The 121,426-nt window shown below is 39.5% G+C and overlaps 3 protein-coding genes and 2 long non-coding RNA genes across 5 annotated transcripts; 4 read left to right on the plus strand and 1 right to left on the minus strand.

Moving 5' to 3' along the window:
* Positions 1 to 15,863: 15,863 nt before the first annotated feature.
* Positions 15,864 to 25,624, minus strand: LOC130918655 (uncharacterized). Its single transcript, XR_009063800.1, has 3 exons — positions 25,535 to 25,624; positions 16,384 to 16,476; positions 15,864 to 16,117 (listed from the first exon to the last, which is right to left on the minus strand). It is a non-coding gene; the product is annotated as an uncharacterized LOC130918655 (long non-coding RNA).
* Positions 18,421 to 21,497, plus strand: LOC130918654 (uncharacterized). Its single transcript, XR_009063799.1, has 3 exons — positions 18,421 to 18,526; positions 21,217 to 21,362; positions 21,478 to 21,497. It is a non-coding gene; the product is annotated as an uncharacterized LOC130918654 (long non-coding RNA).
* Positions 25,625 to 25,918: 294 nt separating the features above from the next.
* LOC130918407 (class I histocompatibility antigen, F10 alpha chain-like) lies at positions 25,919 to 38,175 on the plus strand. The gene is made up of 6 exons (XM_057840088.1): positions 25,919 to 25,988; positions 27,830 to 28,096; positions 28,170 to 28,448; positions 34,264 to 34,563; positions 34,630 to 34,718; positions 37,911 to 38,175. Exons 1-6 carry the CDS (start codon positions 25,919 to 25,921, stop codon positions 37,992 to 37,994), a joined length of 1,089 nt encoding a protein of 362 aa, XP_057696071.1. The 3' UTR covers positions 37,995 to 38,175.
* Positions 38,176 to 38,334: 159 nt separating this feature from the next.
* LOC130918408 (alpha-2-HS-glycoprotein-like) lies at positions 38,335 to 80,730 on the plus strand. Its single transcript, XM_057840089.1, has 9 exons — positions 38,335 to 38,504; positions 56,030 to 56,097; positions 61,416 to 61,630; positions 64,085 to 64,195; positions 64,266 to 64,350; positions 68,857 to 69,026; positions 71,073 to 71,195; positions 80,346 to 80,426; positions 80,494 to 80,730. Exons 1-9 carry the CDS (start codon positions 38,335 to 38,337, stop codon positions 80,659 to 80,661), a joined length of 1,191 nt encoding a protein of 396 aa, XP_057696072.1. The 3' UTR covers positions 80,662 to 80,730.
* A 19,643-nt stretch (positions 80,731 to 100,373) lies between these two features.
* Positions 100,374 to 110,902, plus strand: LOC130918409 (class I histocompatibility antigen, F10 alpha chain-like). The gene is made up of 6 exons (XM_057840090.1): positions 100,374 to 100,554; positions 106,342 to 106,650; positions 106,724 to 107,002; positions 108,996 to 109,292; positions 109,362 to 109,510; positions 110,864 to 110,902. Exons 1-6 carry the CDS (start codon positions 100,374 to 100,376, stop codon positions 110,900 to 110,902), a joined length of 1,254 nt encoding a protein of 417 aa, XP_057696073.1.
* Positions 110,903 to 121,426: the final 10,524 nt, after the last annotated feature.

Here is a 121,426-nt window from a genome sequence, read left to right on the forward strand (position 1 = left end):
TTTGCACACCTCTAGTGTTTACAGCAGCAGGCAGCAGAGGTTGACTGTCCCAATGTAAAAGTAATGGCCAAATGAAGCTTCTTGAAGCAATGAAGTTTTGCCGCCAATTGGTTCAAAGCTTCATGATGATTCATTTAGTCTTATGACAGTCTTATGATGCCACTGTTAAATTGTTACAGGTCAATATCTTTTGGTGTAAATATCCCATAATACAGTGAGGACAGCTGCGGCTTATAGCCCAGTGCGGCTTATCTATGAACAAATGCTGTTTTCGTGTCGTATTTGGCAGGTGGCGGCTTATAGTCAGGTGCGCCTTATAGTGCGAAAATTACGGTAATTCCTTAGGGAAGGTATGACAGAAAATTTTTGCCGTTTTGAATCCTTGATGTTTTCATATACGGTATATCTTGAAACCGGTAATCGGCACAAGTCTAAGTATACATTTATAAATGTTACATATTTGTATTTCACATATTCTACCTTGTGGTGTATCACTGTACCCCCCCTTTGATTGTTTTATGGGTCTACTGTTTTGGAGATCGTGCAATATTCACTAAAGTGCAATAAGCGGGTGTTTGCCCAGTTTTAACTGGGTTTGATCTTAGCAGATTTGCCTGTACAAATGCCAGTTGTTGGGCTTTTTTTTTTTTTTGCATTATTGTTCATGTTGAGCAGCGAATGCGCCGCGTAAGGGCGCAAGCCAATAGAACGCACCGTCACGAGGAATCCCCCAATCACTCTCAGTCCTAGTCAAAATGACTTCCACTCCTGTTTTGTCTTTTTCCTTTTACTTACATCCTTAAATCATTCATTAGGCAAGTCAATTGATTGTTGCCAACAAATTTCAAGATCAATTTTTACATGCATCTATTAGCAGTCCCGTTTGAGTCCTTGTTTGTGTGTAATGTGAGGCCAGTACATAGACTTCACTATCGGGACGCGGGTCCGTTCTGTAGGAGGCCTATTTTTAAAAAAAAACTTAAAATCTAAATATTTTCAAAACCAAAGCCGCTAGCGATCTAAAACCAAAACAGGCACCTCCCTTAGGCATGTATGAGTCTCCGGGAGCAGCGGCATCAAAACATTCAAAGTCGTTCCCTAGTAAAATCCGGATTATTTTTTTTGTATAAGTATAACAAACCTTATAAAATGCCTATGAAATTCTCAAATTCTCAGAAAAATTACCAAATGTAGAAATAACCACCTATATTTTCAGGATGAATAGCAATATTTAACATATCACATAGGGTTTGGCCCAAAATAGCGACTTACATTTTTTTGTTTATTTAGTGCAATTTTCAACAGCTCATAAATTAATCAATTTTCACATCAGAAACGTAAAGGGAACCACAGATAGAAAACCATTTAGTTCTTAAAAGATCAATGTTAGTACGAGTTACAATAATTTAATATTAAAATTAGGGCTGTCAAACGATTAAAATTTTTAATAATCACAGCTTAAAAATTAATCGTAATTCATCGCAATTCAAACAATCTCTAAAATATGCCATATTTTTCTGTAATTTAATGTTGCAAAAGAAAGATAAGACACAAGCCTGATATATACATTCAACATACTGTAAATAAGTACTGTATTTGTTTATTATAACAATAAATCCACAAGATGGCATTAACAATCTTTCTGTTAAAGGCATCCACGGATAGAAAGACTTGTAGTTCTTAAAAGATAAATTTGAGTACAAGTTATAGTAATTTTATATTAAAACCCCTCGTAATGTTTGTTTTAAAAAAAATTGCAAAATTTTCAATCAAAAAAATAAACTAATAGCTCGCCATTGTTGACGTCGCCGAGCAGTCAAATGCATGATGGGAAGTTGCGCAACCATGACTGTCAGTGGTGGCTGCAAATGGTATACAGTATGTTCTGCGTTGGGTTCAATTAGGTGTTTTCAGAAAAAGAATGTCTCCTGCTCTGCCCAAATGCATGATGGGAAATTGGGCAACCATGACTATTAGTAGTGGCTGCCAAAGCTAAAGCCAATAAAAGGCACAGCCCAATGGACACCTGTGTCCACTCGCATTTCTATGCCTTTTCGCCCTCAGTGTTCTAAAACGGCGTCATTGTAAACTGTTTGAGGCAATGCGTGAACAGGTCATTCCGTGCATGCGTTAAATGTGTCAAATATTTTAACGTGATTAATTTTTAAAATTATTTACCGCCCGTTAACGCGATAAATTTGAGAGCCCTAATTAAAACTCCTTTTAATATTTTCGTTTTAATAAAATTTTAAACCAAAAAAATTAACTAGTAGCTCACCATTGTTGTTGACGTCGCAAGCCGGTGACGTCACACGGACACTCCGTCGGACTTCCACAGTGTCACTCTTTAACTAAGCAAGGCAGTGATTTAAATACGCCACAAGGTGTCAATGGCGAGTTTTATATTAATTCGGGATCAAGCTAATGAGATGGCGAGTTTTATATTAATTCGGGATCAAGCTAATGAGTGTTTTCCTTTTATTCCCCAGTACAGGTGCCATTGTACTTTATGTTCAATTGAATTTTATGAAGCTAAGACACCTGATAATGGCTCCCAGCATCATAGTTTGCATATTGTGACAAAATATTGCCATCCAGTGTAATTGTTGAGCTAAACGAGTTGCTAAAATTTTTTAGAGTTTGACCAAAGTCTGAGTATGCTTTGTGAATTGTGAATGCCAGTTCTCTTTGCGTTGTTAACTGTGTGAGAATAGGGCCTCATTAAAAATGAAGCACTTTTGTGAACATTATTTTTTGAGAGATATGAATATTATTTTTGTTGTATTTTTACTAGAGGTGTGCATCGGCACTGCCCTCACGATTCGATTCGATTACGATTCGGAGGGCCACGATTCGATTCGATTAAGAGGGCCACGATTCGTTTCGATTCGGCAATGCATCACGATGCATTAAAGCCTGGGATGCATTAAAATGCTAAAGCAAAGCATATTTTTCGTGAATCATGAGGCAACACAAGCGGTCAGACATTAAACACCTTTTTATAGGCTCTTGTGTCATTCCTGGTTGTAGTCAAATGAAAATAGTAATATATATAAAAATAATAAAAAAACATCACAGCATTTAATTAGTGCTTTGAATGAGACCAGGGCTTTATTTATTTATTTATTTATTTATTTTTTACACATAGTAGCAGCCTTTCATTTTTTACACACCGCATAAGTTTGGTCAAGTTTCCCACCAACCTCATAGAAGCCAAAATGTCTCCATATGCCTGCTTTCAATGTCTTTGGTGCGTCAATAATCTTTCGCGCTCCCTCTTTTTGCGCTTCAGCCATTGTTGTTATGTCTCAGCTCTGCTTTCTCGAGTGCCACTGCGCAATTGCGCATGTCTGTGACGTTACTCCCGTGAGGAAGCAGATTTGAGTTCCTCTTCCCCCCTGCATTGCTTGTACAGTAGCTCCCTCTACAGGTAAACATGAGGATAATAATACAAATGGGGAAACCAAATCCATTGCATCACTGGAAGATTTTTGAACGGACTTATATATTTTAATATGTGCTGAATCGATTCGGCTTGTTGCCCGCATCGAATCGCATCGTCCATGGCCCGCATCGGGATGCATCGATTATTGTTGACACCAGTAATTTTTACTGTATGATACTTGTATTCAATTGTATGTTGTGAAGGAGGAGCTCACAATAAAAAATAGATATGCACACATAAACTTAGACTTTGGTCAAACTCTAAACATTTTAGCAACTTGTTTAGCTCAACAAATACACTGGATAGCAATATTTTGTCACAATATACAATACACTGTACTTTCATTCACAACATAAAATTCAACATAAGGCACAATGGCGCCTTTAAAATTTAAAACTTGCCATTGACACCTTGTGGCGTATTTAAATCACTATTGCCGCAGCACAATTTGCAAGTTATCTGGCCCTCGTCATTTTTAAATTCAAATGTTACATAAACTAAAACACGTAAACGAAAAATGTTTTTTGTATGGATGCAGAAATGTCTAAATTACTAGTTACTAGTTAGTTGGCTGAGAGTGACCTGATAATTTGAATATAAAGTTACGCAATTGTGTTTGTGTATACCGTATTTTTCGGACAATAAGCTGCTACTTTTTTCTTGCCGTTTCTACTCCGCGGCTTCTATAAAGAAGCGGGTTATTTATGTTTTTTTTTTATTTTTTAATTATACAAACAAGCTTCATATTTTCTTGTTTAAATTTTTTTTAAACTGATCATTAGACGTATTCTAAAGAATGGCTTTCTAAATTTTGCCATGAGATAGCTCTCAGCCACTACACTAGCACCAATAAAGCTTGCCCGAAGCTCATCCGGCTTACTAAAAAACTTTTTCCATGCATGCTGCTACAAAAAAACAATTTTAAATAGATTAGCCTCCACTGTTTGCTACGATAAAAGAACGCGATGCTAATGTTGATTAGCCGTTGTCAACTAGCACTCAGAGGACTTTATTGCCACAGTAAGCTACAACAGAGCTGCTATATAAGTGCTAGCGCTAGTTGTCAACAGTTTTTAAGAGGATTTCATCCACTTCAAGTTTAGAAGTCAAGATAAAGTGGATTATATATCTTTGCTAATGCAATAACTTGTTTTTGTTAAAGTTAGTTTATTTTTAAGCATTCAGACAACACGAGTTGGAGATGTTGATGTATATTTATCCGGTTATTAAATATATTTTTGATAAATATTTCTGTGTAACATGTAAATACTAGGGCTTTCAAATTTATCGCGTTAACGGGCGGTAATCATTTTTTGAATTAATCTCGTTAAAATAATTAAGACATTTAATGCATGCGCGGAATGACCCGCTACTGCATTGCCGCAAACAGACTACAATGGCGCCGTTTTTTTCTTCATTGAGAGCTAAGAGGCAGAGAAAAGCGAGGCTCAATGGGGCTGCGCCATTTATAGCATAAGCTTTGGCAACTCTTTCACAGCAATTATGACTATTGTGGCAAGCGGCATGGGGAGGAATGATAGGACATGATCTTTGTCTTAACTCGCTTCATTGTACACAACGCAGAACACATACCATTTGCAGCCACCACTGACATTTATGGTTGCCCAACCACCCATTATGCATTTGGTCGGAACAGTTAAGTCGCTGCAGTATCATTTACTGAAATCACAACTAAAATAATATTCCTATCTCTCAAAAAAATGTTCACAAAATGAAAAGCTCTCAATGCAAAGAGAACTGGCATTCTCAATCAAAATAGCTATTGTTATGACCCTGTGGGTCAATTGTTCTTTTTTACTGCTGTGTGTGTGTGTGAGTTGGGTGGTTGATTGAATAAATTAGGTGCAGGTGCTGCTGATTCAACCACTCCTGATTGGTGACCCCTCATTGGCCAAGGTTTGGACTTCCTGGCCTACTAAAGAAGCTTGCCACAAGCACTCTGCCTCCTCGCCAGCCAGACCAGCATTCAGAAACGCCAGTTCGTGTGTTTGGTTCAGCAGTGATTCCTGTGTCGAATAATCTTTGTACATATTGTAAATAGTTGAGCAGTAATGTAGGAGGGAGATGCCTTTTTGTTTTGCACAGTTTTCTCCTGTTTTTGGTTGCTAGGAGTTAGGTGAAGGAAATGTCTTTAATTTGACCTTTTTTCTTTTGGTAAGGAAGACAGGGTTTTCATAGATTGTTTTGTTTGTTAATTTTGGCGATTGTCTCCCTCTGAGCCAAATAAAGAAACTGCTCTTGACTTTTTTTCGTTTTCACTGGCTTTTCTGGGTGAGGGTTTGACAGGAGGAGCACACCCCATGTTGCGTCCTGAAACCCCTAGACCAGGGCGTAACACTATGCAAAATACACATAAAACTTTGGTCAAACTCTATTCAAACATTTCGTTTAGCTCAACAAATACACTAGATGGCAATATTTAGTCACAATATACAAACTATCAGAGGTCTTGTACGTTGTGAAGTCCACACTCAAATGAACGTAAGGTACAATAAACCCAGAAACTACAGCATAACCCACTAGAAAAACTTGGCTAGAATTCTAATTAATTTAAAACTCGCCATTGACACCTTGTGGTGTATTTCAATCACTACCTTACGTAGTTAAAGACACTGTGGAAGAACGGCTGTGACGTCACCGCTCGGCGACGTCAGCAATGGCGAGCTTTTAGTTTATTTTTTTGATTGAAAATTTAAAAATTTTATGAAAACGAAAACATACAGAGGGGTTTTATTATAAAATGACTACAACTTGTACTCACATTTATCTTTTAAGAACTACAAGTCGTGGATCCCTTTAACAGAAAGAATGTTAATAACTGACTCAACAAGACATGGAAAAACTAATGCATGCAATTCATTTTCAGCAGATTGGACTATTGCAACGGTATATTTACGGGTCTTGATAAAAAATCAGTCAGGAAGCTGCAGGTAGTACAGAATGCTGCAGCCAGAGTCCTCACAAATACAAGGAAGCTGGACCACATTACACCGGTTTTGAAATCGCTACACTGGCTTCCACTGAGTCAAAGGATAGACTATAAAATACTACTGTAGCTCTTTTAAATCAGGGCTAAAAACGCTTTTGTTTAGCACTGCATATCCATAATTGTCTATATATTTCAATCTACTTGCTTTCTATTCCTCTTGTGCTTATCTCCATTGCTGATTTCAATTATTATTAGTACTAGTAATTTTTGTTTTATTTTTATTTATGTATTTTTATTCTATTTGTTATTAAGTGCGATTTTTATGTACAATTTTATTTCCGATTTTGATTGTCTTGTTTTTTACATTGTATTGATTTAAATGTGATTTTTATGATCTTCATGTGATGTAAAGCACTTTGAATTGCCTTGTGTTGAATTGTGCTATATAAATAAATTTGCCTTGCCTAATAATGTTAATGCCATCTTGTGGATTTATTGTTAGAATAAACAAATAAAGTACTTATGTACAGTATGTTGAGTGTATGTATCCGTCTTGTCTTATCTTTCCATTCCAACAATGATTTACAGAAAAATATGGCATATTTTAAAGACAGTTTGAATTGCGATTAATTACCTGTAATTTTTAAGCTGTGATTAACTCTATTAAAAAATTTTAACCATTTGACAGTCCTAGTAAATACCCAATGTTAAGATATGGATACAGTACCTGTGGCTTATAGTCAGGTACGGCATATATGTGGATTTATTTCCAAAATCCGTTGAAATTTGGTCGATGCGGCTTATAATGGGGGGCGGGAAACTGATAAGCATATGCTTTATCTTGTCCGCCTTTGTCGTCTTCTTCGGTTCCTTCGGGCAAATCATATCACATTTTGTAATTGCAATGATTGTCAATGATACCGATGATGATGACAATAAAATTCCATAATAATAATCAGGCGGCTTTACAGTCCAGAAATTACGGTAGATACAAAATCCACCATGGCGGCCGTCACAAAACAAGTTTTTAAGTTGAAAATTCTTGTAAGTAAATGCATAAATCCCGGAATTTCTATAGATATGAACGTAAAACAGTCTAGATTCTTGGTCAAAAGCAAAAACAAAAACAAAAAAACCCAAGCAGTTATCATTCCTTTTACGTAAATATTTCAAGCTAAAGTTATGCTAATTTTTTCCCATTCATTTCAGTTTCAAAGTGCATGGATGGTGCTATTTTACATAATAATGACCTTGAATCCTCGACCAAATCACTCTCGAGACACTCCTGCTGGTTGTATGCACTAAAAATTTCGTCCTGTTTCCGCCTAAATACGGCGTTAGAACGCAGTGTGTGTTTGAGTTTATCGCAGTAAAAGACAACTCAACGTTCTGCCTGGGTCGCCCCCCTACGGGAAGGCGTGGTGGAATGTCTGTAGGAGCGGTCTCGTCCAGTGATAGTGAAGTCTATGGCCAGTGATTTGACGAAAAAAAAAAAAGCAAGAGAGAGAGTTCACTGCTACTCTCAGGTTGAGCTGCTGAATCAATAATATTTCAAAGTGTTGAGAGTTACTGCCTTGTGTCGTTAAACCTCCGTCAGAGGTGTGTAAATGAAGCTAATTGTGTTGTTCATATTTGTTGATGAGAGAGATGTTACTACTTAGCACGGATCGCTAAACTAGTTAGCGATGACGCTAATCAGTGTCATGGTGTCCGTTTTGTGGTTTGGAGAAGCATTATAGTACTTATTGTTCGATAGTAAAATTGTCTCATTTCTTTTTATACAGAAACCATTAACCTATTCATATAACAGTCTCCTTTCAACACAAACTCCCAATCAAACTGTATATTGTTATATTAGACGGGCTCTGAAAATGGATTTGGATTGTATTTATGAACAAATGTTTGATAAATAAAACGGATTCATGACAGTCTGCCTCCTCTTCGATATTGTTTAGATTAAAAAAAAAAAAAAGAATCATTGCAAACAATTTATATCAGCGCTTTGCCCACAAAATAAAAAAAATAGCACTTTTAAAAAAATTTGAATCAAAAGGACTTTGTCTTAGTAGTACACAAATCAGACAATTCTTTTTATGTTTTCTCAGAACCTTTTTAAAAAAATATATTTTTATTGAACAATACAAAATACACAATAATAACGATACAAAACAATTAGTTCACACAATTTATGTACATGAACATTTGTACCTTTCATATTAAGACAGAAAAAAAAAAAAATATATATATATATATATATATATGGTGGAAAACACAGACAAGACTGAAAAAGCAGTTTCTGCTCTTGCACTCCTCTTTAAAAGAAACTGCTGTATTTTAAGCCAAAACAACTGTTGTGTTTGATAGAACAATATGTCTATATGCTGCCATAGCAGATTCATGGCGCATGAAGCCCCCGAACTATTTTTAATTTGTCCATTTTACCCTGGGAACCCACGTTTACAGACGTCGCGCAACTGCTTTTGTTTCAACCCAGCCATAAAAAGGTAAGTAATTATATTTATTATTCAAAATGTCTGTCATTTTTAGCTTAGAATGATTAATTTATGTCTAATATCTTGTTTAAAAAATAACTTTAAAAAATTATTCACTCGCATATTTTAAACTTTTAAACAAATGACGTCGCAATGAAAAAAATGGTGTCTGTAAATAAGTCACAGATATCTACCTCATATTTGTCGCTTAATTGTATTTTTTTGTTACTGTCGCATTTTCCCTGATATGTTAGATGATAAATAATCCATCCAAACAAAGAAAACTTTTAAAAGAGTAAATATAAGAAAAAGAAAATCTCAACCACTCTTTGATGTCTGTGATTTCTGAATCGCGAACCTTGTTATGTGACCATGTTTCACCCATAAAATCCCCAAATCCGGCCGTGGTCATTCACAGCTGGGTCTTGACATTTGGTGATACATGCTAAATGGAGTTTTTGGATCGTAAAGAGGTAAATGCACGATAATATCTAGGGATGGCAATTGATAAGATTTTTACGATTCCGATTCAATTATCGATATTGCTTAACGATTCGATTTTTTTATCAATTCTAATTTGGACTAATGGACTGTATGAGGTTCTGGGTTCAATGGTAAATGGTGATGTTTTATGGTTCATTCTCCTGGGGGTGTCGGTTAGAACACAAGGAGCGGAGAGTGGAGTTGGTCTTTGGCACTTTTAATCCAATTTGGCAACAGGCACAACTATATGCAGCCAATGGCACTTGATATGACAATCACTCAATGAGCAGGTGAGAGCATGCGTGGAAAGATGTTGATATACAGTGGGGCAAATAAGTATTTAGTCAACCACTAATTGTGCAAGTTCTCCCACTTGAAAATATTACAGAGGCCTGTAATTGTCAACATGGGTAAACCTCAACCATGAGAGACAATGTGGAAAAAAATCACATTGTTTGATTTTTAAAGAATTTATTTCTAAATTAGAGTGGAAAATAAGTATTTGGTCAATACCAAAATTTCATTTCAATACTTTGTTATGTACCCTTTGTTGGCAATAACGGAGGCCAAACGTTTTCTGTAACTCTTCACAAGCTTTTCACACACTGTTGCTGGTATTTTGGCCCATTCCACCACGCAGATCTTCTCTAGAGCATTGCTGTTTTGGGGCTGTTGTTGGGCAGCACAGACTTTCAACTCCCTCCGCAGATTTTCTATGGGGTTGTGACCTGGAGACTAGCCAGGCCACTCCAGGACCTTGAAATGCTTCGTATGAAGCCACCCTGGCTGTGTGTTTGGGATCATTGTCATGCTGAAAGACCCAGCCACGTCTCATCTTCAATGCCCTTGCTGATGGAAGGAGATGTTCACTCAAAACCTCTCGATATATGGCCCCATTCATTCTTTCCTTTACACAGATCAGTCGTCCTGGTCCCTTTGCAGAAAAACAGCCCCAAAGCATGATGTTTCCACCCCCATGCTTCACAGTGGGTATGGTGTTCTTCGGATGCAATTCAGTATTCTTTCTCCTCCAAACACGAGAACCTGTTTCTCTACCAAAAAGTTCTATTTTGGTTTCATCTGACCATAACACATTCTCCTAGTCCTCTTCTGGATCATTCAAATGCTCTCTAGTGAACCGCAGACAGGCCTGGACGTGTACTTTCTTCAGCAGGGGGACACGCCTGGCAGTGCAGGATTTGAGCCCCTGGCGGCGCATTGTGTTACTAATTGTAGCCTTTGTTCCTGTGGTCCCAGCTCTATGTAGGTCATTCACTAGGTCCCCCCGTGTGGTTCTGGGATTTTTACTCACCGTTCTTGTTATCATTTTGACGCCACGGGGTGAGATCTTGCACGGAGACCCAGATCGAGGGAGATTATCAGTGGTCTTGTATATCTTCCATTTTCTAATAATTGCTCCCACCGAGCGTTTTACCTATTGCAGATTCAGTCTTCCCAGCCTGGTGCAGGTCTACAATTTTGTCCATGGTGTCCTTCGACAGCTCTTTGGTCTTGGTCATAGTGGAGTTTGGAGTGTGACTGACTGAGGTTGTGGACAGGTGTCTTTTATACCAATAATGAGTTAAAACAGGTGCCAGTAATACAGGTAACGAGTGGAGCTTTGTTAGACCTCGTTAGAAGAAGTTAGACCTCTTTGACAGCCAGAAATTTTGCTTGTTTGAAGGTGACCAAATACTTATTTTCCACTCTAATTTGGAAATAAATTAATTAAAAATCAATGTGATTTTTAGTTTTTTTCCCTCACATTCTGTCTCTCATGGTTGAGGTTTAGCCATGTTGACAATTACAGGCCTCTCTAATCTTTTCAAGTAGGAGAACTTGCACAATTGGTGTTTGACTAAATACTTATTTGCCCCACTGTAACTACATTTAAGTATTTTCTTATGACAGGCTGAAAAAAAGTCTTAAATAGCATTATTATGTGAATTAGAATCATATTTTGAGACGATTTGACTATATACAACAATTTGGCAAAGCACAGATGACAAGAAATTAGTGTTTTAATCCAATGTTTAGCCACGCCTACCATTATAGGTCTCCATCGTCCCCAACAGGAGGATGACGTCAGCAGGGTCATGGTTTCATTTGATTTAGAATTTAGCCCATTGAAGGGGAATGATTCAGAACAAGGAAAATGGCACTAAGAGAGCCGCAAAGTCATTGTTTCAGTCTCTCTACTCCAATATTTTTACTGGATATTCTTTTTATCGAAGTATTTTTCCCCAATTGCTAAATAAATGGTATGGTCATGAGAAATAACAGTCTTGTGCTAAAAGGAATATGAAATAATAAAATAAAAATTCATTTATTCAGTACGACATGGCAAAATGACTCCATAATGGTCAAAACTGTCCACTTCTTGCACCTCCCAAACTATATTTTATGCCACCGTAGTTAGTTGGGCTTTTGTCATTTCCTTGCCCTGGCTTCGGAGAATGTAAACAAACCAATAGGCATGACAGCTAGCCGACACGCTAGCCTGAACCAATTGGCGTCTCAAAGTCTTATTTCCGCTTTTCGACGCGAAAAATCACATAAAACTAGCCCGGATCATCTCACACAGCGGCTGGGTTTTCGATTGTCTTCGCCGATTGGCAACCTGCCCGGCGGTGAGCACGTTAAGACACGTTCCACTGCTACGGATAGGAATGCTTGCCGGGAACGCATACAGGTCTGACCTGTTTCTTTCTCAACATTCTCGCACTCTTGGAACCGACTTCAATCCGTACAAAACAGTCATGCAGACATATAAGAACATCTTTCAGTTTCACATTTGGTTGTCTTCATATCCAAGAGAGTTGCGACTAGGCGTGAAAGTGGCTAGAATTTATGGCGGGAACAGCTTGACATAAAGGACAGCAGGGAGCCTGATTTTTTTTTTTTCTCAGTCAAACCTCCTAAAACCTCCGAAATGCAAAAACTGCTTTTGGCACAGTTATACATAACGTCAAAGTCAGCTTTATGATCATCTTCATATGTACAGGACATACAGTTATGTTATGTTTTTGCAAGTTTGACATTCCTTTTTTAATTTTGTTAATGATCACATCAAGTAAAGCCCTGGCTAAAGGGCGGATTAAAAGACTAATTTCTCGACATCTGCCAAATTGTTGTATGTATTCAAATTGTCTGAAAATATGATTCTAACTCACATAATAATGCTATTTAAGACTTTTTTTTTCAGCCTGTCGTACGCACTTTAAGAAAACCCTAAGCCCCTAACCCCTAACTGGATTGTCACGACAACATACGCTGTACTTCTAACGCTTTGCAATCAACGACAGTGTAAATCTTCAAAATTTGAGATGGACAGTTAAGTTTAACAGACCATAATGTGATGAGACACAATATATACAAACAATTTCCATGTATTGTCCCATGTAGGCTACAATACAATACAACTGAGAGTGCTATGCCTGCCTGCTAAGCAACAAAACAGTATAACTAAACATCCTGTGCCTGCCCCCTCCACATCCCCGGGCTTATCGAACCCTCAAACAGTGATGCGCTAGATTTTTTGACACAGGGGGTTGTAAACCCAAGATAGCTCCAGCCGCCAGACCCGAGTCTGTTCAGCCTCGCGCACCTGCTCCCCACAACATATATCCCTGATCTCCCATCACCTTCTCCCTCCTCGGCTCAATGCAAGCAGCATGTCTTGTCATACCGGAGCTCAATAGACCCTACTCACATGACGTCACAACCACGCCTCCGCGCCATATTGTCCGTCAACTCGTCGTGTTGACGCATTACCGCTACGTAAATTCCTCCTGTTATGGCGTGTTTTTCTGCTCGTTAACATTAATAATCAAAATGGTGACGGCGTGTGTGGCGGTTGGTTGCAATAACAGAGAAGATAGATCGAGAGACTTGAAGTTCTACCATATTCCGAGAGACCTGGAGAGGAGAGCGAGATGGACTGCTGCAATTCGACGAGAAAACTGGGCACCAAAAAATCACCACAGACTATGTAGTAGTCATTTTATATCTGGTAAGATGCATTTAATATATATTTAGAGGGTTTTAGGCTGACAACCACAATTAAGATCATTGTGAGGCTAATCGCCGTCAACATACAGTTTCAAATTCAAGATGCTTATTTCTTCCACCATCATTACATTTTGAATAATATTTAGCTGGTACCAAGTGAAAGAAGCTGGCCTCGTCTACGGATCATCAGTTAAACAGGGGTGTCTAAACCTTTTGCAAAGGGGGCCAGAATTGGTGTGGTAAAAATGTGGGGGGCTACCTTGGCTGATTTATATAGAACAATATATTTAAACAAATTTTAGCAAGCCCTTCTGTGTGTCACATTTGCTTAGCATTTTATACCGATAATGAGTTAAAACAGGTGCCATTAATACAGGTAAAGAGTGGAGTTTTGCTTGTATGTAGGTGACCAAATACTTAATTTTCCACTCTAATTTGGAAATAAATTCTTTAAAAATCAAACAATGTTATTTTTCCACATTCCGTCTCTCATGGTTGAGGTTTACCCATGTTGACAATTACAGGCCTCTCTAATCTTTTCAAGTAGGAGAACTTGCACGATTGGTGGTTGACTAAATACTTATTTGCCCTACTGTAAGTCACTATTTTGGGCAAAAAATGATATTGCTATTGATCCTGAAAATATAGTTGATTATCCCTGCATTTGGTGATTTTTGCACATCTGGTGTACCATTTGAGAAATTTATGGCCATTTTATAAGTTTTGTTATGTTAAAAAAAATAATTGGGATTTTATTAGGTAACGATTTAGAATTTTTTTTATGCTGCTCATGGAGACTCATATATGCCTAAGGTAGGTGCCCGTTTTGGTTTTAGGTCACTAGCGGCTTTGGTTTTGAAAATATTTGGATTTTGAAGATTTTTAAAATAGGCCTCCTACGGAGCAGCCCCGCGAGAGTGGCACATCTTTAATCGTGTTGCAACATAATTAACGATGTACATTTGAAAAAGCAAATGAATAAATAACTCTCCTGCCTTTACATGGGAGGAACAACTTGATGAACTATTTATAGTCGTCATACGATCGTGGTTGATGAAATTGACTCAAAAGATGTTACGAACGATTTTTTGTGTTCTTTTGTCATGTTTGCTGCTGTATGTCTAAATAAAGCCTAACCGTTTGCAAAACCGGTTGTGACATGTTTTCACAGTTCTTCCTGGTTATTATGTTCCTAAAATTGAAAGGGCTGAAAAGACAATAATACTCTGCCAGCAGTGCCAGCCGGTAATGTCACACAGTCCACACACACAACACACAAGACAGTCAAGTGAGACGTCAACAACAAAGGCAACCTACAAGTGGAACTTACTTTACAAATTTTATAAAAACGAAAACATCAAAAGGTGTTTTAATATTAAATTATTATTACTCATACTAACATTTATCTTTTAAGAACTACAAGCAGGGGTGACATTCGTGGCCGGAACCAGTGGCACCTCCAGAAATTTTTAATAGGGATGGCCAGATGGGGTCACTTCAAATCTTGGGGTGCCACACCAAAACTAATACCCATCATTTCGTGTTTTTATTGGTAGTTTAATGGAAACACACACAAAAAAAAAATCTCTGTTTTATGTTACCATCTCGCTTAGCCATTCATTTCATTTTAAAGGCCACATAGTGTGTGTTGTTAATCTTACTTTAAAAAAGTAATTAGTTACGGTTACATATTCATCAACTGCTCAGAATGCCATTTATTGTTTACGTAATGCTTGGATCACTCGGGCGCGCTCATCTGACCACGGGAACACGAACGTCCGCTGGCTTGTCCGTCGTCACCAGTTTTTCACCTCATATTTAATTTTTCGGTGTACGTGCAAAATATGTAGGGTCGCGGTTTGCGCATGTATCGTGACACCAAACCTTACTTATTTTACGACCCCATACTTATTTCTCCCGGGACCGGGCCACCTGGGAAATCCCCAGTGTCCCCGTATGTCGATCCGTCCTTGTTTTTCTTGTGGTACTGTAAATCCACACTTCTGAACAAATCCTGGACAAGGATGGTATTCTTGATCATAACATTATTATTAGTTTACCTCTCTGACTACTCACATACTCAAAACTATGCATTTTTGTTGTACCAAAATTTTGAAAATTTAAAAGTCCTACATGCATACTTTATTGATCTGGGTACAGTTCTCCTGTTTGTGGTACTGTTAATCCCCAGTTGTGAATAAATTCTGGCCTAGGTTGGTGAATATTAGTACTAGTGTACCTCCTGACTAATCAGACACTCAAAGTGATGCATTTTTACTGTACCGATATTACGATATTAATATATCTCTAATTATTGTTTTACTCATGTCAACCCCTAGCAAAAAGTACGGAATCGCCAGTTTCGGACGAGCACTCACTCAGACATTATGTAGAACAAACTCAGATAAAAAGCTTGAAAAAAATAATTAGTTCAAAAGTGCAACTCTTTCGCATTCAGAAACACTAAAAGAAATGAATAAAAAACATTGTGGTTACTTTTATAGAGCAAGTGCAGGGAAATAGATATGGAATCACTCCATTCTGAAGAAAAAAATATGGAATCTGTTTCGGCAGACTAGGCGAAGCCGATGCGGACCAAAGGGCGACTTGGAAGCTGAAGTAGAGTGAAATTGTATTTATTAAAGACATGCAAGGTGTGGAGTGGCTGGCAGCGATCCAGGGTATGACTGTGGCAGGCGGCGTTTTTCTGTCAGGAGGCCTGGCTGGGTGAATGTCCTGAAGGCAAAAGATGAAATTCCATTTCATCCCATTTCATTTGTTTATTTCAGGCCATTATTCCTTGTCAAGACAACAAATATATACAGCTCATATAATAAAGTAACAAAAAAGAGCAGCAAAGCTGAGTAACATTACAACATCAACTACATGCCTGAAAAGGAGTGGGAAGAAGAAAACTTATTTAATCCCACCCCTATTCTTATCTAATTAAGAAGCTTGAAATCATTCAAGCTTTCACAAACAAGAGTCAAAAAACCACAGACTTGAGTTGGCCGATGTACCAATGGTGACTGGCAGAATCATCTGGCACCTGCTTGCTGCCCGGGCCGCTCCTTATAATGAACGTGGACTCAACCCTGTGGTGGAAATGGAAAAAATGGTCAACCTGCAAGGATGATCTGGCAACAGCAATCAGAGAGTTGACAACAAATTGATGAAGTCGCCCATCTAGTCCATGTCTCAGAGACAGCAAACTGTCATAAAAGGCAGATGCTGTGCAAATAAATACTAGAATACTGTTTTGATTGTTATTTCTTTGTTTGTTTCTCATGATTCCATATGTTTCCTCAGAATGAAGTGATTCTATATTTACTTACCTGCACTTGCTCTATAAAAGTAACATTTACTGACCACCACAATGTTTTTCTTCTTCTTCTTTCGTTCTTTATTTTCCCTTCGGGCATGACAAATCCAAACAAACATACAGAATTTATATGTGTTTACAATGAAATCCACCCGAAAAGAAAAGGGCAGACGGGAGAAGCCGAACCTTATTGAATCCCGGCCCCAGTATACCATAGGACGCAGAAAATATCGAATAACAATTTTTGACATTCAGATTGACTAGTGATTACAAGGTTTTTATTAACCATTCCCCTTGATTGTTCATTTTCCCAAGAGTCCATTGTCGATCGTGGCGATGTGCTCGTTATGTTGATTAAATCCAGTAGATTAGTTCATAATTCAGAGGTTAGTTCATTCTGTTGATTCGATCCAGAAGATAGGGATTCGTTATTCATTTCCTTTAGTGTTTCTGAATGCTAAAGAGTTGCCCTTTTGAACTAATTTATTATTTTTTCAGGCTTTTTATCGGAGTTTGTTCTACATAATAATGTCTGAGTGAGTGCTCGTCCGAGATAGGTAATTCCATACTTTTTGCTAGGGGTTCTATTAGTCAAACAGCTGTTGATAGTGAAACCCAGGGGTGAAAGTGGGCCAGAACGGTCAGGAACGCAGTTCCGGTATAAGATTCAGAGCCGGAATGCTGTTCCGGTACGTGGTGCTTTGATTCCGAAAAGATGACAGCAACTGTCAAAACGCTATGTTAAAAAAAAAAAAAAAAAAATCTAAGCTGCCACTCATGCATTTCAGCTGCAAGAAGAAAACAATCTACCAACATCAGATTTACATACACAAGTGTTAACAAGCATAATAAAATGCTTGTGTTGCGTAATCCCTTTCCACCAATATTTATTATTGATTTTATTCCACGGACGGCATGGAGGTTTCCCCAGCTGCTGCAGTTTTTATCCGAGTCTGATGATGATGAATGCGCGCAGCAAAGCAAAAGGCCTGGACTCATTTATCCGTTCAATAGGCTGACATACTGACAAGTGATCAGCAGAGACGGTTAGCTGTGATCGGTTCAAATTTGCATGTTTTCTGGAACAGCAAAAAAAAAAGCTTGTTGAATTGATGCGACGGAAAAACGGCAATGCAACAGAAAATCTTTAAGAGCAAGGAAAGAGTTGAGGAGGCTTATTTATCATATTTAGTTTTATTTGCTCTGTTGGGAAGGTTCAGAACATCTGAGCTGTCAATGTGAACTTTGGACTTATATTTGTTCATTTATGTGAGGCTACTTATTCATTTCCTTATGATTTATGATTTTATTTTTGCGCGATCGTCAAAATATATTCCATTTCACTCTGCATAATATAAGTCATTTGCACTTATTTTTCTGAATGTTTGTTACTATTGTATGTAATGTATGTTACAAATTTCTTTGCATTGTTTAAGAGGTTTGAACCCCCCCCCCCCACCACCACCACAAGAAATGAAAGAAAAAATAAATAATTAAAACAAATTTCTGCCTCCGTGGTGATCTCACACCCTTCTGAGCATGACTCAATCAGATGTTTGTGTCTATTTCTCCTGGAACACTACCCTGCCACATTCCAGTAAACAGTGTCACCGTACAGTGAGTGACATGTTCTACCTGTCTTTATCATTGGTGGATCGGTTGAGCTGGCTCCACCCATTGAAAGAAAATCCATAAAAACCATGGTGTGGAAATTTCGCACAACTGCCACGTTGTTTGTATTTGTCTACAGTGAAGAGAAACGTGAGCGATTGGGAAAAGTGGCCCCTGGAAGCATCTTTTTAGCATCGCTGACTGCGTTTGAGGTACCTTTTTATATTGTGTGTCTTGTGCCCGATTGTGCAACTTTCAACTGTGTGGCATTTCTCCAATTATGAAATCACAAGTTGCTCAGGGTTGCTGCTTTCTCATTAAATCTCGGAGTGATATTCGATTGCAGGCTCAACTTTGAAAAATAGATTAGTTCTGTTGTAAGAGCAAGTTTTTTCCAGCTCCGTCTCTTGGCCAAAGTGAAGCCTCTTCTTACTCGCCATGACCTCGAAAAAGCAATTCACGCTTTTATAAGCTCAAGGCCGGATTACTGCAACGCACTTTATGTTGGTCTTCCCAAGTCCTCAATTTCTCGTCTCCAGCTTGTTCAAAATGCTGCTGCTCGATTTTTAACAGATACACCTAAACGTGAACATATTACCCCCGTGCTATTATCGCTCCACTGGCTTCCAGTCCATTTTAGAATTGATTTTAAACTTTTACTGTTTGTTTTTAATTCTATTAATGGCCAGGCTCCTTCTCACTTATCGGAAAATTTAACCATCCGTAATTCTGGTAGGACTCTTCGCTCTACCGCCCAACTTCATTTGCAAGTTCCGAGGTCCACACTCACTCAGCTGAGTATTGAGTGAGGTTGCTGCGGTCAGGTTTAGCTTTAGGGTATTTAATGTTTTCGGATTGTATCTGTTTTATTTGCTGTCTGACTTTTATCATGATGCGTTGTTCCATTTCTTTTTTCTTGCATGCAGCCATTGTACTCGGCAGATATTTTTTCCTCCTGGTTTGTTTTTCCTACATATGAAAAAACTGCCCCGGCATTGGTTAAGAGCGGCTATTGGCCCACTCTCATTGGTCTGGAGCAAGTCAATAGCGACACAGAGTGTAGTGAGTGATCTGCTGCTTTGGAGTGTTACCGGTAATTGGCGCCCTATTTTTTGGTATTCGCTGATACTGATACAACCATTGTAGTGCCGCATGGCCCCCCCAATCCCCCCCCCCGCTGTATCGGTGCAACATTAGTAGATACAGACCCGTGCGGACTGTAGGCCGAGCTAGGCAAATAGTAAGTGAAGAAATACCCCTCAATGTCAAGTTATAACTCTCATTTATTGACAAAGATGAGGGAACCCTGAAGAACAAGAAAATAGCTAATTAGCCACAGCATACTAACTTAACTGAATAGAAGTAAACAGAACAACAAGTACTAACACAACTGATAACATATCTTTCTCTGTACATATATAAGCCAAAATACAACAAGAGGCACTTAATTGACATTAACAGATGGGTAGACTTACAGAAATATGTGTGGAGCACAAATAGCACACAGCAATAGCATAAACGCCTCATACAACTACTAACTCTCCCACTGTTGAGATGAATAACACTACCATGGAACGGCTCCACACCCTAGCGGCCAGTGGCATTCTCTTCAGTAAGGGCGTCTCAGTGTCCAAAAGGGCGTCAAGAAAAATATTTGATCAGACAGGAATTCAAAAAAATATATCCAAGACAATCAAACAAAAGAACAACAATACATATAGTAATACGTCTTCAGACAATAATGAAATCATTGTTGAAGTGCACCTTCTGCCCATTTCCAGTGATGTGGTAATTTTACCTCGGTAGTTAATCTGACTCACAACCCGCAGACCACAGTGTGTTCAATGAAAAATTTAATGAAGGTGTTGTTTTTATGCAATCCCGGCAATTGAGCAACATCGTGAAAAGACAAAAGCCCTCCGGATCGCATTTTAGAAAGAAGAGGAGCATTAACGTGAAAAAGACAGAGGTTTGTTGTGATTAAAAAAAAAACGGTATAACTGCATAAACACGTGTACTTAGCGGTTATTTTCAAAGGATTTAGATGACATACTGCCATAGCTAAATTATATTGCATCATTGGCCAGGCCTGTTGTTTTAGAAATGTTTTCGGTATCCGCAGCCAGCTGTGGATTAGTGTCAGTTAAATTGACATCCTCTCCCATTTTGGAGTAAGTGTATTGGGAACTAAAATTGTGTCTTACTAATTTTCATGTGATGTGAAGCTCTTTTACCTTGTGTTAAACTGTGCTATTCAAATAAATTTGCCTTGCCCAAAAGTGCCATGGTTAATGGAAAAAAAAATACACCATTAAATATGCAATTAGTAATTTCATAATTCTGTGGTGCATGCGGGACTAAAAGTGCCATGGATTTAAATGCAAACATTTGTTATTAAATGTGTCATTAATTCATTAAAATGGCAATTCCGTTCATGTCAAAAAATATTCAATTTCATTTTTTTAAATGATCATATATTATCTAATTCATTATCATTGGATGGTCCTGTGTAGTTGCAGTGCTTCGTGAATTTATTTTACTTTTCAACCTCGCCTGTCAAAGTTAGTGGCCCAGATCCGAACATCTGATTGAGCCAGGTTCAGAAACCTGCTAAAGTTAGACGCTACATCAGGGGTCAGCAACCCTGGTCCTCGAGTGCCACTATCCAGCTTGTTTTCCATCTCTCCCTCCTTTGACACACCTGAATCAAATGATCAGCTCATCAGCAAGCTCTGCAGGAGCCTGATAACGATGTTGCGTGTTAAAGGAGGGAGGCATGGAAAACAAGCTGGATAGTGGCACTCGAGGACCAGGGTTGCTGACCCCACCGCTACATTATGGTTATGCCATGCTGGTTTCACCATCAATAGCTATGGAACATCCTACTTTCTTCTCTTTGTAGACGCTCATCTGATATATATTCCTTCCACTTCTGTACATCCCGGGACATCTTTTACAGCCACCTTATCCACATCAGCACAGAGTCCAAGCCCTCCAAGTCCACTATACCTCCCACAAACAAACTGCCAGTGGAGAAAGAACTACAGTGTGAGTTAGCCATTTACACTTGAGTCTGCTGTGATCATTTTGATATTTTTTTCCAAATGATTCCCACAAAGGATTTTAAGGAATTTAATGATTAAGAATGCAATGATGTCAGCAGGTGGTGAAAAACCCTCGGACGGAGTGCCACAACCGGCGAAAATGAAAGCACAGCGCAATGTGGCTCAGGCGGGCCGACGCGGAGGCCGTGGTCATTACGAGATGGACTCAAAACTGCACAAGCCGCTGAAGATAATTGCGCTGTCGGCCTTCTTGCTGGCGCAAATGGACTGCGCCGCGCCTCGTAAGTGCACTTTTCCTTCTGACCATCCTCACATCGGAATACGCGCTTTTCATGCAGCAACAAACTGGACTCGGACCACTGGCAAGTCATAAGGAAAAATTAAGCGGTTTTGCAAGTCCATGATGATCAGAGCAAATGTCGTCAGCAAAATAGATAGTTTCGAAAGTTTTGCCGTCAAATCCGCGGAGGTGGCAAGAATAGCCAAACTTGTACTCAAGTAAGGGTATCCGACTGCTTCCAAATAGCATGAGTGTCCTCTAGTGGTTAAAATATTTTCTACCATGAAATGATAATGATCGCCGCAGTTCACCAAATAATTTACAAAAGTAAAAGGAGCGTTACTTCAAAACAAAGTGACTCAAGTAAAAGTCGTCATTAATTAAGAAATAAATTAAAAAATAAAGTATTACGTCAAAAGAATACTCATTACTCAAGTCACGCGTAACTATTATAATGGCAATTTTAAAAATAAATGCAATGGTACTGTGATTCCTCCTTTTCGCTGTTAATGGGCACCGGCCCTTCAACACAAAGATGGAAAATCCGCGAAATTGAGGCGGAGTTTATTTACAGTTTAAAAAAAAAAAATTTTTTTTTTTTTTTTGGTGTGTTCAATGTATTTATTTAGATTTAACAGCATTGGCAAGAAATACATATAAGATATTTTCCCCCCCAAAGTATAACTAAAAAACAAACAAACAAAAAAAACCTTACATGTGTCCGAATATTTTAATAAATGTTTTGTAGGCAATGCAAATCTATAATTGTTAGAGGCAGGAATTTAAGCAGTACTTTTTTGGTGTGCAAAGGGTTAATGAGTGTGTGTGGTTGCTTGGTGTGGGTGTGTCACTGTCACCTAATTCATACTAGTACATACATACATACATACTAATTCATGTGACTACCTGGGAAAGTTTGATTGAGGTAGGAAGAGAGGAGGCAGGGTGCCAATTTTCTGTTGACTGCCAGCATTTTTATCTACTAGTATTCCATCCGATCCAATTAGATTCGTTCACGTACGCTCATATTTGACACGTTTATGTAAGTTCTATATAAGTGGATTTTAAGGGGGGCCAGGCCCCCCCTGGAGGCTGAAAAGTGTCATTGCATGTAATTCACTTTCATATATATGTATATATATAAAAGTTGTAAAGCAATAAAACTGAAACAAAAATGAATGAAATGGAAAAAAAAAAAAATTATAATGGGTCAAAATTATTTTTCCAGCACCTTAGATGGTCATTTGCGTTGCATATAATTTCCCTAAAAAAAACAAAATAAAAAAAAAAAAAGTTTTTTTTTCTTTGAATTCTTTTTTTTTTTTTTATTGAAGCAACATCTTTTGGGGATTGAATGATTTAGACAAATGTCCTAACACAAAAAGGATGGCTTCAAAGTAAACTTTTTCAATGAAAAATTAAGTGTTCAGATGCAAAACTTTCTATCTCAAATATTTTTGTGCATTCAAAAACTTTTTTTTTGGATAGATTTTTCTTCTTTTTTGATGGAAGTGATTTTCCTTCTCAAAGTCTCTCCTTTTTTTTTGAAGCAACAAAAAAGACTTGACTTCAATCCCCCCCCCAAAAATCAAAGAAAAATAGCTTTCACATGCATTTTTTTTTTTTTTTTTTTTTTTTACTTTTTTTGAGTTTCAAATTTATTTTTTTGCATTCAAACACACTTATTTTTGATTGAAGCAACTTTTTTTTTATTGAAGCAACTTTTTTTGAATAATAAATAATAATACAGCTACGTCATGATTACTAAAATTTAACAGTGACTTTTGTTATAATTGTATGTAGCACTTTTGGCAATATCTAACATGTCTTGATGGCTGCACTTCAGCTCGCAATTCAGTTTGACTTGAAAGTCGTTCGTTAGTGTCCAATTATAACTTAAAAAGGTCAATTGATAAAAGGAACTTACCGATGCAATCTTTGAGTCAGGGAACATTTCTTTTGCTAATTCTGAGAAGTGATCAGCAATAGTTGCGGGCAAATTATGTTCGGCAACAAATTGGCAGAATGAAATCTCCGCTTTTGTCTCTTTTCATTCTGTAGACTTCATTTTTATGACCAGTGTTGTTAATCTTACTTTTAAAAAGTAATTAATTAGTTACAAATTACTTCTCCCAAAAAGTCATTGAGTTAGTAACTCAGTTACCTGAAGGTAAGAGTAATTAGTTACTTGGCAAAGTAACTGGTGTTACCTTTCATGTTTTTTTTTCCATTAAAAGAAAAAAAACCCAACAACAACATAGTAACCTTTGCTATGTTTGGAAATCATTTAATGTTGTGGATCAACTGTTAAAGTTGTTAAAATTGCTACCGTTTTTGCATGAGTTCCCTTCTGTCTACTTTCGACATGTTAAAGTTTTAAAACTGTTTCATCATTTAAAGAGTCAAGTTAAGATTTTGCCGATTTAAGAGTATTTTGGATAAAAAGTGACTTAAGTTCGCTAGGAAGGTTCACTACAACAGCGCCTTTCTGAGAAGTCTACTGCTTCAAAATGGCGGCTTTTTATTAACGCCACCGTCTGTCATTTCGCATGTAGTTCTGTAAGCATGTGCTATCTAGGCGTAGATTGTAGGCTGTCGGCTACAGTCAGGAAATATTGGAGCCACCTAGCCTAGCATCGCGTTTGCGACAGCGCCACAACACTGTTCTCTCTCTGTGTCTCTGACATTTCTCACGTCATTCAACCAATGTAGTAGCGCATCGTAACGCACATTGTCTCGTTGCCGAAACGGTGACAAAATCCGAACGGAGAAAAAAAAACGTATTGCACGAAAAACGTACATATTTTGAACGTACGGCGTACACATTTAAAAATAATTGCTCACTTGTACGCTGAAACCGTAACCTTTGTACGTGCATATATTGTAACATTTTTGAATAAAAGTTTTTTTGTTTGTATTTTTAATTAATAAAAAAATCTGCGATGGACTGACAGCGCGAAGTAGCGAGAGATAAACGTATATAATTGACGTCAGTTTTTGATTTTTTTTTTCTCGTATAAATATTCAAAATGATGTAACATGACAACTTTTTTCTTGTAGTATGATACTACGTTGTATCATGACTTTAAACTATTATTTGTAATGTTACATTGAATTGCAACATTGATGGCGTAACATTGTCTTATTTTTTGTATTATTGCAATGTTTTTTCTGATAATTTCACAACTTGAGTTGTCCAATATTCCACACAATAGTTATACTTATTGAGCATTAGATGTCTTCAAATGAAGATGCTCGGGATTAGTTATGTGAGCAGACCATTTGCATTCATGGGGCAAAAATCGATGGAAAAATAATGAATTATAAACTTATGACATATAACTACTGGGTTGCCAGAAAGAAATATTCACTATGAAAAGTAATTAAATACCAAAATCTCTGCAAAAGCCCAGCAATTTGCATTTTGGGAATGGCTTGTCCTATGATTGCCTGCCTTTATTTGTAATGCTTTGGTCGCCGCCTAGTGGCTCTTTGGGGTAATGTTTTACGAAATTTTTTACGAAATTTCCGGATCACACTTTTATGGAAGATGAAAGAAATTTCGTAGCAGGTTCGCAGTGAGTAAGCAACAGGCACACTTTTGCTTAATAGACATTGTTTATTGATTAGAAATTGCAAATAAATGAATAAATGAAGAAGTTTATTTGATTACAATCCCACAAAAGCAAGCAAAGACAAAATCAAGCATAACTATAACTACAACGCTAGGTCTGAATTGTCAAAAACCCTTACGAAGCAGTTAAAAACACATCAACACACATAACAATGGCGCTAGATAATTAGTTGTCGAAGCTAAAATATCCCCGCACCAAAGCGCAATGAGTTCCTCTATGATACTGAAATCAAGCTCTTACCTGTCGACAATGAACGGAGGGCCACCAACGTTCCTGGTTTGAGCGATCAAGGAACTCCGGCCGAGCGACTACGCGTGAAATCCTCTGACCGACCCTAAAGTGTGGCGCGGGATTAAGCTCTTTATAGGCATATGTCACATGAGAACAGCGGGGCCAACCCCTGATCTCAGGAGACACCCTGCCTGTCCAATCATGGTTAGGCTCTTTATTGTCGAAGGCAGTTGTTGTATTCTCAAAGGAAGGAACTCATTGTACTTTAGTACATAGTCGTACTTTTTATCCATAGCTACACAGCTGTACTTTTATACATAATGATTACATAGCTACACAGCTGTTCTTTTACACATAGCCCAAAGGCACTTTGTTATATATATTTTGTTATATATGTGTGTATTTAATAATGATGGAACCAGTGCGGGTCACAAAAAGGTCACGGGTGTTTTTCTCCATACAGGTAACTACTGTGACTGTTTTAAATGTGAAGGATTCCTTTTATTGAATGGTGGACATTTTGGCTCATTTCAAATGACATGACTGATATGGGACATGAATTTTCTCTAACTTCAGTTGAAGTTGTTCTCTCAGAATGTTTATTTATTCGAAAAAACCTTGAAGTTGCTACATTTATTTAGGCCAACTGAAGAGCTTTTCGGATTTCGCCCTTGAGTGTTTTACTCATTTGAATTGTATTAAATGCATCATTCGCTGTCTTAAAAAGTCACATTTAAAAAAAAAAATAAAAAAAAAATTGACTGCGTAGTTTTTGAGTTATGGCCATAGCAACACCATAGCAACGAGGGACGCGCCGCCCTGCTAGCTGTGGATAGTCTTCTCTGTTGTGTCGGGGAATCTACGTCACACTTCCGGGTTTGCGAAGGGACCATTAACGGAGTGCAAAAAAAAAAACTAAAATAACGCAAATTATCTTTGCAATTACGTGTTGATAATGTCATGGTTGTTTTGATGAACTCGTCCAAAGTTTATATTCATAAAATTACACCAAAATCTGGAAAGGTCTTCAGTTGCCCTTTAAGTCTCCTTAGGTAGAGGGTTCACTTACTTATTTTCCCCCCCTTCTGTCATTGTTTGCGTGCTATCCTCATTAAAATATGAAAACCTATAAATGTTTGGGTCGTGTTAGTTAAAGCAGACACTGTTTTTATATCTGTGTGATTTTGACAAAGATCAGATCACATTTGATGGTGATTTTATGCAGAATTGTGAGAAATTCTAAAAGGTTCAGATATTTTTTCATATCACTGTATCATGTTAACAAAATATTAAACAAAGCTCTTGAGTGAAAGCCTCTCACTCAAATCACATTTCATTGTCATTGTATTCATAGCCAGTTAGCTAAAAGATGCCAGCTAATCTGCGACTTCAGTTTGTGACCAGAGTGGTTTACCTAATACGTAAAGCAGGGTTGCCAAAGTCCGGTCCTCGAGAGCCCCTATCCAGTTTTTTTTTCCATGTCTCCCTCCATTAACACACCTGAATCAAATGATTAGCTCATCGGGAAGCTCTGCTGGAGCCTGATAACAATCCTGATTACTTGATTCAGGTGTGTTGGAGGAGGGAGACATGGAAAACAAGCTGGATAGGGGCTCTCGAGGACCGAACATGGCCCCCCCTGACGTCAGGGCCGGCCCAGGCCATTTGGTGGCTCTAAACAAAATAATGCAAAGGGGCCCATATTTTTGGCCCACCATTTCGTCACAGTGTACTGTGAAACCCATACATGTAATCCAAGCCATACGTCCATATTTTGTGTATTAATCAGATTTTGTTGCACTGCATACTTCAAACTTCTCACCCCAAATGATTGTCAGTACTTACAGTAGATAGCGCCAAACCTTTTTCTAAAAGAGGAAAGAAAGAAGGAAGAAATTTTATTTTTTTTAAGCTTGTAATCAAGTATCAAAACTCACAAAAGTCAAATAAAGCAAATTGTAGTAAACAAAATAGAATATAAATTAAACAATTGCCAGATTGGGGGCCCCCTGTGGTCAGGGGCTCTAAGCAGCTGCATAGTCTGCGTATAGGCTGGGCCGGCCCTGCCTATCATTTAAAATAATTTTACAAATTTTATTAAAACGAACACATTAAGAGGCGTTTTAATATCAAATTATTACAACTCATACTAACATTTATCTTTTAAAAATTGTCTTAAAAATCGAGGATCATTTGAATCTCATAATAATTGACTTTATTCTAGTCGTCTTTTCATTTTTTTCATTTCTATGCGTGGCACTAATAGCCCGTTTGTCCATCTGTCCGTCCGTCCCTTTCTTTCAGTGATCCACTCGCTCAAGAATATCGTGATTGCGTCGTTTCAAATTCCAAACTTCCCAGAGTATTTGAGCGCGGGCTACGTTGACGGCATTCAGATTTTACAATACGACAGCAAGAGCAGGAAATTGGTAGCAAAACAGGAGTGGATGAAGAAAATCATAGCAGAGGACCCACGCTACTGGGAGAGACAGACAGAAATCAATATTGATAATCAGCAGGCCAACAACGTCAGCATTCAAATTCTTCAAGAGCGCTTCAACAAAACAGGAGGTTGGTGGCCGTTCCAGTTTGGAGCACTTCATTCCCGGACGTTGTCTTATCACCTGATGTGCCTTTCTCTCAGGTCTTCACATGATTCAGTGGATGTCTGGTTGCCAATGGGACGATGAGACCGACCAGGTCGATGGTTGGACTCACTACGCTTACGACGGAGAAGACTTCATATGGTTTGATTTGAAGGGAATGAGATGGATCGCCGTCCACCCGCGGGCTGTCATCACCAAAAACAAGTGGGACCGAGAAGAGGGCTATAATGAATTCTTGAAGTTTTACGCAACTGAGGACTGCCCTTCTTACTTGAAGAAGTACCTGAGCTTTGGGAGGGACGTCCTGAGGAGAACAGGTAATGTGCCTGCCCCCTACAGAAACCTGACTGTCATTGCAGCCTTTCCCCAACCTTTTGTCTAGCACTATTCGTGTTTGCCGCACGAATTTAGTTTGTTTCTTCTATCACCCATTATTTGTGAATTTCATTCTTTAGAGGAATCAACCCAAAATGATCAGGTAGTGACCCAAAAATGCATCAAAATCAACAAGAAGTGACCCGGAAATACCTCAAAATCATCAGAAAATGATCCAAAATGTACAGAAAGTGACCTGTAAATGTCCAAAAACTTACATAGTGATTAAAAAAACAACAGTAGGTAACCCAGGATTAAGGGGCGCCATTTGTAAAGCAGCACATGCTGAAAATTACGACAACATTATCTCACATTTAACGCCACACAGTGTTTAAAATGGTGTGAAATTTTTAGTCACTTTTATTGTTGTTACACATTTACAACATTATTTAGCAACTTTAACATTTATTTTTTAAAATAACAAAGTGACCCAAAAATGCCTCAAAATTAACAGAAATTGACCAAAAAACTCGGGAATGCCTGAAAGTCAACAGGAAATGATATAAAAATGCATCAAAATCAACAGGAAGTGACCCAGAAATGCACTGAGACCATCGGAAATCGACCTGAACAGGAAGTGACCCAAAAATGCCTCAAAATTAACAGAAATTGCCCAAGAAACGGGAAGTGACCCAGAAATGCCTCAAAATCAACAGGAAATGATGTAAAAATGCATCAAAATCTACAAGAAGTGACAAAAAAATGCCTAAAAAATTAACAGAAATTGACCAAAAAACAGGAAGTGACGCAGGAATGCCTCAATGTCAACACCAAATGATCCAAAATGGACAGTAAGTGACCCCAGAGTGTCCCCAATCATTAGGAAGTGACCCAAAAATGCCTCAAAATTAACAGAAATTGCCCAAGAAACGGGAAGTGACCCAGAAATGCCTCAAAGTCAACAGGAAATGATGTAAAAATGCATCAAAATCTACAATAAGTGACCCAAAAATGCCTCAAAATTAACAGAAGAAAGAAGAAGAAAACCAGGAAGTGACCCAGGAATGCCTCAAAGTCAACAGGAAATTATCCAAAACAGACAGAAAATGACCTCAGAGTGCCCCCAATCAACAGGAGGTGTCCCAAAAATGCCTCAAAATTAACAGAAATTGCCCCAAAACAGGAAATGACCCAGGAATGCCTCAAAGTCAACACCAAATAATCTAAAAATGCATCAAAATCTACAAGAAGTGACCCAAAAATGCCTCAAAATTAGCAGAAATTGAAGAAAAACCAGGAAGTGACCCAGGAATGCCTCAAAGTCAACAGGAAATTATCCAAAACAGACAGAAAATGACCTCAGAGTGCCCCCAATCAACAAGATGTGTCCCAAAAATGCCTCAAAATTAACAGAAATTGACCAGAAAACAGGAAGTGACCCAGGAATGCCTCAAAGTCAACAGGAATGATCCAAAAAATGCATCAAAATCAACAAGAAGTGATCCACAAATGCACCGAGACCATTAGAAATCGACCTGAAATCAACAGAAAGTGACCCAAAAATGCCTAAAAAAATAACAGAAATTGACCAAAAATACTCGGGAATGCCTTAAAGTCAACAGGAAATGATCTAAAAATGCATCAAAATCAACAAGAAGTGACCCAGAAATGCACAGAGACCATCGGAAATCGACCTGAAATCAACAGGAAGTGACCCAAAAATGCCTCAAAATTAACAGAAATTGACCAAAATACAGAAAGCGACCCAGGAATGCCTCAAAATCAACAGGAAGTAGCAATGAACTAGAAATTCCCTAAAATCAACAGTAAATAATAATAATAATAATAATGATAATAGCACATTTTATCTGAAGGCACCTTTCCGGCAAAAGTAAAAACAGTAAAAAAATAGTATAGTATAGATAGTTTAAAACAATAAAAAAAAACAAGAAAAGAAACACAAAGGAATTAGGGATTATTATGGATAGATGAATCACATCAGGTGAGTTTTGAGTTTGGATTGAAAAAGGGGGAAAGAGTCTGTGTTCCTGAGGGTTAGGACCCCATGGTACTGAGGTGAGCTGGGGGGACAGACAGGTGGAAGGAGATGGGGGATCTGAGGGCACGGGAGGGAGTTGTACCATTGAGGAGGTCGAACAGGTATGCGGGGCAAGGTTGTGGATGGCCTTGAATAGGAGGAGGAGATCTTTGAACTGGATGCGAAAGTGGACTGGGAGCCAATGGGAGCTGGCGGAGAACTGGAGTGATGTGGTGGACGAATGGGGTAAGGGTTATAATCGAGCGGCTGAATTCTGGACCAGTTGCAGTTTATGGAGGGTCAGTTGCAGTAATCCAGGTGGGAAGTGACAAGACTATGAACCAGGATGGCAGCAGAATGGGGGATGAGGGAGGAGCGGATGCGGTTGATGGTGCGTAGGTGGAAGTGGGCAATCCGTGTAATATTATTGATGTGTGAATGGAAAGAAAGTGTACTGTTCAGGATGACACCCAGGGTCTTGACATGGGGGAAGGGTGAAACAGTGGAATTGTCGATGGTGAGGGGATGGCTATGGTATTTTTGCCTGGTACACCAGACTCACCGCTGTTCCAGCTTTGGAGTCTGGCGACGGTTCGGGGGATCAAATTCCCAGGGTGGAGCAAGCCACAGCAAACACAACAGCGGAGTGGACCAATTAGCAACGGGTGGACGTGCGGTTGATAAAGTGACAAAAAAACTAGCGCGAGGGAATAGATATACCAGGAGAGCGGAGAACGAAGAAGTTTATTCAACATGGCTAGTGTGAGACGGACTGTTGGTTTTAGCAACTCAATGTGTTTTTGGTCATGTAAAACTTAATTTTCCGCGGATTAGAACGTATTCTCGGCTCTTCCGTTCGCCATCTGTGTTGTTGTGGAGACGACTTCCAACGCGCAAGAGTGACATTGCTCGTTAAGAACACGTCACGAAAATAAAAGAATCTGATTGCACGGATGATTTAGTTCTGGCTCGAGAAGCCAATAAGGAGATGGGTCCCAGACTCTTCTCACAGTGTTTGAAAAATACAGGGAGAATAGTCTGGCGGTGCCAGGCAAATGGTATTTGGATACGATGGATTTGGAGCCGATGAGGAGCACCTCGGTTTTAATGCTGTTGAGTTTGAGGAAATTGAGTGGGTGAGCCGGTTTTTTATTTCGGTGATACAGTCAGTCAGGAAGGTGGGTGGGAGAGGGGAGGAATATTCGGAAGTGAGGTAGAGCTGGGTGTCATCGGCGTGACATTGAAAGTTGATGTTGAATTTATGGAAAATATCGCCAACGGGAAGGAGGTGGATGATGAACAGTAGAGGCCCGAGGACAGAGCTCTGAGGGACTCCGGAGGTAATGGGTGAGGGAGTGGATTTAAGGGACTTGAGTTGTATGTAATGAGAACGTCCAGAAAGGCAGGATGAGAACCAGTTCAACGGGGTGTGGGTGATGCCAATGGTGGATAAACGGTGGAGGAGGATGGCGTGACTAATGGTGTGGAAAGCTAAAGATAGGTCCAAGAAGATGAGGATGGAGAGGAATCCAGAGTTAGCTGCCATGAGGACATTGTTGGTTATTAACAAGTGCTGTTTCAGTGCTGTAGACTGGACAAAAACCAGACTGGAACTGTTCATAAAGGTTATTGTGGGATAGGTAAGAATGGAGTTGAAAGGCGACAGTTCTTTCAAGGATTTTAGAGATGAAAGGTAGGTTGGATATGGGACGGAAGTTGTTGAAATTTCAGCAGTCAGCACCAGGTTTCTTGAAAATTGGAGTGATGGCAGCAGTTTTAAAAGAAGTTGGGACAATTCCAGAGGTGAGAGATGAGTGGATGATAGTGGAAATGAGTGGGACCAGGGAGGGGGAGCAGGCTTTGACCAGCTGTGAGGGTATGGGGTCCAGTTGATTTGGACTTCCGGATAAGTTCAGAGATGTCGGAGTGACAGAGGAGGTGGAAGGAGGAAAATGGGCGTGAGGGCAGGTGCCAGTCAACTAAGATGCTGGGATGAGGGGTTGATCAGAGGTCATGGTGGACGCTCTTGACTTTATCAGTGAAGAATCTCATGATGGAGTTGCAGAAGGAGGCTGTGTGCCAGTGGGAGGGGAGTGTGTCTTGGGGTTTGGTGATAGTGTTGAGGAGACTGAAGAGAGTTTTGAGGTTACCTTGACTGGCGGTGATTAGTCTGGAGTAGAGGAGGGTTTTGGTCTTGGCAATTGAATCCTTACAAGCTGCTATGTGGTTGCTGTAGATTGCATTGTGAATGGTAGGACCTGTTTTCCTGTAGAGGTGTTCCAGCTTACGACCTTAAGCTTTGAGTGAACCCAGGGGCGGAGATGTGGAAGGAGACAGACCGGGTTTTAAACGGGGCGATTGTATTGAGAATATTAAGAAGTCCTTTATTATAGTGTGAAGCCAGAGCATTAGGGGTGTATAGATTTTCCGGAATGTGATGAGACGTGGTTTTCTTAGGGATGGAGAGCGTGAGACTGACTGTGAATGATGAGAAAATGGTCGGTAATCGGGAGTTGATTGGCTGTGAGATCCAAGGAGGTGACACCTGAGTAGCAGATTAGATTCAGAATGTGTCCTTCCCAGTGAGTGGGGGAAATGATATATTGTTGACAACCAAAACTTTCCAAACAGGAATTAAAGATTTTGGTGAGGGGCAGGTTGATGTTGTTCAAGATTATTATTGTTTGGTGAGGGAGATAATTTATGGGGGAGGAAAGAAACAGTCATTTAAAAATTCCCTGTTCTGTTTTGGAGGCCGGTAAACAGTGGCAATAATGGTGGGAATGGGACCAGAAAGCTCAGACACAGTGCACTCAAACGAGCTTGAAGTTGGCACAGCGACTTTCCAGCACTCGCGATGAATTACCGCGAGACCCCCCCCCCCCGTCAGAGCCACGAGGTTGTGAGATGTAAACATGAAATGATTCAAAATATACAGGGTGTTGAGGTAATTATCGAGGTTTGATTGATTAAATATTTGCTTGATTGATTGATTGAATATTTGCTTGTGCTCATATATACCATAAATAATACATATTGCCATATTTTTCTTACTAATATAACCAGTAAATGATTATTGCTTGCTATACCAGGTTGTAGTATAATGCTTAAGTGTTACAAAGAGTAAAAGAGGGTCGGGATGACAACTGCCTTGCTTCATGGCCGCATCATTGCGTAACTAGACCTTCCGAGACATCTTCAGCACCTGGCGTCTGGACTTTCGTCTGGACCTTCGAGGACAATTTTCCATCCGAGGACATCTTCCATGGCCGCAGCGTTGCATAACTGAAGTGTCTGGGTCATTTTGACTGTTTACATGATTGTTTACATGAGCCCTTGCTTACACACGTGTACTTACTTAGTTCCACCTACATGCACACACATATCCAATCAAAATCACATGGGTGTCTCCAGCTTGCTTCCCCCCTCCCTCAGGGCGGCACCCATTTAGAGGACAAACCCCTAAATAAAATACCAAGGAGGATTTTTTTTTTCTTTAGATCAATTTTGGTGACTGTCACTAGTCACTCTTTTGCTCTCCTTGGCCAAGAAAACTGAGTGTATTCTCTCCTTATTTTTGGGTAATTTTACAATGTCTACCTAAGGATCTATTTTTGAACTTGACACAGGGAGTGAGTTGAACCTTCATCAAATGTCTACCGCTTTCAATGGTGGGCAATGAGTTAACAAAATAAAATACATCAGAATGAACAGGAGGTGAGCTAAAATCTCAGATGAAGTGAGGTCACAATGTCATTTTCAGCACTCTTTGTCGGCAGAGCTCCCACGGGTGTCCCTGCTGCAGAAGACGGCGGGATGGCCGGTCACCTGCCACGCTACCGGTTTCTACCCAAGGGCGGCCGTCCTCTTCTGGAGGAAGGATGGCGAGCGGCTCGACGAGAACGTGGAGATGAACGAGATCCTTCCCAACCACGACGGGACCTTCCAGACCAGCGCTCGCCTCGTAACGGTGGACGAGCGCGCTCGCTACGAGTGCGTCTTCCGGCTGGACGGCGTGCCGGAGGACGTCGTCACCCCGCTGTACCTCGCCAAGGTGTTGAGCAACGAGCGCATAGAAGGTGAGATGCGTGCGCTTCCGTTGTCGTCTGACGCATATGACCTCGCGTTTGATTTTTTTTGTGAAGAGCGACAAAGGAGGAGGACGGTGGACATCACCATCCCTTTGGTCCTCCTTTTTCTTGCTGTCGCTGTCTTGGTCTTCAAGTACAAGAAGGTAAGGACTGTTTGCGCCGTCAGACAATTTGCTACCCTCTTTTCGTTGCAGCCAAATACTTTCAAGTTCATTAGTAAAAGCATTTCCTGTTCAATGGTCTTTTCCTTCAAAGTTTGTATCATTTTGCTTTGATTTTAGGGCATTTCCACGTCACTTCCTGTTAATTGGTCACTTCGGCTAGGTTCATACCGCAAGTTTTAATGCACAAATCCGATTTTTTGCGCACTAATTCGCAGTCCGAGATGCGCTGAGGAAACTTGAATGAATGAATGAATGAATGAATGCTTTATTTGGACATTAGAAAAACCAAATAGAAATAATATACAAACAAAAAAAACGAAAAACAAAATGAATTTTTTCTTAAAAAAAAAAAAAAAAATCAGACAGAACCAATGATATTCTCGAGATAACAGAAACAATAGTTAAGACAATATTAATAATGATAAAAATAAACAAGATCAGAATTTATTCATTGTGTCCAAAAAGGAGTAGGATGAAGCATTTGCTTATTAAAACCTACCCCCATTTCTATTCCTTAATTATATCTGTCCGCCCTATGTAACTAGTCCTTATATTAACAATGAAATAAACTAAATAACCATATCCGTAAGATGCAAGATAAACAAAAATAAACAGGATTTAGCCAATAACAGATATGTGAAAAGCCCCTATAATTGAACCCCTTCCTCTTCCCTATAGACCCTACTCACCTACGTCACAAAATGGGCATGTCGCTGTTTCCGGCCGCCCTATTGTACCTATTTTTTAGACCTATTCTCATTGTTTTTCATTGTTGCCCTCCCTGTCTGTCTCGCTCTTTGCTGACTAATTGCTGCATGAATTCCGATTTGGGAGACCTGACAGTTCAGCCCGCCGCGACATTCTGGAAAAATGTGGCCCCGATCGAATTAGAAATGGTCTACTTCTATGCGACTTGTCCCGTTCAAACTGTTAAGTTAATGAGTTGGAAAAACACGAAAAAAATCGAATTCGTGCATTAAGACCTGCAGTAAGATATGGAGGACCAGGAGTGCAAAAATTAGTTAAAAGTGGCATTAAAATGCTGCTATTTCAACATTTATTAATTTATTTCAATATTTCCAATATATATATTTATTTTAATTTTTATTTAATTAATTTATTTATTTCAACATTTATTTATTTAACTATTTATTTAATTCATTCTTACACTCTTGTTCCCCGTAAATAAAATAACATTTGAAATATATACATAAAAATTGAAATAAATAAGTATAAATTGGAATGAATAAATAACAAGTGAAAAGTAGAAGTAAAAATTGAAATAAATATAAATTGAAATAAATAAATATTGAAATAAATAAATATCGAAATGAATAAATACATGTTGAAATAAATATTGAAATATATAAACATATATTAAAATAGTAGCATTTAAATAACACTTTTAATTATTTATTTAATTGTGTATTTATTTATTTAATTTTTGCACTCCTTGTCCTCCATAGTATGAACCTAGCCTTCTTGTTCATTTCTGGGTCAATCCTGTTGTTTTCAGGTCACTACCTTCCAATTTTGGCTCTCTTCTCAGTCACTTCCCGTCAATTTTGGAGCAATTCTGGGTCATTTCCTGTACTTTTCTAAGCATATTATGTCATTCCCAAAGCTCACCAGTGAATCCAGTCTGGCATCTCCAATTGGCTCTGCTAAATATCAGATCTTTCGCTGGCAAATCTTTCTTGATTAATAATTTTATCAGCAAACATAACCTTGACATGATGTTCCTAACAGAAACTTGGTTAGATCAAGATAAGAGCTCGACAGTTCTGATTGAGGCAACCCCCACAAACTTCAATTTCTTTAGTGCGCCAAGAACCCATAAGAAAGGAGGTGGGGTTGCCAGTCTGATCAGGGACAGTTTTCAATGCACGAATATTTCATGTGGTCAGTTTGATTCCTTTGAATATATTGTCATTCAGCTAAAAAGCCCTTGCAGAGCTGCCTTGGTAACAATTTACAGACCACCAAAGTATAACACAATGTTTTTTGATGAGTTTACCAAAATACTGTCTTCTGTCTGCATGGACTTTGATTGTGTTGTTTTAGTGGGTGACTTTAACATTTATGTTGATAATCCTGAAGAAGGATGTGCTAGAGCGAAGCAAAAATCAGAGCTTTTAAAGCAAGACTTCACTGAACTGATAAACAAAGTCGGAACTTTAAATACTGAGGTATTTTTCAGTGGACAATCGATGTACAGTGGTACCTCTACATACGATCGCTTCGACACACGAACTTTTCGACATCCGACGTAAAATTTGACTCGCCATTTGTTTCTACATCCGACGACATGTCCGAAATACGACGACAATGGCAGCACCGCAGACGAATGCACGGCGGATTTTCTTGTGTGACAAATCAACACTGGTTTCAGAAAAGGTTGGTACAGGTGGTGAAACAAGGAAAAAGTTGACGCTTACCTTCTAAATGAAGATGCAAATGACAGAAAAATATGAGCGTAGGGTGGGCATCCGTGAAATGGCTCAACAATACATCTCCACGGTCCTCCTCCGACCATCGTTCGCCAGTCTTTATAAGTTAAGCTGACAATTCTTATTGTGGTAACATCTCCAGAGAAATCGCCAACTTCGCCACGTTTTTATCATTTATTTCACAACTTATTCAAAACAAAAACACCTTCTGTCTGCCGCAAATGACGGTGTTCTCAAGAAAGCAAAGTGAAAATGAAACGCAAGCTCACCGGTCTCTCTGGCACGTCAGCTCCGCGGTGCGTTCAGGGTCAGCAAAAAACGTCCGCCACATTAGAACCCGATTCGTTACATTAATACAGGAATTATTATTATTATTATTATTCCGATTTTGATTTATAATTTATTTGTTTTGCTATGTGTAATTGCCATTTGTAATAGTACCAGCAGTATTTTTTAAGGATTTAGTGAAGGTTTTTGGGCTGTGGAACAAATTAATGGAATTATAATGTATTCCTATGGGAAAATCCTGCTCGACATACGACCATTTCGACTTACAAACAAGGTCCTGGAACGGATTAACTTCGTATGTAGAGGTACCATTGTACTTCATTGACAATTTCAACATATTTTCAGGGCGCAGGCATCTCTTTAAGAATGATGGCCTTCACCTAAATAATTCAGGAGTGCGGTTACTAAGCAGCAGCATGTTTTATCTCTTGAGGCACAGACAGTCTGCTTATCTCGAGGAAAGGAGGCAAGCTGTCCCAAAACATCTGATAAACATGGAGGCTGGGATGAGTGCTGAATCAGACAGTGTGCACGGAGGATCTACGTCTCCTCCAAAAATGGAGCGTACAGTCGCTGAAGGGGAAATGACTGAGCCAGCCCTGCCAGGCTGTGACCAACCCTCCTCTGCTGAGGCTCCACTGCCTCAACGGGAGGAGACCCTGGTAGCAGGTGATCGACCCCCTTCAGACGAGACCCAAGAAGCGGCTCCATCAGCTCAACAGGAGGAGAACCACCCGACTGTGCAATCCTCTGCTGACGAGGCCCCATCCAGCCCCAAATCCTCACACTCCAAGATGCCACCACGCCGCCGACTCCACGATAAGGCCCCATCCAGCCCCCAATCCTCACACTCCAAGATGCCACCACTCCGCCGACTCAGTCAGGCTAAGGCCTCATCAAGGCCTAAATCCCCACAGTCCCGGAAGCCACCCCGCCGACGACTTAGTTTAGATGGAATAAGGAGTCAACCTGATTGGGACTCCATGGATCTAGATAGCAAGGTTAACCAGTCTCTTGATGTTCTCAAGTTCATGTCTTCGCTTCCACCCTGTACCTGTCACACCCGACAGGTGCCAGGGGAAGATGGCAACAAACCAACCAGCCTCCCCTGGAATTCTCTCGGGGCAAAGCCAAAGCACTACAACTCTGGAACTACACGGTATTATCCTTCTATGGAGGAAGCCATGTTTGTGACACTAATATGATGTGCACCGGGTCCAGGCTGTGACAACATTACAAAGACTGTTCTGTCCCAGCAAAAGCCGGGGCCTTATGGAGTACAGTATGTATGCTCAACAATCCCAGTGGTGATAAACAACAAAAAAAGGGCTAGACTGGTGAGAAATAAAAAACGTTCAATCAACTCTGCCAACCTGTTAAGCATAGTATGTCATTCCCAAAACTCACCAGTGAATCCAGTCTGGCATCTCCAATTAGCTCTGCTAAATATTAGATCTTTAGCTGGCATATCTTTCTTAATTAATGATTTTATCAGCAAACATAACCTTGACATGTTGTTCCTAACAGAAACTTGGTTAGATCAAGATAAGAGTTCGACAGTTCTGATTGAGGCAACCCCCACAAACTTCAATTTCTTTAGTGCACCAAGAACCCATAAGAAAGGAGGTGGGGTTGCCAGTCTGATCAGGGACAGTTTTCAATGCACGAATATTTCATGTGGTCAGTTTGATTCCTTTGCGTATATTGTCATTCAGCTAAAAAGCCCTTGCAGAGCTGCCTTGGTAACAATTTACAGACCACCGAAGTATAAAACAATGTTTTTTGATGAGCTTACCAAAATACTGTCTTCCGTCTGCATGGACTTTGATTGTGTTGTTTTAGTGGGTGACTTTAACATTCATGTTGATAATCCTGAAGAAGGATGTGCTAGAGAGCTTTTAAATATTTTGGATACATTTGGTTTATCTCAGCATGACACAGTTCCAACACATAACAGAGGGCACATACTGGACTTAATAATATCCAAAGGTCTTAACATCTCTGAGGTCACAGTGAATGATGTTGCTCTGTCTGATCACTACTGCATTATGTTTAAAATGACCACCCCTGTCCATCCTCTGAAAAGGGAAACAGAGGTGATTAGGAAGCGTTACATAAGTGATAACACTTGTGCGTTATTCACACAGGCCTATGCCTCACCATTAACCCCTACAACACCTCCAGTGGAAGAACTTGTAAATAGTTTGAGTTCCAGTGTGATAACTGTAATGGACACTATTGCCCCGATTAAGACAAAAACTTTGTCAAGAAAGAAGAGTTCACCCTGGAGAAATGCATACTAGCTATAAAACAAAAGCAAGTTTGTAGACGAGCAGAACGCAGATGGCGAAAAAACAAACTCCTAGTTTTTGTATGATATCTACAAAGAGAGTCTTCGCAAATACAACCAGGAACTGAAAAATGCTAGACAGTCATGTTTTTCAGAGATCATTAGTAGAAACACCAACAATACTCGCACACTATTTTTTGTTGTTGACAAACTGACAAACCCACAAGCATCAATACCTCAGGAATTGGCATCTGAGGTGTCCTGTAATAATTTCGCAGCATTCTTTACACACAAAGTACTAAAGATTAGACAGACTGTGTGCAACTCCAGATTAACAAATGTTACACTAAATGCCTCCCAAAATGTCCCCCACGTCAAGTTTAGACAGTTTAGCCTCTTGGACTATTCCACTTTAACAGAAATTGTGTCAAAATTAAAGCCCACAACATGCTGCCTTGACATCCTTCCTTCAAACTTTTTCAAAACTGTTTTTCATTGCATAGCTCCGGACATACTTCAGATTATAAATACTTCTCTCCAAACAGGAGAGTTTCCTCAGACTTTAAAAACTGCAGTAATAAAACCTCTCCTAAAAAAACCTAATCTGGATGCCTCAACCATTAGTAATTACAGGCCGATATCAAATCTGACATTCCTGGGGAAAATTATCGAAAGGGTTCTGTTTGAACAGATCCAGACTTTTATGATGCAAAACAATCTTTAACTCATTTCAGTCTGGATTTCGGCCACAACACAGCAACGAGACCGTGCTTATCAAAGTCCTAAATGATATTCGTCGGAATACCGATGCAGGCAAATCATCTGTTCTGCTACTATTGGATCTCAGCGCCGCATTTGACACGGTTGATCACAACATACTACTCAGCAGACTGGAACAGTGGGTAGGGCTTACTGACACTATACTTCAGTGGTTCACATCCTATTTACATGATAGGGATTTCTTTGTGTCAATTGGAAACTATCAGTCAGAACGAACCAAATTCACGTGTGGAGTCCCTCAAGGGTCAATTCTTGGACCACTCTTATTTAACATCTATATGCTTCCGTTAGCTCAGATAATGGAACAGTATGACATCTCCTATCACGCCTATGCAGATGACACACAACTGTACATTTCTGTGTCCCCACATGATTATAGTCCCTTAGTCTCCCTGAGTAAATGCATTCATCAAATCAATGAATGGATGTGCCAAAATTTTCTCCAGTTAAATGTGGAGAAGACAGAGGTGATCATTTTGGGGCCAAAAAAGGAAAGGTCAAAGATAAGCAGCCAACTTAGCACAATGTCACTTACAGCTACAAATCAAGTCAGAACCCTTGGCGTAATTATTGACTCAGACCTAAAATTTGATTGCCATCTAAAGTCCGTCACTAAATCCGCTTTTTACCACCTAAAAAATATAACCAGAATTAAGGGGCTTCTGACTCAAGACATGGAAAAACTTATGCATGCATTCATTTTCAGCAGATTGGACTACTGCAACGGTATATTTACGGGTCTTGATAAAAAAAATCAGTCAGGAAGCTGCAGCTAGTACAGAATGCTGCAGCCAGAGTCCTCACAAATACAAGGAAGCTGGACCACATTACACCGGTTTTGAAATCGCTACACTGGCTTCCAGTGAGTCAAAGGATAGACTATAAAATACTACAAAACACTTAATGGCCTTGGACCAAAATACATGCTTGACTTGTTAGATTCCTATGAGACATCTAGACCCCTAAGGTCGTATGGAACGGGTCTTCTGCATATTCCAAGAACAAGAACCAAGCAGGGTGAGGTAGCATTTAGTTATTATGCTCCTCACCTCTGGAACAAGTTACCCGAACGTCTGAAGTATGCTCAAACTGTTAGTTCTTTTAAATCAGGGCTAAAAACGCTTTTGTTTAGCACTGCATATCCATAACTGTCTATATATTTCAATCTACTTGCTTTCTATTCCTCTTGTGCTTATCTCCATTGCTGATTTCAATTATTATTAGTAGTAGTTTTTGTTTTATTTGTATTTATTTATTTGTATTTGTTATTAAATGCGATTTTTATGTATAATATTTTATTTCCGATTTTGATTGTCTTGGTTTTTACGTTGTATTGATTTAAATGTGATTTTTATGATCTTCGTGTGATGTTAAGCACTTTGAATTGCCTTGTTTTGAATTGTGCTATATAAATAAATTTGCCTTGCCTTGCCTAATAATGTTAATGCCATCTTGTGGATTTATTGTTAGAATAAACAAATACAGTACTTATGTACAGTATGTTGAATGTATCTATCAGTCTTCTTATCTTTCCATTCCAACAAAAATTTACAGAAAAATATGGTATATTCTAAAGATAGTCTGAATTGCGATTAATTACGATTAATTACTTGTAATTTTTAAGCTGTGATTAACTTATAAAAAATTTTAACCGTTTGACAGTCCTAGTAAATACCCAATGTTAAGATATGGATACAGTACCTGTGGCTTATAGTCAGGTACGGCATATATCTCCAAAATCCGCTTAAATTTGGTCGATGCGGCTGATAATGGGGGACGGGAAACTGATAAGCATATGTTTTATCTCGTCCGCCTTTGTCGTCTTTTTCGGTTCCTTCGGGCAAATCATATCACATTTTGTAATTGCAATGATTGTCAATGATACCGATGATGATGACAATAAAATTCCATAATAATAATCAGGCGGCTTTACAGTCCAGAAATTACGGTAGATACAAAATCCACCATGGCGGCCGTCACAAAACAAGTTTTTAAGTTGAAAATTCTTGTAAGTAAATGCATAAATCCCGGAATTTCTATAGATATGAACGTAAAACAGTCTAGATTCTTGGTCAAAAGCAAAAACAAAAACAAAAAAACCCAAGCAGTTATCATTCCTTTTACGTAAATATTTCAAGCTAAAGTTATGCTAATTTTTTCCCATTCATTTCAGTTTCAAAGTGCATGGATGGTGCTATTTTACATAATAATGACCTTGAATCCTCGACCAAATCACTCTCGAGACACTCCTGCTGGTTGTATGCACTAAAAATTTCGTCCTGTTTCCGCCTAAATACGGCGTTAGAACGCAGTGTGTGTTTGAGTTTATCGCAGTAAAAGACAACTCAACGTTCTGCCTGGGTCGCCCCCCTACGGGAAGGCGTGGTGGAATGTCTGTAGGAGCGGTCTCGTCCAGTGATAGTGAAGTCTATGGCCAGTGATTTGATGAAAAAAAAAAAAGCAAGAGAGAGAGTTCACTGCTACTCTCAGGTTGAGCTGCTGAATCAATAGTATTTCAAAGTGTTGAGAGTTACTGCCTTGTGTCGTTAAACCTCCGTCAGAGGTGTGTAAATGAAGCTAATTGTGTTGTTCATATTTGTTGATGAGAGAGATGTTACTACTTAGCACGGATCGCTAAACTAGTTAGCGATGACGCTAATCAGTGTCATGGTGTCCGTTTTGTGGTTTGGAGAAGCATTATAGTACTTATTGTTCGATAGTAAAATTGTCTCATTTCTTTTTATACAGAAACCATTAACCTATTCATATAACAGTCTCCTTTCAACACAAACTCCCAATCAAACTGTATATTGTTATATTAGACGGGCTCTGAAAATGGATTTGCAGATTCAGTCTTCCCAGCCTGGTGCAGGTCTACAATTTTGTCCATGGTGTCCTTCGACAGCTCTTTGGTCTTGGTCATAGTGAAGTTTGGAGTGTGACTGACTGAGATTGTGGACAGGTGTCTTTTATACCAATAATGAGTTAAAACAGATGCCAGTAATACAGGTAACGAGTGGAGCTTTGTTAGACCTTGTTAGAAGAAGTTAGACCTCTTTGACAGCCAGAAATTTTGCTTGTTTGAAGGTGACCAAATACTTATTTTCCACTCTAATTTGGAAATAAATTATTTAAAAATCAATGTGATTTTCAGTTTTTTTTTTCCCTCACATTCTGTCTCTCATGGTTGAGGTTTACCCATGTTGACAATTACAGGCCTCTCTAATCTTTTCAAGTAGGAGAACTTGCACAATTGGTGTTTGACTAAATACTTATTTGCCCCACTGTAACTACATTTAAGTATTTTCTTACAGTGCGTACGACAGGCTGACAAAAAAAAGTTTTAAATAGCATCATTATGTGAATTAGGATCATATTTTGAGACGATTCAACTATATACAACAATATGGCAAAGCGCAAATGACGAGAAATTAGTCTTTTAATCCGTTGTTTAGCCACGCCGACCATTATAGGTCTCTAGCTTCCCCAACAGGAGGATGACGTCAGCAGGGTCATGGTTTCATTTGATTTAGAATTCAGCCCATTGAAAGGGAATGATTCAGAAGTCATTGTTTCAGTCTCTCTACTCCAAAATTTTTACTTGATATTCTTTTTATTGAAGTATTTTTCCCCAATTGCTAAATATATGGTCATGAGAAATAACAGTCTTGTGCTAAAAGGAATATGAAATAATAAAAATTCATTTATTCAGTCCGACATGGCAAAATGACTCCATAATGGTCAAAACTGTCCACTTCTTGCACCTCCCAAACTATATTTTATGCCACCGTAGTTAGTCGTGCTTTTGTCATTTCCCTGCCCCGGCTTCGGAGAATGTAAACAAACCCATAGGCATGACAGCTAGCCGACACGCTAACCTGAACCAATTGGCATCTCAGTCTTATTTCCACTTTTCGAAGCGAAAAGTCACGTAAAACTAGCCCGGATTATCTCACACGGCGGCTGGGTTTTCGATTGTCTTCGCCGATTGGCAACCTGCCTGGCGGTGAGCACGGTAAGACTCGTTCTCCTGCTACGGATAGGAGTGCTCGCCAGGGACGCATACAGGTCTGACCTGTTTCTTTCTCGACATTCTCACATTCTTGGCACCGAATTCAATCTGTAAACAGCAGACACTCAAACATACAACCATATTTCCGTTTCCGATTTGGTTGTCTTCAGATCCAAGAGAGTTGCGACTAGGCGTGAAAGTGGCTAGAATTTATGGCGGGAACAGCTTAACAATAAAGGACAGCACGGAGCCTGATTTTTTTTTTCTCAGTCAAACCTCCTAAAACCTCCAAAATGCAAAATCTGCTTTTGGCACAGTTATACATAATGTCAAAGTCAGCTTTATGATCATCTTCATATGTACAGGTCATACAGTTATGTTCAAAATTATTCATCCCCCACAGTGGATGTCTTTTTATAAGTTTGACATTCCTTTTTCATCTTGTTTATGATCGCATCAAGCAAAGGTGTAGCTAAAGGGTGGATTAAAAGACTAATTTCTCGACATCTGCCAAATTGTTGTATGTATTCAAATTGTCTCAAAATATGATTCTAATTCACATAATAATGCTATTTAAGACTTTTTTTTGTCAGCCTGTCGTACACACTTTAAGAAAACCCTAACCCCTTAACCCCTAACTGGCTTGTCACGACAACATACGCTGTACTTCTAACACTTTGCAATCAATGACAGTGTAAATCTTCAAAATTTGAGATGGACAGTTAAATTTAACAGACCATAATGTGATGTGACACAATTTAAACAAACAATTTCCATGTATTGTCCCATGTAGGCTACAATACAATACAACTGAGAGTGCTATGCCTGCCTGCTAAGCAACAAAACAGTATAACTAAACATCCTGTGCCTGCCCCATCCACATCCCCGGGCTTATCGAACCCTCAAACAGTGATGCGCTATATTTTTTGACACAGGGTGTTGTAAACCCAAGATAGATCCAGCCGCCAGACCCGAGTCTGTTCAGCCTCGCGCACCTGCTCCCCACAACATATATCCCTGATCTCCCATCACCTTCTCTCTCCTCGGCTCAATGCAAGCAGCATGTCTTGTCATACCGCAGCTCAATAGACCCTACTCACATGACGTCACAACCACGCCTCCGCGCCATATTGTCCGTCAACTCGTCGTGTTGACGCATTACCGCTACGTAAATTCCTCCTATTATGGCGTGTTTTTCTGCTCGCTAACATTAATAATAAAAATGGTTAAGGCGTGTGTGGCGGTCGGTCGCAATAACAGAGAAGATAGACGGAGAGACGAAACTCTACCGTATTCCGAGAGACCCGGAGAGGAGAGCGAGATGGACTGCTGTAATTCGACGAGAAAACCGGGCTCCAAACGATTACCACGGATTATGTAGTAGTCATTTTATATTTGGTAAGATGCATTTAATATATATTTAGAGGGTTTTGGGCTGACAAGCACAATTAAGATCATTGCGAGGCTAATCGCCGACAACATACCGTTTCAAATTCAAGATGCTTATTTCTTCCACCATCATTACATTTTGAATAATATTTAGGTGGTACCAAGTGAAAGAAGCTGGCCTCGTCTACGGATCATCAGTTAAACAGGTGTGTCCAAACCTTTTGGAAAGTGGGCCAGATTTGGTGTGGTAAAAATGCGGGGGGCTACCTTGGCCGATTTACATAGAACAATATATTTAAACAAATTTTAGCAAGCCCTTCTGTGTGTCACATTTGCTTTATTTTTTTTAATTCATAATTTCAACAGTCTCGTCTTTGTGGCGTTCTCTTTCGACACTCGGGCTCTTGCGAAATACTGCTGCTGTAGCTTGTTGCTATAATTTCTCGCTGCCTATCTTCCCTGTAATCTTGTCGTACATGTCAGCGTGTCTTGCTTGGTAATATCGCATCACATCGAACTCTTTGGAAACAGCGACTGTCTCTTTGCAAATGAGGCAGACACAGTTGTTGTGTGTTTTATTGAAGAAATAGTCCAATATCCACCTATCCTTGAAGCGTCGGCCATCGCAGTCAACTTTTTTTTTTATCTATTGTGCCATTTTAGAAAATTGGAAGTAAAGGGTCACACGGGGTAATGTTGCTTAGAGTGCTGCTCTTAAAGTTTTTTAAACTTTCGTGAGAATAGGCTGATTTTGTGTGGACAAAATAGTTGTAGATATCAGGGTAGCAGATGTCAGGCAGAGAGGGCAAAGACAGCGGGTTGAAAAATATCAATTTAGGCATCAGATATGGATCTGGTAATTGGTGTCTATAGACCCTACTCACCAACGTCACAGAATGACGTGTCGCTGTATTGTGCCGCCATATTGTCCGTCATTGTGTGTCCGTATTCTCAATGGTCTCAATTTATCGTCTAATTTGTAGTGCAATTCTTGGAAGCCCCAGTGCCTTCAGATGCTGTAAACTCATTGGATGTGTTGCATCAAAGGCGTTATGTGAAAAAGATTCGGTCGATCCATTCGCCAGATCCATATTTGATGCGATATTTTTCGACCTGCTGTCTTCGTCGTCTCTGCCTGACATCTGCTACCCTGATATCTACAACTATCTTGTCCATAGAAACTCGGCCTATTCTCACAAAACTTTGAAAAACTTTAAGAGCAGCACTCTAAGCAACATTACCCCGTGTGACCCTTCCAATTTTCTAAAATGGCGACAATCGATAAAAAAAAAAGTTGACTGCGATGGCCGATGCTTCAAGGATAGGTGGATATTGGACTATTTCTTCAATAAAATACGCAACAACTGTGTCTGCCTCCAAAGAGACAGTCGCTGTTTTCAAAGAGTTTGATGTGATGCGATATTACCAAGCAAGACATGCTGACATGTACGACAAGATTACATGGCAGCGAGAAATTAAATCATCTTGAAGCTGGTGTGCTGTCCTCACAACACGTCACCTGTGTTGGTATACAGCCAACGAACAAAAAAAAATGAAACTCTTCAGAGACAAGGCATACTTTTCTTGTGTGATGTGTGGTAAAAAGACAAAGGCCAGCCAAGGCTTAGCCGGCAGAGCAAGTTTGTGATGCTTTGTGCCTCACAGGCGCTGAGAAACGCATACCTGTTAAGTTGGAGAAATTGCAAATAGGGCTGTTTGCCAACCCCGATGACGCGCGCGCGACAATCGCTAATACAAAATGCAACCATTTTTTTTCAAGTTCATTTTGGTCACAACACTTGTGTAAAAATTAACTACACTGTCAAAGAACCTCTTTTTGGTGGCATCAGAGATAGTCTTCAACTTGCTCCATGTATTGTCTGGCATCATGTGATACTGCTATGTTGCCTGTGTCATGCCAGTTCTCCTTGTTCCTGTAATCAACATCTAGGATATCCTCAGCTTTCCTGATCACATCCATTTGCACAAATTTGGACATCAGCTTCCTCAGCTGCCTCTTCATCTCATCAACCATCACTCCAATTAGGGTTTCGTCAGACTAAATCAGCAAGATTAAAAACATTAATTACATCATTTAGAAAATTAATCATATTTGTTTTTAAAAGTATCTTTGTCATGGCAGTTTTTTAACTGAATTGTAACCTAGAATTGAAACTTTATATTTTTTGTTTCAGCACAGTAATAATGATATAATGTAATAAAGTGTATAGTATACACTTTAGCTTTAGCATAATAGCGAATCTAAATGATTAAACTTCAAGTAAGTAACGATACGCTTTCTCACTTAAATTCATATATTGTGGGGGTAGGACCGCAGTGGTTTAATATTCCATGATGTTTGATCCACGAAAACACAGAGTAAAGCAGCGACTTCTTCCTCGTCATCGTTCTCCCATCATTAGCTCTAATGCTATTAGCATTAGGCTAGTTAGCTATCGCTGGCAGGTAAGACTTACGGCAATTACGTTGACGAACGTCCTTTTTCCCGAATACTGGAGGCCGACCAGGGTCAGCTCCATCTCTTCCTTCCAAAATAAAGACTTGAACCAGTCTAAAAGCCGGTTTATTAGTGCCAGCATCTTGGGAAGTCGGCGGTGCTTCGCCTCTTCCCTCCCTGTCAGATGATTGGTTGGGCTTTTCCAGCTCTGAAGGGGAGTGAGGGCAGGGAAGTCGGAGACGGCCAGGCTATTCGTTGTTGGTCACTTTCCGAATCGGGCCGAATGGTATCGTTACAAAACGGTGACAAACAAAAACGTAAAAAAAAATAAAAATTGACATTTTTGGAAAATCGGGAGATTTGGCTTTCTAATCGTGAGGCGTGAGCATTGGGGTCAAAATCGGGAGTCTCCCGACCAAATCGTGAAACTTAACAGGTCTGGAAACGTGCTCGAAAGGAGGAAAAAAGGCTGGCGACAAGGACTGCTAATTGCGACAGGTGCTCTTGCTCTCAACATAAATGCACATTTGCTGGAAAAGGCGAGGTCTCACCCGCTATCATTTTTAGATGAACTCTTTGGACGACAATATTTACATTTTAACTAACTTATTAATTTATGAATTATGTAAGTCTTTTTAACAAAAAGGCATGACAGCTAGTTTAACTTCACAGCAGCAGTATTTCGCATGAGCCCGAGGGTCGAAAGAGAACGCCACAAAGGCGAGATTGTTGAAATTATGAATTGAAAAAAAAAAAATAAAGCAAATGTAACACACAGAAGGGCTTGCTAAAATTTGTTTAAATATATTGTTCTACGTAAATTAGCCAGGGTAGCCCCACACATTTTTACCACACCAAATCTGGCCCCCTTTGCAAAAAGTTTGGACACCCCTGTTTAACTGATGATCCGTAGACGAGGCCAGCTTCTTTCACTTGGTACCAGCTAAATATTATTCAAAAAATAATGATGGTGGAAGAAAAAGAAACATCTTGAATTTGAAACTGTATGTTGTCGGCGATTAGGCTCTGTTGTAGAGAACCTTCCTAGCAAACCTAAGTAACTTTTTATGTAAAATGCTCCTAAATCGGCAAAACTTCTATCTTTAAATGATGAAACAAATTCAAAAGTAAGTGTGGTCTGAGCACTAACAGGCTGACCCCCCACTTCTTCAATCTCTGCAGCAATGCTGACAGCACTCCTGTAACGAGTCACATGACATTTTGGAGGGCAAATGACAAGCAATTTGGACATTTAGGGGTGTAAATATTTTCTATGGGTTGTACTCACTTTTGTTGCCAGGGTTTTAGATATTAATGGCTATATTTTGAGGTGAAAATAAATGAACTCTATTATATAAGCTGCACACAGACTACTTTCCATCGTGTCAAAGTGTCATTTTGTCAGTGTTGTCCCAGATATACCTAAATATCTGCAGAAATGCGAGGGGTGTACTCACTTTTTATGATACACTGTACACTTTTGAAGTGTTCCAGAAACCTTTCCTTGGGCTGGATAGTACAAAACTCTGCCCAAAAGTCAACAGCCTGAGGAATAAACGACTGGCTTAACAAAAGTGACCCTTGCAAATGAAAAGGGAATTGTTAATAAATGCCAATTGTTAAAAGAGTGTGTTAGTTTGTTGAATTTTCCTTCATTGTTAAACTTCAGTGTTGTTCAATGCTTCATTGTTAATTGTTAAAAGTGTATGTTAATATGTTGAATTTTCCTTTGTTGTTACACTTCAATGTTGTTTATTGCTTCCTTATTAATTGATTAAAGTGACGTGTTATTATATTTGATTTTCAGCATTGTTAGACTTCAATGTTGTGAAATGCTCCCATGACATTATTGTCATATGTGGCAATTATGCCCTGTTATTTGGCTTGAAACGTGCACAAATAAATGTTTACTGCTGTTTTACACATTGAAATCTGTTGATGTTTCTTCATGCCACCGTTTACTTAATTTTGGTCAGGTTATTGCGTGAATTAGACCCATAAAAATGATGGCAACAAAGTGACACTCAATATTATTGAGTAGATTAGTATAATAATATGAGTTGATATAACTTATTTTATTTATTTAATCCAAATCATTTTTATGCATATATTTAGCAAATGTGAATCAATTTCACCCATGTCATTAACGATGAAAACTCAATTTCTACTTGATCATCAATAAATATGAATCAGTTCCCCCCAGATATTTAGTAAATGTCAATTATTTTATTATTTTTAATCATCTGATTCTTAGTTAACACAAATCAGCTTTCCTTGTGAAATTAAGTAAGATTTACTAAATATTTTTTGGTGATATAACTCATGTGTTGTCTATTGCTACATCCAACTCATTTCAGCTATTGCTTTTATCAACATGTACTTAATTTTTTGGGTTTAAATTAAGTTCATGTATTCAATACTTTTTAATCAAAATTGTAACACTTAAAATCTATTCAATTATATTGAGTGTCACTTTGTTGCCAAAATTATTTGGAGTCGGTCAAATTTCGTAGAATGCACTCACCTGGAATCAAGCTCGAAAGAGAAACTATTCTTCTAATTGTTGACATAGCAGTGGTTGCTCAGTTGAGACAAATCAGGTGGGACCGGTTTGTTCTTTTTGAACCAATTATTTGGAAGAACGAGACCGTACTAATCACCTTCTGCACTGATTCTTTCTTAGGGAAGTTGGGGGGGGGGGGCAACCGAGTATGTTGTCCTGGGCCTCAGGAGCATAGGGGCCTCTGAATGACCCGTAATTTATTTGACTTTACATTCACATATTTCAACCACTAATTGTGCAAGTTTTCCCTCTTGAAAATATTAGAAAGGCCTGTAATTGTCAACATGGGTAAACCTCAACCATGAGAGACAGAATGTGGAAAAAACCCAGAAAATCACATTGTTTGATTTTTAAAGAATTTCTTTGCAAATCGTGGTGGAAAATAAGTATTTGGTCAATACCAAAACTTCATCTCATTACTTTGTTATGTACCCTTTGTTGGCAATAATGGACGCCTAACGTTTTCTGTAACTCTTCACAAGCTTTTCACACACTGTTGCTGTTTTTTTGGCCCATTCCTCCATGCATATCTCCTCCTGAGCAGTGATGTTTCGGGGCTGTCTTTGGGCAACACGGACTTTCAACTCCTTCCGCAGATTTTCTATGGGGTTGATATCTGGAGACTGGCTAGGCCACTCCAGGACCTTGAAATACTTCTTATGAAGCCACCCTGGCTGTGTGTTTGGGATCATTGTCATGCTGAAAGACCCAGCCACGTCTCATCTTCAATGCCCTCGCTGATGGACGGAGATTTTTACTCAAAATCTCTCGATACATGGCCCCATTCATTCTTTCCTTTACACAGATCAGTCGTCCTGGCCCTTTGCAGAAAAACAGCCCCAAAGCATGATGTTTCCACCCCCATGCTTCACAGTGGGTATGGTGTTCTTCGGATGCAATTCAGTATTCTTTCTCCTCCAAACACGAGAACCTGTGTTTCTACCAAAAAGTTTTATTTTGGTTTCCTCTGACCATAACACATTCTCCTAGTCCTCCTCTGGATCATCCAAATGCTCTCTAGCGAACCGCAGACGGGCTTGGACGTGTACTTTCTTCAGCAGGGGGACACGTCTGGCAGTGCAGGATTGGAGTCCCTGGTGGCGCATTGTGTTACTGATCGTAGCCTTCGTCACTATGGTCCCAGCTCTCTGTAGGTCATTCGCTAGGTCCCCCTGTGTGTTTCTGGGATTTTTGCTCACCGTTCTTGTTATCATTTTGACGCCACGGGGTGAGATCTTGCACGGAGCCCCAGATCGAGGGAGATTATCAGTGGTCTTGTATGTCTTCCATTTTCTAATAATTGCTCCCACAGTTGATTTCTTTACACCAAACGTTATACCTATTGCAGATTCAGTCTTCCCAGCCTGGTGCAGGTCTACAATTTTGTCTCTGGTGTCCTTCGACAGCTCTTTGGCCATAGTGGAGTTTGAAGTGTGACTGACTGAAGTTGTGGACAGGTGTCTTTTATACCGATAATGAGTTAAAACAGGTGCCATTAATACAGGTAAAGAGTGGAGTCTTGCTTGTATGTAGGTGACCAAATACTTCATTTTCCACTCTAATTTGGAAATAAATTCTTTAAAAATCAAACAATGTGATTTTTCCACATTCTGTCTCTCATGGTTGAGGTTTACCCATGTTGACAATTACAGGCCTCTCCAATCTTTTTAAGTAGGAGAACTTGCACAATTGGTGGTTGACTAAATACTTATTTGCCCCACTGTAAGTCACTATTTTGGGCAAAAAATGATATTGCTATTGATCCTGAAAATATAGGTGAGTATCCCTGCATTTGGTGATTTTTGCACATCTGGTGTAACATTTGAGAAATTCATAGCCATTTTATAAATTTTGTTATGTTAAAAAAATAATTGGGATTTTATTAGGGAACGACTTTGAAAATTTTGATGCTGCTCGTGGAGACTCACATATGCCTAAGGTAGGTGCCCGTTTTGGTTTTAGGTCGCTAGTAGCTTTGGTTTTGAAAATATTTGGATTTTTTGAAAATAGGCCTCCTACGAAGCAGCCCCGCGAGAGTGAAATCTATGGCACATCTTTTATCGTGTTGCAACATAATTAACGATGTACATTTAAAAAAGCAAATAAATAAATGACTCTCCTGCCTTTACATAGGAGGAACAACTTGATGAACTATTTATAGTCGTCATACGATCATGATGTCAAGATGTCACGAACCTGCTGTTTTCTGTCGTCGGCTACCTAACCGTTTGCAAAACCGGTTGTGGCTTGTTTTGACAGTTCTTCCCGGTTATTAATGTTCCTAAAATTGAAAGGGCTGAAAAGACAACAATATTCTGCCAGCAGTGCCACCCGGTAATGTCCCCGCCCACAGTCCACACACACAACACACAACACAGTCAAGTAAGACGTCAACGACAAAGGCAACCTACAAGTGGAACTTACTTTACAACTTACTTTTCCCCATATGCCAATCCGTCCTTGTTTTTCTTGTGGTACTGTAAATCCACACTTCTGAACAAATCCTGGACAAGGATGGTATTCTTGATCATAACATTATTATCATTATTAGTTTACCTCTCTGACTACTCACATACTCAAAACTATGCCTTTTTGTTGGACCAAAATTTTGAAAATGTAAAAGTCCTACATGCATACTTTAATGATCAGGGTCCAGTTCTCATATTTGTGGTACTGTTAATCCCCAGTTCTGAATAACTTCTGGCCTAAATTGGTGAATATTAGTTCTAGTGTACCTCCCGACTAATCAGACACTCAAAGTGATGCATTTTTACTGTACCGATATTACTATATTAATATATCTCTAATTGTTGTTTTCTTACTCATGTCAACCCCTAGCAAAAAGTACGGAATCACCAGTCTCGGACGAGCACTCACTCAGACCAAAAATAATGAATTAGTTCAAAAGTGCAACTCTTTCGCATTCAGAAACACTAAAAGAAATGAATATAAAACATTGTGGTGGTCAGTAAATGTTACTTTTATAGAGCAAGTGCAGGGAAATAGATATGAAATCACTCCATTCTGAAGAAAAAATATATGGAATCACTCCATTTTGAGTAGAAAATACAGACAATTTTCGTTCCTACTTGTCAGTCAGCAGTTAAAAACAGTGCAGTTATTACACCTTGGAGGGCTGCTGGGTTCACAAGAATCATGGCTCCAACAACGGAGATGTCTCTTGAGTGAGACCAAGGAGAGGATTATCAAACTTCTTGAAGAAGCTAACGCTACACGTACGGTTGCCAAAAATGTGGGCTGTTCAGTCAGCTGTATCAAAAAATCTGGACCAAGTACAACCAGTATGGCAAAGTTGTTAAAGTTACACATCCAAACACCATGACAAACAACTAAAGGCCATATGTCTTGAAAACAGAAGATGTACAACAAGACAAATAAAGAAAAAATGGGAGGAAGCTGGAGTCGAGGTATGTGACAGAACTGTTCAAAATGCCTAAAGGAAATGGGATTTTCATACAGGAAAGTTAAAAGAAACCATCATTGACACTTAAACAGAAAAGAACAAGACCGCAATGGGCTAAGGAGAGGCATCATGGACTGTGAATGACTGGATGAAGGTTATTTTCAATGATGAGTCAAGAAACTGCACTGGACAAGGTGATGATGTTGGAACTTTTGTTTGGTGCCGTTCCAGTGAGATTTACAAAGATGACTGCCTGAAGAAAACATCAAAATTCCCTCAGTCCTTGATGATACGGGGCTGCATGTCAGGCAAAGGCACTGGAGAGATGACTGTGGTCAAATCTTCAATTAATGCACAAGTTTACATTGAAATTTTAGACCGCTTTCTTATCCCTTCAATTGAAAATATGTCATTTTCCAAGATGACAATGCATCATGCCATAGAGCTAAAACTGTTAAAGCTTTCCTTGGAGAAAGACCCATCCAGTCAATGTCGTGGCCTGCAAATAGCCCAGATCTCAACCCTGTGGTGGAAATGGAAAAAATGGTCAACCTGCAAGGATGATCTGGCAACTGCAATCAAAGAGAGTTGGCACCAAATTGATGAAATCGCCCATCTAGTCCATGTCTCAGAGACAGCAAGCTGTCATAAAAGGCAGAGGTGGTGCAACTAAATACTAGAGATGTGTTTTGATTGTTATTTCTTTGTTTGTTTTCTCATGATTCCATATTTTTCCTCAGAACAAAGTGATTCTATATTTATTTACCTGCACTTGCTCTATAAAAGTAACATTTACTGACCACCACAATGTTTTTCTTCTTCTTCTTTCGTTCTTTATTTTTCCTTCGGGCATGACAAATCCTAACAAACATACAGCATTTATATGTGTTTGCAATAAATTCAACCCGAAAAGAAAAGGGCAGGCGGGAGAAGCCGAAGCTTATTGAATCCCGCCCCCAGTATACCATAGGACGCAGAAAATAATCGAATAACAATTTTTGACATTCAGATTGACTAGTGATTACAAGGTTTTTATTAACCATCCCCCTTGATTGTTCATTTTCCCAATAGTCCATCGTGGCGATGTGCTCGTTATGTTGATTAAATCCAGTAGACTAGTTCATAATTCAGAGGTTAGTTCATTCTGTTGATTCGATCCAGAAGATAGGGATTCATTCTTCATTTCCTTTAGTGTTTCTGAATGCTAAAGAGTTGCCCTTTTCAACTAGTTCATTATTTTTTCAAGCTTTTTATCTGAGTTTTGTTTTACATAATAATGTCGGAGTGAGTGTTCGTCCGAGATAGGTGATTCCATACTTTTTGCTAGGGGTTGTATTAGTCAAACAGGTTTTGATAGTGAAACCAGATTGACATGGTTACCATAATATAGTGTCTAACTTTCACAGCCTTCTGAACCTGGCTCAATCAGATGTTTGTTTGTGTGTCAATTTCTCCCGGAACACTACCCTGTCACAGTGTCGTGTTTTACCTGTCGTCATCATGGGTGGATCAGTTGAGCTGGCTCCACCCATTGAAAGAAATGAATATAAGGGTTTGTGAAACTAAACAGAGTGCAGTGCAAAATTCCTCACAACTGTACATTCTGCCGCGTTGTTTGCATTTGTCTACGGTGAAGAGACACGGGAGCGATTGGGAAAAGTGGTCCCTGGAAGCATCTTTTTAGCATCGCTGGCTGCGTTTCAGGTACCTTTTTATATTATATGTCTTGTGCCCGATTGTGCAACTTTGAACTGTGTGCCATCTCTCCAATTATGAAATCACAAGTTGCTGCTTTCTCATTAAGTTCCCTGCCTGGTTTTAGTAACAAAAAACGCTTTTGGTCAAGTACTGCGGTTCTCAAATTGGGTTGGTTTATAGCAACGCACGAGTGAGTCTATGCCTACGTTCATACTACAGGTCTTAATGCACGAATCCGATTTTTTCGTGTTTTTCCGACTCGAGTGAGGCATTAACTTGACGGTCTGAACGTGACAAGTCGCATAGAACGGGACCATTTCAAATCCGATCTGGGTCACTTTCGTATGTGGTCTAAATCCGATCTGGGCCACATTTTTCCAGACTGTCGTGGCGGTCTGTACTGTCCAGTCCCGCAAATCGGATTTCATGCAGCAATTACGTCATCAAATAGCGAGAGAGTCGTTACCGTAGCGATGCACCTGTGCGTTATTAGCGCCTAGCTTGCAGTGAACACGGCTTTTGAGGAAGGGCTGAGCTTGACAACAGTCATAAAAAATAAAAATGGGTTGAGGATAAGCCTGAGAATGCTCAGTTTTCTCTCTGTTCCAAGTGAGCAATATTTCAACATAGCCTCCACGGCCGAGAGTCGGGACAAACTGCCCGTATGTCTGTGTGACGTGCACGGACAGTGCGTGCATGCTATCGATCCATATAAACTTTGAATATAAGCCTAAACGGGGATTATTTATGTCTGCTATTTGTGTCCACCTTTTGAAAAGCAAAATATGATATCCCTGGAATGACGGATGACGTCTGTCATTTGTTTAGATCAGGTGTCAGCAACCTTTTTGGTGTGGCGTGCCACTTTCAAATTTTCTTGTCAATCAGTGTGCCACACCAAGATTAATGACGCACATCTGAATTTTTATATCCAACAGAGCTGTAATTTTACTCCAAAGAAAACAACATGAAGATACGTTGAAATCTTACAACTACCATTCTTTATCAAATAACTAAAAAAATGAATGTATATTGTAGAAAATATCAAAACTTGAGCATCATCTTATGTAAACATATCACACACACACAACCCAGCAAGAAAACGGGAACAAGCGTTATTCTCAGTGCAGGTCTCTCACAGTACAGAGCGGGCTGTTTTAACCTTCAAAGTCAGAACAGGCGACTACTTTGTCTTGTTCACTAACAGTGAATTCTATGCACAATTTTAGATTTTATATAACAAATACAAAAGATGCCTACCTTAATGTGATCCCTGGCCCAGTCTTCCATGAATTTTCATGTTTTGTCTCATAGTGGCGTTTGACACTTGTTGTGTGACACACACACACACACACACACAACGCTCTTGAGGCATAATGCACAGAGCTAGCGGAAGTAACCAGTTGTTACCGACAGTATGACCGGCTTACTAGTTAAGGGTGAGAAAAAGAGAGGCAGCGAAACAAGGTGTTGAGAGAGAGAGTTGTGCGAAGAGCGCCGTGAAAAGTGGCTGTGTATCATGATGGTTTTAGTTTTATTAATAAAAGTCTCCAGCAAAATGCCATGCAACGTGTCACTGCGTTTTTATACACATCACCACCTCTCTGAAGTAAGCACCAGGCGAATCGACGACAACAAGCCACGTTAATCGCCTGTCTACTACACACTACGGTGCAGAATTGAAACCACTGCAATTACCAAAAAGTGCAATTGGTAACACAGTGTACTTCCGCCAGCTCTCTGATTGGTCGGCTTCGTGACATGTTAGTAGCGTGGGCTGAATTAAACGCGCAGAGAAAAAAATCCGACAAGCGCAGGAGTCGAGAAATAGAGGAAGAGCTGGAGGTGTGCTCAAAATCCATTATTGCTCGCATATAACGCCACAGGCAGAGTGGGTGAGAGGGGCGGTCCCCTAAAGCCCCTAAATAACAGGGCGCGCAACTGAAAATGCCTTGATTTCCGGTAAAAAGGCGCATTGTAAATGGGCTCGCTTCCGCTATCCAAGCAGCTAAACATGAAAAGGTTCACACGCCGGATGTTTTCAGTAATCCTTTATGTCTCTCTTTCCTTTTTTGTGAGACTAAAACAATGAAAAAATACATGCAATCAGCAACAATGCTGCAAATAACAAAAATGCCATCCATATATGCAAACACAATTAGCCTGTATTCAGTAGTTCTTAATTAGAAATATCAAACACATTTCCCCACAAACATGCAACCTAAAGACAATATAAAGAGTGAAATTCTCAATTTGACAACAAAATACTCACAGACGTTGCTCTAACAAACACAAATGCCACAGAAGTTGTGAGAGTGGAGCTGCCATGTAACAAACACACTGAATCACATTTGAAGAACTTCCTATTTGCATTTTTCTTTTACTGTTTTAGAACCAATAAATAAAACGGCCACAAGATGGGGCGCTTCAGCAACTGATAAAGATACAACTGACAATAAACATAACACGCATTTTTTTTTTTTTTTTTTTTTTGCCATGCGCTCGCGTGTCACTGGTTAACCCTTCGCGTGCCAGTGCTGACACGCGTGTCATAGGTTGCCGACCCCTGGTTTAGATGGTTCTGCGCATGCGGGTCTTCTTGCTTAGCGCGTGTCGGACTGCGAATTAGTGCGCATGCGTAATACTTGAACGGTCTCAATGGATAAAGGCAGTCTGAACGGACACGCCAAAAAAACGGATATGACAAAAAATAGGATTCGTGCATTAAGACCTGTAGTATGAACGTAGCCTATGTCTCTGTCACACACAACTTAGCCACTTTGCTTAGCTTACTTCTACGGTACTTTTGAAACAGGTCTCAAATTACTGCGGCAATTCTTTCTCCAGCATAAATGTTTTTAGGTCCACACAATGGGCTGTCAAGCTAAGCACGGAAAGTTGGGAGACTCTCTAGGGTGCCTCTCCAGCTTTTCTAAAACATGCCTGGTTACTTTAATTTTGAGTGCAGGGATAGTCCTATCGCTAATGTATTTGCGACTTGAGACCTGACATTAAAAAAGCCGGAATCCCAGACCTTCAACGTAGGCAAGGGGCGGCTTACAGAAAATACAGTCATTTCGGTGCTTTTATTTCCCGAGCATCTGTCTTGCTGCTTCACTCTTGGCGTCCCACTGCTCCTTCCTACGAGGTGAACTGACCAGGGTTTGTCGCTGCGGTCCATCCCCCTTTCTCTTGCTAGATTGCTGCTGTTGCAGCCTCAAACTCTTTGTGTTTGTTCACGTTTCATCTTCAAATGTTTTATCAGGTTCGAGGTATTGGAACTGGCCAATTTAACGCCACTTCTTAAAACTTTCAGGCCGCAAATCTTGCATGCAGCCATTGTATTTTTTCTCCTGGTTTGTTTTTCCTACATATGAAAAAGCTGCCCCGGCATTGGTTAAGAGCGGCTATTGGCCCGGTTGCATTGGTCTGGAGCAAGTCAGTAGCGATAGCTGCTTGGCATTCAAAGTGCTCACGCGCCCCCCCGCCGATACGGTATCAGTGCGACATAAGTATATACAGACCCGTGCGGTCTGTAGGGTGAGCTAGGCAAATGCTAAGGGCATCGCAGTGTCCAAAAGGGTGTCAAGAAAAAAAATGTTTAAATAATATTTGATGAGACAGGAATTAAAAAAATGTACACGACAATAAAACAAAAAGAACGTCTTTAGATAATAATGAAATCATTGTTGTAGTGCGCCCTCTGCCTGTTTCCTGTGATTACCCTGGAAACCCCCGTTTACAGACGTCAAACCAACACAAAGAAATTAGACTAAAAAAATCATTAGTTGCCACCAAACACAAACATGGTCATCCAATTTAATTGCGATTAATCTATACATTGATTAGCACGATTAAACTTTTTTAAAGGTCAGATTCAAACATGTCACTGATTTACTTGAGTCAAAAACAACACAAAGAAATTATCCCAAAAAAACATGAAGCCGTTGGCTGCCATTGACGGCGATAGACGTCCAATTTTATGAATTACGATTAAATATACATCGATTAATGCGATTAAACAGTTTTAATAACGTCAGATTTAAACCTGTTATAGATTCCCTTAAATCGAATCAACACAAAGAAATTATGCTAACAAAACATGAAGTTGTTGGCTGCTATTGACGGGGATAGTCATCCAATTTAATGAATTGCGATTAATCTATATATAGATTAATGCGATGTAACTGTTGTTATAACGTCAGATTCAAATATGTAACAGATTTACTTGAGTCAAAGCAACACCAAGAAATCATACTAGCCAAAAAAAAAAAAGAGGTCATTGGCTGCTGTTGACGGCAAGAAACGTCCAATTTAATTACTTGCGATTAATCTATTCATAGATTAATGCTGTTTTCATAATGTCAGATTGTAGTCTTGGCTTGACTTGAGTCAAACCCACATTAAAAAAATAAATGAACTCTCTCACTGCCAATGAGGGGATAGTCGTCCAATTTAATGAATTGCGATTAATCTATCCATAGATGAATGCAATTTAAGTCTTATCACGTCAGATTTATACCTGTTACAGATTTCCTTGAATCGAATAGACACAAAGAAATTGGATTTCGAAAACTGAACTCATGGGCTGCTGCCAATGACAAGGATTGACGTCCAATATATTTAATTACGATTAATCCATAGATTAATGCGATTAAGCTGATGCATTTGTACGTCTAGAGTTAAAAAGTCAGTTTTCCCGCTCTCAGTCCAGATTTGAACTTTTGCCGGAATTGATTTTTTCGGATTGATTCCCAAAAGATGGGCTATCGTTTACAAATTACGCCATTGGCGGTCACAGTCCCCGCCCGCCCACCTCGTCAGCCTTCCCCCGGTTAAAGTTTGTGTTTGTTTTCTCCCCATCGGCGTCCATAAAGTGCGGCGCCGGTCGCTCCGTTTCGTACCGGTGTTCGGCCATTCCTTACTACGCGGCGAAACGTTCTACACAATGCTCAGGGCGCTTGCGCATGCATCCACACGCATGCGCACATCGGTTAGAAGCGGCGAGTACTCACTATTTTTGTTTTTATTTAGTTATTTAGAACCTTTTCACTGCCTCAAAGATACTTTTTGCATGTATTACCCTCTCATACTTTTAACCATTGTGTTTTTTTGTGTTAGCTTTGAAGCAGTTGACCACATTAGTCACGTAGCGTATTTAAACCGTCCTTATTTGATATAACCAGTAGTTTAAGTATTTTCTGCAGGCATTTTTTTAGTACGTTATTCCTGTATGCATCTAAACAAAACAAGCTTAGAGCGCACGGTAGTACTTTAGGTGTCAAATTCGACTAATGTAGGACGTTTCGCCGATATTTTGGCAGAACACCGGTCCCGCCCTCGTGATGGCGACTCACCTGCTTGCCGCTCTGCTGTGCTGCGCTACGGCTCTCCTGGTGGCGGCCACTTCCCCCCTGTGACATGCGTCGATGACGCAGGGGCGGCGGCGACTATCTTGGCCGTGCAACACATCAACGAGCATCACAAGCACGGCTACAAGTTCAAGCTGGACGAAGCCCAAGCCAGCAACTTTCAACAGGTTAGCTTGGCTAGCTAGCAAGCTGTATAATGCTTTCATTCAAAGGACGTATTTTCTTTTACTATGCAAAATTACAGCCAATTAATAACAGGCGTCCAATCCAATCACTTCCTGTCAATTTTGGGACATTTATGGGTTACTTGCTGTTGATTTTGGGTCACTTGTTGTTTTGGGGCATTTCTAGGTCACTTCCTGTCAATTTCAGGTCACTTCCTGTTGATATGGGGTCACTTTTTTTCATTTGGGAGCATTTCCAGGTCATTCCCTGTCAATTTGAGGTCACTTCCTGTTGATTTTGGGTCATTTCCTGTTGATTTTTGGTCACTTGTTGTTTTGGGGCATTTCTAGGTCACTTCCTGTCAATTTGAGGTCACTTCCTGTTGATATGGGGTCACTTTTTTTCATTTGGTAGCATTTCCAGGTCATTCCCTGTCAATTTTAGGTCACTTCCTGTTGATTTTGGGTCATTTCCTGTTCATTTTGGGACATTTACAGGTCACTTCCTGTCAATTTGGGGTCACTTCCAAGTCACTTCCTGTCAATTTGGGGTCACTTCCTGTTGATTTTTGGTCACTTGTTGTTTTGGGGCATTTCTAGGTCACTTCCTGTCAATTTGAGGTCACTTCCTGTTGATATGGGGTCACTTTTTTTTTCATTTGGGAGCATTTCCAGGTCATTCCCTGTCAATTTGAGGTTACTTCCTGTTGATTTTGGGTCATTTCCTGTTCATTTTGGGACATTTACAAGTCACTTCCTGTTGATGTTGGGTCACTTTTTTGTTAATTTGGGAGCCTTTCCAGGTCACTTCTTGTCAATTTGGGGTCATTTCTGGGTCACTTGCTAGTCATTTGGGAGCATTTCCAGGTCACTTCCTGTCAATTTGAGGTCACTTCCTGTTGATATGGGGTCACTTTTTTTCATTTGGGAGCATTTCCAGGTCATTCACAGTCAATTTGAGGTTGAGGTCCTGTTGATTTTGGGTCATTTCCTGTTCATTTTGGGACGTTTACAGATCACTTCCTGTGGATTTTGGGTCACCTTTTGTTTATTTGGGAGCCTTTCCAGGTCACTTCCTGTCAATTTGGGGTCATTTCCACGTCTCTTCCTGTCAGTTTGGGGTCACCTTCTGTTAATTTTGGGTCACTTGTTGATTTTGGGGTATTTCTAGGTCACTTCCTGTCAATTTGAGGTCACTTTCTGTTGATTTTGGGTCACCTTTTGTTTATTTAGGAGCCTTTCCAGGTCACTTCCTGTCAATTTGGGGTCACTTCCAAGTCTCTTCCTGTCAATTTGGGGTCACTTCCTGTTAATTTTGGGCCAGTTGTTGATTTTGGGGCATTTCTATGTCTCTTCCTGTCAATTTTAGGTCACTTCCTGTTGATATGGGGTTGCTTTTTTTCATTTGGGAGCATTTCCAGGTCATTCCCTGTCAATTTGAGGTTACTTCCTGTTGATTTTGGGTCATTTCCTGTTCATTTTGGGACATTTACAGGTCACTTCCTGTTGATGTTGGGTCACTTTTTTGTTAATTTGGGAGCCTTTCCACGTCACTTCCGTCAATTTGGGGTCACTTTCTGTTGATTTTGGGGAATTTCTAGGTCACTTCCTGTAAATTTGAGGTCACTTCCTCTTGATTTGGGGTCACTTTTGTCAATTGGGAGCATTTCCAGGTCATTTCCTGTCAATTTTGGGTCACTTCCTGTTGATTTGGGGTCACTTTTTTTCCACTTGGGAGTATTAAAGGTCAATTATTTTGATTTGGGGCCTCATTATGTTGCTTTTGGGACATTTACGGGTCACTTCCTGTTGATTTTGGGACACTTGTTGATTTCGGAGCATTCCTACGTCACTTCTTGTCAATTTGGGGTCACTTTCTATTGCTTTTGGGACGTTTTCGGTTCACTTCCTGTTGATTTTGGGTCACTTGTTGATTTGGAGTAATTTCCAGGTCACTTCCTGTCAATTTAGGGTCACTTCCTTTTGATTTTGGGTCACTTATTGTTGCTTTTGGGACATTTACGGGTACTACCATTTGATTTTGGGTCACTTGTTGATTTGGGGGCATTCATATGTCATCTCCTGTCAATTTTGGGGCATTCCCAGATCACTTCCTGTCAATTTTGAGTCATTTACTGTAGAATGCGAATCACTTTTTGTTGAATTGGGGGCATTTCCACCTTGCTTTCTGTTCATTTTGGGATATTTATAGATCACTTCATGTAAACATTCGGTCATATCCTGTTCATTTTGGTACATTTACAGGTCACTTTCTGTTGATTTTGGGGCATTACTAATAACTAATTATAAAGCCTAAATCATAAGGCTTTACTTTGTCATCCCACCATTGAAAAATACCCCTAACCCTATATTTACATTTATGTTCTGTAATTTTCTGGTCTGTGAAAGTACTTTGAAGGACTTTTTTTTCAGTAAAACAATCTTTTTTTTTTTCAGGGGTCAGACCGTTGCCATTTTGATCTCATGTTCAAGTTGAGACAGACCAAATGCCACGTCAGCAACCCCAAATCTCACGAGGACTGCGAAGTCATGTCGCGCACCGACCGGGTGAGTAGCAAAACTCTAGCATCTAAGCAAAGCTACGATGAGCTAAGCTAACCTGTGCGCTTTCTCCAAGGGCGCGTTGGCCACCTGCAACAGCACGGTTGAGGTGGTAGGGGGCGTGGCCCACATTGTCTCGCACAATTGTGACACCAAAGCAGGTACAACTTTTCATCATACATTTTCAAGTTATCCTTGAATTTCCAATGACACCCACAAGATGGAGTTTTACATAAAATTACAGAACATAAATGTAAATATAGGGTTAGGGGTATTTTTCAATGGTGAGATGACAAAGTAAAGCCTTATGATTTAGGCTTTATAATTAGTTATTAGTAATGCCCCAAAATCAACAGGAAGTGATCCAAGAAATGCCACAAAATCAATACAAAGAACGTGACTGATACCATAAACCCATAAAATGCCACAAACTTACAGGAAATGACTCAAAAGCAACAGAAAGTAACCCATAAAATCCCCAAAATGAACAGGAAATAACCTAAAGATGCCCCAAAATTGACCGGTGACTCAAAATGAACAGGAAGCACGGGAATACACCAAAACTAACAGGAAGTAACCCATGCCATCCCCTGAATGAACAGGAAGTGACCCCAAATCCACAGGAAGTGACCTGGCAATACTGCAAAATCAACAGGAAGTGATATCCAATTGCCCCAAAATCGAAATGAAGGTACTCAAAATGAACAGTAAGTGACCAAAAATTAATAGGAATTACCTAAAATTGCCCCAAAATTGACAGGAAGTGACTCAGAATGAACAGGAAGTGACCCAAAATCAATAGGAAATGACCTAAAATTGCCCCAAGATTGACGGAAAGTGACCCAAAATCAACAGGAAGTGACCTGAAATTGACCCAAATTTGAAAGTAAGTTACTTAAAATGATCAGGAAGTGACCCAAAATCAACAGGAAGTGACCTAAATTGCACCAAAATTGACCGGTGACTCATAATGAACATGGAGTGACCTGGGAATTCTGCAACATTAATAGGAAGCGAACAAAAATGAACAGGAAGTGACCTAAAACTGCCCCAAATTTGAAAGGAAATTACTTAAAATGATCAGGAAGTGAACAAAAATGAACAGGAAGTGACCTAAAACTGCCCCAAATTTGAAAGGAAGTTACTTAAAAAGATCAGGAAGTGACCCCAAATTTACAGGAAGTGACCTAAATTGCACCAAATTTGACCGGTGACTCATAATGAACAGGAAGTGATCCAAAATCAACAAGAAGTGACCCAAAATGAACAGGAAGTGACCGGGCAATGATGCAAAATCAACAAGAAGTAACCCAAAATCAACAGGAAGTGACCTCAAATTGCACCAAAATTGACCAGTGATCCAAAATAAACAGGAAGTGACCTGGGAATGCTGCAATATCAATAGGAAGTGAACAAAAAATAACAGGGAGTGACCTGACATTGCACCAAATTTGAAAGGAAATTACTTAAAATGATCAGGGAGTGACCCCAAATGATCAGGAAGTGACCTAAAACTGCCCAAAATTTGAAAGGAAGTTACTTAAAATGATCAGGGAGTGACCCAAAATCAACAGGAAGTGACCTAAATTGCACCAAAATTGACCGGTGACTCATAATGAACAGGGAGTGACCTGGGAATTCTGCAACATCAATAGGAAGTGAACAAAAATCAACAGAAAGTGACCTAAAACTGCCCCAAATTTGAAAGGAAGTTACTTAAAAAGATCAGGAAGTGACCCCAAATCAACAGAAAGTGATCTAAATTGCACCAAATTTGACCGGTGACTCATAATGAACATGGAGTGACCTGGGAATTCTGCAACATTAATAGGAAGTGAACAAAAATTAACAGGAAGTGGCCTAAAACTGCCTCAAATTTGAAAGGTATTACTTAAAATGATCAGGAAGTGACCCAAAATGATCAGGAAGTGACCTAAAACTGCCCCAAATTTGAAAGGAAGTTACTTAAAAAGATCAGGAAATGACCCCAAATAAACAGGAAGTGACCCAAAATGAACAGGAAGTGACCTGTAATTGCCCCCAAAATACATAGGTGACTCAAAATGAACAGGAAGTGACCTGGCAATGATGCAAAATCAACAAGAAGTAACCAAAAATCAATGGGAAGTGACCTGAGATTGCACCAAAATTGACCAGTGACCCAAAATCAACAGGAAATGACCTAAAATTGCACCGAAATTGACCAGTGACTAATAATGAACAGGGAGTGACCTGGGAATTCTGCAACATCAATAGGAAGTGAACAAAAATGAACAGGAAGTAACCTAAAACTGCCCCAAATATGAAAGGAAGTAACTTAAAATGATCAGGAAGTGACCCAAAATCAACAGGAAGTGACCTAAATTGCACCGAAATTGACCGGTGACTCATAATGAACAGGGAGTGACCTGGGAATTCTGCAACATCAATAGGAAGTGAACAAAAATGAACAGGAAGTGACCTAAAACTGCCCCAAATTTGAAAGGAAGTTACTGAAAATGATCAGGAAGTGACCCGAAATCAGCAGGAAGTGATCTAAATTGCACCAAAATTGACAGTTGACTCATAATGAACATGGAGTGACCTGGGAATTCCGCAACATTAATAGGAAGTGAACAAAAATTAACAGGAAGTGGCCTAAAACTGCCTCAAATTTGAAAGGTATTACTTAAAATGATCAGGAAGTGACCCAAAATGATCAGGAAGTGACCTAAAACTGCCCCAAATTTGAAAGGAAGTTACTTAAAAAGATCAGGAAGTGACCCCAAATAAACAGGAAGTGACCCAAAATGAACAGGAAGTGACCTGTAATTGCCCCCAAAATACATAGGTGACTCAAAATGAACAGAAAGTGACCTGGCAATGATGCAAAATCAACAAGAAGTAACCAAAAATCAACGGGAAGTGACCTGAGATTGCACCAAAATTGACCAGTGACCCAAAATCAACAGGAAATGACCTAAAATTGCACCGAAATTGACCAGTGACTAATAATGAACAGGGAGTGACCTGGGAATTCTGCAACATCAATAGGAAGTGAACAAAAATGAACAGGAAATGATCCAAAATCAACAAGAAATGAACAAAAATGAACAGGAAGTGACCTAAAACTGCCCCAAATTTGAAAGGAAGTTACTGAAAATGATCAGGAAGTGACCCCAAATCAACAGAAATTGATCTAAATTGCACCAAAATTGACAGGTGACTCATAATGAACATGGAGTGACCTGGGAATTCTGCAACATTAATAGGAAGTGAACAAAATTAACAGGAAGTGGCCCAAAACTGCCTCAAATTTGAAAGGTATTACTTAAAATGATCAGGAAGTGACCCAAAATGATCAGGAAGTGACCTAAAACTGCCCCAAATTTGAAAGGAAGTTACTTAAAAAGATCAGGAAATGACCCCAAATAAACAGGAAGTGACCCAAAATGAACAGGAAGTGACCTGTAATTGCCCCCAAAATACATAGGTGACTCAAAATGAACAGGAAGTGACCTGGCAATGATGTAAAATCAACAAGAAGTAACCAAAAATCAACGGGAAGTGACCTGAAATTGCACCAAAATTGACCAGTGACCCAAAATCAACAGGAAATGACCTAAAATTGCACCGAAATTGACCAGTCACTCATAATGAACAGGGAGTGACCTGGAAATTCTGCAACATCAATAGGAAGTGAACAAAAATTAACAGGAAGTAACCTAAAACTGCCCCAAATATGAAAGGAAGTTACTTAAAAAGATCAGGAAGTGACCCCAAATCAACAGAAAGTGACCTAAATTGCACCAAATTTGACCGGTGACTCATAATGAACAGGAAGTGACCTGAAATTGCCCCAAAATACATAGGTGACTCAAAATGAACAGGAAGTGACCTGGCAATGATGCAAAATCAACAAGAAGTAACCCAAAATCAACAGGAAGTGACCTCAAATTGCACCAAAATTGACCAGTGATCCAAAATAAACAGGAAGTGACCTGGGAATGCTGCAATATCAATAGGAAGTGAACAAAAAAATAACAGGAAGTGACCTGGCATTGCACCAAATTTGAGCGGTAGTTACTCAAAATCAACAGGAAATGGCCCAAAATTAACAGGAAGTGACCTAAAATTGCCCCAGAATTGGCTGGAGGTGACTCAAAATGATCATGAAGTGTAACCTACAACATCCATAGGAAGTGAACAAATATTAACAGGAAGTGACTTAAATTGCACCAAATTTTCCTGGTGACTCAAAATAAACAGGAAGTGACCTGGCAATGATGCAAAATCAACAAGAAGTAACCCAAAATCAACAGGAAGTGACCTCAAATTGCACCAAAATTGACCAGTGATCCAAAATAAACAGGAAGTGACCTGGGAATGCTGGAACATCAATAGGAAGTGAACAAAAATGAACAGGAAATGACCTAAAAGTGCCCCAAATTAGAAAAGAAGTTACTCAAAATTAACAGGAAGTGGCCCAAAATTAACAGGAAGTGACATAAAATGGTCCCAGAATTGACAGGAGGTGACTCCAATTGAACAGGAAGTGACCTGGAAATGCTGCAAAATCAACAGGAAGTGACCTAGAATTGCCCAATAGCAACACAAAGTGACATATAGGAGTTTTTTTTGTTTTTGTTTTACCAGCCACTAAAGGCTTTTGTGGTACCTGTGTACAGAGTTCACCAACGCCGAGATTGCAATGATTTGTGCCACCTGCCACGGCTTGATGCCTTTGGATGACGAGACGGGCGCGAAGGCGGCTCAGGCGGCCGTCAAAAAGTACAACCAGCAGAACAACCATCTTCACTACTTTGGCCTGATGGAGATTTCACAGCTGCAGACCTATGTGAGTCCTTTAGAACTCTTTCGCTGTCATTGACGGTGATCGACGTCCAATCCATTTGAAATGGGAGGGCTGAAAGCGAATGAACGTCGTTGCCAACCCTCCACTTCAAATGGATTGGACGTCGATCACCGTCAATGGCAGCCAACGTTGAATGTCAATGCATTGCCTTTACTGCGAGTGTTGCCCCTACCAACATGGCCGCCAATCCTAAGGCCATGTTGGCAGGGGCGATGAAAAGTCTTTTCGTGCTTCTGTCGTCAATTGAAATGAGTTTATCACTAGTAGACGTCCAAGCCATTTGAAGCCGGAGGGTTGGCAGTGTTCGTTCATTAGCTGCTAACCCTCCCACTTCAAATCGATTGGACTTCTAGCTCCCTCAATAGCAGCCAACCGGGTCAAAATAGCTCGTTGTGACTTAATTTGAACTTCAATGCAATGACGTTAAAGGGAGCGTCACCTCATGGCAGCCATTTTGGGAGGGGCAATGAACGGCCCTTTGAGGCTGATGCCGTCAGTTGCAATGAGTTTATTTCCAGGAGAGGGCCAATCTGTTTTAACCGGGAGGGTTGGCAGCCTTTGTTCAGTTGCTGTCAACCCTCCCACTTCAAATAGCTTGGACGTTAGTCCCCTCAAAGGCAGCCAACAGGGGTCAAATAAACCAGTAATGTATTTATTTGAATGTCAATGCATTGACTTTAATGGGAACGTTGCCTCAGGGCGGCCATGTTGGTGGGGGCGATGAAAAGTCTTTTCGTGCTTCTGTCGTCAATTGAAATGAGTTTATCACTAGTAGATGTCCAAGCCATTTAAAGCGGGAGGGTTGGCAGCGTTCGTTCATTTGCTGCCAACCCTCCCACTTAAAATGGATTGGACTTCTAGCTCCCTCAATAGCAGCCAACTGGGTCAAAATAGCTCGTTTTGACTTGATTGTAACTTCAATGCAATGACATTAATGGGAGCGTCACCTCATGGCAGCCATTTTGGGAGGGGCAATGAACGGCCCTTTGAGGCTGTTGCCGTCAGTTGCAATGAGTTTATTTCCAGGAGAGGGCCAATCTGTTTTAACCAGGAGGGTTGGCAGCCTTCGTTCATTTGCTGGCAACCCTCCCACTTCAAATGGGTTGGACGTTAGTCCCCTCAAAGGCAGCCAACAGGGGTCAAATAAACCAGTAATGTTTTTATTTGAATGTCAAGGCATTGACTTTAATGGGAACGTTGCCTCAGGGCGGCCATGTTGGTGGGGGCGATGAAAAGTCTTTTCGTGCTTCTGTCGTCAATTGAAATGAGTTGATCACTAGTAGACGTCCAAGCCATTTGAAGCGGGAGGGTTGGCAGCGAATGAACGTTCTGCCAACTGTAGAAATATATTTCCATTTATTCACAATAATCACACGAGAAAAATGCCACTTACTTTTCTTATATATTCACACAGGCCCCTTTTGTCTTCTTACCAGTGGATGTAATTTGATCAGGGCGGGGGGTTATGCATTCCAAGCAAGTTACCCGAGAAGGGGGAAAAAGGCTATGCACGGGGAGGCTGGGGCACTTATGCTTCGTCTCCTGGTACCAGTAATGTCTTGTCTTTTCTGTTTGTCTGTCTTTAGGTATAAATTATTTGCAATTTTTTATTCCCGAATTCTGTGTCATCATCTCCTGTTTGTTATAAGAATAACACAGCCTGTAACAAGGATAAATCGACTCTTTTCCTTCACAGCCCTCCTACTTCAAACGGATGTCTAGCTCCCTCAATGGCAGCCAACAGGGTCAAATAAGCCTGTTATATTTTAATTTGAATGTCATTGCATTTACTTTAATGGGAACGTTGCCTCAGTGCGGCCATGTTGGTAGGGGCGATGAAAGGCCTTTTCTTTCTTTTGCTGCTATTGAAATGAGTTGATCACTAGTAGAGGTCCAATCAGTTTTGAAGCAGGAGGTTGGCAGGGAATGAACGAACGTTCAACCCTCCCACTTCAAATGAATTGGACGTCTAGCGCCGTCAATGCAGCCGATGGGTTAATAAGATGTGGCGCTCCTTTGTAATGGCAGTACATCCCGAGCCCGACCGGCGGCACCTTCTTGAGACTAGAGTTCGCCCTGGTGGAGACGGTCTGTCCAAAAGATTCCAGGATCGCCCAAGAAGCCTGTGAAGCACGCTGCCCCGATCGAGCTGTGAGTTAACTCATTCACCGCCATGGTTGTTGAAAACAGAAATTCTGAATATATATACGTATATATATCTTGGAGCAATTTTATTTCTCACATTTTTTTTAGGGCTGTCAAATGATTACAATTTTTAATCGAGTTCATTTCATCTTAAAAATTAATTAATCGTAATTAATCGCAATTAATCGCATTTCAAACCATCTATAAAATATGCCATATTTTTCTGTAAATTATTGTTGGAATGGAAAGATAAGACACAAGATGGATATATACATTCAACATACGGTACATAAGGACTATTTGTTTATTGTAACAATAAATCAACAAGATGGCATTACCATTATTAACATTCTGTTAAAGCGATCCATGGATAGAAAGACTTGTAGTTCTTAAAAGAAAATTGTTAGTACAAGTTAGAGAAATTTTATATTAAAACCCCTCTTAATGTTTTCGTTTTAATAAAATTGTAAAATTTTCAATCAAAAAATAAACTAGTAGCCCGCCATTGTTGATGTCAATAATTACTTCCACAATGCTCATGGATGCTGAAGCCTATAAAATCAGTCGCACCCAAGCGCCAGCAGAGGGCGGCAAAACTCCATAAAACACAACAAGTGAGCGTTTCACTGTGTACTGTCATTTAAATCTCGCTGAGCGGTGCATCTGCGTTAATTGCGTCAAATATTTTAACGTGATTAATTTTAAAAATTAACGCCCGTTAACGCGATAATTTTGACAGCCCTAGTTTAAAAAAAAAATGTTTATAATGTTATTATTAGAGATGTCCCGATCGATCAGGATGTCGATCGATCGGGTCCGATTACGCCATTTTCAAAGTATCGGAATCGGCAAAAAAATATCGGACATGCCTTTTTTAATATATATATATATATATATATATATATATATATATATATATTTATTTTTTTAAATGAAATTGTTTTCTAATTGTATTTAACGTTACAGACAAAATGTCTTACACTCATCCAGAGTCTTTAGTTTTGACTTAAAGTGGGGTTGTCAAATTTATCACGTCAACGGCGGTAATAACATTAAAATATTTAACACAATTTACGCATGCGCTGCACTACCCACTCACGCAGTGTCACGTTCAATCTATAATGGCACCGTAATATGTATACATTAGGGCTGTCAAACGATTAAAATTTTTAATCGAATTAATCACAGCTTAAAAATTAATTAATCGTAATTAATCGCAATTCAAACCATCTATAAAATATGCCATATTTTTCTGTAAATTATTGTTGGAATGGAAAGATAAGACACAAGATGGATATATACATTCAAAATACAGTACATAAGGACTATTTGTTTATTATAACAATAAATCAACAAGATGGCATTACCATTATTAACATTCTGTTAAAGCGACCCATGGATAGAAAGACTTGTAGTTCTTAAAAGATAAATGTTGGTACAGATTTTTTTTATATTAAAACCCCTCTTAATGTTTTCGTTTTAATAAAATTTGTAAAATTTTCAATCAAAAAATAAACTAGTAGCCCGCTATTGTTGATGTCAATAATTACTTACACAATTCTCATGGATGCTGAAGCCTATAAAATCAGTCGCACCCAAGTGCCAGCAGAGGGCGGCAAAACTCCATAAAACACAATTAACAAGCAGTTCACTGTACTGTCATTTAAATCTGTCTGAGCGGGGAGAGTGCGTTAATTGCGTCAAATATTTTAACGTGATTAATTAATTAAATTAATTAAAGCCCGTGAACGCGATAATTTTGACAGCCCTAGTATACATAGAACTAAAAGGCAATGTAAAATGAGTAGAGACAATTTTGGCAGCCTTTGAGCCTTTTTTTGATTGGCCAAAGCCTTGCAATCCCTCTCTCAACGATCAGAAATATCGTGGGCAGCAATGTGGGGAAGAAAGGTAGAAGTTGATCTTTTTCTTAACACCCTATTTTATTTCCCAACGCTGAGAAGATATATCAATTGGTACCATTACACACAGTCATGGTTGCACTTCCCATCAAGCATTTGGGAAGCAGTTAAATGGCTGAATTATCATTTACTGAAAGCTCATAAAAATCCACTAGATGGCAATATTTAGTCACAATATACAAAGTCACATTTGTCCTTTAAGAAATACAAGTCTTTCTATCTGTTGATCCCTCTCACAAAAAGAATGTTAATAATGTAAATGCCATCTTGAGGATTTATTGTCATAATAAACAAATACAGTACTTATGTACTGATTTTTATTCATTTTTTTCTAAATGCATTGCCAAAATGTATATGATCGGGGAAAATGATCGGGAATGATTGGAATTGAATCGGGAGCAAAAAAAAAAAGCAATTGGATCAGGAAATATCGGGATCGGCAGACACTCAAACTAAAACGATCGGGACCGGATGGGGAGCAAAAAAACCTAATCGGAAAAACCCTAGTTATTATTAAGGCTGTCAAACGATTAAAATTTTTAATCGAGTTAATCACAGCTTAAAAATTAATTAATCGTAATTAATCGCAATTGAAACCATCTATAAAATATGCCATATTTTTCTGTAAATTATTGTTGGAATGGAAGGTACTGTATTTGTTTATTATAATAATAAATCAACTAGATGGCATTAACATTACAGTATTAACATTCTGTTAAAGCAATCCATGGATAGAAAGACTTGTAGTTCTTAAAAGATAAATGTTAGTACAAGTTATAGAAATTTTATATTAAAACCCCTCTTAATGTTTGCGTTTTAATAAAATTTTCAATCAAAAAATAAACTAGTAGCTCGCCATTGTTGATGTCAATAATTACACAATGCTCATGGTGCTGAAACCCATAAAATCAGTCGCACCTAAGCGCCAGCAGAGGGCGACAAAACATCAAAAAACACAAGTGACAAGTGGACATGACACTGTGCTGTCATTTTAATCTGTTTGAGCGGGGCTTGTGCGTTAAATGCGTCAAATATTTTAACGTGATTAATTTTAAAAATTAATTACCGCCCATTAAAGCGATAATTTTGACAGCCCTAGTTATTATATTTTTTTCTTCTTTAATTTGATAATGTAAATTGCTCCTTATGTTAGTGAATATTTTTATCATTCATACAATAAAACCAAATACTACATATAACAAATTGTCATAAATACGTAAATTGAAAAATGCCATTCGAAAAAATTTGGGGGGGCGGGGCAATTTGATATCTTAGGTTTTCTGTGTAACACTGTCCTTTACTTTGAGAAATGTTTCTTTTTTTTGCCGACTATTTCTTTTTCAATGTTCGTTTTAATAATAATAATACATTTTATTTATAGAGCGCTTTTACCGGTGCTCAAAGGCGCTTTACAGTTGAGGGAAAAAAATAAATAAAACTCACACAACGTGAGCAGTACAAAACAATAGAGGAAAGAATTACACATTAAAAGCTAGTTTAAAAAGGTGAGTTTTTAACAATTTTTTGAATGTGGGAAGATCAGAACAGGTGCGGATGGTTTTAGGGAGTGCGTTCCAAAGTGAGGGGGCAGCAATGGAGAAGGCTCTGTCCCCCCAAGTACGGTGTGTTATTTGTGGGGGCAGTGCGAGAATGTTTCCATTAGATGAACGGAGGTGACGGGAGGGGGTGTGGGGACAGAGAAGGTCCGTGAGGTAAGGAGGAGCCAGGTTATTGAGTGCTTTGTATGTGAGAAGGATGATTTTGAAATTTATCCTGTGTGAGATGGGAAGCCAGTGCAGTTTGTGAAGGACGGGGGTAATGTGATTCCTGTAGGGGGTACGGGTGAGAAGGCGTGCAGCGGAGTTCTGGATATATTGTAGTTTATTGAGGAGTTTGGCTGGAGATCCGAAAAGAATGCTGTTACAATAATCGAGTCTGGAGGTGACGAATGCATGTATGAGGGTTTCTGCAGCAGAGTAGGTGAGGGAGGGGCGGAGGCGGGCTATGTTCTTAAGGTGGAAGAAGGCGGTTCTGGTGATGTGGTTGATGTGCTGATCGAATCTTAGTTTATTGTCGAAGATGATACCTAAGTTGCGGGAGTGTGTTGAGATAGGGAGGGTGCAGTTGTCGATGGTAAGGGAGAATTGACTGTTTTTGATGTGAGCTGTAGGGTCTATGATGATTATGTCAGATTTGTTGCTGTTGAGTTGAAGGTAGTTAAGTTGCATCCAGGATTTGATTTCGCTGAAGCAGTTGTGGAGTGTAGTTTTAGTGCTGTGTGAGATGGTTTTAGTGGAGATGTATATTTGGATGTCATCGGCGTAGCAGTGAAATTGCAGTCCAAATTTGCGGATGATCTGACCAAGGGGGAGGATGTAAAGAATGAAGAGGAGGGGGCCAAGAACGGAACCTTGGGGGACACCTTGTGGTAGGGAAGCAGCAGGGGACGTGCAGTTGTTAATGCTGATGAATTGTTGTCGGCCAGTGAGGTAGGAGTGGAACCAGGAAAGTGCAGTGCCAGTGATATGTAGTGATTCTAGTCGGGAGAGCAGGATGGTGTGGTTGATTGTGTCAAAAGCAGCAGTGAGGTCCAGGAGGATGAGGATGGTGAGTTGTCCGGAGTCCGAGGAGAGGAGGATGTCGTTGGTTACTTTGAGAAGTGCTGTTTCGGTGCTATGTTGTGAGCGGAAGCCAGATTGGAAAAGTTCAAATAGCTTATTGTCAGTAAGGTGGGTTCGGAGTTGTGACGCAACTGCCCTTTCCAGTATTTTCGATAGAAAAGGCAGATTTGAAATGGGCCGGTAGTTGGTCGGGATGTCGGGGTCTAAACCAGTTTTCTTTATGATCGGCGTGATGGCAGCCAGTTTGAGAAGTTTGGGGACAGAGCCAGAGCGTAGGGAGGTGTTAATGATATCAGTAATAAGTGAGGAGATGACGGGAAGACAGTCTTTTATTAGAACAGAGGGAATGGGATCTAGGGTGCAGGTGGCAGTTTTCATTCCAGACATAATGGTTGTAAGTTGAGTGGATGTTATTGGAGAAAGCTCAGTGAGTTCCTGGATAGTTGTGGGCGTAGAGGCAGATGGTAAAAAAGATGGAGGGGAAGGTGGAGCAGTAGACTGGATCCTGGAGGTGTTTAGGTTACTGTAAATGTTGTCTATTTTTGTTTGGAAAGATGAGAGAAATAATAAACACTTTTCAGGAGTGAATGAAGTAGAGGTGTTGTCATGAGGTTTGAGCAATGAGTTGATGGTGGAAAAGAGAGCCTTAGAATTGTTGGAGGCAGAACGAATAATGTTGGCATAGTGGGTGGTTCGGGCGGTGTTGATTGCTTCTTTGTATTGCAGTAAGTGGTCTTTGTATGCTAGTAGATGAACTGTTAAGCCGGTTTTCTTATGGAGTCTTTCGAGTTGTCTTTTCCTGGTCTTCATCAGGCGGAGAGTGGGTGTATACCAAGGGGCAGAGTGAGTAAAGGAGACTGTTTTTGTTTTAAGGGGGGCAAGCTGATTTAAGCAGGAAGAGAGTATGGTGTCATAGTATTTTACCAGGATAGTGGGGTCATTAGTTGACGGGGGGGGGGGGGCGAGGTGGATAGATAGTTGGTGAGTGAGGCTGTTAAAGCTGTGGGAGAGATGGATTTAAGATTCCTGAAAATTATCGTGCGGTTTTGTTTGGTAATGGGAATAGGAGTGTCTATGTCCATAGTGATAGCTAGGTGATCAGAGATGTGAAGGTTATAGCTGTTTAAGTGTTGGATATTAAGATTAGTGGAGCAGACTAAATCGAGTATGTGACCATGACTGTGTGTGGGGAAATTAATATGCTGAGTGAAATTCAGGCATTGTAGTAGATCAAGAAATTCAGTGGCCAGTTTATTGTTAGTGCTGCCAATGTGCAGATTAAAATCACCAAGGAGAAGAATTGAGGGAGAGATGGCAAACAACTGGGTTAGTAGATCAGTAAGGTCAGAGATAAAGGAGGGGTGTGGTTTGGGGGGACGGTAAATGGTAGCAGCAACCAGGGGACTAGGGCCGGAGAGTTTGAAGATCAGGTGTTCAAATGAGGGGACGGATGGAATAGAGATGGCAGTTGTCTTGATAGTCTTCCGGTATATGACAGCAATGCCTCCACCTCGGCCAACAGAGCGGGGTTTGTCCAAGTATGTGAATCCAGTGGGAGTGATTTGATTCAGAGAAAGATATTCTAACGGTTTTTGCCATGTTTCAGTAAGGCAGAGGAAGTCTAGGTTCCTATCTGTTATGAATTCATTGAGAATCATTGTTTTGTTATTGAATGATCGGGAGTTCAATAACGCCAATTTCAGGATGTTTTGTTTTATAAGGGGTAGTGGTGATATGGGAATTGGACAGAGGTTGGCTGAATTGATCTGTCTTGATTTGACTACATGGCGCCGCCTGTGGGTGATGACGGTTTTAATTTGATTTACAGGTAGAGATTGTAGCGACAGAGGGGGCCAAACAGGGGCGCTGATGGACGGAAACCGGTACTGTGATGTCGTCGGATTTATGTGATGGGAGGGGTCGCAGGAGTTTAACAGTCATGCTGTGAGAACACGTGTGGATGTTTGGATAGCGTAATGGAGATTTCCTGTGAGCATTTTCGATCCCATCCTATTTGGGTGGATACGATCCCGATTGAAGAAGGAAGTGCGGTTCCAGAAGAGATTGAAGTTATCTATGAAGTTAATATTGCGGCTGATACAGGTTGACTGGAGCCAGGTGTGAAGACTGAGAATTCTGCTGAAGCGCTCTACACCACGTGACATGGTAGGAATCGGGCCAGAGATAAAAACGAGTTTCCCACAGTTAGTTAAATAGTCAAAAAGGGCTAAAAAGTGTTGTTTTGTCACTTCTGAATTTTTGTGGGAAGTATCATTTGAGCCAATGTGAACAACAATCCTGTTGACAGTGGATGGGAGAGAGCATAACAGTGGCGGGAGTTTATTTAGTAGTTCAGGGACTGTGGCGCCAGGATAACATTTTGTGATTGAATTGTAAAACCGTACATTTCGGATTATTGAATCTCCCACTATTAAGGTGTTCGGGGTGAAAAGGGGACGAGGGGGAGATTGCACGTGGGTCATTTTGGAGGCGGCTGAGTTGGCGTTGTGAGGAGAAGACGTGATGGTGGTGGGGGTTCCGTGACGTGGATAGGCTTCCCTGCCGTCGACTGTAGGCAGGGGGTTGTTGTAGAGAGGCGAAGCGGAGGTGTTCTCAGGTGTTTCTGGGAGGGAGGATGAGTGGGTAGCTTCTGCTTTGACGTAGGGGGCGGGCAGCCATTTTGAAACTCAGCGCCGTTATCCTCGTCGAGAATCGAGAATCTATTATATAGTGTGATTGCGGTGGGTAGCGGAGTACTTTTATGACGAGGTGGAGGTGTATTTTTATGGTGAGTATGTTCCGATTCGTTTCGCCTGTATCCGGAAGCAGGAGTGAAGCTGGCCAGTGTTTTTGGCTTTGCGCCAAGGTGGGACCAGTGAGCAGCTGCTGCAGTGGACGGACTTTTCGGTGAGGTGATTGGAACAGTTGAGTCGAGTTCTGCAGTGGGCGATGAATTTTTTGCGGGGCCTAGAGCGACGACCATCGAATCAAGAAGTTGCTCGTCTTCCCTCAGAAGGTGGAGCAAGGAGATTCTTCCCTCCAACTCTGTAATCTTTTGGCTGAGTCGATGGCAACTATCACAGCCAGGCGAGGTCAGTGGAGCCATTTTTACGTTGTTTAAGAGCTAGTTAGCCCAGCTCCTGGCTAGCTAGCTCTAGCGGTTTGGCAGTTGCGGTGGTGTTTGAGTCCACGTTCTTTTTTTATCGCGGGTAGAGAGAAAAGCGGAGGCTAGGATAAAAGTTCCAATAGGCAATATCAGCAACAATCTTTGAAAAGGAGAAAAGCCGACAGGCGGTGTCAAATGAGAGGACAGCAGTCTGTGGTAGCGACCAGTTTTGCAGATTATGTTCATTTCCAATTGTGTCTCAAAAACTTGGACTGCTTTTTTAAAAAAAATATTATATAAAATATATGTATATATTATCTTTTTTTTATTATATTGTTTTTTAAAAATTATTTTTTCAATGTAACCCCCCCTAATTTCCATTTCATTTTATATAATTAATTAAAATATTTTTCTATTTTTTTCCTGTTTTTTTAATTACATTGTTTTTTAGTTTTTTCAGAGTAATTTCCCTCCAAAATTTCCATTCAAAATAATTTAATTAAATAAAATTTTTATCTGTTTTTTCCTGCTTTTTTTTGTTAAATTATATTTTTTTCCACAAAGTAATTCCCCCCAGATTTCCCGTTTAAAATAATGGAAAAAATGAAAATATCTGTCCATTTTTTTCCTGTTTTTAAAAAAAAATTATATTATTGTTTTTAAATTTTTTCCAGAGTATTCCCCACCCAGAATTTCAATTTAATTTAATGTAATTAATAAAAAATATTTTTTACAGTTTAAAAAAACAAAAGCATTACATCATATATATAATAATATTTTATTGCATTTTTTTTTTTTTACATTGTTTTTAAAGTTATTTTTCAGAGTAATTACCCCCCCAAAATTTCCATTTAAAATAATTTAATTAAATAAAATATTTACCTATTTTGTCCTGCTTTTTTGGATAATTATATTACTTTTTTTCTGGAGTAATTCCCCGCTCCACCACCAAATAAATAAATAAATAAATAAAAACTTTGATTCATTTAAGAAAAATATGTTTCTCTTTTTTACTGCTGTTTTACTTTATGTTTTTTCTAGATTAGCCCCTCAGAATTTCTATTTAAATTAATTTAAACGTAACAAATGAAAACATTTTCTATTTTTTTTCTTTCTTTTTTTTTAATCCCCAGTACCCCCCCCCGGAATTTCCATTTAAATTAGTTAAACGTAATTACCTAAAATATTTTTCTTTTTTTTTTCCTGCTTTTTTTTTTTTTTTAAACATTGTAATATTGTTTATTTACTTGATTTTGCAGAGTATTTTTTTTCCCAGAATTCCAGTACGTCAATAATATCTAGCAATTATTTTCTGTCAATTTGTTCCTTTTTTTCCAAGTATTTCTTCTTTAGAATAATTAGTTTTCTATTTTTATTGTTCTCAAGTTCCTCGATAACCGCTGATTTTCACACAAATATCTGAGTTTTTTCGACTAATTCATTTGATCGTATTTTTCCGTGTTTCCGCGTGACCGGATTTTGACGGCTGACTGTTTATCCCTCCAAGCATCACGCCTTCTGCAAGACGAGATACAGAATCAACGGAGAAGAAGTTGGAGATCTTGACTGTGAACTGTATCTCCCCAAAGTAAGTCCACAGAAAAAAAGCATGCGTGCAGGTAGAGCCCCTCACGGTGGCCGTTTGCCCTCCTCAGGATATCACCCCGCTAGCGGACGGCCAGATAGAGCCCGCGTGCGTGTTGTTTCACAACAGTCAGGAAGATGCCGCCTGCCACCACCATGTTGGCAACCAACAGCCGGAGATCCACCAGATATGCCCCTTCCCGCCTGCCGTGTTGCATGCGGGACATGCGGATGCGTAAAAAATCGCGTTCTGGTATACTAGGTCTAAATAAAGACAAATTTGAAACCTTTTAGCTGTTCTTCCTTGGTGTGTTGGTTGTCACGTAAAGTGAAATATTCCGTTTGTGCCTATTCACAGACGTGCTTACTAGGGTTGGGAATCTCTGGCATGAAGCCAGGGCCCGGCCCAGCCTATAGACCCTACTCACGTGACGTCACAGCCACGCCCCCGTGCCATGTTGTCCGGATACTAGCCATGTTAATGCATTAGCGCTTCGTAAATTCCTCCTATTATGGCGTGTTTTTCTGCTCGTTAACATTAAACAATCAAAATGGTGAAGTCGTGTGTGGCGGTCGGTTGCAAAAACAGAGAAGATAGACGGAGAGACTCGAATTTTTACCGTATTCCGAGAGACCCGAAGAGGAGACCGCGATTGACTGCTGCAATTCGACGAGAAAACTGGGCTCCAAACGACTACCACAGATTATGTAGTAGTCATTTTATATCTGGTAAGATGCATTTAATATATATTTAGAGGGTTTTGGGCTGACAACCACAAGTAAGATCATTGCTAGGCTAATCGCCGACAACATACACGCATGTATGTAGTGAGTGCTATCGCTAAACCATATAAACATTAAAAGCCCTAGCTCCATTGACAAATGACATGAAATACATTAGACTTGACAGTGGATGTTAGCAAGAACAAAAGATTTTGAATTGAAAATTTCGTAACTCACCTTCCGAGCACAAGATTCCTGCCGAATTTTCGCGTACGAGGACGTGTTTCACCCAACCAGCAACGTAGCATTTATAAGCCTCCAAGCTCTTAAAGTTTTTCAAACTTTCGTGAGAATAGGCTGATTTTTATGTGGACAAGATAGTTGTAAATATCAGGATAGCTAGCAGAGACAGCGGGTCGAAAAACATCGATTTAGGCATCAAATACGGATCTGGCGAATGGATAAACTGAAGCTTTTCCACGTAACGCCTTTTATGCAACGGATCCAATGAGTTTACAGCGTCAGATAACACCGGGGCTTCCATGAATTGCTCTATAACTTGCTCGACTAATTGAAAACAATGAGAATAGGTCTGAAAAAGAGGTACAATATGGCGGCCGGAAACAGCGACACGCCCATTTTGTGACGTAGGTGAGTAGGGTCTATACGCAGACTATGCAGCTGCTTAGGGCCCCTGACCACTAGGAGGCCCCCAATCTAGCAATTGTTTAATTTGTCTTCTATTTTGAAGACAGTTTGCTTTATTTGACTTTTGTGAGTTTTGAGACTTGATTACAAGCTTAAAAAGATAAAAGTTCTTCCTTCTTTCTTCTCTTAGAAAAAGGTTTGGCGCTATCTACTGTAAGTACTTACAATCGTTATGGGTGAGAAGTTTGAAGTATGCAATGCAACAAAATCTGATTAATATACAAAATATGGACGTATGGGTTGGATTGTGTTGAGTTAATTATCGAGGGTTGATTGAATATTAGCTTGATTGAATATTTACTTGTGCTCATATATACCTAATACATACATAATACGTATTGCCATATTTTTTCTTATTTGATATAACTAGTAAATGATGATTGCTTGCTATACTAGGCTGTAGTATAATGTTTAAGTGTTACAAAGTGTTAAAAAGGGTCGGGGTGAACACTGCCTTGCTTCATGGCCGCAACATTGCGTAACTAGACCTTCTAGGACAGGGGTCATGAATTAAAAATCCTTTGGGTCCGAAATTAAAAAATTACAACAATCTCGGGTCCGGAAATATTTTTAATGCTTTTTTCCCCCCAAAATACAAATGTATCTTTATGTGGACATGCTGATAATTACAACATTCAAAAATGTAAATAGAATATAAAAAATAAATTTATAGTAAGTAAAAAATATTTAATAATGATTGATTAGTAATAAATAATAAAGCGATCATATTGAGCCCTTAATTCCACTATTTTTTTTAGATCAGATGGTAGAGTTCATAGGGAAACTTTGCGAAAAAGCTGCGTGCTTCGTTTTATAGTGCCTTTTCAAATGGCTGCTTTTTACAAGCGCTTCCGTTGTTCGGCCATTCCTTACTACGCGGCGAAACGTCTACACAGCGCGCTTGGGCAAGCATCCGCACGTACAGTGCCTTGCAAAAGTATTCGGCCCCCTTGAATCTTGCAACCTTTTGCCACATTTCAGGCTTCAAACATAAAGATATGAAATTTAATTTTTTTGTCAAGAATCAACAACAAGTGGGACACAATCGTGAAGTGGAACAACATCTCTTGGATAATTTCAACTTTTTTAACAAATAAAAAACTGAAAAGTGGGGCGTGCAATATTATTCGGCCCCCTTGCGTTAATACTTTGTAGCGCCACCTTTTGCTCCAATTACAGCTGCAAGTCGCTTGGGGTATGTTTCTATCAGTTTTGCACATCGAGAGACTGACATTGTTGCCCATTCTTCCTTGCAAAACAGCTCTAGCTCAGTGAGGTTGGATGGAGAGTGTTTGTGAACAGCAGTCTTCAGCTCTTTCCACAGATTCTCCATTGGATTCAGGTCTGGCCATTCTAACACCTGGATACGTTTATTTTTGAACCATTCCATTGTAGATTTGGCTTTATGTTTTGGATCATTGTCCTGTTGGAAGATATGTCTCCGTCCCAGTCTCAGGTCTTGTGCAGATACCAACAGGTTTTCTTCCAGAATGTTCCTGTATTTGGCTGCATCCATCTTCCCGTCAATTTGAACCATCTTCCCTGTCCCTGCTGAAGAAAAGCAGGCCCAAACCATGATGCTGCCACCACCATGTTTGACAGTGGGGATGGTGTGTTCAGGGTGATGAGCTGTGTTGCTTTTACGCCAAACATATCGTTTTGCATTGTGGCCAAAAAGTTCAATTTTGCTTTCATCTGACCAGAGCACCTTCTTCCACATGTTTGGTGTGTCTCACAGGTGGCTTGTGGCAAACTTTAAACCAGACTTTTTATGGAAATGGCTTTCTTCTTGCCACTCTTCCATAAAGGCCAGATTTGTGCAGTGTAGGACTGATTGTTGTCCTATGGACAGACTCTCCCACCTCAGCTGTAGATCTCTGCAGTTCATCCAGAGTGATCACGGGCTTCTTGGCTGCATCTCTGATCAGTTTTCTCCTTGTTTGAGAAGAAAGTTTGGAAGGACGGCCGGGTCTCGGTAGATTTGCAGTGGTCTGATGCTCCTTCCATTTCAATATGATGGCTTGCACAGTGCTCCTTGAGATGTTTCAAGCTTGGGAAATCTTTTTGTATCCAAATCCGGCTTTAAACTTCTCCACAACAGTATCTCGGACCTGCCCGGTGTGTTCCTTGGTTTTCATAATGATCTCTGCACTTTAAACAGAACCCTGAGACTATCACAGAGCAGGTGCATTTATACGGAGACTTGATTACGCACAGGTGGATTCTATTTATCATCATTGGTCATTTAGGACAACATTGGATCATTCAGAGATCCTCACTGAACTTCTGGAGTGAGTTCGCTGCACTGAAAGTAAAGGGGCCGAATAATATTGCACGTCCCACTTTTCAGTTTTTTATTTGTTAAAAAAGTTTAAATTATCCAATAAATGTTGTTCCACTTTACGATTGTGTCCCACTTGTTGTTGATTCTTGACAAAAAAATTCAATTTCATATCTTTATGTTTGAAGCCTGAAATGTGGCGAAAGGTTGCAAGACTCAAGGGGGCCGAATACTTTTGCAAGGCACTGTATATTAATCAGATTTTGTTGCACTGCATACTTCAAACTTCTCACCCCAAATGATTGTTAGTACTTACAGTAGATAGCGCCAAACCTTTTTCTAAAAGAGGAAAGAAAGAAGTTAAGGAAGAACTTTTATTTTTTTTAAGCTTGTAATCAAGTATCAAAACTCACAAAAGTCAAATAAAGCAAACTGTAGTAAAGCAAAATTGAATACAAATTAAACAATTGCCAGATTGGGGGCCCCCTAGTGGTCAGGGGCCCTAAGCAGCTGCATAGTCTGTGTATAGGCTGGGGCGGCCCTGCTTGTACAAATTACGCCAAAACCGTACAACTTGACAGGTATGAGAAAAACAATGGTGCAGTTCTGTGTGCATTTATTCAACTAAAGTGCTTCAGCATAAACATAACATATGCACTGATAAACTCCTTGCTCCTTTACTCCACTGTATTTTTACGGACTACAATTTCGCTTGCTAATTCCCATTGGCCGTTCTGGGGTTCCTGTCTATCCGTCCTGGGAGTGGATCTCTCCTGACTGTGGTACTCCCCAAGGTTTCTCATTTTTCTCCCAATTGACTCTGGAGTTTTTGGAGTTTTTCCTTGCCGGCATGGAGGGTCTTAGGATAGGGGATACCCAGGACTTGAACTGTATCTATTCATCTTTGTTGCTTCATTTCTAATTGTGTATCATATTGCCTCTGTAAAGCCCTTTGAGACCTCTGTTGTGATTGTGGGCTATACAAATAAAATTGAATTGAATTGAATTGAATAAACATGAGCACCCAATGGCCGACAACTCGGCCCGCCCCCTTATCTGTGATTGGCTAGAAATTGCCTTCGTTCGCAGCTCAGATTGGCTGAATTGAATGACGATAGATCATGATAGGATGAATAGAGGGTCCGTCCTCTCCGTGTGTGTGTGTGTGTGTCTAATGACAGTGTGTTTTGTGGAAGATTCAAAAAATTACACAGTACAGTCTAATCGAGCTAGGGCGGGCACAACAGTCTCTCAGGGCGGGCCCTGCCCCCTAATGCCCTCCCATGCCGCCGGGTCTGCTGAGGGCGTGAAGTTCGAAGCGCGAAGTAGCGAGGGATCACTGTAATAATGAAGGTCTTCACTATTAAAACTAGGAACTGTTTTCTCCACCAGAGGGCACATGAATAATGCCTCATTTATGTTTTTTTTTCTCTGTTTGAGATTCAGTGATTTTTTTTTTTGGCTTTGGCTTAATGCGGTTATGTAATGTGTTATTGTCCAGTATCATTATAACAACGGTTCATATACCGTTGTTTAAAAAAAAAAAAAAAAAATCAAACAAAAATAAGCAGTTACTCAAAATGTTACTTTTACTTGAGTATTTGTTTAACTGTATACTTTTTTTTACTTGTACTTGAGTACATTTTTGGATGACTACTTTTACTGTTACTTGACTAATATTATTTTGAAGTAACGCTACTCTTACTTGAGTAAAAGTTTTCCTCTGCGTTTAAATATTGCAATTTAAATTTGCTTATAAAATCCAGACACATATTCTGGAAGTTCAGTCAAAATGTTTCTAAAGTAGTTTTTAAAAACAAAGGTTTAACCAAACGGTGTACCACCAAAACCAATACATATGCACTGCAAAACACAAACCAAAAGAAAAAACAAAAAACAAAAAACAACCTTCACTTGTTTTCGGTGTAGATCTACTAGAAATAAGTGAAATTATCTGACAGTACTTCAAATGTACTTGAAGATTTCTTCAGATTCAGATTTCTTGAAATAAGAAAAATATCTCGCTGAAGATAAGCTTTAATAACTTGTCAGAAATGTTCTTAATTCAAGAATACTGTTCAAAACCATTTTTGAAAGCATTTGTTTTCTTGATTTAGGTGAAAAATGACTTGTAGTTGTATGGCCTTAATAAGAACAAATACTGTAGTAACAGTGATATTTACTTAAAGTGGAAGAATCTGATGCATTAATCTGTTAACCAGCCTTTAACACTCAGAACAAGATGGAGAAAATTATTGGACTAGATTTAAGAAAAATGATCGGATTAAGACGTTATAAATTTGCAGTGTAGAAGTTAAAATATATTTGTATTGATTTATTTTGCACCTATAATTTGGCCTATCAATTCATTTGGTTCACATTGGTGAGAAGTGTAGCCCTGACCGCCATTCACCCAATCCGCTCGGTCTTATTAATGTCCCGTCTCAAGCAAAAAGTGTACATGGAGGTTATGCTGTTATATCGTCCCTACCAATATTGAGACGAAATTTACACCGTATACAATCAGTCACAGTAGTTACCCCAAAGTGCCACTAGGCGGCGACCAAAGCATTACAAATAAAGGCAAGCAATCCTAAAACAAGCCATTCCCAAAAATGCAATTTGCTGGGCTTTTGCGGAGATTTTTGTATTTTATCACTTTTCCTAGTGAATATGTCTTTCTGCTTACCCAGTAGTTATATGTCATGAGTTTATAATTCATCATTTTTCAATTAATTTTTGCACCATGAATGCAAATGGTCTGCTCACATAACTAATCCCAAGCATCTTCAGCGGAAGACAATGGAATAGGTATAGCTAGTCAAACAAGTTTAGTGGCATGTTGATTGTGACCGCGCATGGCCATGATTGTTCATACCTTGACTTTACTTAACAGGTGAGTAAATGAATCACATTTCACTGAGTAAGAGTTGAGTCAATAGGCACGAATACAGCAATTACTAAGGAAATTCTACAAACTTTTTTTAAATAAAGAGTTATTCACTAATGTTTGATCATGGACTGACATGTAGAGAAGTTCTCCTCAGACATAACCTGCCATGTTAGCTGCAAAACAACTGCAAGCCGCTGTCCGTAGCGGGGCAACGAGCTGTAACTTGCTCGCCGCCGGGCGGTTTTCCGATCGGCCATGCCAATTGACAACCCCGCCGGCATGTGACATGACCAAAGCTAGCTTTGTGTGATTTTTCGCTTCAGAAAGCGAAAATAAGATTTTGAGACGTCACTCGGTTCCGGTTAGCATGTCGGTTAGCTGTCACGCTTCTTGTTTTTTTTTACATTTTCCGAAGCCGGGAAATGACAAAAGCCGTAGTAACTACAGTGGCATAAAATATCATTCGGGAGGTGCGACAGTAAAGGTGGACAGTTTTGACCATTAGGGAGTCAATTTGCCATGTCGTACTGAATAAATGCATTTTTATTATTTCATATTCCATTTAGCACAAGACTGTTATTTGTCATGACCATGCCATTTATTTAGCAACTGGGGAAAAATACTTGGATAAAAAGAATATCCTGTAAAAATATTGGAGTCGAGAGACCGAAACAATAACATATTGCGGCTTTCTTCGTCGCGTTTTCCTCGTTCTGAATAATACCCCCTCAATGGGCTGCATACTAAATCAGATGAAATCGTGACTCCGCCGACATCATTGGGGACGCTAGAGCCCGATAACTGGTAGGCGTGGCTAAACGGCGGATTTAAAAGACTAATTTCTCGTCAGCTTTGCCAAATTGTTGTATATAGTCAAATCGTCTCAAAATATGATTCTAATTTACATAATAATGCTATTTAAGACTTTTTTTTTATCCTGTCGTACGCACTTTAATGTTTGATTGACATGCACTAAAAATGCACTTTGATGCCGCTTAATGAGCCAAAACGGATTTTTTGGGGAAAAAAACTATTATATAAGCTGCACACAGACGACTTTTCATCGTGTCAAAGTGTCATTTTGTCAGCGTTGTCCCAGATATACTTAAATATCTGCAGAATGCGAAGGGTGTACTCACTTTTTATGATACACTGTACACTTTTGAAGTGTTCCAGAAACTTTTCCTCGGGCTGGATAGTACCAAGCTCTGCCCAAAAGTCAACAGCCTGAGGAATAAACTACTGGCTTAACAAAAGTGACCCTTGCAAATGAAAAAGGAAATTGTTTATAATTGCCAATTGTTAAAAGTGTATGTTAATATGTTGAATTTTCCTTCGTTGTTACACTTCAATGTTGTTTATTGCTTCCTTATTAATTGATTAAAGTGACGTGTTATTATATTGAATTTTCAGCATTGTTAGATTTCAATGTTGTGAAATGCTCCCATGACATTATTGTATTTGGCTTGAAACATGCACAAATAAATGTTTACTGCTGTTTTACGCATTGAAATCTGTTGCTGTTTCTTAATGCCACCGTTTACTTAACTTTGGTCAGGTTATTGGGTGAATTAGACCCATAAAAATGATGGCAACAAAGAGACACTCAATATTATTGAGTAGATTCGTATAATAATATGAGTTCATATAACTTATTTTATTTACTTAATCCAAATCATTTTTATGCATATATTTAGCAAATGTGAATCAATTTCACCCATGTCATTAACAATGACAACTCAATTTCTACTTGATCATCAATAAATATGAATCAGTTCCCCCCAGATATTTAGTAAATGTCAATGATTTTATTATTATTATTATTTTTGTTGTTGTTGTTGTTGCACAAACTCTAACACACACACGCACAAACACAGACACTCATAATAAAAATGCTCACGCACACACCCAAACGCAAACAGAAAACAAACAGACACAAAAAGCTTCTCATGCATAATCACAGGCCAAGGAAGATGTTTCCAAGGCACTCAGATTTGGCTATTTTATTATTTTTAATCATCGGATTCTTAGTTAACACAAATCAGCTTTCCTTGTGAAATTGAGTAAGATTTACTAAATATTTTTTGGTGATATAACTCATCACGTGTTGTCTATTACTACATCCAACTCATTTCAGCTATTGCTTTTATCAACATGTACTTAATTTTTTGGGTTTAAATGAAGTTAATGTATTCAATACTTTTGAATCAAAATTGTAACACTTAAAATCTATTCAATTATATTGAGTGTCACTTTGTTGCCAAAATTATTTGGAGTAACATCGGTCAAATTTTGTAGAGTGCAGTGCACTCACGTGGAATCAAGCTCGAAAGAGAAACTATTCTTCACATTGTTGACATAGCAGTGGTTGCTCAGTTGTGACGAATCAGGCGGGACCGGTTTATTTGGAAGAATGACCACGGGCTTCACCTTCTGCACTGATTCTTTCTTAGGGAAGTTGGGTATGTTGTCCCGGGCCTCAGGAGCATAGGGGCCTCTGAATGACCCGTAATTTATTTTACTTTACATTCACATAGTTCTTTTTCATTTAAATCAGTGTCTGATTAAATATTATGTTCTACTTGATCTACGGTGGGACAAATTAGTATTTAGTCAACCACTAATTGTGCAAGTTCTCCCTCTTGAAAATATTAGAAAGGCCTGTAATTGTCAACATGGGTAAACCTCAACCATGAGAGACAGAATGGAAAATTCACATTGATTTTTAAAGAATTTACTTCCAAATTAGAGTGGAAAATTAAGTATTTGGTCACCTACATACAAGCAAGACTCCACTCTTTACCTGTATTAGTGGCACTTGTTTTAACTCATTATCGGTATAAAAGACACCTGTCCACAACTTCAGTCAATGGACGCCTGCCTGGTGTACGTCGCCGGCTCGGCCGGAGTGGCTCGCCCCGGCACCTGTTCCCCACGCCCCCGCTGGCGAGGTGCAAATCCCCACCATCTGCGGGCCCTGCCTCGTGCGCCCCGAGCAAGCCCCCCAACGGCCAGGTTCGCCCTTGTCAACGCGAGATCACTGAGCAACAGAACTTTCATTTTAAAGGATTTCTTTACATCGAACTCCCTGGATTTTTTATGTGTGACGGAGACATGGCTGAGCACCGGTGAGTACTCTTCTCTCGCCGAACTGTTACCACCGGAATGCTGCTATTTTAACTCGCCGCGAGCTGAGGGTCGAAAAGGAGGTGGAGTAGCAGTTGTTTTTAAAGATTCTTTTAAAAGCCGGCCGATCAGCCTGCAAGCACCCTGCGTGACTTTTGAGCACTGCCTGTTCGAAATTGGTCGCTGGCACGCTGTACTGTGCGCTGTCATTTACCGACCACCCAAGTACAACAAGGATTTTTTAAGTGACTTTGCTGAATTCTTGGCTGAAATTTTACCAAAATATGATCGTGTCCTCATTCTTGGGGATTTTAACATTCATGTCTGTTGCCCTGATGAGCCAATCTCCGGCAGCTTCTTAAATGTTATTGACTCTTTTAATCTTGTCCAATCGGTGGTCGGACCTACCCATCAACTCGGCCACACGCTTGATTTGGTGCTATCACATGGGTTGTGTGTGTCCAATCTGAACATTCATGATGCAGTATTTTCAGACCACATGCCCATTGTATTTGACGTTCCTATTCGGCAGGAAGCTAAACTTTGCGCACCCCCAAAACGCTGTCGCACATTTCACTCCTCCTCTCCAGCTCTTTTCTCATCGACTTTTTTGGATATAAGCAACGATCTCCCTCATTCACCCGAGAGTTTAAATGCTGACGAACTGGTTGCTTCTTTTAATACTGTTTGCTTACGAACATTGGACACGATCGCTCCCCTAAAAAATCGGCACGTCAAACCAGCACCGGAGCCCTGGCTTAATGACGTCACTCGCGCCGCCAGACGAGAGTGCAGGAGAGCGGAGCGCTCTTGGAAAAAGGACAAGCTGCACGTTTCCTGGGAGATCCTAAAAGACTGCTTGGTGAAATATCAGAAGACTGTGACAGCTGAGAAGCACAAGTACCTATCGGAAATTATTGCTAGTAGTAATAATCCCCGTGCTCTCTTCAAAACCATCAATTCTGTCCTCGATGCTCCAATTTCCCTAGATCCTGATGCATCAAATGAAAAATGTGACCGCTTTCTTCAATTCTTTATTGACAAAGTTGCTACAACTAGAGCCTCTATTTCACCATTTTGCAATGATCCCTCCGTTCCCATGCGCTGTTCATCTGTTTTCGCTCAGTTTGAGCAAGTTTCTTCTTCTTTGGTCGAAAACATTGTTAGTAATATATAGCCCTCCGGTTCCCCCTCCGATGTAATTCCCCCTCACTTATTTAAAGAGGTTTTTGACATCATTGCTCCACACGTCTTAAAATTTATTAACTGTAGTCTCCTTACTGGCACATTGCCATGTGACTTTAAGCATGCAGTAGTAGAACCTTTATTGAAGAAAAGAGGCCTAGACTCCACCCTCTGTTCAAATTTTAGGCCCATTTCTCATCTTCCATACATTTCTAAAATACTAGAAAAGGTTATCTATGGTCAGCTGCTACCATTCCTTGAAGAAAACCAGATTTCGGAACCATTCCAGTCTGGTTTTAAATCCCTCCACAGCACTGAGTCGGCACTTTTAAGAGTATCAAATGATATACTTCTGGCAACAGACTCTGGCAAGTTTGTTGTTTTAGTTCTTTTAGATTTATCTGCAGCATTTGATACCGTAGACCATCAGATTTTAATTTCTCGTCTTGAACACAGTGTGGGTATTCAAGGTGTCGCTCTTGAATGGTTTAAGTCTTACCTAAATGAACGGAGTTTTTGTGTGAAAATGGGCAATTTCATGTCCAAAAAGGCATCACTTCCACATGGGGTTCCCCAGGGATCTGTTCTCGGCCCTCTTTTATTTTCACTTTATTTATTGCCTCTTGGTTCTGTTTTTAGAGAACATGGTGTTTCATTTCATTTGTATGCTGATGACTGTCAGATCTATTTTCCATTGGCGCAGAATGGCACTTTCTGTCAACTTATTGAATGCCTCAACGATATAAAGTCGTGGCTCTCGTGTAATTTTTTAAGTTTGAATGACAGCAAGTCTGAAGTCATGGTGTTCAAACCAAGTAGCCAGGCCTCCCTGAATGTTGACCTCGGTTCATTGTCTCCGTTTCTTAAGAATTATGTCAAAAATCTAGGGGTCCAATTTGATTCTGATTTTAAATTTGAGAAGCAGATTTCTTGTGTTGTTCGGGACTGTTTTTATCAGCTTCGCCAGATTGCTAAGGTGAAATCTATTGTTTCACGCTCTGATATGGAAAAATTGATTCATGCTTTTGTCACAACTCGGCTGGATTACGGTAATTCTTTGTATGCAGGTGTCGGTCAGGCGGCAGTGGCCCGTCTGCAACTAGTACAAAACTCTGCTGCTCGACTACTAACTAGAACCCGCAGGTGCGAACATATCACCCCAATTTTAGCATCTCTTCACTGGCTCCCGGTACATTACCGAATACATTTTAAGATATTATTATTTGTTTTTAAATGTTTGAATAATCTTGCACCGCCATATCTGTCAGAACTGCTTCAGCCTTACAGTCCAACCAGAAGCCTCAGATCAGCTGGCCACCTGCTTCTAGTCGACCCAAGATCAAGGCTGAAGCTTAGGGGTGACCGTGCATTTGCGGTGATGGCGCCTAGGCTGTGGAACCAATTACCACTTACTATTAGACAGGCCCCCTCACTTATGGATTTTAAATCACGTCTTAAAACATTTTATTTTTCTTCAGCTTTTAATGTGCAATGACAGTTTATGACCTTGTCTTATTTATTTATTTTATTTTATGTGTTTGTTTTATCTTTCAAAGTTGACTTATTTTGCTGTGTTATGCTATGTAAAGCACTTTGGTCTCCTTGGCGGATTTTTAAATGTGCTATACAAATAAAGTTTGTTGATTTGTTTGTAGTAAGTTGATTGATTGATTGATTGATTGACTGAAGTTGTGGACAGGTGTCTTTTATACCGATAATGAGTTAAAACAGGTGCCACTAATACAGGTAAAGAGTGGAGTCTTGCTTGTATGTAGGTGACCAAATACTTAATTTTCCACTCTAATTTGGAAGTAAATTCTTTAAAAATCAATGTGAATTTTCCATTCTGTCTCTCATGGTTGAGGTTTACCCATGTTGACAATTACAGGCCTCTCTAATCTTTTCAAGTAGGAGAACTTTCACGATTGGTGGTTGACTAAATACTTATTTGCCCCACTGTAAGTCACTATTTTGGGCAAAAAATGATATTGCTATTAATCCTGAAAATATAGGTGATTATCCCTGCATTTGGTGATTTTTGCACATCTGGTGTAACATTTGAGAAATTTATAGCCATTTTATAAGTTTTGTTATGTTAAAAATGTTTTATTAGGGAACGACTTTGAATTTTTTGATGCTGCTCGTGGAGACTCATATATGCCTAAGGTAGGTGCTCGTTTATGGTTTTAGGTCACTAGCGGCTTTGGTTTTGAAAATATTTGGATTTTGAAGTTTTTGAAAATAGGCCTCCTACGGAGCAGCCCCGCGAGAGTGGCACATCTTTAATCGTGTTGCAACATAATTAACAATGCACATTTTAAAAAGCAAATGAATAAATAACTCTCCTGCCTTTACATGGGAGAAACAACTTGATGAACTATTTATAGTCGTCATACGATCATAGCTGACGAAATTGACTCGAGATGTCACGAACGATGTTTGTGACTTTGTCATGTATGCTGTTTGTCTTTCTCATGTGTGCTTGAAGCCCAACCGTTTGCAAAACCGGTTGTGACTTGTTTTGACAGTTCTTCCTGGTTATTAATGTTCCTAAAATTGAAAGGGCTGAAAAGACAATAATATTCTGCCAGCAGTGCCAGCCGGTAATGTCACCGCCCACAGTCCACACACACAACACATAAGACAGAAAAACGAGACGTCAACAACAAAGGCAACCTCCAAGTGGAACTTACTTTACAAATTTTATAAAAACGAAAACATCAAAAGGTGTTTTAATATTAAATTACTCATACTAACATTTATCTTTTAAGAACTACAAGCAGGGGTGAAAGTGGGCCAGAACACCGTTCTGGTATAAGATTCGTGGCCGGAATCAGTGGCACCGCCAGAAATTTTTAATAGGGGTGGCCAGATTGGCGTCACTTCAAATCTTGGGGTGCCACACCAAAACTAATACCCATCATTTCATGTTTTTATTAGCATGTCTATTCATGAAACATATTAAAAATTATGACACACATTGGTAGTTTAATGGAAACACACACACACACACACACACAAAAATCTCCGTTTAATGTTACCATCTAGCTTAGCCATTAATTTCATTTTAAGGGCCACATAGTGTGTGTTGCTAATCTTACTTTAAAAAAGTAATTAGTTACGGTTACATATTCATCAACTGCTCAGAATGCCATTTATTGTTTACGTAATGCTTGGATCACGCAGGCGTGCTCATCTGACCACGGATGGCTTGTCCGTCGTCACCAATTTTTCACCTCATACTTAATTTTTCGGTGTACGTGCAAAATATGTAGGGTCGCGGTTTGCGCATGTATCGTGACACCAAACCTTACTTATTTTACGACACCATACTTATTTCTCCCGGGACCGGCCCACCTGGGAAATCCCCAGTGTCCCCGTATGCCAATCCATCCTTGTTTTTCTTGTGGTACTGTAAATCCACACTTCTGAACAAATCCCGGACAAGGATGGTATTCTTGATCATAACATTATTATCATTGTTAGTAGTTTACCTCTCTGACTACTCACATACTCAAAACTATGCATATTTGTTGTACCAAAATTTTGAAAATTTAAAAGTCCTACATGCATACTTTATTGATCTGGGTACAGTTCTCCTGTTTGTGGTACTGTTAATCCCCAGTTCTGAATAAGTTCTGGCCTAGGTTGGTGAATATTAGTACTAGTGTACCTCCTGACTAATCAGACACTCAAAGTGATGAATTTTTACTGTACCGATATTACTATATTAATATATCTCTAATTATTGTTTTACTCATGTCAACCCCTAGCAAAAAGTACGGAATCACCAGTTTTGGACGAGCACTCACTCAGACATTATGTAGAACAAACTCAGATAAAAAGCTTGAGAAAAATAATGAATTAGTTCAAAAGTGCAACTCTTTCGCATTCAGAAACACTAAAAGAAATGGTTAAAAAACATTGTGGTGGTCAGTAAATGTTACTTTTATAGAGCAAGTGCAGGGAAATAGATATGGAATCACTCCTTTCTGAAGAAAAAAATCTGGAATCACTCCATTTTGAGTCGAAAATACAGACAATTTTCGTTCCTTAATTGGGCCCCTGCATCAGATGAGATCTGCTTGTTAGTCAGCAGTTAAAAAACAGTGAAGTTATCACACCTTGGAGGGCTGCTGGATTCACAAGAATCATGGCTCCAACAACAGAGATGTCTCTTGAGACCAAGGAGAGGATTATCAAACTTCTTGAAGAAGCTAACGCTACACGTACGGTTGCCAAAAATGTGGGCTGTTCACAGTCAGCTTTATCAAAAAATCCGGACCAAGTACAAACAGCATGGCAAGGTTGTTAAAGTTAGACATCCAAACGTCATGACAAACAACTAAAGGCCATATGTCTTGAAAACAGAAGATCTACAACAAGTCAAATGAAGACAAAATGGGTGGAAGCTGGAGTCGAGGTATGTGACAGAACTGTTCAAAATCTCCTAAAGGAAATGGGATTTTCATACAGGAAAGTTAAAAGAAACCATCATTGACACTTAAACAGAAAAGAACAAGACCGCAATGGGCTAAGGAGAGGCAATCATGGACTGTAAATGACTGGATGAAGGTTATTTTCAGTGATGAATCTGCACTGGACAAGGTGATGATGATGATGCTGGAACTTTTGTTTGGTGCTGTTCCAGTGAGATTTACAAAGGTGACTGCCTGAAGAAAACATCAAAATTCCCTCAGTCCTAGATGATACGGGGCTCCATCTCAGGCAAAGGCACTGGGGTTAAATCTTCAATAAATGCACATGTTTACATTAAAATTTTAGACAGCTTTCTTATCCTTTCAATTGAAAATATGTCATTTTCCAAGATGACAATGCATCATGCCATAGAGCTAAAACTGTTAAAGCATTCCTTGGAGAAAAACTCATCCAGTCAATGTCATGGCCTGCAAATAGCTCAGATCTCAACCCTGTGGTGGAAATGGAAAAAATGGTCAACCTGCAAGGATGATCTGGCAACAGCAATCAAAGAGAGTTGGCACCAAATTGATGAAGTCGCCCATCTAGTCCATGTCTCAGAGACAGCAAGCTGTCATAAAAGGCAGAGGTTGTGCAACTAAATACTAGAGATGCGTTTTGATTGTTATTTCTTTGTTTGTTTCTCATGATTCCATATATGTTTCCTCAGAATGAAGTGATTCTATATTTACTTACCTGCACTTGCTCTATAAAAGTAACATTTACTGACCACCACAATGTTTTTCTTCTTCTTTTGTTCTTTATTTTCCCTTCGGGCATGACAAATCCAAACAAACATACAGCATTTATATGTGTTTACAATGAATTCAACCCGAAAAGAAAAGGGCAGACGGGAGAAGCCGAACCTTATTGAATCCCGGTCCTAGTATACCATAGGACGCAGAAAAGATCGAATAACAATTTTTGGCATTCAGATTGACAAGTGATTACAAGGTTTTTATTAATCATCCCCCTTGATTGTTCATTTTCCCAATAGTCCATTGTCGATCGTGGCGATGTGCTCGTTATGTTGATTAAATCCAGTAGATTAGTTCATAATTCAGAGGTTAGTTCATTCTGTTGATTCGATCCAGAAGATAGGGATTCGTTATTCATTTCCTTTAGTGTTTCTGAATGCTAAAGAGTTGCCCTTTTGAACTAGTTTATTATTTTTTCAGGCTTTTTATCGGAGTTTGTTCTACATAATAATGTCTGAGTGAGTGCTCGTCCGAGATAGGTGATTCCATACTTTTTGCTAGGGGTTGTATTTAGGGTTAGGGTTAGTCAATGTGCGAATGCGCGCAGCAAAGCAAAAGGCCTGGACTCATTTATCCGTTCAATAGGCTGACATACTGACAAGTGATCAGCAGAGACGGTTAGCTCTGATCGGTTCAAATTTGCATGTTTTCCGGAACAGCAAAAAAAAAAAAAAAAAAAGCTTGTTGAATTGATGCGACGGAAAAACGGCAATGCAACAGAAAATCTTTAAGAGCAAGGAAAGAGTTGAGGAGGCTTATTCATCATATTTAGTTTTATTTGCTCTGATGGGGAGGTTCAGAGCATCTGAGCTGTCAATGTGAACTTTGGACTTATATTTGTTCATTTATGTGAGGCTACTTATTCATTTCCTTATGATTTATGATTTTATTTTTGCGCGATCGTCAAAATATATTCCATTTCACTCTGCATAATATAAGTCATTTGCACTTATTTTTCTGAATGTTTGTTACTATTGTATGTAATGTATGTTACAAATATCTTTGCATTGTTTAAGAGGTTTGAACCCCCCCCCCCACCACCACCACAAGAAATGAAAGAAAAAATAAATAATTAAAACAAATTTCTGCCTCCGTGGCGATCTCACACCCTTCTGAGCATGACTCAATCAGATGTTTTTGTCTATTTCTCGTGGAACACTACCCTGCCACATTCCAGTAAACAGTGTCACCGTACAGTGAGTGACATGTTCTACCTGTCTTTATCATTGGTGGATCGGTTGAGCTGGCTCCACCCATTGAAAGAAAAACCAGAAAAACCATGGTGTGGAAATTTCTCACAACTGCCACGTTGTTTGTATTTGTCTACAGTGAAGAGAAACGTGAGCGATTGGGAAAAGTGGCCCCTGGAAGCATCTTTTTAGCATCGCTGACTGCGTTTGAGGTACCTTTTTATATTGTATGTCTTGTGCCCGATTGTGCAACTTTGAACTGTGTGCCATTTCTCCAATTATGAAATCACAAGTTGCTCAGGGTTGCTGCTTTCTCATTAAATCTCGGAGTGATATTCGATTGCAGGCTCAACTTTGAAAAATAGATTAGTTCTGTTGTATGAGCAAGTTTTTTCTTGGCCGTCTCTTGGCCAAAGTGAAGCCTCTTCTTACTCGCCACGACCTCGAAAAAGCAATTCACGCTTTTATAAGCTCAAGGCTGGATAACTGCAACGCATTTTATGTTGGTCTTCCCAAGTCCTCAATTTCTCGTCTCCAACTTGTTCAAAATGCTGCTGCTCGATTTTTGACAGATACACCTAGACGTGAACATATTACCCCCGTGTTATCATCCGTCCACTGGCTTCCAGTCCATTTTAGAATTGATTTTAAACTTTTACTGCTTGTTTTTAATTCTATTAATGGCCAGGCTCCTTCTTACTTATCGGAAATTTTAACCATCCGTAATTCTGGCAGGACTCTTCGCTCTACCGGCCAACTTCATTTGCACGTTCCGAGGTCCAAACTCAAACAGTGGGGAAACCGATCTTTTGCGGTTGCTGCGCCCAGGTTTAGCTTTAGGGTATTTAATGTTTTCGGATTTTATCTGTTTTATTGTTTTATTTGCTGTCTGACTTTTATCGTGATGCGTTGTTTCGTTTCTTTTTTCTTGCATGCAGCCATTGTACTCAGCAGATATTTTTTTCTCCTGGTTTGTTTTTCCTACATATGAAAAAGCTGCCCCGGCATTGGTTATGAGCGGCTATTGGCCCGCTCTCATTGGTCTGGAGCAAGTCAATAGCGATAGCTGCTTGGCATACAAAGTGTTCACGTGAGATCACATAATACAGAGTGTAGTGAGTGATCTGCTGCTTTGGAGTGTTACCAGTAATTGGCGCCCTATTTTTTTGGTATTCGCTGATACTGATACCACCATTGTAGTGCCGCATCGCCCCCCCTCGCTGTATCGGTGCAACATTAGTAGATACAGGCCCGTGCGGACTGTAGGCCTAGCTAGGCAAATAGTAAGGGCGTCTCAGTGTCCAAAGGGGCGTCAAGGAAAAATATTTGATCAGACAGGAATTCAAAAAATATATCCAAGACAATCAAACAAAAGAACAACAATACATATAGTAATACGTCTTCAGACAATAATGAAATCATTGTTGAAATGCACCTTCTGCCCATTTCCAGTGATGTAATTTTACCTCGGTAGTTAATCTGACTCACAACCCGCAGACCAAAGCGTGTTCAATGAAAAATGTAATGAAGGTGTTGTTTTTATGCAATCCTGGCAATTGAGCAAAATCGTGAAAAGACAAAACCTCCGGATCGCATTTTGGAAAGAAGAGGAGCATTAACGTGAAAAAGGCATAACGTTTTTTTTTTTTGTTTTTTTTTTTTTTTTATCACAACAAACCTCTAACTACAAAAACATGTGTACTTAGCGCAATTGCAGGCAAGCGGTTATTTTCAAAGGATTTAGATGACATACTGCTATAGCTAAATTATATTGCATCATTGGCCAGGCCTGTTGTTTTAGAAATATTTTCGGTATCCAGGCAGCTGTGGATTAGTGTCAGTTTAAATTGACATCCTCTCCCATTTTGGAGTAAGTGTATGGGGAACCACAATTGTGTCTTGCTAATTTTCATGTGATGTGAAGCACTTTTACCTTGTGTTAAACTATGCTATTCAAATAAATTTGCCTTGGCTAAAAGTGCCATGGTTAATGGAAAAAAAACACACCATTAAATATGCAATTAGTATGCGGGACTAAAAGTGCCATGGATTTAAATGCAAACATTTGTTATTAAATGTGTCATTAATTCATTAAAATGGCAATTCCGTTCATGTAAAAAAATATTCATTTTTTTTATCATTATCATATATTATCTAATTCATTATTATTGGATGGTCCTGTGTAGTTACAGTGCTTCGTGAACTTTTCAACCTCGCCTGTCAAAGTTAGTGGCCCGGATCCGAACATCTGATTGAGCCAGGTTCAGAAAGCTGCTAAAGTTAGACACTACATTATGGTTATGTCATGCTGGTTTCACCATCAATAGCTATGGAACATCCTACTTTCTTCTCTTTGTAGACGCTCATCTGATATATTTTCCTTCCACTTCTGTACATCCCGGGACATCTTTTACAGCCACCTTATCCACATCAGCACAGAGTCCAAGCCCTCCAAGTCCACTATACCTCCCACAAACTGCCAGTGGAGAAAGAACTACAGTGTGAGATATAGCCATTTACACTTGAATCTGCTGTGATCATTTTGATATTTTTTTCCAAATTATTCCCACATAGGATTTTAAGGAATTTAATGAATAAGAATGCAATGATGTCAGCAGGTGGTGAAAAACCCTCGGACGGAGTGCCACAACCGGCGAACATGAAAGCAGAGCGCAATGTGGCTCAGGCGGGCCATGGTCATTACGAGATGGACTCAAAATGGCACAAGCCGCTGAAGATAATTGCGCTGTCGGCCTTCTTGCTGGCGCAAATGGACTGCGCCGCGCCTAGTAAGTGCACTTTTCCTTCTGACCATCCTCACATCGGAATACGCTTTGCCAGCAACAAACTAAACTTGGACCACTCGCAAGTCATAAGGAAAAATTAAGCGGGTTTGCAAGTCCATGATGATCAGAGCAAATGTCGTCATCAAAATAGATAGTTTCGAAAGTTTTGCCGTCAAATCCGCGGAGGTGGCAAGAATAGCCAAACTTGTACTCAAGTAAGTGTATCCCACTGCTTCCGAAGAGCATGAGTGCCCTCTAGTGGTTAAAATATTTTCTACCATGAAATGATAATGATCGCCACAGTTCACCAAATAATTCACAAAAGTAAAAGGAGCGTTACTTCAAAACAAAGTGACTCAAGTGAAAGTCGTCATTGATTAAAAAATAAAGTAGTCTGTCAAAAGAATACTCATTACTCAAGTCACGGGTAACTATTATAATGTCAATTTTAAAAATAAATGCAATGGTACTGTGATTCTTCCTTTTCGCTGTTAATGGGCACCGGCCCTTCAACACAAAGATAAAAAAATCCGCGAAGTTCAGGCGGAGTTGACAGTTTTAAAAAAAAAAAAATTTTTTTTTGTTTTTGTTTTTGTTTTTGGTGTGTTCAGATATATATATATATATATATATATATATATATATATATATATATATATATATATATATATATTCATTTAGATTTAACAGCATTGGCAAGAAATACATATAAGATGTTTTTTTCCCCAAAGTATAACTAAAAAAAAAAAAAAAACTTACAAGTGTACGAATATTTTAATAAATGTTTTTTAGGCAATGCAAATCTATAATTGTTAGAGGCAGGAATTTAAGCACTACTTTTTTGATGTGCAAAGGGTTAATGAGTGTGTGTGGTTGCTTGGAGTGGGTGTGTCACTGTCACCTAATTAACACCACCTGTGACTACCTGGGAAAGTTTGACTGAGGTAGGAAGAGAGGAAGCAGGGTGCCAATTTTCTGTTGACTGCCAGCATATTTATCTACTAGTATTCCATCCGATCCAATTAGATTCGCTCTCGTATGCTCATATTTGATACGTTTATGTAAGTTCTACATAAGCGGATTTTAAGGGGGAGCAGGGGGGCCAGACCCCCCCCTGGAGGCCGAAAAGTGTCATTGCATGTAATTCACTTTCCTAAGTGCACTTTCCCGGGACGGAGCCCCCCGGGTGCCAGGATAGAAAAAATAAAAAATCATAGCTAATCTGTACCCACAGTTTACTAAACTGTACCGACAGATGACTAAACTGTACCCACAGTTTACTAATCTGTACCAACAGTTTACCAAACTTTGTACGTGCATATATTGTAACATTTTCGAATAAAAGTTTTTTTGTTTGTATTTTTAATTAATAAAAAAATCTGCGATGGACTGAGAGCGCGAAGTAGCGAGAGATAAACGTATATAATTGACGTCAGTTTTTAATATATTTTTTTTCTCGTATAAATATTCAAAATGATGTAACATGACAACTTTTTTCTTGTAGTATGATATTACGTTGTATCATGACTTTAAACTATTATTTGTAATGTTACATTGAATTGCAACATTGATGGCGTAACATTGTCTTATTTTTTGTATTATTGCAATGTTTTTTCTGATAATTTCACAACTTGAGTTGTCCAATATTCCACACAATAATTATACTTATTGAGCATTAGATGTCTTCAAATGAAGATGCTCGGGATTAGTTATGTGAGCAGACCATTTGCATTCATGGGGCAAAAATCGATTGAAAAATAATGAATTATAAACTTATGATATATAACTACTGGGTTACCAGAAAGAAATATTCACTAAGAAAAGTAATTAAATACCAAAATCTCTGCAAAAGCCCAGCAATTTGCATTTTGGGAATGGCTTGTCCTATGATTGCCTGCCTTCATTTGTCATGCTTTGGTCGCCGCCTAGTGGCTCTTTGGGGTAACTACTGTGACTGTTTTAAATGTGAAGGATTCCTTTTATTGAATGATGGACATTTTGGCTCATTTCAAATGACATGACTGATATGGGACATGAATTTTCTCTAACTCCAGTTGAAGTTGTTCTCTCAGAATGTTTATTTATTCGAAAAAACCTTGAAGTTTATTTAGGGCAACTGAAGAGCTTTTCGGATTTCGCCCTTGAGTGTTTTACTCAGTTGAATTGTATTTAATGCATCATTTGCTGTCTCAAAAAGTCACATTAAAAAAATAATAAAATAAGTGACCGCGTAGTTTTTGAGTTATGGCCATAGCAACACCATAGGGACGCGCCGCCCTGCTAGCTGTGGATAGTCTTCTCTGTTGCGTCGGGGAATCTACGTCACACTTCCGGGTTTGCGAAGAAAAAAACTAAAAAAACGCAAATTATCCTTGCAATTACGTGTTGATAATGTCATGGTTGTTTTGACGAACTCGTCCAAAGTTTATATTCATAAAATTACACCAAAATCCCGAAAGGTCTTTAGTTGCCCTTTAAGTCTCCTTAGGTAGAGGGTTCACTTACTTATTTTCCCCCGCTTCTGTCATTGTTTGCGTGCTATCCTCATTAAAATATGAAAACCTATAAATGTTTGGGTCGTGTTAGTTAAAGCAGACACTGTTTTTATATCTGTGTGATTTTGACAAAGATCAGCTCACATTTGATGGTGATTTTATGCAGAATTGTGAAAAATTCTAAAAGGTTCAGATATTTTTTTCATATCACTGTATCATATTAACAAAATATTAAACAAAGCTCTTGAGTGAAAGCCTCTCACTCAAATCACATTTCATTGTCATTGTATTCATAGCCAGTTAGCTAAAAGATGCCAGCTAATCTGCGACTTCAGTTTATACATAATAAATATACATACGTACATACATATATATATATACGTTAATATACATCTTATGTTCTTAAGTAGTTAAAATTTGGCATTTAGTACATGAGGAAATGAGGGAAAATAAAAATTGGGAGATGGAGGTTGGCGTTATTGCTGTTTTTGTTAACTTTTGCAAATCATTGAAAAAAATCAATGTTGTATGAAAATCAGTTTTTGTATGTGTTATAGAAATAACTGCTTAAACAGTTTTCTTTGCATTTCAGTAGTTTAAGAGGTTTCACCCCTGAACTCAAGTAAAAGTAGTCCTCCGAAAAAAATCACTCAAGCACAAGTAAAAAAAAGTATCAGGTGAAAAGAATACTTGTGTGATGAGTAACTGCATATACTGTCAATTTAAAAAATGGTGTGCGTGTGTGTATATAATAATTAGTGTTGCACCGATACCATTTTTTGGGCCCGATACCGATGCTGTGCAGTATCGGCCGATACCGATACCACTCTGTTTGCAAAAAACAACATGTATATATATATATATATATATATATATATATATATATATATATATATATATATATATATATATATATATACACATGTACGTATAAGAGATGCAACGATACAGTTAAGTCACGGTTCGGTACGATTTTCCATACAATTCAATACATTTAATGCTCTGAAACAGAAAATACAACTGTTATTAATATTATTTTAACTTTTTTTATTTGCTAACAAGCAAAAATAACAGTGCCATCATATAAACAAGCATTTTAGTGCATAATATTTATGTGCTTACTTCTTACTGATCTGAAGAAATTTTGTATATACTGTAAGTGCTGAGAACAATCTTTACTGTTTGTAAAGTGGGGCACACTGTTGATTGCTGCAGCTCTCTTAGCAGCTATATTTAAACATCCTATTTGTGGTCTGAGTCCATCTGTAACATGTGCTGAATTAACAGTACTTGTAGCATTATCTATAGTCACTGGTATGGATTGATTTGGCCTGCTTAACTTCCATTCAGTCATGGCGGTTTCTAATTCATCAATGTAGTATATGGACTACGCATCGCTCTGGGCTCACGCAGCTAATGGCATAGGATCTAATGTAGCACATCTAGGTTGGTATTTGGTGATATCTAGTGTGTGCGCGCAAGAGTTGGTATGGGATCTAACATAGGACATTTAGGTTGCTATTTGATGATATCTAGTGTGCGCGCTGCGCCGCTTGAGTGTTTTCTGGCCACAGAAGTCACTTCTGCTCATTACTGCACAACACCAGCATATGACAATCGACTTTCACAAACAGGATGAGTTTGAAGTACGGCACTCTTAATTTGCCACTCATTGTTCATCATGAAACCGAGTTTGCTTAGTCTCCCACGGTCTTAACTAAAGATGCCCGATCGATCGGGTCCAATCAGGTCATTTTCTAAGTATCGGAATCATCAAAATAATATCGGACATGCATTTTTAAAATATATATATATTAATGAAATCGTTTTCTAATTGTATTTAACGTTACAGACAAAATGTCTTACATTCATCCAGAGTCTTTAGTTTTGGCTTAAAGTAGGGCTATCAAATTTATCGCGTAAACGGCGGTAATTAATTTGTTTTAAATTAATCACGTTAAAATATTTAATGCAATTAACACACGCGCAGCACGACCCACTCACGCATTGTCGCGTTCAATCTATAATGGCGCCATTTTACCTATATATTGAGCTAACAGGCAACGTAAAATGAGTAGAGAGAATTTTGGCAGTCTTTGGAGCCTCTTTTTAATTGGCTAAAGCCTTAAAATCCCTATCTCACAACAATTAGAAATATCGTGGGAAGCAATGTGGGGAAGACCGGTAGTGGTTGATCTTTTTCTTAACACCCTATGTTACTTCCCAACGCAGAGAAGATATATCAATTGGTGCCACTACGCATAGTCATGGTTGCACTTCCCATCATGCATTTGGGCAAAACAGTTCAAATGGCTACTGTATCATTTACTGAAAGCTCAACAAATAAACTAGATGGCAATATTTAGTCACAATATACAAAGTTACATTTATCCTTTAAGAATTACAAGTCTTTCTATCCGTGGAGCCCTCTCACAGAAAGAATGTTAATAATGTAAATGCCATCTTGAGGATTTATTGTCATAATAAACAAATACAGTACTTATTTACTGTATGTTGAATATAATGCACTGGCAAAATGTATATTATCGGGAAAATTTATCGGGAATGATTGCTTTTTTTTTTGCTCCCGATTCATTTCCAATCGGATTGGGAAATATCGGGACCGGCAGATACTCAAACTAACGATCGGGATCGGATCGGGAGCAAAAAAAACATGATCGGATCAACCCTAGTCTTAATCTTTGTGATCCCATCGTCGCTACAACAGCAGGCGCTAGCTAATGCATGCTAATCGTTTGTAAATGCCATGTTAGATGAGGAGTGTAACATCGCGGATATGTGTTGTAGTGAACATCCTTAATATTGGAGACGAAGGTGTATATTTTGTTTGGTATTTTCGAGACAAAGACATATAGATGTCATGCATCGGGATTTGGGAAGTTAGCTCATGTGGGGAGGACAGTACATTTGCGTTCAAGTGATGCCTTTAGATGGTATCGGCGCCCTAAATGTTGGTACTCGTCGATACCGATACCACCAATTCGGGCCGGATCGGCGCCCCCTGCCGATACTGGTATCGGTGCAACTTTAATAATGATAGGACTTTTTTTTCTCGTACTATTTTTTTAAAGTAACATGAAGTCAAGTGGACTCAGTTATGACTTTAAACTCCTATTACAACTTCTCTTTTAATATAATGACTTTTTCTTGTATTATTGCAACTTTTTCGGCTAGTATCACAATATGTGACTTTAACGTGATCTCAAAATAGCTTTATTCTCGTCGTCTTTTTTCTTTCTTTGCATGGCCTTAATCGTCCATTGTCATGTCAAAGATAATAAGTACGAGAAACAGATGCTTTCGTTTTTTCTTTCAGTGAACCACTCGCTGGAGTATATCACAACAGGGTCGTTTGGAATTCCAAACTTCCCAGAGTATTTGAGTGTGGGTTACGTTGACGGGGTTCAGATTTCACACTACGACAGCGAAAGCAGGACAGCAAAAGCCAAACAGGAGTGGATGAAGATCATCACAGCTGAGGAGCCACGCTACTGGGAGAAACAGACATATATGAATACTGTTAATCAGGACAACGCCAAAGACAATATTAAAATTCTTCAAGAGCGCTTCAACCAAACGGGAGGTTTGTGGCTGTTCCCATTTGGAGCACATCATTCCCGGACGTTGTCTTATCACTTGATGTGCCTTTCTCTCAGGTCTTCACATGATCCAGCACATGTTTGGCTGCCAATGGGACGACGAGACCGACCAGGTGGATGGTTGGTATCACATGAGTTACAACGGAGAGGACTTCATATGGTTCGATTGGAAGCAACTAAGATGGATCGCCGTCCAGCCGCAAGCAGTCGTCACCAAACACAAGTGGGACCAAGATGAAGGCTATAATGAATTCTTGAAGTATTACATGACTGAGGAATGTCCTTCATACTTGGAGAAGTACGTGAGCTTTGGAAGGGACGTCTTAATGAGAACAGGTAACATGCCCTCTCCCAACAGGAACGTGACTGTCATTGAAACCTTTCCCTCCAGCTGCGGCCCTCAGGACTCGCCTTCCGCTCACCCTGCTTTCAACAAAGGCGAGCACTGCAAGCCGCAGCTGGACCTAACTGATCTTTTGTCCCGTCTCTCAAACCTTGTGTATGAAATGTTCCCTCCATCTTTTTTTGTCTTCATCAATGCTTTCTTTTCTCTCATTGGTGAGCCGGTTTTCCCTTAACATCTTTTCTCTCCCTAATTTGTCTTCCCCAACCTTCTGTCTTGCACATTTCGTATTTGACACGACCATAATTTTGTTTCCTCTATCACCCATTATTTTTTAAATTCATTCTTTCAAGGAAACAACCCCAAAACAATAGGAAGTGACCCCAAAATGCCTTAAAATCAACAAGAAATGATCAATAAACAGGAAGTGACCCAGAAATAGCGCATAATCAACAGGAAATGATCCAAAGGTGTCCTGGAAATGTCCAAAACTTACATTGTGATCCAAAAACATCAGGAAGTAACCCAGAATTGCCTCAAAATAAACAGCAGATGATAGCAAAATGCCCCAAAATCCGCAGGAAGTGATTCAGAAATGAACTGAGATAAAACGCTACCAGAAATCAACAGGAAGTGTCAAGTTCAAAAATAGACCCTTAGGTAGACATATGTAAAATTACCCAAAAATAAGGAGAGAAGACACTGTTTTTTTGGCCAAGGAGAGCAAAAGAGGGACTAGCCAGAGAAATGCTAGATTACGCTGTATAGTCCCCAAAATTGATCTAAGGAAAAACCCTCCTTGCTATTTTTATTTAGGGGTTTGTCCTAACACAGAAAGGGTGCCGCCCTGAGGGAGGGGAGAGCAAGCTGGAGACACCCATGTGATTTTGGTTGGCTATGTGTGAGCATGTAGGTGGAACTAACTAAATACACGTGTGTAAGTAAGGGCACTTAGGTAAAGTGGTCAGAATGACCCAGACACTTCAGTTATGCAACGCTGCGGCCATGGAAGATGTCCTCGAATAAAATTTGTCCTCAAAGGTCTCGACGAAAGTCCAGACGCCAGGTGCTGAAGATGTCTCGGAAGGTCTAGTTACGCAATGATGCGGCCATGAAGCAAGGCAGTTGTCATCCCGACCCTCTTTACTCTTTGTAACACTTAAACATTATACTACAACCTAGTATAGCAAGCAATAAACATTTACTGGTTATATCAATAAGAGAAAAATATGGCAATATGTATTATTTATGGTATATATGAGCACAAGCAAATATTCAATCAATCAACCCTCGATAATTACCTCAACAGGAAATCATCCAAAAATGCTTCAAAATCAACAGGAATTGACCGGTAAACAGGTAGCGACCCCAGAAATGCCTCAAAATCAAGAAGAAAAGATCTAGAATGTCCAGAAAGTGACCCCAAATCAACAGAAGGTGATCTGTAAATGGCCAAACACAGTGATAAAAAAATAAAATAAAAAAAACAGGAGATAACCCAGGATTGCCTCAACGTGACAGGGAAATGCCCTGAAATCAACAAAAAATTCTCCGAAATAAACAAGTAAGCGATCCTGGAATTCCCCCAAATATGCAGGAAGTGACTCAAAATTCCTCAAAATCAACAGGAAGTGAGCAGTGAATAAAAAGTGGGACCTGAATGCTCCTAAATGTGCAAGAAGTGATACAAAATCAACACGAATTGAGGTGAAATTGACCGGAAGTGTCCCATAAATGCCTCAAAATCAACAGGAAGTGACCCAGAAATGCTCTGATATCAATAGGAAGTGACCAATGAACAAACAATGCCTGGAAATTCTGCAAAATCAACAGGAAATTAACCAAAATACACAGGAAGTGAGTTGATCCTTCATCAAATTTTTAGCACTGTCAATGGCGGCCGATGAATTCACAAAAATTCCCCAGAATGTTGCTATAAATCTCCCGGGATATGACCCTGGAAGTCATTTTCTTGTGTCCTGGCAGAGCCTCCGCGGGTTTCCCTGCTGCAGAAGACGGCGGGGTCGCCGGTCACCTGCCACGCCACCGGTTTCTACCCCAGGACGGCCGTCCTCTTCTGGAGGAAGGACGGCAAGCATCTGGACGAGAACGTGGAAATGGACGAGATCCTCCCCAACCACGACGGGACCTTCCAGACCAGCGCTCGCCTCGTCACGGTGGACGAGCGCGCTCGCTACGAGTGCGTCTTCCAGCTGGACGGCGTCCGGGAAGAAGTCATCACCCCGCTGAACTTCGCCAAGGTGCTTAGCAACGAGCACATTGGTGAGACCCTCACTTCAGTCCTCATCCTACGCGTATGTCCTCACGTTTGATTTTGTTGTCAAGAGCGAGAAAGGAGGAACACGGCGATGGCCATCGCCATTCCCCCGGTCCTCATTGCTCTGGCCGCCGCTATTGCCGTCGTCTTTTTCGTCAAGCGCAAACGAGGTAAAGGACCTCTGCTCAGCGATTTTCACGTCAACCGTCACAAATACGGTCCAGTTCGTAAGTAAAAGTTTCCAATTCACTTCCTGTTCATTGGTCTTTTGGGCCACTTCCTATGCATTTTGGGGTAACTTGACAGACAGAGACACAGAAAGAGCTTTAATAGTCAATGACACACAGACATGACAACGAAATTATGTTCAATGAGTGAGCATCGGGCCGCTGCAGATGAACCGCGCCGACAGCTATCTCTTCTTAAGAAATGATAGAGCAGTTGCAGGCAGGTAAGTTACAGTGAACACACATATATCATACAACATAGCAGGGATATGACACGACGCACAGGTCACGAGCAGGAATTTTTTATACGACGATAAGGAATTTCCCAGTCGTGGCTGGTAGGAGGGGCAGTGATTCTTTGAAAAGACGAGAGCGGATTGGAGGGAGGTCGGAATGTGTTTGTATATGAGTATTTGTGTGTGCATTGAAGGAATTCGCCCCCCCCCCCCGGCCAAGCTGCCGGAACAGCGACAGCCGAACCAAATTGCGTTCCGCTGGCGCAGCCCCAGCAACTCGACCTGGAGGGGCCAATCCCGCGCATTCACTCCGGTGTTAACCCTTGTACTTACTCCATTCTGAATGGTTTAAAGAAGACTCACCGAAAACAGGTTGACAATTTATTCATTGACAATTGTCAAAAAACAAGGCAAAAACAGACGAAGGAGAGGCAATGTTGGATCCAATGTCCGCAAAACAAAGGATACATCGGAATGTCCCCGAGAAGCGACAGTTGTTATCTAAATGTTCAGTCTTTTGAAAGCCCTCACGGGGCAGGCCGTGAAGAAGGAAGAAGGGTGTGTGTGGGATTATTGTCTTTTGTGGATTCGACGGGAGGATTTTAGAGTTACTGTTGTTTGGGCAACGAGGATGTGGATTCTACCACGTCAGCGTCAAAGGGGTCTCTTGGAGTCTTGTCAGTTGTGTTATCAGTTGGATATCGGGCGTTCTCCGATGCTACTTGTTTTGGGACAGAACGCCCTGCTCTTTGTCCTGGAGTGCCCGGGAGAACTGATTGCGAGAGTTGGTGCGTCAATCTTGCTCATGACGCACACGTTGCGCTTCTGTGATAAGATGGCGTTGTGTATCTATTGTGCTTCTTTTCATTAAACTATTGTATAAGTGCTATTTATTTTATATAAGGTGTGTTCGAGTAATACAAACAGTCCTGCAATAAATATGAGAAACAATACTATTCTCTTACTGATTATATTAAGTGTTAGAGTAAACAGTTATATGGTGTGTGCGAGAAAGTTAACTATTCCCTTAAGCATGCAGACAAGAGTCACAGGACCCTGCGACCAGGAGAGATCAAGCGTGTCAGATAAGGACCATCTGCGTGGCTCTCCCAGGAGGAGGAAAAGGGGGGCACAGGGGCACAGGGAACTTAGAATGTCCCAAAAAAGTGCAGTTGTCCTCAGTCAGTTGCGCACATCAAATCGAAGGGCAGATCTCAGTTCCAGCAAACAGTCGCAGTTTGTCTTGACCATTTCGCCAGTTGGAACGCGATGTTCTCCATACATCTCCATCCCTCCCCGGACTGAGCCGTGCAAGCGCGGACTAATGTTCCAATGTTCCTGTCCTCCGAAGCCTTGAATAAATCATCAAGGCGTAGTCCGGATTGCAGGTCTCCCAGGTCCCTACCAACATTAGCGGTCCGACGAGACAGCTCTGTCAGCTGGTTCCCGATTAAATCTTCCTCTCTCTTACCATCCCCGGGCTGGACCGTGACCGTGAATAAGGTCCCGATCCGGGCCTCCAACGTCCTCTCCTCCGGGCAGGACGGCTCTTTTGGAGCGCGTGTTGGTTGAAAAAAATCTTGTCCATAGTGCTGAAGGACCACCTAGTCAAATCCATGTTTCAAGTTGAGAGTCAGCAGCAGCTGGTCCACAGAGGAAAAATACATAGAAAGCTGACAAAGTAGACTGACAAAGATAGCAGAGCGCAAGAGTGGAGTTGAAACACGTCCACCCACGTTGAAGGCAGGACATTGTACAATTGACATTGACAATGTACATTTTAGACCATTTCCTGTTGATTTTAGGGCATTTTCCCGTTGCTTCCTGTTCATTGGTCACTTCTTGTTCATTTCTCGGTGACTTCCTGTTTCCAGATCACTACCTTTAATTTTGGCTCCCTTCTGGGTCACTTCCTGTCCATTTTGGAGCAATTCCGGGTCACTTCACATACTTTTCTGGTCATTTTTATCTTTTTATCTGGGTCCTTGAAAAAGACCCAGATAAAAGGATTTTCAAAATCTAATCCTATAATCAAAATGTATGTAGTCCTATAATTTTTGACCAAATCACATAATTTGGACATCAAAAATTCCGGAAAGGTAAGGGGCATAAACGTTGTATACAGAATTTGGAAAAAATTTACGGAAATTTGCCGATAACTTTCCCAACCATTTTTAATGGGATGCAACGTTATTTCAAATTCCCATTCACTTCCAATGGAGTTTCCAAAGGAACTCGAAACTGCAATTACTGGAGAAATTACTTTGGGTCTTTCCTGTGTGGAGATACAGATCTTGGCCCTGTCCAAGTTGGTTTGGGGACATTTCGGGGATCAATAGAATCGACAGACATGATCGTCAATGGCATTAAACAAGGTAAATGCCAATGACAACGAATAGGAAATTTGGACGTCCACGGCCGTCAATGGCATCGACATCCATATGCGTCAGTGGAATACAAGTACATTGGCATCAATAGAATTGACATACATGGCCGTCAATGGCATATACATTGGCCTCAATGCAATGTTAACGCGACTGGAAATGAATGGGAAATTTGGACGTCCATGGCCGTCAATGGCATCGAATTTCATATGCGTCAATGGAATCCAAGCACATTGGCATCAATAGAATGGACAAACATGGCCGTCAATGGCATTAAACAAATGTAAATGCCTATGAAAATGAATAGGAAGTTTATATTGATATCTGGTCATTTCCTATTGATTTGGGGACATTGTTTTTAGCCCATTGAAAATTAATAGAAAAAATTTTGGACGTCCATGGCCATCATTGGCATCCACTTACATAAACGTCAATGGAATCCGAGTAAATCGGCATCAATAGAATGGACAAGGGTGCCCGTCAATGGCATTAAACAAAGTAAATGCCATTAGAAATGAATGGGAAAATTGGACGTCCATGGCCGTCAATGGCAGCACCCTTCATAAGCGTCTATGGAATCAGGGAAGTTTGGGGGACACGTCCTACTGATATCAGGTCATTTCCTGTTGATTTGGGAACATTGTTTTTTTTCCCATTGAAAATGAATGGAAACAATTTTGGACGTCCATGGCCGTCAGTAGCATCGAGTTACAGTGCGTTGATGCCATCGACGGCCATGTATGTCGAATCTATTGATACTGATGTACTTGGATTCCAGTGACACATATGTAAGTCGATGCCATTGACGGCAATGGACGTCCAAATTTCCAATTCATTTTCAATGGGAAAAAAAATAATGTCCCCAAATCAACAGGAAATATTGATACTAATGTCCCAGATTCTATTGATGCATATGGAATTCGATGCCATTGACGCCCATGGACGTCCAAATTTCCCATTCATTTCCAATGGCATTAACATTGCATTGAGGCCAATTTAGACATATGCCATTGACAGCCATGTATGTCAATTCTATTGATGCCAATGTACTTGTATTCCTTTGATGCATATCGATATCGATGCCATTGACGACCATGGACGTCCAAATTTCCCATTCATTTTCAACGGCATTTACCTTGTTTAATGCCATTGACGGCCATGTTTGTCGATTCTACTGATGCCAATGTGCTTGGATTTTTCATTGACGCATATGGATGTCGATGCCATTGACGGCCGTGGACGTCCAAATTTCCTATTCATTTTCATTGGCATTTACCTTGTTTAATGCTATTGACGATCATGTTTGGCGATTCTATTGGTCCCCGAAATGTCCCCAAACCAACTTGGGCGGGGCTAAGATCTGTATCTCCACACAGCAAAGACTCAGAGTCATTTCTCCAGAAATTGCAGTTTCTAGTATTTATTTACAATTCACGGCAGTAGCAATTTTTTTTTTTTTTTTTTTTTTTTTTTACAAATCGGGGGTGGGCATTGTCAGTTTTGTATTTTTGGATCTGTCTGCCTGTTTGACACCTCTGAGGTAAAGACTCTTTTCTTCTCCATTGCCCTTCCACAGCTATCTACGCCTATTTTGAGGCTGCTTCCTCCAGGACTTCTCCGAAGACCAACACCTCCGGGGTCGTTTCGCCTCAGACCGACGCCTCTGAGGCCACTTCCTCCGAGATAGCTTTTGCCCAAGCCATTTCTCCTGAGACTGACGCTCCCAGGGTGGCATCGCCTGAGACCGACGCCCCTGTGGTTGCTTTTCCCAAGTAAATTCCTGTGATTTTATTTCAGTTATTTTCAGAGCCCGAGAACCAAGTGGTGCGAGAGCCTTATTGTTTTGCAAAAGATTATTATTATTTATATATAATATATCATTTCATGGCCAATTTGGAGGCCTTAACATACTCGAAACTCAACAAAATTTGCACGATCATATTGCGACCTTGCAAAAAAATGTAACAAAATGGCTTAGTGGCGCCCCCTTGAAATTTTCCAAAAGGCCTCTCCCATTAGGTTTTTTCAACATAGAGCGATGAAATTTGGGGTAGCGATACCATGTGAAAAACTGCTCTAAAAAGTCCCGCACTCATATTTCAAACCCAACAGGATATGGGGTATTTTGGATTGAATGTGAAATTTAATCGAGTTACAGGGTACATGTCTGAGACATTGGCACCGAGGGAGTTAGTTGGATCCGCCTCAAAATTGGTGAGATTGTTCATGAGACATTTTAAATCTAAAGTTATCAAAATTGTGAGTTTCCCTTCACGGGCCTGACCTGGGTGGGGTGCCAAAGTCGGTAAAAAAAAAAAAAAGGCCAAAACACCAACTTTTTTTCGATTGAACAGGATTTGTATTTTTCAAAATACTGTATATTTTATATTAGCAAATTAGACAATAAATATAACGTTAAATTATAAACTAAAATCAATTGAAAAAAATAACAAAATGTTGTAAATAAAATTAAAATAAATGCAATTCTTTAGGTGAGCCTTTACCCACATTCACAGCTCAATATTATGACCACCAGAACAAAAATAATAGAATTATTTCCCATAATAAGCACGTGTGTATGACTCGTATCATGCTTACATTATACACACACTTTTCTCAACACAGTTGCCGGAGAGGAAAAAACATTACATTTTATCACCGCTAGACACACTAAACATGCTGGAGTAACTCTCGTAGCTGGTGGGAAACGTTCATGACAGCGTTTACTAACATTTCATTCTGTATAAATGTGAAATCATTGGCAGCCACCCTCCGCAAACTTGTTTTACATATCGGTTGGCCCTCCTCCTCTAAGCCGCGGCCGTATGTAACTTTTCTGTAGCCGAAGTATTCCCATACTAGCAAGTATGTTTTCTTCAATTGGGGAAAAAGTTTCACCTCCTCCAGCCATCGTGTAGCACAGCTGACTCACTGAAACTGAGCAACAACCGGTGGGGGAGGATTGAGCCTTACAGCTGCAAGCGAGGGATTTCTCCATGCATTTTTGAGACATAAAAAATGGCTACTATAATTTTCGGACTATAAACCGCTACTTTTTTCCTTCATTTTGAATCCTGCGGCTTATAGTCCAGTGTGGCTTATTTGTTGATTTATTTGGGTTAATGGCCAACACATGCCTCCAAGCATGCATTGCAGCGCTACAGATGTAAATAACAATCAAAATTCATGTTCTGTGCTATTTATTTCTTCAGTTACTGTACCAGCTGTTTCATTAATTGCTTGTCATGGTATTTAGTAACACTTTATTTGACAGTGGCGTCATAAGACTGTCATATTTATGACATGACACTACCATGGGCATTACTGAATGCTTATGACAGATGTCTTTCAAGTACCATCCGGTAAATTGTTACTAATGCCACTTATGTCCAGTTTAGACCTTTTACATCCATTCAAAGAAAATTTGCTGGATAACACTAAATGACATCTGTTATGAGCATTCATTCATGTTCATGACAGTGTCATGTCAAAGTTATGATTGTCTAATGACAGTCTTATGGTGCCACTGTCACATAAAGTGTTACCAAATACCATAACTAGCAATTAATGAAACAACTGGAACAGTAACTGAAGAAATAATAAGCACAGAACATGAATTTCGATTGTTATTTTCATCTGTTGCGTTGTATGCATGCTAGGAGGCAAGTTGAATGTGTTTACAGCAGGAGGCAGCAGAGGTTGACTGTCCCCTCCATGGGAGCAGTGATGGCCAAATGAAGCTTCTTGAAGCAATGAAGTTTTGCCGCCAATTGGTTCAGAGCTTCATGGTGATTCATTTAGTCTTACGACAGTCTAATGATGCCACTGTTAAATTGTTACCGGTTAATATCTTTTGGTGTAAATATCCCATAATACAGTGAGGACAGCTGCGGCTTATAGCCCAGTGCGGCTTATCTATGGACAAATGCTGTTTTTGTGTCGTATTTGGCAGGTGGCGGCTTATAGTCAGGTGCGCCTTATAGTGCGAAAATTACGGTAATTCCTTAGGGACGGTATGACAGAAAATTTTTGCCGTTTTGAATCCTTGATGTTTTCATATACAGTATATCTTGAAACCGGTAATCGGCACAAGTCTAAGTATACATTTATAAATGTTACATATTTGTATTTCACATATTCTACCTTGTGGTGTATCACTGTACCCCCCCTTTGATTGTTTTATAGGTCTACTGTTTTGGAGATCGTGCAATATTCACTAAAGTGCAATAAGCGGGTGTTTGCCCAGTTTTAACCGGGTTTGATCTTAGCAGATTTGCCTGTACAAATGCCAGTTGTTGTTGTTGTTTTTTTTTTGCATTATTGTTTGTTCATGTTGAGCAGCAAATGCGCCAGGTATGGGCGCAAGCCAATAGGACACACCGTCACGAGGAATCCCCCAATTACTCCCAGTCCTAGTCAAAATGACTTCCACTCCTGTTTTGACTTTTTCTTTTTACTTACATCCTTACATCATTCATTAGGCTAGTCAATGGATTGTTGCCAACAAATTTGATGATCAATTTTTACGTGCAGCTATTAGCAGTCCCGTTTGAGTCCTTGTTTATGTGTAATGTGAGGCCAGTACATAGACTTCACTATAAGTTAAGGGGAAACGGGACGCGGGTCCGTTCCGTAGGAGGCCTATTTTAAAAAACTTAAAATTTAAATATTTTCAAAACCAAAGCCGCTAGCGATCTAAAACCAAAACAGGCACCTCCCTTAGGCATGTATGAGTCTCTGGGAGCAACGGCATCAAAACATTCAGTCGTTCCCGAATAAAATCCTGATTTTTTTTTTTGTATCAGTATAACAAAACTTATACAATGCCTATGAATTTCCCAGATGTTACGCTCGATGCAGAAAAATCACTAAATGTAGAAAAAACCACCTATATTTTCAGGATCAATAGCAATATTTAACATATCATATAGGGTTTGGCCCAAAATAGCGACTTACATTTTTTCGTGTATTTAGTGCAATTTTCAACAGCTAATAAATTAATCAATTTTCACATCAGAAACGTAAAGGGAACCACAGATAGAAAACCATTTAGTTATTAAAAGATCAATGTTAGTACGAGTTACAATAAGTTAATATTAAAACTAGGGTTGTCAAACGATTAAAATTTTTAATAGAGTTAATCACATCTTAAAAATTAATCGTAATTAATCGCAATTCAAACAATCTAAAATATGCCATATTTTTCTGTAAATTATTGTTGGAAAAGAACGATAAGACACAAGACTGATATATACATTCAACATACTGTAAATAAGTACTGTATTTGTTTGTTAATGCCATCTTGTGGATTTATTGTTATAATATTCTTTCTGTTAAAGGCATCCACGGAAAGAAAGACTTATAGTTCTTAAAAGATAAATTTGAGTACAAGTTATAGTAATTTTATATTAAAACCCCTCGTAATGTTTTTGTTTTAATAAAATTTTCAATCAAAAAAATAAACTAATAGCTCGCCATTGTTGACGTCGCCGAGCGGTCAAATGCATGATGGGAAGTTGCGCAACCATGACTGTCAGTGGTGGCTGCAAATGGTATACAGTATGGTCTGCGTTGGGTTCAGTTAGGTGTGTTAAGAAAAAGAATGTCTCCTGCTCTGCCCAAATGCATGATGGGAAATTGGGCAACCATGACTGTTAGTCGTGGCTGCCAAAGCTAGAGCCTATAAAAGGCACAGTCCAATTGACACCTGTGTCCACTCGCATTTCTATGCCTTTTCGCCCTCAATGTTCTAAAACGGCGTCATTGTAAACTGTCCGAGGCAATGCATGTACGGATCATTCCGTGCATGTGTTAAATGCGTCAAATATTTTAACGTGATTAATTTTAAAAATGATTTACCGCCCGTTAACGCGATAAATTTGACAGCCCTAATTAATGTTTTTGTTTTAATAACATTTTAAACCAAAAAAAATTAACTAGTAGCTCACCATTCTTGTTGACGTCGCAAGCCGGTGACGTCACACGGACACTCTGTCGGACTTCCACAGTGTCACTCTTTAACTAAGCAAAGCAGTGATTTAAATACGCCACAAGGTGTCAATGGCGAGTTCTAAATTAATTAGGGATCAAGCCAATGAGTGTTTTCCTTTTATTCCCCAGTACAGGTGCCATTGTACCTTATGTTCAATTGAATGTTGTGAAGGTAAGACACCTGATAATGGCTCCCAGCATCATAGTTTGCATATTGTGACAAAATATTGCCATCCAGTGTATTTGTTGAGCTAAACGAGTTGCTAAAATATTTAGAGTTTGACCAAAGTCTGAGTATTTTGTGAATTGTGAATGCCAGTTCTCTTTGCGTTGTTAACTGTGTGAGAATAGGGCCTCATTAAAAATTAAGCACTTTTGTGAACATTATTTTTTGAGAGATATGAATATTATTTTTGTTGTATTTTTACTATATGATACTTGTATTCAATTGTATGTTGTGAAGGAGGAGCTCACAATCAAAATAGATATGCACACATAAACTTAGACTTTGGTCAAACGCTAAACATTTTAGCAACTCGTTTAGCTCAAAAAATACACTAGATAGCAATATTTTGTCACTATATACAATACACTGTACTTACATTCACAACATACAATTCAAAATAAGGCACAATGGCGCCGCACTCGGGAAGATAAGGAAAACTACGGTGTCAGTCAAAGGACAAAACACACTCATTGGCTTGATCTCTAATTTAAAACTTTCCATTGACACCTTGTGGCGTATTTAAATCACTATTGCCACAGCACGTTTTGCCAGCTATCTGGCCCTCGTCATTTTTAGATTGAAATGTTACATAAAATAAAACAGGTAAAAGACAAATTAGTTTTTTGTATGGACGCAGAAATGTCTGAATTACTAGTTACTAGTTAGTTGGCCGAAATTGACCTGATAATTTGAATATATAGTTACGCAATTGAGTTTGTGTATACCGTATTTTTCGGACAATAAGCTGCTACCTTTGTACTCCGCGGCTCCTATGCGGAAGCGGGTTATTTATGATTTTTTTTTAATTATACAAACAAGCTTCATATTTTCTTGTTTGCATTTTTTAAAAACTGATCATTAGACATATTCTAAAGAATGGCTTTCTAAATTTTTCCATGACATAGCTCTCAGCCACTACTCTAGCACCGATAAAGCTTGCCCGAAGCTCATCCGGCTTACAAAAGAACAATTTTAAACGGATTGGCATCCACTATTTGGTACGATAAAAGAAAGCGATGCTAACGTTGATTAGCCGTTTTCAACTAGCACTCAGAGGACTTTATTGCTACAGTAAGCTAGAACAGAGCTGCTATATAAGTGCTAGCGCTAGTTGTCAAGTTTTTAAGAGGATTTCATCCACTTCAAGTTTAGAATGCAAGATATAGTGGATTATATATCTTTGCTAATGCAGTAACTTGTTTTTGTTCAAGTTAGTTTATTTTTAAGCATTCAGACAACACGAGTTGGAGATGTTGATGTATGTTTATTTGGTTATTAAATATATTTTTAATAAATATTTCTGTGTAACATCATGTAAATACTAGGGCTGCCAAATTTATCGCGTTAACGGGCGGTAATCATTTTTTGAATTAACCACGTTAAAATAATTAACACATTTAATGCATGTGCGGAATGACCCACTAATGCATTGCCGCAAACAGACTACAATGGCGCCGTTTTTTCTTCATTGAGAGCTAAGAGGCAGAGAAAAGCGAGGCTTAAATTGGGCCGCGCCATTTATAGCATAAGCTTTGGCAACTCTTTCACAACAATTATGACTATTGTGGCAAGCGGCATGGGGAGGAATGATAGGACATGATCTTTGTCTTAACTCGCTTCATTGTACACAACGGAGAACACATACTATTTGCAGCCACTGACAGTCATGGTTGCCCAACTTCCCATTATGCATTTGGGCGGAACAGTTAAGTCGCTGCAGTATCATTTACTGAAATCACAACAAAAATAATATTCCTCTCTCTCAAAAAAAATAATGTTCACAAAAAGAAAAGCGCTCAATGCAAAGAGAACTGGCATTCCCAATCAAAATAGCTATGCAAAATACACAAAAAACGTTGGTCAAACTCTATTCAAACGTTTCGTTTAGCTCAACAAATACACTAGATGGCAATATTTAGTCACAATATACAAACTATCAGAGGTCTAACAAAACTACAGCGTCAGTCAAGGGGCAAAACGCACAAAAAAAATTGGCTAGAACTCTAATTGATTTAAAACTCGCCATTGACACCTTCTGGTGTATTTCAATCACTTCTTTACGTAGTTAAAGACACTGTGGAAGAACAGCTGTGACGTCATCGTTTGGCGACGTCAACAATGGCGAGCTATTCGTTTATTTTTGGATTGAAAATTTTTAAAATGTTATGAAAACCAAATCATACAGAGGGGTTTTAATATAAAATGACTGTAACTTGTACTCACATTTATCTTTTAAGAACTACAAGTCGTGGATCCCTTTAACAGAAATAATATTGTTAATGCCATCTTCTGGATTTATTGTTATAATAAACAAATACGGTACTTACAGTATGTACAGTATGTTGAATGTATACATCCATCTTTCCATTCCAACAATAATTTACAGAAAAATATGGCATATTTTAAAGATGGTTTGAATTGCGATTAATTACGATTAATTACCTGTAATTTTTAAGCTGTGATTAACTCGATTAAAATTTTTAACTGTTTGACAGCCCTAGTAAATACCCAATGTTAAGATATGGACACCTGTGGCTTATAGTCAGGTACGACATATATGTGGATTCATCTCCAAAATCCGCTGAAATTTGGTCGATGCGGCTAATAATCAGGTGCGCTTTACAGTCCAGAAATTACGGTAGATACAAAAGCCACCCTGGCGGCCGTCACAAAACAAGTTTTTTAAGTAGAAAATTCTTGAAAGTAAATGCGTAAATCCCGGAATTTCTATAGATATGAACGTAAAACAGTCTAGATTCTTGGTTAAAAGCAAAAAAATACCCCAAGCAATTATCATTCATTTTACGTAAATATTTCAAGTTAAAGTTATGCAAATTTTTTCCCATTCATTTCAGTTTCAACTTTTCAAAGTGTATGGATGGTGTTATTTTACATAATACTGACCTTGAATCCTTGACCAAATCACTCTCGAGACACTCCTGCCTGGTTGTATGCACTAAAAATTTCAGTTCACTGCTACACTCAGGTTGGGCTGCTGAATCAATAATATTTCAGTGGTGAGAGTTACTGCCTTGTGTCGTTAAACCTCTGTCAAGAGGTGAGTAAATGAAGCTA

Source organism: Corythoichthys intestinalis, chromosome 7, assembly GCF_030265065.1.
Source record: "Corythoichthys intestinalis isolate RoL2023-P3 chromosome 7, ASM3026506v1, whole genome shotgun sequence".
Lineage (NCBI taxonomy): Eukaryota > Metazoa > Chordata > Actinopteri > Syngnathiformes > Syngnathidae > Corythoichthys > Corythoichthys intestinalis.

Coding starts and splice junctions, on each gene's coding strand:
- LOC130918407 (XM_057840088.1), top strand. CDS start 25,919: ATGTGTGTATTTAATAATGATGGAACCAGTGCGGGTCACAAAAAGGTC. Junction 25,989..27,829: donor GGGTGTTTTTCTCCATACAG/GTAACTACTGTG, acceptor CCTTTCTTTCAG/TGATCCACTCGCTCAAGAAT. Junction 28,449..34,263: donor GGACGTCCTGAGGAGAACAG/GTAATGTGCCTG, acceptor CTTTGTCGGCAG/AGCTCCCACGGGTGTCCCTG.
- LOC130918408 (XM_057840089.1), top strand. CDS start 38,335: ATGCCACCACTCCGCCGACTCAGTCAGGCTAAGGCCTCATCAAGGCCT. Junction 61,631..64,084: donor AAGCCAGCAACTTTCAACAG/GTTAGCTTGGCT, acceptor TTTTTTTTTCAG/GGGTCAGACCGTTGCCATTT. Junction 71,196..80,345: donor CACGCTGCCCCGATCGAGCT/GTGAGTTAACTC, acceptor TATCCCTCCAAG/CATCACGCCTTCTGCAAGAC.
- LOC130918409 (XM_057840090.1), top strand. CDS start 100,374: ATGTCAGCAGGTGGTGAAAAACCCTCGGACGGAGTGCCACAACCGGCG. Junction 106,651..106,723: donor GCGCTTCAACCAAACGGGAG/GTTTGTGGCTGT, acceptor CCTTTCTCTCAG/GTCTTCACATGATCCAGCAC. Junction 109,293..109,361: donor GCTTAGCAACGAGCACATTG/GTGAGACCCTCA, acceptor GTCAAGAGCGAG/AAAGGAGGAACACGGCGATG.